Below are 141,935 nucleotides of genomic sequence, written 5' to 3' on the forward strand. Positions count from 1 at the left end.
GATGAGGAAAATACAGCACTTTACTAATCCACTAAAGACACAATGCTGGGGACAGTGAATTCACCTTTCAGCAGGAAAACAAGGAACATGGCCAAAGCTACACCAGAGCAACTTGAAAATATCAGTCAACAAGCAATTTCCAAGCAACTTGAAATAACCTGAGCTACTTTGTTAGGAAGAATGGATGAGAAACACTCCTACCAGTTTGCAGTTGGTAGAGACGTCCCAAAACATCTTAACGTGGGTTGATCAAGGGAGGGATCAATTCAATTCAATTCCAAGAAATTAATGCCATTGTAAACTATTCAATTTATTTCAATTAGTGAATTGAGTGAATTGAAAAAATACAATTGACCCAAATCTTGATGTGTGTGGGTGTTAGGTGGGGGGTGGGGGTCAGTATCTCAGTCAGCTATACAGCAATAGCCCATGGTCTGGCAAGGAAGCTGTGACACTGAATGGTGTGTGTGTGTGTGTGTGTGAGAGAGAGAGAGAAATGAGAAATTGAGAATGCTGCCATGTGAATGTGAATGTACAATATGTTTGCGCTTGTGTGTCTACTTCAGTATGTGTGCTTGAGTCTGGAAATAGCATTGGAACATGTTAATAGGTTGATCTATGTATGGTCTGACTGCGTTGGCACTTTGGTACTTCCATGCTGATGATACCAGGCTGGTGATTTCCGCTGATGGTCAGGGTAAACAGTGCTAAGACATACAGGTAGGCTACCTTTGAATGTAAAGTATGCATAATCTAACAGCATTGTTACTACTCATATAATACCATCATGGAAGCTGTATTTACATGGGAATAAATACATTTCAATTTAATTTCTGGGTCAGAGTCGTCCGTATGGAAGCATGTAGATCGGGGGTTTTGACTACCTCAGTTTCGAGGTGATGAAATTATATCCGTTTTGAGCAGTTTAATTTATAAGGAGAACATTTTTACTAATGTAAACATCGGACAAAAACAAAGAAAATGTATAAGCAATTGCCCAGCCTCTGACGAGGTTACAGCGTTCTGATTGGTAGAACCTTTTTGTCAATCAGTAGGACACTTCCTGAATCCTGGATGATATCATGGCTGCGGAACACGGTTGGGCGAATGCCCCGATATTGTTTGAGACCGAAACAATGTAATATTTTTACAAGCTAGGATGCTGTGGTAAATATGTGATCGGTTATTTTACTGTGGTGGGCAGAAAAACGTTTCACGCTGTTGCTATAGCAAACAGCTATCGATAAAAATATGCACAACTCTCAAAGCGCTTTATGGATAGGCTGTACCGGAGGTGCCAATTATTATATTAGGCGGTCATGCTCATATTACTGTTTTGTACCGAAATGCAGTGTTTGTGTGCGCATTGAGTTAGCTCCTCTGCGCCAGGGGCGAGTGGCATGTCCTTGCACCCCCTGGCCAACATGAGCGTCACGCGTCCGGATGGAATGCGTGTCTTAAGGGGAAAACACTAATAATCGAGAAGTTATGGGGAGGGGTATCATTAGGGAAAGTTATCATGTCGCTGTAAGTAACTTAAAGGCGTTATTCACGAAGTATTCCGGTGCAAAAATAAGATCGTTTACAGACTGGTAATGCATACTAGCAACTAGATAGGCTATATGCTGTTAGTAAACGTTATCAAAATTAAAACTGTGGACCTGTAACATGGCTGGCTCTTCACGCTTTTGTGTCGGCAGCCAGGCCTGAAAGAATACTCCGCTCAATATATGATAATGTGTATTTGCGAAAAGCAAAAACAGCTACCATGAAAGGAAATAGGAAGTGCCTGGATGCCTTCCTTTTTATCTTCTCTGTGCCAACGGGCTCTACATCTTATGGCACAGTCTCACAGGCCTGAGTCATGCTGTGTGTGTGTGTGTGCTCTCCTATGACAGATCTTGTTAAAAAGAGAGCCAGGATGGATGGCGGGAGGCAAGTTCGTGTGTCACGCCCACAGCGGATAAGTGAGTCATCGAAGGTCAGTGTCCGGGGCACCTAGAGCAGTGCATCATTGACCAGCACTGATTGGTATCGATCACCCCTCTGTCAGCACTTAGCTCTCATTAAAGCCCAATTCATACAAACGGTGCGCTGAAATCCACAGGGTGCTCTTGGACATTTGATGTAATTGTGGATGATAATTGTTCTCCACACTGTTTTTGTTGCGTTTCTGTTCAATAAACAGTACAAAGACAGAAACAACACAGTGGAATGACAAGTAGACAATAGGTTTTGACCATATCTAGTCCATAACTGATCTGATGCACAGTGCATTGGACCTTGGGCATGTGTGCTCTCAATATCAATAGAATCACTTTATATCTAAACTAACCAGGGGTGCTGTCAGGAATTCTGGGTCCCATAAAAAGATCTCTCATTGGGGCTCGCCACCCCACGCCTGCAGAATTACTGTAAATACACAATATTTTTTGGGGCATTGTCTGTTAGGGCCCGTGAAATTGGGCCCTAATGGACATATGGCACCCCATACGACACTGCTGAAATGAACTAAACTACGGTTCTCCAACCAATATTTGAAATCAACTTGATTGATGGGCATTATGCTTAGCTGGTGAGACTTTGCTACAGTTAACTCCAGAAAACACACCCTGATCGCCTGTATGAAGAGGATAAAGGAGTGGGCCAGGGCTTGTGTCTGGTCATATTGTAGAGGTGGACTCTCAGAGTTACCTGTCTCTTTGGTGTACTGAGTTACCTGTCAGGTGTAGTGTTACCTGGTGATCTGTATTTCAAGTGTACTGAGTTACCTGTCTATCAGGTGTACTGAGTTACCCATGTCTGAGTTTTGCTCTGTTAGCTATCTCTCAGGTATAGTGTTGCCTGTTTGTTGCACTGTTACATGGTCTCTCATGTGTACTGAATTACCTGTCTATCAGGTATACTGAGTTACCGTCTCTTATGTGTAGTGTTGCCTGTCCCACATGTGAATTGTGTTATCTATATTTCAGGTGTACTGGGTTACCTGTATATCAGGTGTACTGAGTTATCATCTGTTAGGTGTACTGAGTTCTCTGTCTCTGAGGTAATTTGAGCAATACTGAGTTTCCTATATCTCAGGTGAACTGAGTTACCTGTCTCTTAGGTGTCCTGTGTTACCTGTATCTCAGGTGTACCGCTGGGAGGAGCAGGCCAGTTGGGTGCTGCAAGGCCTGAACGATCAGCGTCAGCGGGGCCAGCTGTGCGACGTGGTGCTGCTGGCGGATGAGCAGCGGGTCCCTGCCCACCGCGCCCTGTTGGCACTGTCCAGCCCCTACTTCCAGGCCATGTTCACCCTGGGCATGCGCGAGGAGCGGCAGGCCGAGGTGGAGCTGGTGGGCGCCTCCTACGTAGGCCTGAAGGCGGTGGTGGACTTCCTGTACAGCGGCGAGCTGCCGCTGGACGGCGGCAACATAGACTACGTGCTGGAGACGGCGCACCTGCTGCAGGTGTGGCGGGTGGTGGACTTCTGCTGCCAGTACCTGGAGCGGGAGGTGAGCGAGGAGAACTACCTGTACCTGCAGGAGCTGGCTCTGCTCTACAGCCTGGAGCGGCTGGACGCCTTCATCGACCGCTTCGTCCTGGAGCGCTTCGCCACCCTGTCCTTCACCCCCGGCTTCCTGCGCGACGTGCGCCTGTCCAAGATGGCCGCCTACCTGGGGAGCGGCCGGGTGGAGCACGAGAGCGAGCAGGCCCTGCTGCAGGCCGCTCTGCAGTGGCTGAGCCAGGCGCCCGACCGGCCCGCCCACGCCCGCCAGCTCCTGGGCCACGTCCACCTGCCCCTGATCCCGGCGGCCGAGCTGCGGGGCCGCGTGCTGCCGGCCGTGGGCTCGCTGCTGCCCCCGGAGGCGGGCAGGGAAGCGCTGGCGCTGGTGGAGGAGGCGCTGGGCTACCACGAGCAGCTGAGCGCCCAGCCCCTGCTCCAGACCGCGCGGACGGCCCTGCGCGGCGGGGTGGAGTGCCTCCTGCTGGTCGGGGGCGAGGTCTCGGAGCGCGGGGAGGAGCTCAGCTCCGAGGTGCGGCGGCTGGAGGGGGCGGGCGGCGAGGAGGCGGGCTGGGGGACGGAGACCCAGCTGCCCGCCTGCCGGAGCCACCACTGCGTGGCCGTGATGGGCGAGTTCCTCTTCACCGCCGGCGGGAGCTCGTCTCGTGACAACGGTGGTGACGCCGCCAGCAACCTGCTATACCGCTACGATCCCCGCAGCAACCAGTGGGTCAAGGTAAACTAACCGCCCTCCACTCTTTTACCTGTTACCTGTCTCAGGTTTACTATGTTGTCTGTCTCTCAGCTGTGCTGTCACCTGTCTCAGGTTTACTGTGTTATCTGTCTCTCAGCTGTGCTGTTACCTGTCTCAGGTTTACAGTGTTATCTGTCTCTCAGGGGTACTGTTTTACTTCTCTGTCAGGTGTCTTGCTGTCCATCTCTCAGATATACTTTTACCTGTCATTTAGGTTTGTTGGTGTTATAATCCTATCAGGTGTACTGTTACCTGTCTCAGGTGTACCATTTTACTTTTCTGTCAGGCGTCTTGCTGTCTGTCCCTGAGGTATACTTTTACCTGTCACTCAAATTCAAATTTCTTAGGTGTACTGTTACTTGTTTCTCAGGTGTACTGTTTTACTTCTCTGTCAGATGTCTTGGTGCTGTTTGTCTCTCAGATATACTTTTAGCTGTTGCTCAGATCTGTTGGTGTTATATGTCCCTTAGGTGTTCTGTTGCCTAGGTGTATTATGTGACTTTTCTCTCGGATGTCTTGGTGCTATCTGTCTTTTAGAGGTACATTTTTACCTGTCTCGCAGGTGTATTGGTGTTCTCTGTAACTCAGGTATGCTCAGGTGTGTGTTCTGTCTCACACTAATGGAGTACTATACCATTGCTTCCTCAGATATGAAAGAGTTGTGCAGGCTTCAGTTCTCACGGTAACATGTCATTGTGGACAATCATTCTTTCTCTTCTTTTTTGATGGTGGGCAGCATTCACTGGAGTTTCACACACCAAGTAATTATGAAATAACTCTTTATGGCCTGGCAAGTTGTTAATCATGAAAATCAAGCTGTTGCTTTATTTGATTCAGTCACTCATCAACCATCACTGGTGAGAGCCGGCGAGCTCTGAATCTTGGAAATCCTTCAGAATGCTTTCATCCCTGTATTCTCTAACTTGGAACTCTAGATCCCAGGTTCTGTTTCTGTTACCAACAGTGCAACAGAACCACATCATGCCTAGCACCTGAACTTAGTCCCTGCTCTGGGCTATATGCCCAGCAGTGACTCATTTGGGGAACCACTGAGGTTCCTGGTAGTTCCTGATTTGGATAGTTCCGATACTGAAGTACAATTAGGTGCTTCTGAGTACATGAACCCCCCCAGCCCTGTGTCTGGGTAGCGGTTTTTGGTTTGACTTTTAGCTGTAAATTATTGTTGTGGTGACAGTCTTTATAATGTCCTCTCACCAGGGAGCGTCGATGAACCAGAGGCGTGTGGATTTCTATCTGGGGGCGATGGGGGACTGTCTGATCGCTGTGGGGGGACGTAACGATAATGGGGCTCTGTCATCTGTGGAGGTATACTGCCCCCTGGAGGACTGCTGGCACTACGTCTCAGGACTGCCCAGGTGAGAATTTATCAACGGCTCCCCCAATTGCCAGGGCCAGGGGCAGTTTTGACTTGCAGCAAAGTATCACCCTTAAGGAAAAATCTGTTGATTATTTCATAAAAACAATATATAAAAAGCAATAATAATTTGAAACTTTGAGCAGTCTGCTATTCACTGTCTGCTGTATCCCTGTCTCTCTTTTTATGTCTCAAAAATGTCCTGTGTGCAGTTGACAAGGAGGTTTAATAAATAAAACTTGTCCTTTTAGATATTTTTTCTTGCTTTTTGGTTGGTTTGTGATGGGAGCGGTGGCACATTCACCCTGAGGTAGTGTGAAAGGTTTCTTTTCCCCCTCTATTTGTATGGTTTTCTGTAATGGGCCAATAAAGGTGCATTTGAGAACCACAGATGTCTACACTCTCCCGAATCGGCAGTGGGGTTGGGCATGAACGTGTCTGTGGTTGCAGACAATTAGCCGGTCCAAATTACGGTGGGAATTGGACATGCGCAGAACTACGTTGGGTGCCAAATATATAAAAGAGAAACAAATTAATAATAATGAAGGTGCGTTGAATTCTTAACCCTTTACGGTGTAAGCTCACGAATGCGTGATTAGAATGTTTAGGAGTTCTAGAACACTGAATTAGAATTTTGAAATAAAATCCAAAAAACCTGCTCTTCAAAGTGTTAATTCTGTCTCTCCTTTCTCTGTAGGTTTACCTATGGCCACGCTGGGACGGTGCACAGAGGACTGGCCTACATCTCCGGAGGCCACGATTACCAGATCGGTCCGTACCGGCGGGACGTCCTGAGCTACGACCCGCGCGACGACGCCTGGGCGGAGCGCCGGCCGATGGGCGTGGCCCGGGGGTGGCACTGCATGGCCTCCCTGCGGGAGCTCATCTACGCCGTGGGCGGCAGCGACGACCGAGAGGGGACCGCCGAGCGATTCGACGTCCTGGCCGTGGAGGCCTTCGACCCCCGGGCCGAGCAGTGGACCCGCCTCGCCCCGCTGCTGCAGCCCAACAGCGAAGCGGGCGTGGCCGCGTGGGCGGGGAAAATCTACGTCCTGGGCGGGTACAGCTGGGAGGGCATGGCCTTCTCTCGCTGCACGCAGGTGTTCGACCCGGAGAAGGGCCAGTGGGCCAGGGGGGTGGACCTGCCCAAACGCGTGGCAGGGGCGTCGGCCTGCGTGTGCGCCGTCAGGCCCCGTTTGTGCAGCCCGGACAGGAAGGGGGCGGGGCATAAGGGCAAGACTGAGCAGCCCGTTTCCAAGAGGAGGGGCCATTAGCATCACATAAGCATCGTTAAGATAGAGCCACACGTCCTCCAACGAGATCGCCTGGCATCATACTCGCCTCCCACACTTGGACGCTTGTGGGCATGTTTCCTATTTATAAAACAGTGTTAATTAAATGTACATCGATCGCATATGTTGAAAAGCCCCACAAGGCAATAATTAATGAGCCCTCCTAAATAGAACCATTTGGAATCAAATTTTAAATCAGAGACAGTTTACACGTCGGATCTTTTATCTGATTGGTCATCGCAATACGTTCCTTGTCCTTTCGGTCGCTCTTCCGGCTCGCCTCGCACTTCTGGCTATCCCAGCATGCCTTGCGGACGTGACGAATGGGCTCTCTTGAAATGAGGGGAGGCGATTACAAAGTCGCTTCTCATTGGTGGATGTGTGGCTTCAGCCTAAGGGACTGAGTCTGCTGGGGGTGGGGCAGTGTGGCAGACCCTCCCTCCTCCTCTGTGACGGACAGCTGCAGGCTGCAGTGCTCATTACAGGTCTGCTCAGTACAGGTCTGCTCAGTGTTACTAATAAAGCTCATGTGAAGTGCTATGAAGTTTGAAGCTAGCCAGAGGAGTGCAATCAAGACCATGCAAGTGTGTGTGTCTATGTATTATACATGTGTGTGTTCGTGCCTGCATCTGGCTGTCAAGTGTGTTTTCAGACAGGATACAGATGATGTATTATGTGTGTGTGTGTGTGTTGGAGGCAGGATGCAGATGCCTGCAAAGTGTATGCATGTGTGAGAGTAAAATTGGCTACAGATTGGTGCTGTTGTGTGTGCGCATGCATGTGTGTGTGTGTGTGTGTCTGTGTCAGACAGAGAGTGAGGATGAGCACAGATGGCTGGAGCTCTGTTTTATTAAAATGCGTCATGGTCCCTATACAGGGAAATGCGGATGATTGAATTAAATTAAACAGAAATATGATGATGACTTTTCAGATTGCGTGTATGTCCAGGTGCGCCGCTCCCTTCCTGCCCTGCTTCTTTACCCCTGGGGCTGTTTCAGAAGGGGTAGTAGGGGTGAGATTTCAGCCTGTGGGCAGACGGCAAATTCAGTACAAAAGGCACCAAATAACAGCGGTCTGTGTATGAGTGGAAAAAGTAGTGTGTATGTATGCGTGCATGCGTGCGTGAGCAAGAGAGAGAAAACAGAAGGGTGTGTGTGTGTATAACCCAATCTTACGCGTCAAGGGTGCAGGCTTTCCATCCACGATCCAGGCCCTGAAGTGCTCTGAAGTCCTCCTCGTGCAGAGAGAAGTCAAAAATCTGCCAAAAAACATGACTCATTCACCTGCCTGCCAGCCTCTTTCTTCAGCTTTGCGCATATCGTAGTGTAACGCTTACCAAATCATCTGAGAGACTGCTGTCTGGGAGTGTTGGAAAGACTACAGCTACACAGCTGGAGTGTTGGTTGGGCAGGTATGTAAAGGAAGATTCACCTTTGTGTTCTCCAGGATGTGGTTGGGTTTGATGCTTCTGGGGATCACTGCTATGCCCTGCTGTACATGATATCGTAGCAGCACCTGAAATACACACATTCACCTATCTGGAATGCACACCAAAGACCAGCACACTTGAGGTACACAAAAACTCATTTTATCGTTAAGTGTGTCTGTGTGCATGTGTGTGTGTGTATGTGTATGCAACTCACCTGTGCAGGGCTCCGTTTGTACTTTTTGGCAACACTCTGGACCAGAGGATCTTCCAGAATCTTCTCAGGGTCGGTGTCCCCATGGTGGCTGGGGAGGAGGACATTGTTATTTCAGGCGTTCTTGGTGGAATTAGTTTTTTTATTGAGATGATGCATCCTATGGGTTGATAAAATGGCTCATGAGTGTCATGGGTGTAGCTATTTAATACAGGTACAGGTACAGGTGCCATGTGGAATGTGTGTATGAGATACAGAACGTTTGTTTGGGGTATAGGTGTGGGGTTCAGGGGTTTCTTGTGTAAGTTTAAGGTTTTAGGGTGAAGATATGTGATGTAGGTGTTGAGGGCAAAATTAATAGTGCGGGCTATAGTGATGGGAGATATATTAGTGGTGTGGATTGTAAATTAGAAGTGTTCTGTTGAAGGGTTATAGTATTGGAGTTCAAGGTGTTTGGGTGAAAATATGTGAAACTGGGGTATAGATTAGTGTTGTGGGGTGTAGGTTCTGGATGCAATGCTCACTGCTCTGGGGGTCTTCCGGGGGACCCAAAAGGGCTGTAAGCGGTAAGGGCGATGTTCCGATCCTTACAGAACTGAATCAGATCGGACTGGACCAGGTAGGGGTGCAGCTCCACCTGCGAAGCAGCAGGGATTACACAGAGAGTGGAGCAGTTGGTTTCAGCAGATATCCTGATGTGTAATTCGCCACACAAGCCATCTGTGTAGTGGTTGTGGGTACAGAGTAAGAGGTGAGAAGGGTATAGGGTACAGTATAAGAGGTGAGGAGGGTATAGGGTACAGAGTAAGAGGTGAGGAGGCGTTAGGCCTTGTGGACTAGCTGTACCTGGTTGACAGCTGGAGGAACCTTGGCTACAGACAGCAGCCTCTCAAGCTGAGCAATATTAAAATTTGAGACTCCAATACTCTTCACTTGGCCGGAGGCCTGCAGAGCCTCCATTTTCTATGAGAAAAGACAAAACTTTTAGACACAGCACTGCAGAACCTCAGTCAACTGTAACATTAATACATACACCGCACAGCACTTCCAGTGCAACACAATAGTACACCTGCTACACATAACTGTTACATAACACTACACCATATGAAACTCATTATCAGTTTAGCATACCAGCTAAGCCAACTGGACAAATCATGAAGGTTGTTGAGTGAATCCTGTTGAGCGATTCTTATTTTTATTGCCTCTTGAATTAATTACTCAACATTAAGTACCTAGCCCCTCCCTCTGTCAAGAATGACTCCTCCCTCCCCAGCATCCTTCCTACACAGAGGAATATGATCATTGTTACCCTCCATACATCCACGTAGTCAATATCTGTGGTGAGAAGTTTACCGTCTTTCATGGGAAAGAGCTCATCCCCTACTCTCTGGAAGAGAAGTACAAACAAGCAGACCTTCAGCAGAAGTGACAACAGAAATGTGTATGTGCATCCAAATATTGGTGAAAGAAAACCAGTGCATGTATGTGCTTGTGTGTATGCAGATATGTAATATGTTGGAGACTGTGTGTATGTGTGTACATGTGTATACATGCATCCCTGTGAGGGTATTTGTGTGTGTGTGTGCATGCTTGTGATTATGTGCATGTGTGTATGTGTGTGTGCATGCTTGTGAGAGTATTTTGTGTGTGTGCATGCCTCAGAGTATTTGTGTGTGTGTGCATGCTTTTGAGTACGTGCATGTGTGTGTGTGTGTGTGCATTCCTGTGAGAGTATTTGTGTGTGTGTGTATGCCTGCAAGGGTTTGTGTGTGTGTGTGTGTGTGTATGTTTGTGTGCATCCCTGTGAGAGTATTTGTGTGTGTGTGTGTGCATGCCAGTGAGAGTATTTGTGTGTGCATTGCCTGTGAGAGTGAATATTTGTGTTACCTTTAGGGCCACAGGAAAGTGTATTAGGTACAGGTCTAGGTACTCCAGCTGCAGGTCTCTCAGGGACTGGCTAAGACACAGCTGCACATCTGAGGTGGCATGGTGTGTACACCACAACTGTGCACATAGTAGAAGAGTTCTCATTGGTCATCTCATCTGTCCATCAACAATCAATTTTCAACATTGTCAGCTGTGCATCACCCAAGTAGGAGGGTTTTACGCATTGGCAATATATTATGGAACACATTACCAATAATCACAATGATTATTGGTAATGTGTTCCATAATATATTGCTCCATAATATATGTTCCATAATAGATCCTTTTCAGGATTTCAAAGACCCATACTGTAAACGGGTAAATTTGCCACCTACTGTATGAACCAGAAATGGTGAAACCCACTAATGCTCTATTTGCACTGTTCTGGAACCTGCTAATTCACTGTGCCAAAGTAAAATAATTGTATTTGCTCAACTGGCTTTAAAACCTGATTAAACAAGGATCGTGTGTGATTAGGTGATTATGTATTAAATTTGGTCCCCCATAGTCTGGGAAATTCAGTTTAATAAACATTTTTTTATGCCACATGGGGCAATTTTGTTGAATAAATCAACATTGTTGTTGCTGATATAAAATACCATGAAATACATGAAATATGTATCTTACAACAAACTATACAACACATACATCAATAATGTGCACTGGCACACAACGGTACATTGTGACAAGAAACCTAAGTGACATGCAATGTAACCAGGAAACAGATATTCTGGTAATAAATGGCAAGAAACAGCCACTTACTGTATCAACATGAGTATATTACAAGCATGACCAAGAGGTCCATAGCATTGTTCTGGAAAAATGCTGGAAAATGTCCCAAAGCAAGTTTCTGTATTACTAAAATGACACTTTATATTGACATATATAGTGAGAGATATTTGGAGAAATTTTAGGATATTTGGAAGCCCTTCACATACTTGTTGAGTGTATTTGAGTATAGATGCTCAGAATAAGGATAAGCAATTTAAAGACAGGGAATATATGGGAATATGTAATGTACTGTATATTGTAATGTAATGTATGTATTGAATATTTACCAGGGTTAAGAACCCTACTCTTTCAAGAAGTGCAGTGGAATCTTTACTGATTAGGACTTTTAAAGGGTTTAAGGTGTCACTCACAGTCAGTTAGCGCCTTAAATGGATTTGAGGGTATGGCTGCTTAACTTTAGCAGTTTGACCTGAGAAGGGAATGGGGTGGTATGGCTGCTTAGTTTCATGGTTTCACATGAGAAGAGTACAGGGTGGTACGGCTGCTTAGCTTCAGTGGTTTGCCATGAGACAGACACAAAGTGGTATGGTTGCTGTAACAATAAATGCCTGACTGTCTGGTTGATTGATACACTGGTTCTCACCTTGCTGACGATGAACATGTCCTTCCGGCTGATGATGCCCTGCTTGATCTTGGCATGGATGGCCCGGCCCAGTTCCACCTCATTACGGTAGCTATATGCTGTATCGATGTGTCGGTATCCTGCAGCAATGGCAGCCTCAGTTGCCTGCTGTGCCACCTCAGTGCTGGCCTACATCAACAATCAAAATGATCACCAATCTGTTCAACACAGAGCAGCAATAATCACCAGCATGCTCAACACACAGCAGCAATAATCACCAGCGTGCTCAACACACAGCAGCAATAATCACCAGCGTGCTCAACTGCAGCAATAATCACCAGCATGCTCAACACACAGCAGCAATAATCACCAGCGTGCTCAACACACAGCAGCAATAATCACCAGCGTGCTCAACACACAGCAGCAATAATCACCAGCGTGCTCAACACACAGCAGCAATAATCACCAGCGTGCTCAACACACAGCAGCAATAATCACCAGCGTGCTCAACACACAGCAGCAATAATCACCAGCGTGCTCAACAAACTGCAGCAATAATCACCAGCCGATACATATTCACAATTGTATGGCTGTAAAAGTGCCCAGCCTTGTAAAATTTTGGGCACTCCTGGTCAAAGTGCATGTTACAATGAATCTCTTAAGTGAACATAAACTGACCAGACCTCTACATTTTAAGGTATGATTACTATGTATTTATTCCTTTTTGCAACCTGTCAGTTAGTTCTTAGCAGTACTTCTTTGACAGATATAACATTTTCCACCTGTTTTCTGTAGCTAAGAGTCTTTTCATTCTTGCTTTAGGAATGTTTTCCCACTCTTCTTTACAGATTTCTTATAAACCAGACATATTCTTAGGTCTCCTTGCATTCACCGCATGTGTACATCTCCCCACGTTGTTCAATAATATTCAAGTGCGGTGGACTGCAAAGGGCATTTCAGTGAATAAAGTACATGGCAATAAAAGATATAGATCATAATTAATCTGAAGGCTGAGGAAAACTGAGTTATATAATTTACAGGAAAAGGACACGAGAACATAAAAAATGCAATATCAATGACCTATTCAGCTCATTGAAGATCTTCCTTTTGCCCAACGTTTACAGCAAGGCTCCCCACCCACGTTCCTGGAGATGTACCGCCCTGTTGGTTTTCACTCCAACCCTAACAAAGCACACCCCGTTCAACAGCTTTAGATCTTGTTGAGCCGCTAATTAGTATAATCAGGTGTGCCAAATTATGTTTGAAATGAACACCAACAGATCTCCAGGAACAAGGTTGGGCAGCCCTGGTCTGTAGTGTGTCACGTGCTATCAAGCATGGCTTTGGCAACCCCAAGGATGTTTCCTACCAACAAATACTGTTCAGCTTTGGCAGTTGAAACTAAATACTTGTATTTTGTATGCATATGTTGACAGGACTCTACTACAAATGCATAGAAATTCAATACAATCAGTGTCGTGCAATACAATCTTGGTGTGCTTAAAAAACCCATCACTACACCTCTTGATGTTCCTCAAATGATATAACTGCTGTGTGTTGTTCAAGAAAAGACAGAGTGCAAGAGGTGGAGTAGGGAGTAAGCTGGCCCACTAGCGGGACATGGTCTTGCCAACATGGTTGCTATCTCAACCCTTTTGACGCCAGCTTGACCATCTCCAAACCAGCTGGACCAGCTTAAAACCAGGCTAGAACCTAGCTGGAATTTCCCCCTGGGAAGAGAGGGGAAAGGAGCAGACAGCAAGGCCTACCTTCCACGTTCCCAGGCCCAGTAGGGGCATGCGAGTCCCATCATTTAGAAAGATGGTGCGTTCAGCAGTGTAGTCCCCCATGTTATGTGTTCAATGGCATCAAAACAGGCCGATGTGTTGCGTGGTCTAATTTTCCTTCCCCTGTCTTTCCATTCTCTGTCCCCTCTCCTCTCTTTCTCTTTCTGTGGTTAATCATTGAACTCTTGCAATCTGAGATAGGGGTTTTACTGTGTGTATATATATATGTGTGTGTGTGTGTGTGTGTGTGTGTGTGTGTGTGTGTGCGCGTGTGTGCCTGTGCAGCAACCTTTGCATATTTACACATACACTGAAGGCGAGGTCTGATTTCAGTGACCTTTGAAACTATGTCTGGTCACCATTATTCTGCTTCCTGTGTAACCTTGACATGTAAATACAGGCAACATCATTTTTCAATCATATCTGCCTGTAATATTTTGTACAGTGAAACATTCATGTGGACTTCTGAACTGACTGTAGACTTTATTATTTTTGCACTAGCTTCATTATTAAGCAAATTGCTTGAATCAACAATTTGAAAGAGTGATATCATTTGATTAAAAGAAATGTATTATAAAATAAAAAGTAAAATCAGTTACTTAACAAGTGCAATATTACAGACCAACACTATATGACTAAACGTATCTTGGTCTTGGTCTGGGGCTGTTTTTCATGGTTTGGACTAGGCCCCTTAGTTACAGCGAATCTTAATGCTACAGCATACAATCACATTCTATAAAATGATGTGCTTCCCCAAGGCCCTGGGGAAGGCCCTTTCCTGTTTTAGCATGACAACGCCCCAAGGGCACACATCAAGTTCCATATAGAAATGGTTTTGTCAAGAACATTCAAAAACTTGGCTGGAATGCACAGAGCCCTGACATCAATCCCATCCAACACCTTTTGGATCAATTGGAAATGGTCTTCACTAATTCGCTATTCTGGCTGAATGGAAGCAAATCCCTGCTGCAGTGCTCCAACATCTAGTATAAAGTCTTCCCAGAAGAGTTGCGGTTGTTATAGCAGCAAAGGGTGGACCAACTCCATATTAATGCTCATATTTTGGATGAAATGTTGGATGTCAGGGGTCCACATACTTTCTATCAAGTGCAATATGCTGACCACATTATCACACATTACTGTGTAGATTAACTGCATTGGAAATGACCTAAATGAAAGCCTTTTGTTACCTTTAATATGACATGCGTGCTCATACCGTATTTTGGTGTTGCATGCGTCATAGTGGCCTTGCAAACTGCATACATCTAAATTTGTAGGTACCAGACCATGTAGCCACTTGGATATGCTGTTTTCTTGGTAGTGGGTCTGGCTTCTTCACATAACAAGCATAACAAACATTTTTCTTACCAGTTTGTGTTGACAATTCACCTGCACTTCTAAACATACAAAAATAACACAGATAACGGCTTCAAGTATTCAAAAATTGTTTTGTCTTTATTCCAAAAATACCAGCCTGCATCACTCTTGGAAGTCACATTCACCATGCATTCCAGTGTTTGACTGTAGACACCAGAATATATCCATGCAGCTGAAATAAATCAGTAATACCCACACACCACTGCACATACACGCAAACCAAACATGCAGGCTCAATTGCAGTCTACTTAGCTGAAGTCTAAATCTCAGGTTTAAATCTGAAGACAACAGAACTGCATTACAACTAGAACAGCAATCCAAAGCTGCGGAATGAGGATTAGCGGTTCCAGTTGTAATTCAGTTCTGTGGTCTAAAGGTTTAAACTTGAGGTTCTGTTAACAGTTAACTAGAATTCTGTAACCCTGGTCCTGGAAAGCAGCAGGTTTATTTTCCCTGGAAACCAGATGAGTCAAATTGGATTTAATTGCTTTATTTAATCAGTTAAGTGCCGAGTAACAACCTGACAGACCCCTCGCGTGAACTGTCTTCACAGGGTTCAAAGAAGGTGGTCAATCAGGAGCATGTCACTATACTTCTGCTGCTGTGGAACCACCCATCTAAACTGCCTCCCTTGCAATGACCTGTCCCATACCACACCAATGGCAGCACAGTTACCTGTCATGGCCCGTGACAGGAGTGCACTAGTAACATTCCTCACAAGCTTGACATTCAGGATCCTCTCAGGCGAGCTGCATTCTTTCACCAGTCGGCACGTGCTCAGTCTGATGAGAAAAATGCCAGAGCCAATGTCACGGATACATAGTAGAGGGAGGCTCCAAGCAGGGCCATTTTATGATCAGGGCTGATGATGTTGATGAGGAAGATAATGCAAAGTGAAAAATGCTAAGTGAAAAAATGAATAAGGTTGCTGTAGTTCTAACTAGTCAACACGTGAAACATAAAAAGTTACTTTATTATTCAAATGATAGATTCATTTCTTTTTTAAATTCATATTAAATATTTGTCTGTGAAGAAGAGGTTAAAAGATTTGTTAAAATGTTTTTGCATGCACAAAACAGATAGCCAACTTATTTGACAGAAAAATATAAAATCAGTGAGTTGAGGTCAGTGCCAACATTCCTGTTGTTAATGAAAAGCTATGTATATTCTACTGTAAACCAGTAAAGCAATTGTCTGCAATTGTATAGGTAGAAAATCAAGTCAGGAATATCCCCTTAGAGTAGAGGGCTACTTCAATGAACAACATATGTTCACTGTATGAAAATACAGTATATTTCTGTTACAAAAGAAAACACTACTATTATGACTGTACAGGCCCATCTTTCTTTGTCTTCTGTCTTTTTCTTTGTTTCTTCCACTGGTAGAATCAATTTGTTCAAAGAATTTATCAAACAATCTATACTGATTTTGAATGGCAGTCATGATACTAAAGTGATTTGGCATCGAAATAATCGCAAGGTGCACAAAATGCATTTCCTCTATACTTAGAATGTTTAAGGTGATTGATCTAATTGTCTCATTTAGTATCCCAAAGTTATGTATTAAAGGCAAAAGTAAATATTTAAACCAAAAAGTGACCATCATTAAAACACATCGAAGCAATGACTGTGGTGAGAAAATAAAGACATACTGTCGTGCCTACGAAGACCCTGTTCTTGGCCAAAGCATGACCTGGTGTATAAATCAACCTATAAAAGAGGGTGCAGATCAGACCACCGTGAATCAACCGGTTCTGGAACAAGGCTTCGGTTCCCTTGCAGGCTACTGTGACACGCCTCTCGAGTGATGGCTTACAGCCCTCCTGTCTGGATAGACCGGTTCAAGACCCACGTTTTTTTAAGGCTTTGTCTCTGTAAGTGAAAACTGATCATGTGTTCCGTAACGCTCTCCTTTTGATAAGGAAATCGCATCCGATATGGCTGTGTTTCGCACGCAGCCTGTCTGAACGTCAGTATAAGAAGAGTTAGACGAAACAGTGGAAGAGAGTCGAGACGCACGGTTTTTACGAGTGTGCTACGGACGGGAGCACCACAGCTAGTCATGGGTAAGTATGATTATGGCAATGATTATAGTTAATTTAATTATAATAAATGCCATTAGTTTGATATTCCGATCTAGTAAGTTTGGTGTTTACAAGCAGGCTAAATTAAAAATACAATGGAGGTTTGTTCTGGAGTAACACAAACTGCAGGCGAATTGTTGCAGCGGTGTGGATGAAGAAAAGACATGAACACGAACACGAAGACATGTTTGAAGTAAAATAAATTGTCAAATATTCACCGTTGCGCACCCTCTTTCCCCATTAAAGGTGTCATCCATCCTTTATTTGTGTACTACCGGGTAATAGCCTACCTTCTGGCAAAAATTGAAAATTGTCAAAAATGGCTCCCTCCGTTTTCTGTAGCAGATATTGCGCATGAAATGGTAAAAGGGAATGGTACAGTATCTTCGCTGTTTTGTTGCCTACATGTGACACTATTTGCTTGGTGCTTGTTTGCTTGTTGTGCGTCTCGTGGGGGGGGGGGGGCTAGTTAGCTCTGACCATAAAAAAACCATAAACAGGGACCATAAAAAAATTAACTACAAGAGAGCTGCAAGTGTGCAAAGGTACAGTTATTTAAAGTCTTGAATGAGTTAATTATAATTCTGGAGATGGTTACAGTAATTATGCTTGGATGGGGTTGTGGGGCCCAATGCAAGACTTTTTTCATGGGGCCCAAAATCCATGGTGGTGTCCTTGGCCACAGGCGACCCAGATTACGAGGTGACAGCTGAAACTGCAAATCGCTCTGGGTGTTGTGTGTGGTCGGTAGAGCCTCGTGCACCAGTGGTCATGCTGAATGAAAGCTTCAATCTTGTGACATACTTGTCATTTCTGAAATTGTTCTTGTCACAATCAGAGACCGTTGTATTGCGTCCTTTAGGACCCAAGCCTTTTGGTGATTTGGCACTCTTATAACTGTCTTGCCACTTAACTCGTACTCTGTTGTATTATAGTAAAATAAAGGTATAGGCTAGAGCAGGGGTGGGGAATTCTGGTTGTAGATGGCCAGTGTGTGTGCGTGTTCATTTTTGTTTCCACCAGTTATCCTGGCTAAATAAGCTAATTGACTACATACACCAAAACTGGTTCATTTGTAAATTAGATGATCACTCTAAAACATTTCATATAAGAACATCTTCGGCTGTCGTTCATGCACTTAACGAGACAAATGTTAGGGCTAGTTAAGTATTTAAGGCCAAAAGTTGGCTTGAAAACCAAAAATAGATAAGGCCTTCGTTGCCCACCTCTGGACTAGAGCAAGAAAGAAAAACAGTGAAGAACTGCATCGGTTCTTTGATGAGCAATTTACTACAAGAGTTTTGCAGTGAATAAATCAGTCTGAGTTTCCAGCAGGGAGTGGGAAATTCCAGATGTATGTCGCCTACCTTCAATGAATCAAATTCAGTTTAGATCCAAGGGCTTACCTTGCCAGCAGAGGCCAAGCAGAGTGCAAAGGCCAACATCTGGTTCACAGAGATGCTCTCCTTCTGCCTGTCTGTGTGCATCGATGTGTGTGCGAATGAATGTATGTGTACACGCACGTGTGTGTGCTTGTGTGTATGGTGTGTTTGTAGCAGGCAGGAACGTGCTGATTGTGTACACCCACCAGAGCCCCGCCTCCTTCAATGCTGCGGCGCGGGACGTGGCGGTGGAGGTGCTGGAGCAGCAGGGCTGTCGCGTGGTCATCTCTGACCTCTACGCCATGAACTTCAGTCCCTCTGCAACCGTGCGGGACATCACTGGTACTGTCCGCACGCACACACACCTCTCTCTCTCTCTCTCTCTCTCTCTCACACACACACATGCATGCACTTCTCTCTCTCTCTCTCACACATACACCTCTCTCTCATGTACCTCTTCCTCTCTCTATCTCTCTCTCTCACACACACACACGCATACCTCTCCCTCTCTTTCTCTCTGTCTCTCTCTCTTACACACACACACGCACCTCTCCCCCTTTATCTCTCCCTCACACACACACACTCACCTCTCCCCTTTATCTCTCTCTCACACACACACACTCACCTCTCCCCTTTCTCTCTCTCACACACACACACGCACACACACACACCTCTCCCTCTCTTTCTTTCTCTCTCACACACACACTCACACCTCTCCCTCCCTCTCTCTCTCTCTTTTTCTCACACACACACTCATTCTTACGTGCTCACGCAGACTTATCTCTGACACAAACACACACGTATATGGGCCCCTCTTTCTCTCTCACAGGCACATGCATGTAGATCTCTCTTGTGTTTACGCGTGCAGCAGAGACCTCTACTCCTATTTGGCTCTTTGTATCTCAGCTGGCACTGTGTCTTTGCTCCCAGGTCAGCTGAGGAACCCAGAGCACTTCTGCTATGGCGACGAATCCATGTGGGCATGGGAGGAGGGGCGGCTGAGCGATGACATCAAAGAGGAGCATCGCAAAGTGGAGGAGGCCGAGCTCATCATTTTCCAGGTCAGAGGTCATGCCCAGAAGATTTTGCTGTCTGTCAGCTATCCCAGCAAGCAAGAATCTACTGGGACCACTGTCAGCTACAGCTGTTAGCATGCCAGCATTTTGCAAATCGACAATACAGTGGGTCACTGGCCGCAGGATCCTTCACTTAGCAGTCCACTAGTGGAGTGCCGTAGTGCCTGTTTTTAATCTGCCACTGGGCCATTGTATGCTTACTAGCTGAGATATCTTATCTGTCAAACTTCTGTCTCTGTGCCTAATTTGTACCCCCTCTCATATGTGTCTGTGTGTCTCTCATCTGTCTAGTTCCCCATGTATTGGTTCAGTGTACCCGCTATCCTGAAGGGCTGGCTGGACAGAGTGCTGACTCAAGGTTTTGCCTTTTCTTTGGTGAAGATGTACAACAATGGCATATTTAAGGTAACTAACTTTGACCCTGACCCTGACTAGAATTACTTCAGTTGCTTCAAGGGAGAAAACCTTGTGGATCAATTGCAGTGCACTTAGCTGCAGTTAAAACCTCAGGTTTAAGTTTTAAACCTGAGGCTTAAACTCCAGCTAAGAACATTGAAATTGCCCCAATTGCCCCCAGAGTTTTGTGTGTCTGTTTGTCTGTGTGCCTGTGCGTGTGTGTGTGTGTGGTGGAAGGGGGTGGGCGGGTGGGGGGCGGGGGGTGAGACTTACTTCCTTAACCATCTTGATTATTTCGCCATGAGGAGGAGGTAAGAATTCAGACTATGAAACTGGGATTGCCAGACTAGGAATTTGGCCTGGCCACTGAGGAAACTACCCAGCTTTTAGTAAAGTACCGTGGGAGGTTTGTACAGATGGTAGACAGTGCATTTCTGTGTGGTTCAGGGAAAGAACGCACCATACTGGTCCGCTCATCCAGCTGCACCCTCTGTCTTTTGCCTTACAAAAACCTACTGAAAATACTGTGCATTGAAATAACATATACCAACAAGAATCTAAATATATCATCAAAAATGAAGATATGGTAATATTTCACTATATATAGTATATACATAAAAAATGTATCAGTCTTCACTCTCCTGAATTTTTGTTGATTGGTCATTCTATATTTGATTTTAAGTAGGGGGGGTGAAAATGTTTTAGGAAAGGCTTCTGTAATTCTTGGAAACCCTATCAATGCTTCACTGTGTACGGTTCCCAGAAGTTAAGGCAAGACTGTTGTGTCTCCGTCACGACAGAGGCTTCTAATGTGCTAGTAGTGTGAGCTCTGGGTCTGTAAGTGTATGTGTTGGTGAGTGTGTGCATGGGTCATTGTGTATATGTGTATGTGTGATATGTATGGCTTGAGTGTGTGTGGCTGTATGTATTAATGCACGTAAGTGTACGTGTTTGTGTACGCACCTGTGAGTCTGTATGCGTGTGTACGTATCATAGCCTGTATGGGTGTGTGTGGCTTGTGTCCATCTGTGGGCTTGCATGTGTTAGTGCGTAAGGTTACATGTGGGTGCATTTCAGAATGTGCATTTGCCTGCGTGTGGTGTATGTGTTTGTGTGTATGGGTATATGTAGCTTATGTTTGTGTATGCACGTGTGTCTTCATGTACAGTGTGTGTTTGTAGGTGTGATTTAACAAGTTATTGTTTCTCTAGGATAAGAAAGCGATACTGTCATTCAGCACAGGAGCACCTGAGTCAATGTTCCTTCCAGATGGAATAAATGGGGACATGAATGTCACACTGTGGCCCTTACAGGTGAGGAGGGAATGTGAGCATGTCAGTTTGGGGCAGGGTTGGTGGTGGGTTTTAATAAGAGGAAAGAGAAGGTGCAACAAGGAAGTAGAGTGACATGGCTAGACTCCAAAGCTGTATTATATTCTTTGCATGATATTCATTTAGCACAAACTCTGAACGGGAGTGACTTACAATGCAGGAGTATGCATTGCATTCACTTGCTTTATATGAACAGTTATCTTGTCAACAAGTTATCATTCCATGGTATCAATTCTTGTGCATTTTAAAATTGATCTGGTCATGGTTTTCCAAGTCAAGGTTCCCACGCATTCTGGAAAATCTGGAAAACCTGGAATTTTCTTATTCATTTTTCCGGTCATGGAAAATGAGAAAATTGCCATTACAGTAAATGTCCTGAAAACCAATTAATTGTCCTGGAAAATATTTTTAGTGTAACCTTACAGGCCATAGCCACAGGTGCCCCATTCTGTGATGGCAATCTACCACCCCACCAGACCCCACTTCCCACCCCCTGCTGTCAGTGATCGCAATCAGTCTCTCCATTCATCCTATTCTGTCTTCCCCCTCTCCCCCTCTCCCCCGTCTCTCTCTCACCCTGTAGAATGGTGTGCTGCACTTCTGTGGGTTCCAGGTCTTGGCCCCTCAGATTTTCTGGGCACCAACCTTCTGCCCCCCCCAGGTACGGAAGGCCATGCTGGAGGGGTGGCGGGCGAGGCTGGGGGGCCTCTGGGAGGAGGCGCCCCTCACTTTCGCCCCCTCTGAGTTGTTTGACCTGAGCTTCACAGGGGGGTATCGACTCTGGCCTCACCTGAAGGAGGAACGCAGCGGGGAACCTTACGGCATTACCACGGGACACCATCTGGGGAAACCCCTCCCCCCCAACAACCAGATCAAGGTCACACCCCAAGATGACCAGACCAGAGCCACGCCCCCAGATGACCATGCTCACCCAAAGAACTGACAGTTGAATGGCAAAAAATGCATTTTTTATAATATAAAATGCTATTCCTAGGTTGCAATTGTATCACAGATCAATCAATCTACTCAGATTACAAATTAATCATCATTTTTAAGTTAGCACATACACACACACACACACACACACACACACACATGCACATGTATGCACATATATACACACACTGGCCTTTTTGTGAAATTCTACTGTACATCTTAGTTACACCATTTATTATATATGTTATTGTTTAGCGAATGTTTTTTTCCGGGCTAAATTGCTAAATTGGTTTATTGGTATTGAGACTTCGGCAAACATATAGAGATGCAGTCAGAGCAAAGTATTCATTCAGCTGTAGTTCCAGTGTCCTCATCATATCTGTAACTACAGTCCTGTCACCATGCAAAAACACATGCATATGAGCATATGCACACACATCCACATACATAGTACATACACCCACATACATATACCTAGTTTTGCTAATTATTTATTAAAATTTTTGGTTGTGAAATGATGTACACATTATTCATTCTGAGAGTGTGGTGGCATTTCTCAGACTACAGGTGGACATTATGTCTCTGTACACTTCAACTGCCATTCTGTTGCTTGGTATTTTTTTAATGCTGAAATCAATAACTTTTTATGTATCTTGGAAAATTGGTTGTTTTTCCTCTGTACTAATCATATTTGCATTTCAAATCAAACAATGACTATGAGGCAAAATTCAAAATGTCTACATTTATTTATTGTGGTTTTAAAAAAAATAATTAAACAGACATTGAACTATATTATAACCATGCCATTCAAGTCCCGCTATTTCAGGTCAGCATTTTTCTCGGAAAAAGACATTTTTGACAAATGACTTGCAGGGTAAACATTGTGTTGCATACCTAACATTTGATGACTGCACTGAGTCTGCGACTCATGGACATCACTAGGTTCATAATTTGATCCTTTGAAATATTCTGGTAAGATTTTACCATGGTCTCTTTCACTTGCTGTATGTTTGCTGGAGTTTTGGACTTTAGTTTCCTTTTGAGCAAGTGAAAGGCATGTTCAAATGAGTTTAAATCTGAGGACTGACTGGGCTTCATGAAACTCTTCCTTTCTCCTGGGTTATGTTTGTTGATTGTTTTGGGTCATTGTCTTATTATATGGTGAGGTTCCATCCAATGAGCTTGGTGCCGTTTTTCAGGCTATTGGTGGACAATATGTCTCTGTAGACTTCAGCTCCCATTCTGTTCCTGCCATCACTTGTTACACCATCAATACAGGTTCCAGATGCAGCCATGCAATCCCAAGCCATCACATTGCATCTATCATGCTTGACAGATGAAATAGTATGCTGAGGGTTCCCTCCTTCTCCACACTTTCATCGTTCCGTTACTCTAGTAAACGTTTATCTTTGTCTCATGTGTCCATAAGAATTGGTTCCAAAACTCATCAGGCCCATCTTAGTATATTCTTTGCAAATTCCAATCATACCTTTCTGTTCTTGGTGCTGATGAGAAGTTTACATCAGAAAGTATAGCTGCTGTAATTAGCCTCACTCAGTCTGACACAGTGTCCTGCGATACCCCCCCCCCCCCCCCCATGTATTACTCAAGCAGGCAATTTAGGATTTTTTTAAGAGGTCTTACAATCATCCTGTCATCATTTTCTGATATCTTTCATGGATGGCCTGGCCATTGGCAATTCCTAAGTCCGTTAGTTGTTAGTTCCTTCTTTAGGACATTCTGTACTGTTGACTTTAGAATAGACCAAACATTCTGCAATGGCTCCAATTGACTTTTTTTCATCCTCAGAAAAGCTTTCTTGGTTGTCATACTCAGTTCTCAGGCATACACCTGTAGTTTTATTGTCTTGTATCTTTTACACCTGCAGTTTTATTGTATTGTATCTTTTAGCTTATAAAATGCTTCCAATGGATATAACCCATGCCCTGATTCTTGCAGCTTTCCATTTATAGAGCAAACCAGAGAAATTTGAAACAGCTGACGGGCATTTATCTTAATGCTTTTGCTGACTTGGAATAGGAGGACAGGACTCGTTGAATGGCATTGTTGTAATATACGGTGCCCTCCAAAAGTATGGGAAACGTAGAGTGAAATTTGTTATTTGTTATGAAATTGGGGTTATCCATTAAGTCCCCCCATTTTCAGCTGTGCAAACGTAAGTTAACGGATGAAAAGTAAATCAAAGCAATAATGTGTAATATTTGTTTGCATAGCCCTTAAATGCAATAACTGTATCAAGTCTACAACCCACTGACATCACCAATCATTTGGTATCTTCTTCGGAAATTGCATTACATTACCAGCATTTTGCAGAGGCTCTTAAGCAGAGTGACTTACACAACTTTTTATTACATTTTACATTGCATTAATTCATGTTAAGTATAGGAAATGTCGCATTCAATCTCATTTTTGTTTTGGGGGTTTTATCATCAGTGAGTGAAATGCATGCTCTGTTGGATTTAAATCAGCTAACTTGGCCAGTCCAAAACTTTCCACTTTTTCCCATTGATGAATACTTTGATTGCATAGGCAGTATGTTTGGGGTAGTTGTTTTGCTGCAGGATGAAGTGCTGGCCAATGAGATTTGAGGATTTTTTTGTATATAGCCAGACAAAATCTGTACGCTTCCAGGTTCATCCTACTGCTGCCATCCTCCATTACATCATCAATAAATATCTGGCCTTTCAATTCTTGCTGATAAAAGGTTTGCATCTTGCAGTGTAGCCTCTATAATTCTGCAGTCTTCTGCATATGATGGCTTGTGATATTTTCACCCTTGCTCCCTGGAGACTGCTGGTGATGTCACTGACTGTTGTTCTAGGGTTTTTCTTCACAGCCTTTCTTAGCCAATCTGTAGCCGGTGTTTATTTCATAGTCCACCAGTGGTTTCTTTCTTTTTCAAGACTTTCCAAACTGCTGTATTTGATATACCCAGTCTCTGTGCTATCTTTCATAATGAATTAGTCTGTTCTCTGAGCTTACAGGTCAGTTGTTTTTCACCCATAGTTCTCTGGTCTTCATGATGGTGTATGCCTCTGCCTCCAGATGCAATCTCCACAGATGAAAACAGGCTAAAACTAAGACTGGACACTGCTATTTTATGTGTGAATAATCAATGTAAAAGGAAACACCAAAGCAATAGTTAACACCTATTTTTCATCTGTTAACTTACTGTTCCACAGCTGAAAATGGGGGTACTGAACAGAAAAACGGCGGTTATTGTGAAATGGTAAAACATATTTCAATTTCAGTTTTCAATTTATTTACTAATACAGGGGGAAAAATGAAAAGCATAACACGTATACAAGATGTTTGTACAATATACATTAATTACAAATAATCCTGGGCCCACCCCAAGTTTAGAAACTGTTCTGCAGTGCAGTTTTCTTCCCTGGGGGGGGGGGGTTAAATAAAAGGAAACAGCTTAATAAAAAGAAAGCAACATTAAAATAGAGAAAACTGAAAATCTATAGATATAAAAGAAAGCAAGGATAGCTTCAAGTAAGGATCACTGAGAACGTGACTGGTTTTAAATCAGGTAAGTGCTTGTATGATCATTTGAAGGCTGTGAGTGGGGGGATGGTTCTGAGCAAAAGTGATAGTGTTCCATGTCTTAGTACAGTGCCGTGAAAATGTATTTGCCCCCTTCCTGATTTCCTCTATTACTGCATATTTGTCACACTGAATAGTTTCATATCTTTTTCACGTGAGTGATATGGGTGTTTGGTAGCTTTTTTATGAATCATGAAAAATGTTTTGTGTTTACTCAGGTTTACTTTGTCAAATATTGTATTTTGTCTAAAGATCCGATATATGGAATAATAGCAAAACTCAGGAAGCGGGCAAATTGTATATGCATGAAAAAAGGATCTATGACCATAGTTGTTTCTAAAAAATTGAATATGAAAATTAGTGGCAGTGCGAGAATGGAACTGCTTGGGTAAATGCATGCAAATACCATGAAATAATCTGTACTTTTGTTTCATATTCATCTTTTGAAATCCAGATGCCTTACATATGTAGCAAAAATAACTAATTTAATTGCACCATTCCCATACTTTTGGAGGGCACTATAGTTCAATGCCTGTTTAAAAAACACATAAAATAAATGCAGACATTGTGAATTTTGCCTCATAGTCATTGTTTCATTTGAAACACTAATTTGATTAGCACAAAGGAAAAACAACCAATTTGACACAACTGTCCCCATCCTTTCAATTAACTTGTTCATTACATGACCATGCAATTGACACAGGATGAAAATAATGAATAAAATAAAATAACAGAACAACTGTGGTTCTGACTTCCACTATGAGAAGTCAAAATTTACTGAGCACGTAGTGGAATCTAAGAGATGTAAAGCATACACTCGATACATCATATTGTATAGATCTCCACAGAGGGTATTAGAACAGTACTGATAATACAAGGAAGTATGCAGTTACATGGGGCATGACTATATGCAAGGCTATCACTGCACAGCTCAAAAAGCAGGACTGAGATACACCTGTGTTGTTTTCTGTATACCTCTTTTGTTTTCTGCTGCCTGGATCTGCCCAAGCTTGTGGGTTTGGCCTGCCCCCAGTACAGAGCAAGAATAAAGGGAAGGAGCAGAACTCTAGCCCCTGGCTCTGAAAGCCTGCCGGAGCTCTTCCACTCGAGGGAGCTCCAGCAATAGAGGAGCTGTCAAAGCAACCACAGCACTTCAAGGTTAGTAATGAATATGGCAACAGCCAATAAATACAGGAAGGCAGCATTTGACCACCTACAAAAAGCTACAGAAATACAAATAGATCTCATTTGATTTTCAATTTGTGTTTCCATGGTGTAAAAGGTAAGAATCGACTCCCTCCTTAATCCCTTTTCCGTTCTTTCTTCACTCCTCCCCTAACTATCCAGCTTTTCCTTCATCTTTCTCTCTTGTTCTCCCTCCCTCTCTCATCTCTCTTTCCCCGTGTCTGTCCTCGCGGCTCATTGGTCCAGATCATTTCTGTCTGGGCTGCTGGGACAGTAGTGGGCCTGGCAGAATTCCCGGATCCGACCGCAGGCCTCCACCATCATGTGCTGGGGTACTGTCACCACGATCCGGAAAAAATTGGGGTAATCAAAGGCCTGGGGCAAAACAGAGGAAGGGTCACAATCAAGCACATCTTATTCTCAAAGACCACTAAGCTTAACAGGGGAACATACATCTGCATTTCATATCAATAATTCATTGATCTCGAATGCCCAGTATATCACGTGATATTTAGCCCACAAAGTATTATATCAGTGAAAAAATGCATTGAACCCCACCCCGAACAATGATGTGACTTGGATATAATGCCTTTTCTTTCCACCTTTGCAGAGAATGTATTCATAAATGGTATGGGAGATTGCAGTTCAGATTAAACTAAAACGAGACTACAAATTTTGTGTTAACACTGTGAGCATAACTTCAGAAACATTGAGAACACGGTAGATTTTTTTGTCATTAACGTGTAATGTCAAATTCGAAAGATAGATAACACTTGAATAACAACAAGCGATACAGATAAAATATTTCATTTTGATAGAAGATATTCAGGATATACCACTTATACTGAGAACATACCAAATCATGATGTTTTGGGTGGAGCTCCACTTTAAAAGCCGCATTAGCAGTGTGAGGTTGATGTGAATGACCGGTTGTTTTAGTGTTTGGTGAGTGGTCAGGAGGAGGGACAGCACTGTACCGTTGCCGGGAGGCAGAACACAGATTGCTCGGTCACCAGGCGCTCGGTGAAGTCCACGTCGCTTTGGAAACTGGGAAAGTGTTTCATCTCGATCCCCACCTAAAAACACAGGCATATACATACGCACACACACACACACGCACGCACACACACACACACACACACACAAGTCAGTGTCACATTTACCTTGCTGGGCCTTGGGCTATTGCTGAGTGCGAGATGCTGCCCCACAGCTACTGACACCCCATGAACTCACCCCACCGTAATTGAGCCCCCTGGCCCCACCCCTCCATGGCTCCTACTCCCTCTCTTTGAACTTATGCTCCAACTGCCTCCCTCCTGAACGTCTTAACACTTCGGAGGAGGAGACTCACCATTAAGTACATTGCTCCTGAGGGCTTCACTGGGCTCAGGCCAGGGATAGTGGACAGGGCATTATAGCAAATCTGTGAGTTTGACTAAGAGAAGGAGAGAGAGAGAGAGAGAGGGGTGAGGCTTACTCAGCTTATAATTTTTACACACAAATCATAGTTTTATATATCTTTGCTAAAGGGTACAACAGCAGTTCCCAATTGGGATTTTTTTTTATTTTATTGTGTTTTCATGTTGATGTGCTACGTTTTCTCATTCAACAAGCTTTGGCAATATAATTGTATAATTTTGTCATGCCAATAAAGCATACTGAATTAACTGAATTGAAATGAGATAGACAGAAATATATATTTTCATGAGGGACTTTTCAGGCAATTGTTGCATATTATAAAAATGTGCAAGATTACATAAAGCAGGAAAAATCATAATATAATATAATATAATATAATATAATATAATATATTTTTCTCTACATTGGCTTTCCTAATGATAAAGCATATCTCCTTTTTGGTGTCCTGGGATCACCTCTTATGTCACCATTTGATTTTATCCTCTGACTTTATAAATAACAGGGTTGACTTTCTCTCTGACCCGACTGACCTGGATGAGGCTGATGGTATTGCTGTAGAAGTCCTGGGGTGTATTGTTCAGAATGCAGTCCAGTGCTCCCTGGACAATGGTGCAGGGACCCAGAATACGCTGGCTCAGCTTTACCAGACCCTCCCGGATCTGAGAGAGCGAGAGAAAGAGAGAGAGAGAGAGCGAGAGACAGGGAGAGAAAGAGATATACTGGTTAGTGGGGTGTGTGGGTGTGTGTGTGTGTGTGTATATGTGTGTGTGTGTGTGTGTGTGTGTGTTTGTGTGTGTGTGTGTGTGTGTGTGCCTGTGTGTGTTTGTGTGTATGTGCGCATATGTGCGCGTGTGTGTGTGCGTGTGTGTGTGTGTGTGTGTGTGCGTGTGTGTGCGTGTGTGTGCGTGTGCGTGTGTTTGTGTGTTAGTATGTAGGCTCACCTCAGGTCCGAAAGCTTGGGCCCGGTCATGGATGAGGATCCAGCCCATTCTCCAGCCTGGCACCAGCCATCGCTTAGCCAAGCCACCGCAGGACAGGATGGGCACATCTGTACTGAGCGCTGCTAAGGAGTGGAAACCACAGCCTGGAAACACCTGGAGAAACAATAGCTCATTACACAATGTGCAACACTGCACAGCACTGTGAAACACAACACTACAGAACACCGTGAAACACAACACTGCACTGCACTGTGAAACACAACCTTGCACAGCACTGTGAAACACAACACTACACAGCACTGCAGAACGCTGTGCAATACTGTGCAACACTGTGAGATTTTGATCTCAATGGGACTTCCTGGTAAAATAAAGCTTTAAATAAAAAAATAAATAAATAAATAAACACTGCACACCGCCACATGACATAAAACTATACACTGCGCTATACCAAACAGTACACTATACACTGCACTTCACAGAACTACACAACACTATGCAACAATAGGGATGGCAGGAATACCAAACACCAAGTTACAGCCTGAGGTGGATATAACTTTCCACATCCATATAGTAAAGCCCAAACTTTAAAGTTTGAATAACCACATTCTGTTCAGATGGTAAGCTAAAAAGCACAGGGGCAAGTTACATTAAATAATTTAGGAAACATTGGGTAGCATTGCATTGGAATACAGCTTGTTTAATTTGTGTGAGCTAAGAGAGCCAGTATTGTTTGTTGTAACTTGGCCTCATTTTGAAATCAATACGTTTAATGGCAGGCCAAGATTTTGCAAGTTTAAATTAATGACTTACAGACCGTACATTGTATGTGTGAGTAATCTTGCCATTTTTATACATTGAAAGTGTTTTAGTTGAGATACACAACTATGAAACACTACACAGCAGTACACAATCCTATACAACAGCAAAACACCACGTAATACACAATATAAAGCACCACAAAGCACTACGTAGTGCAGTCGCTGCTACAGCTGGTTCTTATCAGCAACAGCATAGTAAATTTGGGGTGGGGAGCCTTACCCCTGACCATACATGTTCCTGATTGGCTGGAGCAGGCTGATGGACCTGTGCGGCTCAGCAACTGCCCTGTCAGCTCCTAATAAGGCACCACACCACCAAAAAGCGGGCCTTTCACCCCCGTCCCGTTGCACCTCAACCTCACATTCCCTCTAACCATTAACACATGCAAAGAACACACAACCCCACCCTCCTAGCTACCAATAAGGCACCTCATCACAGAAAGAGGGCCTATATCTCACTTCCCCCAATCCCCAACCGACACATCTGTTTTAACTGCTACCACATGGACAAAAAAATGCAAAGTCATTCTGGTCCACATCTGCAGCTCGAAGTGGAACCAGCTACTGAACACCCCAACTCTAATCTGCTCTATCCATCTTCTAATCTCCTCCACCTCAACTCTAATCTACCCCATCTCAACTCTAAATTACCCCACCCCAACCCAACAATACTCCACCATAAATTACCCTGACCTAGTACACTTTTTACCCCATTTACTCTCTTCTGCCTCATAATTAATCTGCCACACTTGATCTCAAGATTCCATAACAAACTGTTCAATTACCCTTCCCCACTGCAGCCACATCTTCCGAAATCTAAACTTTTCCAACTCCCAGCATATGATAATTCACTAATTAATCAACTGGAAATACATGATACAGTTCTCCCATGTATCATACGTGTCCATTTGTGTTCTTCCACCAGAGGTACAATCCCTCCTTCACTCATTTGCTTGTTTGCTCACTCCTTCACTCACTCCCTTACTTCATCTTTCAAACAATTGCTCACGTTCTCACAAACTGGCTCACTCACTCACTAAATCCCTCAATCACTTTCTAACTCACTCACTCACTCGCTCACTCATTTGCTTTCTGACACGCTCCCGTACTCACATCCACTCACTCTCTCTGTCAAGACTCACCATATCCGCATAGATCTCGTCAGCCAGGATGGGGATGCAGTGCCTGGAGGCAACTGAAGGGAGAGGAGAGAGAAACAGTATCAAGGGAAGGGGCTGGGCTGTGTGTCAGGGGGAGGGGCCAGGCTGTGGACAGGTAGGCACGAGGACTCACCTGCAAGGATTTGCTGCAGGTGCTCCTTGCTGTAGACAGAGCCACAGGGGTTGGAAGGGTTGTTGACGATCAGACAGGTTGTCTTCTCATCGATCAGAGACTCCAGGTGGTGTAGGTCTATCTCCCAGCATTTCTCTGGCTGCAGAGTAGGTCAGACAGGAAGCGACTTCTCACTGACCTCTTAATGACCTCTTGCAAACGCCTCATTGACACCTAACTACAGTGTCTAACCATACACCATGATCTTATCAATGATCTTATTCTCATAAAAGACACTCCACTCTTACAGAAGTAATCCATTTCGCCATACTTTTACTGAGTTAGAATCCTTTACTTTTGCAAGAGAAAAAGATTTGCATGGAGATTTGCATTTCCCCAATGTCCCTGGAATAATTATAACCCAGCAACTATTTTTATGATAACAGGGCAATGTGAAACTCATTTGATTTAAAAACTAGATATTTAGAGGAGTCAGATTCATTACATCCCTATTTATTTATCATCTGTGTTTTTGTAATAAGATTTTGAATTTCCTTAGTTTAGCAATGTTTGGTCAAAGTACATCATTTAACAATTTACTATTCCTTTTCTATAGCTCCATAAAACATATATATAATGTAATGTAATGTAATATATATATTTGAGGCAAGAACTAATACCACAGGTTGCACCTAGGAGAACTGACAAAAATGCCATTCAGCCCATCCAGGCTTGTCATAAAAAAATGAATAAAAATGACGGTAAATAGGTAAATAAGTGTGTGATTGTGTGTGTGCGTGTGCACGCGTGTATGTGTATGTCTATGTGTCTGTGTATGTTCATGTTTGTATCTGTGTTACCTGCAGGTTGTAGAGTTTGACCTGAATGCCCAAGGACACAGCCAGAGTCTTGTAGAGAGAGAAGCCAGGGCAGGGTGCCAGAATGTTCTGTCCTGGGTTACAGAGCACACTGATGGCCAAATCTATGGCCTGGCTACAGCCACTGGTCAAAATCACATCCTACAACAGAGTGAGAGAAAGAGAGAACTGTGGTTAACAGTTATCCAGAGTGGCTTCACCAGGTTATTGTTTTTCCAGACAAACCATTTTTTGAGCCGGATGTTTACTGAAGCAATTCAGGTCAAATAATATCTTTGCTCAAGGGTACAACAGCAGTACCCCAACTGGGATTTGGCCAGCAAGGTCTGAGATCCTGGCATAGTTCCCCAACTGCCACACCACAGTGCACTAATACACAACATATCTGTGATGAAAACACAGTTAGCCCAAGCGTGACCCATTGTCCTAAGTGTGACCCATTGTCCAAGGTCATTTGGAGGCTTGCCATATGCCTGTGGCATTCCAGCACTGTGAAAAAGAAGCAGCAGCTCATAGCATGACCTCAGAGGAAATCCCAGTCTGCACACTCCTGCATCAACAGAGAGTGATGCGGTGTTAGTGAGCCTACACATACGACTGGGCATTCCAGGGCTCCGTCAATAAACAGTTAAAAAGCAGGTAAAAATATGCTTGTAAAAAGGAAAAGAAAGGATACTGTATTACCATTTTACCCTACCCTTTCTGAAACACTTAGTTTTAAGTATATTTATATTAGAAGTATGTGATATATACATTAAATAATAATAATAATAATAATAATAATAATATTTCTATTATATTTATATTTATAATAAAAACAATAATAATAATAATAATAATAATTATTATTATTATTATTATAAATATAAATATAATAAAAATATTATTATTATTATTATTATCTTGAAGCCACAGGCATTTAAATGGGCCATGGGTATTTAAATCCCTCCCACATCCCATATGGACTAATGCAGAAGCTAGATACACAACAATTATGGCATTATTCTGTAAAGGTGTATGTGTGTGGACACGTGCGTGTGTGTGTGTGTGTGTGTGTGTGTGTGTGCGTGCGTGCGTGTGTGTGTGTGTGTGTGCTGAAGAGAATGAGGGCTATTTGAGGACAACAAGTGACTAACCTTTCCTTCCAGTGGAGCTTCAGGACAGCTGTAGAACTTTGCCACCGACTCTCTGCTTTGCATGTAGCCTGACCAAACAGTGAGAGAGAGTTTCATTTTCTAAGCCTGCAACACACAAACCGATAGACAAACAACACGCCCACAGAGCATGGACAGACTGCCAGTCACCATAGGTCAGTCACACGGTAGGTCAGTCACTCACAGAAGAGACCTCACTCTGAACAGGAAGAGCTAGGACACGTAAAATGGGGATTCAGTCGCACTTTAGCAGGCCTGACAAACCTGTGCTTCATATAAATTCATCAGACCTTACTGCCCTCTGTCTGCCCTCCCTCATCCCTCCATCCCCTCATCCCACTTTCCCTCCCGCTCTCTCACCCACTGAAGGAGCATAGCCATTGTACTTGTGCGAGTCAATGGCGTTCTTCATGGCCTGTAGGACATTCTCGTCAGTGGGCAGGTTCCCAAACACAGTGGGGTCTCCTGTCAGAGAGAGAGAGGGAGAGAATGTGTGTACATGAGATGAAATCAGATGTAGGTAAAATTATGTGAAATTCAAAATAACTCCTGCAAATCCATAAGAATTTTCAAACAAATTTACTACTAGCCAATGTATAATCACATGAAAGAATTTAGATTTTGTAATCGATATGAGAGAAAACTGATGTTCCTTGTGAAACTGGTAGTAATCTGCAAAACGTTTACCGCCACATGAAGGGTTAAGCGCTTGACACAGGCCAGGAGGTAATATGGGCAGGTGTGGTTTTATTATGCAGTATATTCCTTTGACCAATGGTCTCACCGATGGACAGCGCGATCATTGGTTTGTCAGGGTTTGGCGTCAGTTTCATGCAGTCCACGATGGCGCGAATGGGATTCAGGGTGTTCCTGGACATCTCGGAGGCTCGGATGTTCCATCGCGGTTTCCGGGCCTTCTGTTCGGCCGGTTTAATACTACCCGTCTTGGCAGCATGATGCACGCCGTTGCCATGTATTCGTTTGCCTTGAACACCATTCTCTTTACTTTGGATAAAACAGGACTTACTCTCCATGATACAGTCGTAGCTAAAAAATAGAGAGACCAATAACAGCTCAAATAATGTTTCTGTTATATATATTCAGACTAAGAACAAAATTAGAATGTTTGTGCGCCGATCATTTAAGAAAATACAACAACAGCTTTCCTCTCCACCACCTGGCCTGCAAGATCCTGCTTCTCCGCATTTTAGTATAAGCCACACATTTCTGAGATCTCTATGAAAACATGATTTGAGCCCAATTTGTTTTATTTTAACAAACACGCAACTCGATGCCAATTGGTAAAACCTTCTGAAGATTATTCAAAGCACATTAAAGCCAACCTTATAAATTAGTGGCATCTCCAGTAAAAAGTGTATTCTTCGTTACAGGTCACCAGTAATTGATCATAGTTTTACAACGCGGCGTGAAAATGGGTAATAATAGTGCCCGGAAACTATAGATGATGGTGCAGTACGTTGCAATAGGGGACAATATGACTAGTTCAGATAAGAGGCGAACTTGTGAATCTGGAAAATGAAATCAGGCTGAAACTAATTATCCCTTCAGAGGAAAATGTCAGCCTTTCCCTTAACACACGAGCCGTAACTAGAAAAACATAAAGAAGCAAATCAACATTCAGGGAAAATAATCATATTATAATAGTCTCTACAAATAACAGAACACATTGATATGGAATATTCTTTCAAATTTAAATTTATGGAGATAGAAGAAGAATAACCACAAAACATTGTTTTTTATGTTCAATCAATAAGCTACTTCATTATAAACATTTTCCAACAATGCGTTTAATCGTGTACATGCTGCCATGTAGGCCTATCGTTTTTGTATCAATATTGATATCAAAATTCAACGTATATTTAATAAATTTAGTGCTTAACGATGGCATCTGTTATCACAGACGAGGAAAAGAGCAGGTCTTCATTTAGCCTGTTGAAATGTATGAATAATCTTAATTTTATGCAAATCATTTAGTAAAACTGATTCTTGAATTTACATATGATAAAAAAGTATGTACATTTCAAATCAGGACTTTATTCTTGTGTAAACTCATTTAAGAAACAGGAAAATAAATACCTTGAATAATCTTAGCTGTCCCGGGCCAATAGAAGTTTTACAACTGATTCAACAATAATGATCCAAATTCCTTTACAGACCGTTTTTATAGCTGACCAGCAGTATGGGTGACGTATTCTATCCGGTTTTTTCATTGGCGGAGACAGAGGGCCGCTCCATACACCCCTTTTACATCATTCCCAAAATGTACAGCTGTTATAGGATATGTAAATCTCTGCGCATCAATCATTTCTAATGGACCGGAAACCACCTCGTCACCCACGTTTTACCTGTGCGTAAATGCGCAGTGGCTGACCAGCTGTTCGTGCCCCCGCTGCGTTTACGTGTGTAGCCTATTTGCCATCGAACTCCATTCATGGACGGATTAAGGGAATCCGTTTTGATCCACATCACCGCAGCTCCAGCCATAGCGAAAACTAACTACGACTGCGCCTACAAGTCCGCAAAGGCACACACGTCGGGCTTCAATCATTGCACTTTCACATTAAGGTGGAAATATGAAAAGCTGCCAGACGAATTATTTGTGTTTGGACATTAATATCGATATAAGGCATACCATTTAATGTTTCTCGAGCGGCCATTGAGTGCAACTTGGTTGTTTAAAGACATCTTACGGATGACATACAAAAATGTCAGGTATTTTTCTTATATGATTAATATATTACCCGTAAATGCAGTTTGTCTAAAAAGGTATTGTCTAACCTGACTGAATACGCAGCGTTGTGTGTGTTTGATATTTTTGCCTTTCCTCGTCTATTAAAATGCTGCGTGACTCTTAATTGTCAGAAAAAACTAGGCAATCGATTAATCATTCAATCAGAATACCTGAATACTAATCACTCAGAATTTCATCGAAACTTTCAAATCCATCACCATACATTAAAGACTAACGCATGCATACGGGCAACTACTGTAAATGAATAGGCTTTATGTTTTATTCGAAACAGATTATTGACAAATAATTGTCCACCGAACATGTTAAAGGGTCTGACATAAAGTCAGAACAGTGTAGGCTACTTCTAACAGAGCAATGTGATTCATTCTCCTGCTCTTCTACCAAGATTTGAAAGCTTATTTGCTACAACAAAAAAAGTTAATGTGTAACAGAACAAAAACGCAAACTTCACTGCTTTTGAACTTTTTCTGCGAGAGGCCACTTTGGCACATCCGCTGGCTCCATGTCAAATCAATACCTTGGTATTGCCTAGAAAATCCAATCCAGGCAAGCACGCACGCGTGCGCGCGCTCGTACACACACACGCACACTCCCAGAAACATTTGTAGCTTAATTCAATATGTTGTCATATATCTAGTACGTCCATACAATCTCCATAAAATAATACAATTAATAAGCTATGATTGCCGTTTTTCAATTATAAATTGAAGATACAGATAGAAGTTTATTGTGCAAAGGACAGCACGTAAAATAAGACGATTCGTCAAGCCTCCTCAGACCTCTCGTCACCATGGCAGCAGATCGTTTAGTTCAATATAATTATCACATAGCCCCATACACAAACCGATTCAATGTCTGTAATAAATACAATCTATACAGAATGCAATGCCTTATGTATCCTACACAGACTCAGAGGTCTTACACAGTTGCTAAAGGGTTTTGTTCTTCTTTTTTTGGCTACGTAAGTTATGCGTGTTTTTTTCTGAAGCAGGTGTTCAACCATGCGCACTTATTTATTTTTGATATTGGGAACCTTCCTTGTGCGCGCTAGAAAATATTAATTTAATATTAATTTCTCATGTTACACACATGCCCCAGGGTGTAACAAAATGTACATAGCATTCCTGATATCTCCAACTACTCCAAACACAGATCCATCCATCCATTATTTATACCCGCTTATGCTGAGCAGGGTCGCGGGGTGCTAGAGCCTATCCCAGCGTGCATTGGGCGAGAGGCAGGAATACACCTGCCAATCTATTGCAGGGCACACACACCATTAACTCACACACTCATACCTATGTGCAATTTACAGGCTCCAATTAGCCTACCAGCATGTCTTTGGACTGTGGGAGTGAACCGGAGTACCCAGAGGAAACACACGTGAACACGGGGAGAACATGCAAACTCCACACAGAAAGGTCACAAGCCAATATTCGAACCCACAACCTTCTTGCTGTGAGGCGACAGTGCTACCCACTGCATCACCGTGCCGCCCTTCCAAACACAGATGATATTTTTAATTAACAAAATGAAGTGCTCCTGAAATCAAAAGATCTCCCCACATTCACATAAATCGTAGCCGTAAAACAAAATGCGGTCCCTGCTATGTTAGAAACGCTTAGTTTATTTAGACCCATCGCATTACATCCCATTGTTTTGCTTCGGTTTTGCCACTTTACCACCGCATGGTATCGGCTCAACTCGGCTCGACTTTTTTGCTTTTCCATCGGGCAAAAGTTGTGGTTAGTACCTGGTACTTTTTTTGTTATCACCTCCGTCGAGGTTCCAAGCGAGCTGAGGCGATACCAAAAGGTGACGTGAAAACACTGCAGACCACTGATTGGTCAGAAACGGCAGTTTCATGCGGCGTCGCTATGACGACCAGCTACATTGACGGGGGTACTATGTGCAGTGGAAAACGAAGTAGGCTACCTGGTACCAAGAGCGAGTTGAGTTGAGATGGTACCATGCGGTGGAAAAGCGGCTTTTGACCATTGTGATAAGAGAACATTCCTTTGGCTTTTAGGCTTGCATGTTGAAACAACTAAAATTTCACTCTTTTTTTTCTAAATTGTTATGTTATATTGCTGTCAAAAGTGACGTCACCCAGTAACTCAAGCCCGGGTCGCCGCCATGTTGTACAAACTGGAGCCAGGAACTGCGCAGTAGAGACATGAAGTCCAGTCGTCCACTAAACGCGTGACTGAGATACAGTGACTCCGTGGTGACAAATTGTCCCTGATTCGTCAACAAAATATTACCGGCTTATCCAAATAGCACACTAACTTAACAAATCAGCATATGGGGAGCCATCAAATGAAGAAAAAACACCTATTGCGACTGCTTTTTCTTGTGGATTACTGACTTTGTATATTGACTGTATTGTTGCATTGACTTACATAAAAACGGGTGGCTAAAACACTGTGGTAGGGTGGGCGTGGTTTTGCGTTGGCTGCAGAGAGAGAGTGGGCGGGGCGGCTCTCGGAACTCTGCGCCACGGCTGTTGGGGATTATTAATCAGCACTGATGGTTAATTGTTTGATTGATGGACAATGTGCTGATTACCTCAACAGTGAGCCTGGACGCTTAAAAAGCTGGTCGACAGAGACAAAAGTGGACGGACTGGAGACAGAAGAAGAGCTGACGGACAGTCAGCCGTGAATTGTGTATTGTGTATTGCGAACAGAAAGCCACGTGACGACCGTAAAATAAAAAAGATGCAGTCGCGTCCAAAAAAATAAACTCGTCTCTCTCATCTCTTAAACGAGCGGTGGCACTCGGCTTGCTACAAACACCTATACTGGAGCCAACCGCAGTGGCGCTAATAGGGCATCTGTAGCCAGAATGAAGTTTGCAGGTGATCACCTGGACAAAGACCTAGCCTTTTGGAGGAGTGTTCTCGTCAGATGAAACAAAAATTTAACTGTTTGGTCATAATAATCAGCGCTATGTATGAAGGGAAAAAGGGTGAGGCTTTTAATCCGAAGAACACCATCTCAACTGCGGAGCACGGGGTTGGCAGCATCATGTTGTGGGGGTGTTTTGCTAGAAAAGGGACTGGTGCACTTCAGAAAATAGATGGCATCATGCGGAAGGAGCATTATCTAGAAATACTGAAAGAACACATCAAGACATCAGCTAGAAAGTTAAAACTTGGTCGCAACTGGGTCCTCCAGCAGGACAATGATCCTAAGCATACCTCAAAAGTCGTAACAAAATGGCTTAAAGACAACAAAGTGGAAAGTATTGGAGTGGCCATCAGAAAGCCTTGACCTGAATCCCATATAAAATTTGTGGACTGAACTGAAAAAGAGTGTCCACGCAAGGAGGCCCACAAACCTGCCTGAGTTACACCAGTTTTGTCAGGAGGAATGATCAAAAATTCTGACAAAATATCGTGAGAAGCTTGCGGAACGCTACCCCAAGTGTTTGATTTAAGTTAAGCAATTAAAAGGCAATGCCACCAAATACTAACAACGTGTATGTAAACTTTTGACCCACTGAAAATATGATATAGTACATAAAAGCTGAAATTAATCTGTCTCTTAGCTATTATTTTGAAATTACTTCTTATGGAGATGAATGTCAGGATGCGTGGGGGGTTTGGACCCAAACGCAGAGGGGGGAAAAATACAAAACTCCAAATGATAAGAACAAAAGACTTTACTTACACAAGGAAACAAAAGGGAACAAAAAGCCTCGCAGGGCAACTTTCAACAACGAAGGAAAACTTTAAACCAACACAGGAACAAAGAAAATCCAGAAAATCCAAAACACAAGGAAACCAGAACATGGGCAGGAACACATGGAGCAGGCACTTGAGTAGGGGCTTACGCACAAACAACCAGACATAACCAACAAGGATCCAGCACCTGAGTCAAGGAAGAGGGAAACTTAAATAGAACAGACACTGACAAGACACAGGAGGGCACCATGAACAATCAGGCCACAGAGAGGGAAGGGAAAACGAGACAACCAAGAACCAATAATAGGACAATTGCAAACAATCATACAATTAACAGGGGGGAGCAGGACACAAAACAGAAGTGCCGCCATCTGGCGGTCCAACAGGGAAAACACAGACAGGAACACAGAACCATGACAGTATCCACCCGCAAGGGACGGCTCCTGACGTCCCAGGTGGCCGACCCGGGGAGGGAGTGAACAGGGGGTGGGAGCTGGAGACAGGACTCGACTCGACAGGAACAGGAACCGGACTCAGGACTGGACTCGACAGGGACAGGACTCAGGACTCAGGAACAGGACTGGACTCAGGTAATGGACTGGGCAGGACTCAGACAGGGACTGGAACTGGACTCAGGACTGGAACAGGGAACAGGACTGGACTCAATCAGGAACAGGGACAGAACACAGGAACAGGACTCTGGACCGGAACAGGGACTGGACACAGACAGGAGAACAGGCACAGGACTGGACTCAGGACTGGGGCCGGAACAGGACTGGACTAGACTCAGGACTGGGGCAGGAACAGGACTGGACTGGACAGGACAGGACTGGATCTCAGGGCTGGACTGGACTCAGGAACTGGAAAATGGGGACTGGACTCGGGCGAGGAAGACACAGGGGACTGGACTCGGGCGAGGAAGACACACGGGACTGGACTGGGGCGAGGAAGACACACGGGACTGGACTGGGGCGAGGAAGACACACGGGACTGGACTGGGGCGAGGAAGACACACGGGACTGGACTGGGGCGAGGAGGACACACAGGACTGGACTGGGGCGAGGAAGACACACGGGACTGGACTGGGGCGAGGAAGACACACGGGACTGGACTGGGGCGAGGAAGACACACGGGACTGGACTGGGGTGAGGAAGACACACGGGACTGGACTGGGGCGCAAGACAAACACGGAGCGGACTCGACACTACATGGAGCCGGGCAAGGACACTAAACAGGGGTGGACTAAGACTGACAAAAAACGGACTGAGTCAGACACAGGAACAGCACGGGGAGACCTAAAAGGACAAACAAAAGGACAAGCAGGAAGGGGACCGGGAAGGAAAGGGGTAATCTCAATGACTGACACAGACTGACAAATAGGCAGACAGGACAAGACACATGCAGATTGACACAGACAGACAGGCAGACAGGCGGGAGAACACATTGGCTGATGGGCCGACGGCCTGGGGGGCAGACAAACAGGCTAACAAACTGGCTGACACATGCGGGCAAATAGGCAGACAGGCAGGCGGGCAGACAAATAGACACAGGGGCCGGAGAACACACAGACACACTGTTGGGAACACTGGGTGGAGCACGGACACTAGGGGGCGCGACAACACTGGGGGGAGGACGGACACTGGGGGGAGGACGAACACTAGGGGGAGCGACGACACCAGGGGAAGGACGGACACCGGGGGGAGCGACTTTTTGCAGTAACCTAGATCTGAATTTTTAGTCAGCTGCCTAGCTAGGCTGTTTAATATCTAGCAAGTGAGTAACAACCAACAACAAAAACATTGTCTGGCTAATTAGCCAGATAATGCCTTCAGAGTTAGCCTACATCTGGTCAGCTAGCTAGGTGGCTGGTAGAAACAAACAACTTGCAACTAATACATTAGATTTTTTTGTTTGTTATTGTTTGTTGTTACTCTAGCTAGACATTAGACAGCCTAGCTAGGCAGCTTATTAACATTTTTCAGAGCTAGGTTACTGCAAAAATGAACAGTGATAGTAGCTAACGGCGATAAATACGTTGCAGAGCCACCGACAATTTCAGGGACTTTTCTTCACGCTGCGTTCCTCTTATCAGTGTCTCTGTAGGAGATTTTATAAAGTTGGGAAACCCGATACGGAAATTACGAGTTAGGTCCTCCATTGTGGAACGATAGAATGTGGAACTAAAATTAGAAAAAAAAATAGGGACAATTTACTTGACGGATCATTAGATCGCGATGCGGCGAGGGGGTCAAAGTTGAATTTTTGCCATCTCCCCCGCGGCCTCGCCGCCTCTCTCCGCGCCGCCGGCAATCCCAACATGCCTTGCGGGGTCTGGCCGCCACCTCTCATTCAAAATGAATGGAGGTGGGGCCGCGTATAGTGTGGCTTCACTGTCAGTCTTGTCCAGATGGTAACATTCCAGAGAGCCAAGGGCCTGCTCATCCAGAGGGAGTCCGAGTAACCTATTGTTTTATCACAAGGCTCTCGGGTCCTTTGAAGTATAGGATGAGTCCCAGCCCCCAGGCTCGTTCAAATGTCAGCCTTTTCTGGGTCCCAGTTTGACTCCCCTCTACAGTGGCTTCTCGCAACACCGTGCTAGCATTCATGTGTAAATACTGGACACACAAAAAATAAAACATTTCCACAGAAAAGGACAACATGATACTCTGTCCTAAAATGCTGAGGAAACATCCACAAAACACAGAAAAACAAATAATATTTGTGTTGAGTCCTTGCTGTGATCCAACATACACAATGTTGCCCTTGAACTTTGAGCCGACCCGTTCCTCTTACTCACATATTATTCACAAATCACCAGAAGCCTCCACCATCCCTAACTTTCCATCTGTGACATGCTCTGTCCCCACCCCTTTTCTGACTTCTGACCCTGTGCCCACCCCAAGGCCCTCCCGTACCCGTTTCCTAACATTTTTGACTAAATCCTTTCTTCAGTGTTAACTCAAGTTCCTCCCACTCTCCTTCCCTCTCCCCTGCCCTACCCTCAGTTCCCTCGGTTACACCACCCCATCTTCTATGCCCCGCCTATTGGGGTGCCTGTCTCAGTTAGGCTGTCTGTTTTGAGGCCCCACAGTCCAGGATACAATGTCCTTGTCTCACCCTCGTCCTGAATACCATCACAAACAACAAGGTATGCTTAAATATTCTCGCTCATTTATCATGCACATTACACAGATGAATACTTTTATTCATGTCCACATACCAAAGTAACATCAAAGGGCATAAACAGTGGAGGCACACAGTACATAATAATGACATGAGAACGTACACACACATACACACACACACAACTACTCCCCCTCTCTTTTCCTGCCCATAAAATGTCTCCACATGGAAACAATTCTGTTTTTAGTACATTGTTCTCACACAAAAAAAAAAAACTTTGGTAGAGTTGCATATAGACTCCCTCACAGCTGTCCTCCAAATGAGGTCCTCTCTGATCCGCTGCTGTGCAGCACAGACCCAGGTATATGGCTGATCATTGCTCAGATGGGATAAATGATGGCCAGAGGCTTGTCACTGAGTTACCTTAAGTCCTTGTGGTGAAGTCACAAGATCTGTAATTTAACATGTTTGCGAACCAGAATTTTTTGGGCTGAAAGAACAAATTAACATGTTTAGGGGCCAGATTTCTTTAGGGCTATATTTAAAATTTTATCTAAAAATGGATTGGTTAATAATTTTAAGCAAAAGTTAAAAAATAAATAAATAAAAAACATTGGCTTAGACTGCAACAGTAATTTATCCAATAGAGGGCACTGTTCTAGTTGCTGTAATCGCGCCAACTACGAACATTTAAAATACTGATGCTTTTGATTGGGGTATCCTTCTCAAACAAGAAAATCCAGAATCAATTTGTGTTTCCCATTTGATTCCTTTGATTCAAAACATATTTGATTTTTGACATATTTGATCCTATTTCGTATTTCCTTACAAATAACTATAATAACAATAATAATATTAATAATAGCTTTATTTGTATAGCACCTTTCATACAGAATGCAGCTCGAAGTGCTTAACGGTGCTTAACAGAATAATAAAAGCAAAGGAACACGGGGAAAAACACAACAATCATACTCAGTTATACAATTTAAAAACATAAAACAAGATAAAAAGGGCTGTAAGAATTAAATATAAAGTGAACAATTCATTTATGAATGAGAAATAAAACAGAACAGAACAACAAGCCACATTAAAAAGGAGTGTTTTGTGCTGCTTTTTAAAATTGCCTATACTATTGATTATGATGTTCTAATATTTTGTGGGAGAGCGTTCCACAGTTTTGGTGCGTCGTCGCAGAAGGCACTATCGCCACTTTTTGTGTTTGACCACAGGTACATTGAGTAAGCTCGTCGTGTGCTCAAGTTGCCTCATAAAATGACAGGCACTCTTGGATATAATAAGGTGTTAAAAGCTTTATAGACAAGTAACAATACTTTTAAATCAATTCTAAAAGAAACGATGAGCCAATGTACAGAAGCAATGACGGTTGTATGCTCTCTCTTAGTTTCTGTTAACATTCTAACAGCAGCATTCTGAACTCAGCAGCCTAATCGGGTAGGCCGGTAAAATTTTTCGGCATTTTGCTGTGTTAAGAAAGGTCTTACTTCGGCTATGTTTCTTAGGTGAAAATGCAGTAGTCACCGTGGCTCTGTGCGATTTTAAATTGAGGTCGGCATCTAAAATAACTCCCAGGTTTCTGAGTTCGGATTTCGTAAGAACTGAAAAATGTGTCGACAAAACGCGGTTTGCTGTAGCTTAACCCTTTGATGCACAAGCTATGCAAACCCCTTCTAATGCACAACATGGGTCAAAAATGACCCATATTCATTTCCTATGTTATTTCATGCATGACTGAGTGTTTCTTTGCTATATCTTTTGAAATCAATTTATTTCATCATTTAATATTCCAAGTATTCATTAAATATCTTGTTTTTGATTACTACAAATCATTATTTTCATTTTTCCTTTCTTACTTTATGAACAAAAATAGTTTTTGTATTACTACATCAAGTTTACACACATGGACCAAAAATTACCCATGTATATAAGTGTGATTTTAAAAATATAAAGACATACTATAATAATAATTTTGTTAAAATAATTATTTTAGCAGTGATTTAGACCAAACAATAATACATTTAATATTTCAAATATGTTTATTTGTCACTTTGTCACACATAACATACAAATATCACTGATAACCGGTAACACTGATATTGACCTGTAGTGTATTTGTTGTGGTACTGTAGTGAACTGTGGTGAATGTGACCGAATAAAAGAAAATAAAACTGATTAAATAAAATCACGAGTACAGCGCAAATTACCATCTCAGTGCTTACATGCCTCACAAATGTCACAAATGACAACTACATGTTTGTGCTCCTTGCACACAGGCCTGGTGCACTGGGAACACCAGCTGCTGACTTTTCTGTCTGTGGCAGCTAGGCAGATCTTGCACCTCTTCTTCTTCACTTGGTCCTCCTGTCTGATGTCCTCCTGTGGCTGGGTGGTGGCTGCATTTAGTTTTTTTATCCCACATCTTCCCATTGCCTCTGTAATATGCTTTTGGAGGTGGGGCGTGCCCTCCATGCGCCTCTTCATATGTGGCATGACAAGCTCTTTGCCCAGCTCCTTGATGAATAGCCACCGTGCATTGGTCACACCACCCATGTAATCAGGGTGTTGTGCAGTGAAGTTGGTGTAGGCATTGAGGGTGGCAACATCCAGCACATTGTGCCAGAGCACTATGGGCCACCTCCGTGTTCTCCGCTTACATGAGTAGGTGCGAACCATCTGATCCATTGTGTCCACTCCTCCTTTTGTTTTGTTATAGTACTAGATCACTTCTGGTTTCTTCTTCACACTGTTGTCATCCACTGCTTTGTCATCATGCATGGTGCTCAGGAGGACAACAGCCTTTCCCTTCTTCGGCACATAGCTCACCATGGTCATGTTGCCACTGAATCCAAATTCTGAGCTATGTCACTGATGGACACATCCCAGGCATCTTTCGGTGAAACAGCTGTTGAACCGGGTGCAGGTCCTGGGCAGCTCCTCAGGATGTTATGGCTTCTTGTTCTGCCCTGAGTGGGGGGATGCTCATTCCAGTAAGACCCATTTTTACTCAATCTATTAGACTGGGTCTGAGTTTCCTCTTCAGAGGACTCATCAGACGAGTCTTCTATGTCATCAAAGGAGTCTTCTTCATTTAGGAGAGCTGGATTCCAAGACACACCCATAACTCAAGCTTGACCCTGTGGCACAAAGTCTAGGTCATCGTCAGAGATTTCAGACTCAGAATCAGGACCGAGAATTGCCTCCTCATCTTCCTCATCCTGTTCTTCATGCAGAGTCTCTATGACCATTTTAGCAGTAAATCTGGTAAATCTGGAATGACTGGGACCAGCCATACTAACACTCTGGATAAAGAAAATCAAAAGCACAAGAATGTTTTCAAATGCACATCAATATACTGTTATATTTCAAGTTTTATTTTGTTGACCTAGCTAACGTTAGCTAGCTAGAATAGAATATGTCAACATATTTATCTTTCTCACTAGTAATGGATGTCAAGGTCAAGGTAACCTTAACCTAATGTTTAAATATTATGCACAGTTATCTTTCATAAGATATCAAATATTTTCTTAAAATAGGTAAAACAATTGTAAAATAAGACTTACATGTATCAGATGTGCAAAAGCAGCCGTGTTGAATTGTGAAATGTGTGGCAGGTGAATAGTTGTCCGCAGTAAATATGTTCCTAATTGCAAACATTTACAAATATCAAAAGTTTATATCAAATTCCATAGTGAATACATGTGGGTCATTTTTGACCCATGTATGTAAATTTGATGTAGAAATACAAAAACTATGTTTGTTCATAAAGTAAGAAAGGAAAAATAAAAATAATGATTTTTGGTAATCAAAAACAAGATATTTAATATATACTTGGAATATAAAATGATGAAATACATTTATTTCAAAGATATAGCAAAGAAACACTCAGCCATGCATGAAATAACATAGGAAATGAATACGGGTCATTTTTGACCCATGTTGTGCATTAGAAGGGTACTGATACAAAAATTATTTTTATTCAAAAAGTAAGAAAGGAAAAATTAAAATAAGGATTTGTGATGATCAAAAACAAGTTAATTGAGGAATACCTGGAATACTGAATGATGAAATTATTTTTTTGCAAAGATATAGAAAATAAAAAGTCAGCTGGGTTAAAAAAACAAACAAACAAAAAAAAAAAAACGCTATCGCTGTAAACGCCAAATCAATTTCAGTGGCTCTGAATTTCCAGAACAATTCACTGTGGAATTTCAGAATAAAAGCCTTTAAAATATATTATACACTAAAACAAGATGTCCTACTCATAAAATTATTAAAAGAAAACTGTCGGTTTCCAATCACTAATTCCACTTCAGACACATTCTAGAGCACACCAGGGAGCTGCATCAAAAGTTCCAGAACATCCACTGTGGAATTCCTGAATAAAGGCCTTTTGAAAATATACTATACAGTGAAACAAGATGTTCTACTCAGAATAGTATTAAAAGGAAACTGTCTGTTGAAAGGGTGAAAGCAAAGCAACCTACAAGTGCAACCCATTTGTGGGAACTACTGCAACAGTGTTGGGAAGATCTTTCCAAACAATACTTGATTTTCATTGCAGAACGGATGCCACGAGTGTGGTCAGCTGTTATATCTGCAAAATGTGGCTACTTTGATGAGTCAAAAAATTTGATTAAATTGTGTTAAACAGAATGATTCCATTTCCTTTTTTAAATCTACAATTGTTTATTTGTTCTATGCTTTAATTTCAGAGTACATTGTTACAACTGTTCTAAAAGTTCTAAAACTTTTGACCGTTAGTGTATGTATATAAATATATAAAGATACAGTATTTATATGGAAAACAGTTATTATTATCCTTAAAATAAGGTAAAAATGTTAAAATCAACATAATCAAATGTCCGCTCCTTCAGCTTTTTATTTAGCAGTGAAAACTGGTTTCAACCAATAAATGCCAGCAGCCATACCTCCATGCGCTCTGCTTCTGCCGATTGGCTGAAGCTAAGCAGGCGTGGGCTTGGTTAGTACTTGGATGGGAGACCACCAGGGAATACTGAGTTGCTACTGTAAGTGGTGTTGGTGGGCCAGCAGGGGGCAATCTTCCCCCTGGTCAAATAAACCCCAATGGCCCAGTGCAGTGACAGGGACACTGTGCTGTAGGAGATGCCATCTTTCGGATTAAACCGAGGTCCTGACTCATTGTGGTCATTAAAGATACCATGACACTTATCGCTAAGAGTAGGGGGTTCCCCAGTGTCCTGGCTAAATCCGAGATCTGGCTCTTGCAAACTGCCACCAAAATCATCCACAGATTTAATTGGCTAAAATATGTTCTCTCCCTCTCCACCTTTGCTAATGTGTGGTGAGCTTTCTCACGCAAAAATGGCTGCCATGCATCACCCAGGTGGGTGCTACACATTGGTGGTGGGTGAGGTGAGTTCCCCCTGACTGTAAAGAACTTTGAGCATTCGGAAAAGTGCTATATAAATGCAAGGATATTATTATAAATGCTGGGCTTTAAAAACATTTCATTCACTCACATCCTCCTTTTTGGCGAATGGCCGAGAAGGGCACAACCTGGACGACACCCAAAACCAGGGGCATGTTGAAGAGCACCAAATTGTTACACAGACATGGGAAAACTACTGAGATATCAAGGTCATTAAATCTCTGTGAGCAAGTACATGGCTGGTACCTTGCTACCTATGCTTAACTCCTCTTCCCTGCTCTTTTACAGCACTGCACGAATGCCTGTTTCTTGTTGGTTATAACCGCTGTACCCACTGCAATCAGAAAAGCATAAGCAGTCAGTAATAATGATTTACGCAAATGCTGAAATTGAGAAATGTTGAATAAACATATAGGACATACCGAGAGGTTTTATTTTGTCCTTTGATGAACTTGGTGTGCAGTCAGAGACTCTGTCTGTCTGTTTGTTCACCCCTGGCAATTGCTTGAGTAAAAATGTGATTCTGCTGAACCAACCTCCGAAACAAAACAAAGATGGAGTTTTATTTTTCATTTCTAAACATAAACAGGACAAAAATGAACAATACGTGGTAGAATAATGCAGATATGGTGACTGAGAAGGCTGCATACTCAGTGCAATATGTTGCCCCACCACCAATTTATTGAAACCAGTGTTTAAATAAACACGCACAACACACCATGTAACACAATGGTTCCCAACCCTGCTCCTGGAGATCAACCATCCTGTAGGTTTTAATTTCATCCCTAATTTGGCACACCTAATTCTACTAACTAGCAGCTCAAAGAGATCTCTAGCTGCTCATTGAGGTGTGCTTTGCTAGGGTTGGAGTGAAAACCTATGGGACAGTAGACCTCTAGGAGCCGGGTTGGGAACCGCTGATGCAACATCTCACATGAAGCGCTGGAAAACACTGCTAAATATTTTGAGTGAACTTTTTGTTGAACAGATGGGATCTTCAGTGACAATGCTCTATTGATTAATCACCAGATCTCTCCCAGGCTTTCTCACTCCTGCCATCTGTCCACATTCCACTTATTGTTCTAGAAGGGGGTCTAAAATCTGGGTCAGAATAAGAACCAGAGTCTACTTCTGAATAAGAGAAATCCGATTCCCAGTCATCCGATTCTCCCTCCTCCTCTCTCCCATCAATTTCCTCTTCCTCATTATCTCTTCCCTCTTCCGCCTCCTCAGGTCTAATCATAGTTCCCCTCATACCTGTGGCCAGGTGACACTCCCTTTGTGTCAGCCTCCTGACCCGCACAGTGGGTTGTAGCATCTGGGACCGGATTAGAATCAGCTGACTCTCCACAGAAATCCGAACTCCAAGCCCCACACTCTCCACCCTAGCCAGGGAGCTAGCTGTGTACTGGCCACAGCCCTGGTAGCTCATTGGGGAGTGATATGGACGGGATGACGTCACTGGTTGGGATGAGGTGAGTGGTAGTATCTGCTGAAGCTCAATCGCACCCTGATTCCTTCTCAACACCTCATAACACTCCTCCAAATCTCTCACACCCTGTCCCACCATCTCCTGAGAGCACATCTCCAGAATGCTCTTACCGTGACCCTCTAACTCCTGAGGGTACTGCTCCAAAATGATCCCATTTTGACCCTCAAATTCCAGAGAGCACTTCTCCAGAAAACTCGCACGTTGACCCTCTAACTCCTGAGGGCACTGCTCCAGAAAACTCATACTTTGATCCTCTAACTCCTTAGGGCACTGCTCCATAATGTTCACACTTTGCTTCCCCATCTCCTTATGGCACTGCTCCAAAACGATCCAATTTTGACCCTCTAACTCCTGAGAGCACTCCTCCATAATGTTTCCAGTTTGGCACCCCACCTCTTTTTTGCACTGCTCTAAAATGATCCCATTTTGACACCCCACGTCCTTATAGCACTGCTCCAAAATTATCCCATTCTGGCCCTCTAACTCCTCAGAGCATGTCTCCAGAATGTTCATACCATGACCCACTAACTCCTTAGGGCATTGCTCCATAATGTTCACAGTTTGCTCCCCCACCTCATTATGGCACTGCTCCACAATGATCCCATTTTGACCCTCTAACTCCTTAGTGCACTGCTCTATAATGTTCACAGTTTCACATCCTACCTCCGTAGGGTATTCCTTTAGAATGCCCACACTTTGAGCACCCACCTCCACAGAGCACTCCTGCAGTATGTTTCTCACCCATCTCTTGTGTCTGGAGCATAGCTGCATGGGATAATCCCCCATCTGACAGTGTTGTTCTGCCAGCTGAGTGCTTCCCCAATTCTGCCTTTTTTTCCCCGGGCCCCGCCTTCTGTCCTTCTGGCCCTGCCCCTTTTCTTTCTGATCCCACCCTCTTTTATCCTGGCTCAATCCTTTTTCCTCATGGCCATGCCCTCTTGTCCCATGGCTCCACCCACCCAGAGACAAGCCCTGTTTTCTGAGTCTCTGTTCTGCCCTGTCACTTCGACCTTCGGCACAAGACGACCTTGAACACAGTGGTGTGGACGTAGCTTTCTCCTTTCCACACGCCTTCCAACTGCTGTGGGACATGCTGGACCTCACCAGTCCAGGTTGCCCTGCAGGGAGCGGTGTCCAATTTGGTCTGTCTTTAGGATCTGTGAGGGGCTGTAGTGTCTGTTTCTCCTTGTCAGTGCAGGTAGATGGCTGGCTCATTCCAGGGCCTATAGAGGGTGTGGCCTTGGCTGGAGGAACCAGACAAGCTTACAGTCACTACATGCATAGAGCAATGACAGTGTTGGCACATAACGGTTAAATGGAATCCCAAAAATTATTATGCCACATGTCCTGGATTAGTTTGAATTAAATTTTTGGGTTAAAATACATACATTACATAAAATATAACATGTGCCCTATATTTGAGAGAATAGTGCATAAAAGCACTTCCTGAAACACTCATTTCCAATGTGATCCTCAGTGGAAACAAACACACACATCTGGCAAAGGGTCTTCCCCTCAAAGTAACTGATGTGACCTATAAAACCCAAAAACAAAGAAAATATATAACCTCACCCCAAACGAAGGAGCATACAAAATAATGATTTGTGGGTTGCGTTCCCCTTTAAGTTGTGAAAATCAATTGGGTGTTGACTACGGCTGGGTACTGAAATTCAGTTCCTTCAGACTACTGATGGACTCAACTAGATTAGAGGTTGCCAGGAGTCCCACATAATTTCCCTTCAGAATTTTTTCCCCATTGTAACAAACAAATTGCGGAATAAAATATTAACAATGATCAAAGACTCTTGTTTTGTGGTCCCTGTACAATGCTATGTTGGTTATTTCTGGAGCAGGCTGGAGTGACACCTTTCAGAATCACCAGAATGAGTGATATGACCTATTTTGAAGTTCTTTATTGATTACTTATTGAAGCTAGCTAGCTAAAAATGCTAGGTAACAAAGTTAATTTCCAATGCAATCATGGGAAGGTAGCCTTGCTGCAATCAGCCCAGAAAGGTGAATATTATAATAATAATAATAATAATAATAATAATAATGGTTAAAATATGTAAGATTGGAAACAGATTTAAATTGGCCCTTTTTTGACAACAGGAACCAAAGGTTTTGGGACTGGTATCAAAATAAAGAACGGGAACCAGAACCAGACCAAAGACTTTTGAAGAATATCCAGCCCTAGTCCTGACCCATGATCTATACAGAAAAAATAACATAGCTGAAGACCCATTGATGGGAAGCAGCAAAGTCACCATGCTGCCATGCCCATATTCCGTTTCAGCTTTGAATGGGATTTAACAGGAAAAATGCTGTGCTCTGGTTTGAAACGAAATAAAATGAATACAGTCAGCACCAAACTAAAGGCTGTGAGATAGGGATATAGGACTGGACAAATTCCAGGAGGTGTTCTATTTATCTTTTTCAAACAAATGTCCATATTGTCAATTATATCACTTTGCCAGCAGCATTGCCACATCCTATACAAGGACCATGTTTAGCTAAGGTCTTTGACGGCTTCTTGCTGGATCTTATCACTCAAGATAGCGATCGTGAAAGTTTTCATGCCAGCCGGCTCTCAAAATAATGTACAAACACCATACACGCTAATACAAACACAGAAAGGAAGCAAAGAACAACAGTCTCTCATTGTTATTAATATTTTATCTCTGAATGTGTTTGTTATAGTGGCAAATTGTTTTTGCAATTCCAGGAAATTCCTAGCCCAAGCCAATCTGGGAAGATTAGCAACCCTACTGTAGGAAGACATTTCATATCCATGTGTTGAAGACACCAGTGCAGAAAATGCCCCTTCGATTATTTTTAAGAGGTAGCACTGAGTGATAGCTTGAAACGCAGTGTAAATGGTGCAACACATATAGACAAACTAACTTTCAGCACTTTGTTGACTAATCAGTATATGTTGGGTGGGCAAAACTATGAGAACTATTAGCCCTTCCTTATATTTTATTATTATATAGGCTAATTTGTGAAACTTTTATTCATTAAATAACTAGTTAATAGTTCTTTACAAACGTCTTAACAAATTAAATGTATGACTCATGCATTTGATAAGCTGAGCATGGCTAGGAAGCTAGAGTAAATTAGCGTACTGCTGCTCTACTGGATTAATGTATTTGTAATGGTCAGCAAGTATAATTTAAAAAATGAATGTCACTTAGTATAATGTGGCCTATTATTGCCATAACTGTTATTATTACAGTCCTTATAAGATTAGTTTTCTAGCAGTGCTAGAAACTAGAAACAAACTAACTGGTGGAGGCTAGAGCAGGCAAAAAATTGTTAATGGGTTTTATAAACCTTTATCATAGCTTCTGCCAAGTATTATATTACTATATTCTATATTAAATCTTAATACACAATTTTCTGTTATGAAGTACATTTGTGTGCAATCCTAGCACAAATGGTATATATTTTCATTAAAAAGACTTTTCAAGACTAGATTGCTTCCAGAGTGAAAGATGAAAATGTTAGTATGCCCTTTACAAAAATAGATATTAGGCTGCATTTACTTTGTCCTTGAAAATTATCTTTAAAAAAAATAAGCAAAATTCATTCACTTCTATGTGTAAAATAAACTACAGAATGTAAATTATGATAGTAGGCTTCAGAAGAGCGCCCTCTGTCAACCAGCCAGGGAATATAAATGTTGAAGATCCTGACTCACCATAGTATAGCAGCCTTTTCAGTGCTGCAGGCACACAGTGAGGACTATAGTTCAACACCCCCAGCAGCAACTGTTCCCCTTCCACAAGGGGGCGCTCTTGTCTCAAAACCTGAACACACATGTAAAGCGTAAATGTAAATACACAGAGAGACGCCAGCATTTGATGTTTTTTGAGCATAACCTGTCAAGCCTTGGCTTGCATTGGCACAAATGTGACAAAATTCTCAGCATATGCACAAACACACACATACATGCAAATATACAGCTCCTAATATTGCAATACACACATACAGAGCTACCACTACTGCCAAACTAAAATGCACACACACACACACCTGGTCTAAACATGTGGTTGGTTGAAGGTCCTTCTCCAGCAGCTGCAGGTAGTCAAACAACCTCTCCTCTAGCTTCTGTGCATATCTCTCTCCGTAATGCTCCTCCATCTGGCCCTACAAAACCCTGAGAATCAGCACCCTGCTGACCAATACACAATATGGCTACCATAAAAATGCTTTTAAAGAGTTAAAGAACAACAGTGTTAGTGGCATTGCCCCAAAAACTGCATTGCGGGATAATAACATGGAATTATCTGATGTAAGAAAATACAAGTTCCAGAGTTAATTCTGCATAAACGTGGTATTTCAGAGGGCAATGTGTCTGAATGCATGGGGTGACATACAAGTGGACCCACTGGTGGGAGGGAGCAGGACACAAAATCTATCAGTGTGTCTGAATTTGGACAAATATGTGACAGTTTAAACATAGGCAAAGTTTCCTGCCTACAACAGTCACATTCCCGAATTAGGCCATGTTCATAATGCAGACCTTAATGCTCAATTCTGATTTGCTGTTCAGATCAGATTTTTTGGACTTGGACTAAATTTTTGAAAATGGCCCAGCAGAACTGCCACTAAAGAATTATGATAACATTAATCTGTTGTGGGGAGAGTGATGTAAAAATCACTTTACTGGTGGACCTCTGGTTGGGGGGGGGCTATCCTTCTCTACCAACCATGTTTTTGATTGAGGGTATACCCCCAAATGGTGTACTTCAGTGTACTAAATACATGACAGCACTTTCGATTTGATTCACATGCAGGTCGCATGTCTACGTTTATGACTTATTTGCTCATACAGGTGTAGCAGAAATCGGAACTGAAAAGAAGTATCTCCATGTAGCTTTTTTGCTAAAAACATTCAAAACTGTGTCTCATTATGAGGCAAAAATCACACTCAGGCCACTTATCTGCATGTACTGTTAGACTGTATGTCCAAAGGTAGGTAATCAACATGGAACTTATGCGACTCATTAATAAAGCTAAGGAAAACAGTGAAAGTATGTGCTGAAAAGAGGAAACAATCGCTCGCAGAAACAGAATACACTGCAATTTACCGTAAATATGTTTTTGAAAAGGTAATGATAAATATATTTCACAGCAATGTATTTTTTTTAATATACTGCAATATCTGAAAGTGCCTACAAGTTATATATTTGCCATGTTATATTGAGATGTGTTGCAGGATCTATTCCAGTCCTGATAATATATTTCATTTCACATGATGCGGTATATTCCCTTTTCCTAAGTGCTGCAGGACAGGTGTTGTGCGGGGGAGGGCAGGAGCATATTCTCACACTGATGTAAGCTTTCCGCATTTCCTCGTGGAAAAGCAGCGATTGGGCTAGCTGCTTAAATTCGTAATTGGTCTTTTTCATCAGATCCAGCTCCCTTTTGCTCTGCAGGAGGAAGGCAACCAAGAGATGAGGAAGTTCAATTGGCTGTTCACGCAAATTATATTTTAATGTTGTAACAATGCATTGAGACAGGATTCAAGTTCAATGGTAGGTCATAGTTATACTGGACATGAGGAAGATGAGTGAGTGCAATACAATTTCACAAGCTATACAAGGTGTTCGTAGTGCCATTTTCCAGTCCACTCTCATTATATAGAGTGGGTAAATGTACAGTTACTGGAACTAAATCAACTGAAGGTCCTCTGAGAGATTGACCCAGCTGTTGCCTGGTGGAGACTCGTAGCACCTACACTACATTCATGAGCCTAGTCCAGTCAAGGATCAGTTAAAATGTTTTATTTATTTTTGAGACAATAACACCCCCATAGAGAAAATATATACTCACACAGCCATGGTACAAAGATAGGCTGCTTGGGAAGAAGCGGTTTATTTTCTTCATGGTGCTGACTTCTCCATGGTTCTTCTGCAACATCCACATGACAATCTGGAAGAGTGAATACAACAGCCCATATTTCACAGATTCCGCAATGTCATCTAGATTGCTCCCCTTCTGTTCAGCTGCCTCCACCAACCCCAGCTACCTCCTCCACCCACTCCCCCCCTCTCCTCCTCAGTATCAGCGCAACACTGTTTTAAATACAAATCACTTCTGAAAAGAGCAAGGGTCACCAACCATGGTCTTAAGGCCAAACATAATCTTCATGTGTTTGATAGGGGTGATGAGCCGTGGCACCAGTGTGTAGATGGACTCTAGCAGCTCCAGCAGACTCTCAAAGTGTTTGACGTCCCTGGCGTTTACCACTGACCATGCCTGTGCTGCCGCTACACGCAAAGCACAAGGCTCCTCCAGGGTCAGTGATCGACATTCACCCTTCTGCCTCTTACATGGCACTAACCCTGGGGGTACACAAAACAAATGGTACTTTGTGCCGTTATCCATAAAGTTGTGTCTTCTGTTTGCAGGTGACTTGTCAGTTCAGAGTAGGCTACATTAATTACCTTAATACATTACCACGTAGACTACTTCCCATGCCAAAACTATATATTTCTGCATAATCTATACATTTGTACAGTTTCATTAAAAAACCAGCCAAACATAAAATAAAAATATTTGTCCTTAGCTTTTCTTAATAAATACTGTTGATACAGTAGATTCCAGACCTGGGTCAAATACAAATACATATTTGTATTTCAAAATGTAGTTAAATACATATTTGAAGTATTTTCAAATACATATACACATGAAATAACAGAATTTAAAAAATACATTCCTTTAAATAAATACTTTCCTGGGAAACCAAATTGTATTTGGAGCCTTCATTAAATATAAATACAATTTAATATTTTGAAATATTTCTGCGATAGACAAAAGAAATGACTGAGCCAGGGGAATGACTGGGGTATCGCAGAGTTCTTTGTGCAATCTTTGTGAGTGGCCCTCGATGTGATGTCAGCGAGTTATAATACTGAGGGCACTCCAGGGGAACTAGTAGGGGCTTGGGGTTGAATTTGTATTATGGGCAAGGGTAGCCTACTACGCTGGCAATTTTAAACAACCCATGCGCTGCCTCTAAACAGGCAGTAGCCTAAATGCCCGTACATGTCTTTGCTTGGGGGATGGCAAAATCAGACTTCTTGATAAGTTACTTGCCAGTTTATTTGTACCCATGCAATCTTTTTAAAGTTAGCGGCCGTTTACTGTTTCCTTCCTGTGTTTTTTTTCTGTTGTCAGAGTGTTTAACAGCCATATGTACAGTTCCATCTTTTACATTTTGTAAGGTTAGATAATGATAAAATAGAATTCAGACGTGCATATTCACTATCAATTAACAATGGAAATCAATACAATTGGACAAAAATACATTTTGCAATTTAGATACTCAGTATTTGTAAATGCTGAATTTCAAATAATTTTTAAAAGTAATTAAAATACTTTAAATATGTATTTGACCCAGGTCTGGTAGATTCTACCTCCAGTGTGCTGTTCAGTATGAAAAAGTAATATACTGTATGTGACACATAAAACATATTTAAAGAAACAAGATTCAAAGATTGGCCTACGTAGAGCGATAGCATGGAATACAAAAAAGAAAACGAATGGATATATAAAATCTAATATATTTAAAAGCAAGATAGTGTACCTTCCAGTACATCCATCATTCGGTGACTCCATGCGTATTCAATGACCCAAGCAGTCAAGGATGGAATCTGCTCAGCACACCTGATTTCAGTCTGCTTCGAACACAAGCTGGTCTCCATTTCCGCAGGGCACAAATAAATAAACTTCCTTTATGTGTATACAACTCTGCCACTGCAAAAGGTTACTCCTGTCAAGTGAACGTAGTAAGAAATGTAGAAACTGATACACACATCTTCATCTTCACCATCTCGCATCATCCTCCTATTGGCTAAAATAATCGGTCATTTGTCTTGCCAGATTTTCCTGTAACATCCCCAAACATACAAATATCGTCCATTTTTCACATTTTTTATTTTTCACTTTTAAGAACCTTACCTGTATATACTTTATACTACACATGCGAAAATATATTTGAAATCTTATCCCCGGCTATTTTCACTCGTACCCACATTTAGGATCATTAGATACAACTGTTGAAATCTGGCAACCATATGAGCTCGAAACCTTTCGAGGACATGTTCGGGCAAACGCACTGAGTGCCACGTGATCTTAAAACAGGAAGTGGTATCACCTAACTTCAGCTTCACGACTAGCAAGAGGTCACCGTGCAACATGAGATTTTCACATAACTGAATTAATATCTTAGTCGTCACACACGGTGCACTGATTATTGGTAAGCGGTCGACATGAGAACAGCGAAGGGACATGCAGAGAGTTTTATAAACCTAAAAGCTGCAAGCCTTCTTGGCGAACACGGTAGCTAGCACTACTGTAGCTATCTAGCTTGTTAGCTAGCAGTATGCGAAAGGGCATAGCCTGTCTACCTACATGCATATTACAAACACAAGCAGGTGGTGGCGTTCAGGGGTGTGTTGAGCATCACGGGAATATGGCAGGTTTCCAGTGAGATAAAGAATTCATGGCAACAAGAAATAAACTTAAAAGTGAATTACAGTAGCTATAGATCCAGGTCCTGGCAATTGCACATACCAGCATAAAGTATTTGCGCTCTGGTAACCTTGCTCATTGCCCTTTCGGTAACACTTCAGGTCTCCCTTTAGGTGAGATGCAGTTAAGAGTGTTTAACCTGCGTGTTAACAAGGCTTGTGGTATTTCGTGTACTTCCGTATAGGTACATAAAAAAAGTGATCAGATCGTATATGTTTGAAACATTTTAGAGCATTTATGTGTATAAGCACTTAATCGTGCCATGAAGCAAGCTGAACGTACTGTATATACGTGGGATTGTCCTACGCTGGGCCAGCACCCTGCCTGCGCTGCTGGTGCAAAGTGCAGACGACCTCCTCCACACCCACGCAGAGGCTGCTATTGGTTGTTTCACCACATTGACGCTCAAAAGAAAAGAATGGTGCATGTGAACAGAACAGTTTATACCATTAAGTTTTCTCTCTAGCACCCATACAGCAAATTTCACGAGTGCAAACACTTCCTTGCTACTATGAAATAAATCCTGTAGAAATACTTAGAATAAAATGTGTATGTCTGAAAATTAAATAAAGGTTTTCACAATTGGAAAAAAATAGTTGAGGAATCAACTGGGACCACCTTCTTGATTCTTGATTGACAGCCTTGCTCCTTCTTGCAGGTGGGCCAGAGGAGTAGGCAGGGGGGGTCGTGATTGCACCCAGCCATGAATAGAACTATGTGGGCCTCCATGTTGTTGCCCTGGGTCTTGCGGAAGGGTGCCTTTAAAGCTCGCCTCTCCAGCGCCCCATTCTGGCAGCGAGCCTGGGCCCCCCCCACCCCGGGCAGAGCGCACTCCTCGGACGTCAAGGTACGTTCCTACCTGCAGTACCTGAAGCGGAAGATCAGGCCGCCCCCGAGCCCGCCCTACAGCCACGTGTGCCAGGTGGGCGACCCGGTGCTGAGGGGCAGGGCGGCGGAGGTGGAGGCGGCGGCGGTGTGCGGGGCGGAGGTGCAGAAGGTGATCGGGACGCTGGTGCGGGTGATGCGCAGGCTGGACTGCGTGGGCCTGAGCGCGCCTCAGATCGGCGTGCCCCTGCGCATCCTGGCGCTGGAGTTCCCCGAGCGCATGCTGCAGGACGGCTCTCCCGCCAGCCGGGCGGCTCGCGGCCTGGCGCCCGTCCCGCTCCGCGTCTTCGTCAACCCGCGGCTGCGCGTGCTCGACTCACAAACCGCCTCCTTCCTGGAGGCCTGCGAGAGCGTCGCCGGCTTCTCCGCCTGCGTGCCGCGCTACCTGTCCGTGGAGGTCTCAGGTGAGGGTCCTCCCCAGACCGCATCCTCACTCACTTCTACACACCGATAACAACCAAGCGTGAGAGAGCCTACAGAAGTGCATTTACTGGATTAGAAGGTAACCCAGGTATCAGGACCTGAAATGTAATTGAGGGCTAGTATTGCAGCCTATTAAAAGCATAAATCCAGTAGGCAATTTATAGTCTGATATCTTTTTCATTTATTTTAATATTTATCTATTTTTTAATAGAAACAGCAAGTGGGCACATTAAAGAGTAGTGTTTTTTAAATATGAAAATGGTATATTTGAATTTTTGAATTTGGAAAGATGGGTTTCAGATATTGTGCACCTTACAGTTGGAACAATCCATTTGATGTTTGTAACTTGTTTGTCTACTGTCTTGTGTAACTTTGTAACTTTGAGTTTTATGTCAGGTCCCCCTTGCAAAAGAGATTTCAATCTCAATGGAATTTTCCCATTTTTCCTGGTTAAATAACGGTTTATATATATATATATATATATATATATATATATATATATCTGGAGATCAGTCAATTTGACAAGATTTGACAAGAGGTGTTATATTTGAGTGGTACACTTTGGTTAACTTATGGTATTGCAGAGATGTAAAGTCAATATACTTGTATAAAAACATGACTCATATTAGGCAATATGGTGAACGCTTCATTCACATTCTAATCCTACGTATAGGCAATATTATAACCAGAACTGGGTCTAGGTTTTCCCGCAGATTGCATTTGAATCCTCAGCCCCGGTAACGATAGTGTCACAGCAATGTAACAGCGAGTAACATGGACAGTGCACAGACGTGACGAGCATGTGCTTTCCTTAGGCCTAAATGAGCACGCAGAGCCTGTTACCTGGCAGGCGAGCGGCTGGCCGGCTCGGATCCTGCAGCACGAGATGGACCACCTCGACGGGGTCCTGTACATCGACCGCATGGACAGCCGCACCTTCACCAACATCCACTGGGCGGAGCACAACGAGTGACCGCACACTGACCGCACAGTCCGCTGGACCTTCACCTACATCCACTGGGCGGAGCAGGGGTGGGGGGACCCCTTCCCGGAGTGCTGCTGCCACGTTCCATTTGTGCCCGTTTGCACCAGTCACCCTGGCTCAGTCGACTGTGTACACCAACGTTGGTTTACGTGTACAGCAAGTGATGGAGAGAGAAAGCAGCTTGCTATGTTTTAATAGTACTCTGTTTATTTGGTGCAAGTTTAGGAAAATAAAAAGTAACAATCGTGTATTTCTAACATATTGCTTGATTGCATTTTCTTTTAAATCTTTTTTTTCTGAGTTTGCTGGGATGCCAGTTCAATTTCAGTTCTGGAATTGATTAGGAAGTGAAATTCATTTCATCTGTTGAAAAGTGCTCATTGAACATGGGCATTGTTTTAATTTATGAATTTAATTTTAATTCATGTCCAAAATGAAATTGATCTCACTCCTGCAAAATCTGTAAAATCCTGTAAAATATATTTTTTCCTCTCCATCCATCGATTCAGGAAAGTCCAAACTAATGTGCACATCTGCCAAAACCACGTAAAGTCAGCTGTCACTTGTATATCTAGATTAGTGTCTGCTAAAATGCAGATGTTACCACCACTACGACTGACTGTGTCCAGTTGTCCAACCAGGTGACAGCAGTCATTTTGATGCGCCACATTGTTCCGAAGGGAAACAAACAAGATAGGACAAAATGTAGATAAAATACACTTATATTTAGCAGTTAAATTAGCACTAATTATATAAATGTTTATAGTATTTTTGTTATTTTAACATTGTCAAATTTAACACCACTCCCCAACCCTTTCTGTGTGAGCATCAACTAGTCATGTATATATTCTAGGAACAACAAGAGCCAGTCAAAGTACTTTATTATGCGGGACAGAGTGATTGAGCAATCCCAGAGGTATTTTAGTATTTTTATTGCACTGTACACTTTAGTCTCTGCTAAACCAGCATCTGCATACAGAATCCTGCTTATTATATAATATCCTGTGATATGAGGCTAGCCATGATGTGCTGTTACATGGCAATTTGTTCTTTCCCCTGAAACGCATGTTGGTATCTTTTTAGTGGACTGGGTTGGCGTCCATATTTAGCCCAAACATTGAGCAGATCGTACACATTCTGTTTCACAGAGAGTTCTAAATACAGCACTTAGTCACTATATTGGCACAGATATCCGATATTCCCGCCCTCTAATGCCTGAACCATAGCCTAATATTCCACAGGGGCAATCTTTGTCACACCATACAATAATGTCCATGCGATGCAAAATCTCCCATTTAAAAATGCACCTTTTAATGAATTTTCTGTTTTAACAGCAAGCTTGCTTCCTGAATCTTGGGTGAGAGGACGCAAGTTTAAGACAAGTTTTGCAAACAGAAATATGTGCATTCATGCAATATTTTCATCTGTTAAACAGTTCTATTTCCCTTTGGCTATATGGCAGTAGCAGGTGTAGATGTTTGAGTGTCAGAGGTTCACTGGATTCACACAGAGGACATATGGAAAGTGCGCAGAAGACATTTTCCACAGGCGCATTTGGCTTGGCTGTGCATCCAACATTGCTCGCAGATCTTAAAACCACAGGAACTGCAATAACCATAAGAGAGGTTTGTGCAGTCCTGTCTGTTACAGGTCATACCCCGTTCCACACTTAGTGCCCTGCTCTCTCCGGGCTGCTCCACCGGTGCTGCTGATGCTCCTCCCGCTTTGGGCCTACCCAATCCAGTTTCTAACGCCTCCCCTACTTTCAGCTGCTCCGACAGTGCTGTTGAAGCCCTTCCCTCTTTGGACCATGCTGCCTGCAAAGCCGTTCCCGCACTGGATTCCTTCCATGGTTCTGCTGAAGCCCCTCCCTCTGATGGTCCCGACAGGGCCGTGTCACTGATGAGTTCAAGGTTGTGGTTATTCTTCCTACAGCTGTCCGAGATGTGACAAGTGACACTGTGGAAGTGATTGCACTGCTGGCAGTAATAAAGAGGATAAAGAGGTGCACAATAACAGATACAGGTCTGATTCTGCTCTGGTTCTGTAGCCATCACACCATCTCCAGCAGTCCGGGACACAGCCGGCTGGCGCTCTGGCTCCAAAGACCTGGCTGCGCTCTGCTGGGACTTCAGAGTGATGGAGACTCTCAGACTCGACGCTGAGACGCTGTTGCTGCTGGCTCCTGCAGGCAGGGAACTCGCACCCTCTCTATCCTCGAAGGCTGTGGAAAGCTTCTGCCCTGCACTTTCCGCCTCTGTCTCCCCACTTAAGCCTTCCCCATCTGCGGTGTACAGGTCCATGTCCTGGTCCACCTGTACCCTGTAGCCCCAGCTTGACTCCCCTGCCTTCCGGAGGCTCTCCAGCGCCCCCTGCAGGCTGTGGCCCTTCCGCCTCTCCTGAACCAGGGTTAGCTCTGCGCCCGGCCCTCCGCTCGATGCGGCAGCAGCTGCCGACAGCAGCCGGCTCTCGCATCGTGCCGCAAAGAACGCGCACGCCAAACCCAGCAAGGTGGCCGCTGATGGGGGCGGGCCTCGTAGTTCTAACTCCGCCTCCTTCGCCTGGTATCCTAACAACCCAAACAGATGCACCACCTGCTGCTCAGACAGTGCTGGTCTGAGCAGGTGTGTGAATATCCCTGAGAAGATCTAGATAAAAGAAGAGAGAAAGAGAGAAGTAATGTACTGCACTTTTTTATTTTACCTGTTCCTCTAAATACACAATACATTGAAATTATTTATGGCTTTATAAGCAAGGCTAGCCAACATTATATTGTTGAAAGACAAGTGTTATGAAGTGCAGTACAAACCTGGCAGCTAGGTTACACACTAAACGCACGTGTCTGTTACTATAGACACAAAGCAACTACCGCTAAAAACTGAGCTCAAGGTGACAAAGCCGAGTTCCTAAAACCTCATGGGCATTTATATTTCTTCAATAAATTGAATTCAAAATTCAATATATTTTCTGAACTGACTGAATTGAAATCGAATCATCCCCAACCCTGATTATGGTACAGTGATGGAGGTCTTTAACTTGAAAATATGTCCCCCCTCAACACATGCAGACGTGTCTATGAACTTACATGTGTGCACATGCATGCATACACAAACAAACACACACACAAACCTTTACTACTCTGTATTCCTTTCTCCACGGGCACAGGTACAGATTAAGGGCGGCTCGCTCCAGAACCTCGAAAGCCTTGCTGATGGCACCCAGGCCTGGGACTGTGGCTGGTCCTTTGAGCCCGCCCACAGTGCGACCCCAATCAGGCGGAGCCTTGAGGGAGTCCTCCATCACTGCCAGGATGTCCAGGTCCCGGACAGTTAGCGCATCTCGGGGGTCTCCTTCCTTCAGCATCCCTTCCACCCGCTGACAGAGCTCCTCGTCCCCACACACAAGATCGATGTCTCCCTGTGCAATCCTCCGCTCCAGACTCACCCGGTACTGCTCGCAGACACCCCTGCTGGATCGACCAAATTTAAGGTGACAAAATTCCCTGGAGGACCAGGTACAAAATAGAGTGAGAACCTACAATAATGGGAGTTACAGCCGGAAAACCCATATATAATGGATGAAATATGGGACAAATCAAGATTTTTCCAGACTAAGACTGGACACGTCCCAACTCCCAAGTGGCTGAAATACTGGGCTGTCCTGGGGAAAAGGGACATTCAGTCACTACCCCAATTTCATCCTGATAAAAATAAAAAAAATTGCAGGGACACAGGTGAGGGCTGGTCTATACAGAAAAGATGCTGGTGCCACAGAGATTGCAGGCCTTGAATTGCGTTTCATAATGACCTGTTGTGACAGAAGATACACTCCACTCCAGGAATGCTTCCAAACCAAACGGCCCATCTCGTGTGGGACACCTAGCGCTCGGTTGATCAGTGGTTCAGTTCTTTAAAAAATGTTCAGAATAGTTTTCATTCCAATACGTTGTGAATATCATATACATTATATATATATATATATATATATATATATATATATATATATATATATATATAATTATTTTATCCAAAGCGACGTAGGCTATAAGTGCATACCGAAGTGATTGGAACAACTACAATCTTCAGATTGTACCTGCACTAAAATGTCCTCTAATATTATATAATATGTGTTTATGATATTATATAACGATAATTATGGGAAGCGTTTCATAAAACACCACTGAGTAGTCCTGTGACAGGTGAACAGGCTACAGACGTTACTTGTCCTACAACGCCACCAGTATGCTACTGCATGTCAAAAAAACACATGAAAGTGAAAGTAGGGTAAAAAGTAATCTCGACACAATAATAGTGTAAAACAGTTAAACATGACTGTTTTAGTTGGTTAATATACCAATGAACCGCCCAAAAATATATTTTATGCTAGTGACATTACTGATACTATGTGTTGTCAACGGTTATCCAACGAGTTAACTTAGCGTTACCCATTTCATTCTACTAAGTTTGCTGGCTAGATAGCTAGCCAACTATCAGCATATTAGCGGTTATATGGATAGCAAGCCAGTTGACAAGAAACAACATTTCATCCATGTCACACATATAGAATATTACAGCTCAGTTTTACACATTTAAAGACTTGCCTCGTTCCGTTCTTGCTTCTTTGGTTCTGTGTAAGACTTTCCATTTCAGCAACTCACTGGGAGCGTATTCGAATCTTTCCTTGCGTATGAAATTCGATTGATTTTTCTCACTAGGAACTATCTATTCTTAACTTCTGACCCCCCTTGATTTCCACAGGTTTGTTTGACGTTATGTTCTTCCTTCACTTGTTTAGACTAAACTAGCTAACTTAGCTAGCGTGGTTTACTAGCTCACTAGCTTGATTTCGGCTACACTTACAGTGACAGCTAATAACACTTCCTAGTAGGTCAGCAATCGCCTGTAGTTGGGTGTATGTCTGTATGACGTCGTAGCGTTCACAGCGGGATTACCGTAACACTTCACAGAATAGGTCTTAAAGTGTGACTGAAGAGAACGTATATAAATTATGGGATAAACGCCCCAAACTTCACAAACAGGTAGGATAACTCCCGCTTACTGTTTTATAAAATATTACGAACACCACCACTAAATAAAAATGAGTAAGTAGCTAAATCAAATTTAAACAACGTTGAAATTTGAAATGCTTCTTACAAACTAATTCAAAACAATATTTAATTTTTTAAGTGTCTATAAGAGCGAGCACCGTTATTTATGTAGCCTAGGCCAACTGAGAATATCCAATGCATTAAATACGTCATACCATTGTTATGCACTTTTATTTTTTAATTAATTTTTTTATTTTTAAATAATTAACTATTATTAAACATTAAACACTACTTATATTTACCCGAGTAACAACATAGCCTACTGTTAGCCAGAACACATGCAATTATATCCCAAACGTATTGGGAATTAAATTGTCGTTTGTTTATGATGAACATGTAGGCCAGCACTTTGCGATAGCCCACTATTTTAATCTTTCCATAAGGAATCACAGAAAGTAAATGAAACCCTAACATTCCATAGGCTATAAAAGACATAAAATATCCCTTTCGATGCCCTGCTACATGGGTGGTTACGTTAGGCTACTGTATTAGCCTACATTTCACATTTTAATCATACACCTCTCGGGAAATTTGTATATTTCGCCGTATACCGTAGTAAAACTGATATTAAAAATAAAACATGATATCGGCTTTGATATTCGGTGATTTAAAATGCATCGACGATATCTGTTCCTTAACAATTGAGTAGTATCCAACACTTTGTGAGCTTGCTCTTAGCAAGGCCGTTTATGCTATAATTAGGCTATAGGAATTACTTTGTGCATGCGCCATGGAAAGGGACCTCTGCGTGTTGCTTTAATATAAGAACAAATTCATAAATACTTAGGAACCATACCTTACGTGTACAGTAAACGGGAAGCACATTGAGGGGAGTGTTGTCCCCACATGATGTGGGCGGAGTTTAGGTGACCGAGACAGTAGGGCGTGGCCTGTTGCGCCTGCGGTCCGTTTAAAACTTCGGCGCAACATGCAGTCTACAGCAAACTTAGTCGCGTTATTGCAAGTTTGTCCTCACTTCCTAGCCATATAGCCAGGTGAAATTTACCGAGATGCCAAATTCAAATAGAGTGGTGCTAGCGCTCGGCGGAGCTGGTACTGTTGGTTCCGGAATTGTGAAAGCGTTTCTGGACAGAGGTAAGATTTTGGAGAGGCAGAGGACACCCTGGGTCACATAAGCACCCAGCGGTAGTCTCACCAACAAAAGCTAACCCTTACATTATTTTACGATCATGTGATTGTTCCTTCTTTAAGTCTTAAGTTTTATTATTGTATTAGGTTATATTCAATTTTCTTTCTTTGGCACGCGGGTGAAAATCCAGAAATTATTTCACAACCCAGTATTCCAGCCGGGTATGACAGTATGACAGCGCACGCACGGTTCTGTCGCGTTCTGCACACTGCGCGAACGGAACGGTTATTGTGCTGTGTACATGTTCAAACCGAATAAACTGTGCTACTTGCAAAAGACGCCGATGTATCAACACGCCTGGGGTAATGAGAGCTGCGCGTGGGACTGGCGCAGGGTAACTTACTCAGACGCGATTTTGCATTTGTGAAGTCAGCACTTATGTTTGGAAATCATTTGGATTTTGTGCATTGCATGAACAGGCTTTCTCTAGTATACAGTTATCCAGTCTCTAGCATACAGGTATCCATCCCGGAGAATCGCTGTTCAGTCATTTCCAAGAGAGGCCAGAAAAATAAAATACTGTTATCTCGTGAAAGACGACATACTGTTCATACATTTTGAGGCAATTCATAAGAGCGGAGATGATTCCCTTTGTTTAATAAGTTCAGGCTCCGTATTGAATATCAATTAGATGTGAGAAATCGGAATAGTTGTGGTTTTCCCATCCAATGCGGCTTTACCATAGTTTAATTCGCCCGAATACGAAAACATTCATTCTTAGACATGTCTACTGTTAGGCCTACTGCATGATTATGAGCGCACAGTACTGTACGATTTCACATTTCCACCTTCCAATGTGCTCTGTAGGACAATGGAATAGGTTGGGCTATTTCTGTAGCCTTTGTGCTTTACCCAGGACTGTGTTAGATAATTATATCTGTAATTTATTGTGTGGGTAGTATGGGTATGATGCAGTTATTGTGTTTGGTGTGTGTGTGCGTATGTGTGCATGTCTCTATGTGTGTGTGTGTAATATAGGAAATGTGTAGAATATAGGAAATGTGCATACTATATTTGTTTGTATAGTGCTGATGTGTCAGCATATGTGCAGATATGTAAAATATATGTGCTTTTTGTTTTGTGTATACTGAGTATAATGTGTGTGTGCGCACGTGTGTGTGTGTGTGTGTGTGTGTGTTTGTGTGTGTGCGTGTGTGCGTGAGTGTGTTTTTGTGTGTGTGTGCATGTGTGTTTTTGTGTGTGCGTGTGTGTGTTTAGGTTTTAAAGTGGTGGTGGTCTCCAGAGACAGTAACAGGCTGGAGAAGTTGAAGGAGTTTATCTCACCATCCAGCAGAGAGAATCTGGTCACACTGGTGGGGAATGTGGGTAAGACACACACACACGCAAAAACACACACACATTATACACATGTACACATACACACACACACAGACACAGACACACACACGCACACACACAATATGCACTATTTGAGTTATACAAATATTGCAGAAAATTAAGGTTTTCCTTTTCTGTATAACCCATCTGTTTTGTCATTTATGCTCCTCCAGCATTATTACCCTCTCTCTCTCCCTCTCACTCTCTTTGTCTCTCCCTCTCAGGATCAGAAGAGGGAGCAGAGGAGGTGAAGCAGACCTTGCTGAAGGCTGTAGGAAAGGTGACAGATGTGGTCTCATCCCTGGGCTTCAGCTGGTGGCAGGGTGGTCCACCTCACACCCAGTCTGTCAAGGAGTTGCAGTGGGTGAGCTCTCAGCCAATCACAGAGCTTTATCCTGTCATGGTTCACCCTATCACAGCTGCCCTTGCCTTACCTGCCCAGCTTATACATCTCCCCTAAAAGGCTGGTTAAAGCGGTGATAAAAGTGATAAACCTGCCCACTTTTGGGATGTAACCAATATTTTCTAACCAGTCACATGAACTTAGTGGAGGTTGGTGTAAGATTAAGTCAGTGTTTCCAACCAGGCCTCCTCTCCATTGAAAATGGAGAGGAGGCCTGTGCTAAATATGGCACACTGCCACAAACCACCCATATACCATAATCTGATCGATCAATGTCTAAGCTGGCAGGTCCCCGGCGATGCCTATCTCTGCTACAGGAAGTGCTGGTACCAGATGGTAAAGCGCAAGCATCCTGAGATCCTTTGAGACCTGACCTTCTGGCTTCCAAAACTGCAGCCCTCCTGATTCTCCCCCATGTTGTTTCTCATTCCTCTCCTCCATACCCTAACTCACTCTTCTCTTCTCTCTCTCTTCCATAACCTTTCATCAACCCTGCTTTCTGTCCTTCACCCTTTCCAACACTATTAGGTGTTGGAAACTCTGATTCTCAGCACCTTTGTGTCATGGAAGGCCTTCTTTCCCCTGGTGAAAGATGACCCCAGCTGCACCTACACCTTCATCACAGGTGAGTTTAACCACACCTGCATCAGCACAGGTGTGTCTAGTTCCATTTATGCCTTCACATGTGAATCTAGATGCCTAGACACTTGCACCTTTGTTATAGGTGAATCTGTCATAGGTGAGTGTGCACCTACACACTGGCACACTGTCTCACAGACACATTTACATAGGCAGATAGCCATATATTAGTTCTGCATTACATCACATCACTTTTACATTTAAGCATTTAGCAGATTTTCTCATCTAGAGGTGTGTGCAAAAGTGAGACAATAACAAATCCTCATTGTCACAGTCGATAGTAGTCTTTGCATAAACCAACAAAACCCAGTGAAGTTTTGTTGTAGCTTGGAAAGGGACATTGTGCTTTAAGTAACAAATGGTCATTACGTGTAGTGTTTAGAGCTGCATAAGTTGGGGTATTTACATCAGAATGAATGTTCAAGAGTTCAGGGTTTGTGGAGTGACATTTCAGTTCAAACAGGTGTGTTTTAAACCATGATGCTTTCAATTCAAATGTATTCAATTCAAGGTGCTGACCTTGTTGGATGATGTTTCTACATTTAAGATATGTTGCATAACGGAGCCCTCCAATGACAATGATGCTTTGCTGTAGGGGGAGCTGGTGACAAGCTCTTAATGCCAGGGACCGGGTTCCTAACAGTGGGTGCAGCCAGTGCTCTAGCATTCTGTCAGGTTTTGCGAGAGGAGTACCCGGACGTGCCATGCAAACTCAACCAGGTTGAACCTTCTCGCCTCCGTCTGTAACCTTTGACAACACACAGATCTACCATAAGCTTTTCCTTTAAGTTTTTTAAAATCTAGAGCTGCTAAACCTTTCCCATGACTCACATCCAAATGAACTGACAAAATTCCAGGATTTGTTGATTTCTATGGAAACAGAAGTCATAATGCCTTCTTTTGCACTCTTCTCTTCTCCATATTGTATTTAGGTAAAGATAAATACAGGTGTGGCCCCTCCTGACCGGTTGGCCCCTGGTTACCTGAGCCACCTGGACCTGGGAGAGGCAGTGGCCACACTTGTGGAGAGAAGGAACACCTCCCACGCTGTCTTCAATGTGAACTGCCCCACCGACCTGAAAACCATCCTCCTGGAGAACAACATGTAGGGCTTTCCCCTGCCACGCCCTAACACCCTAGAACCTGCCATATGCCCAGCTCCACAAGGCCGTACATCAAAGCCTGTTTTATTGTTGCTTTTCTGGGGAGGAAGTGCATAGACCCCGCACCCCAAACATCTCACAGTGCCTGATGCGGTTCTCCCTAGCTCCTCGTGTCACAAGCCACTAAGCTCCAGCCATAGCCACTACCAGTCCTTGACCTGAGTGTTGTATGTTACTCTGCTTCAATCCTCCTATACCCCTGTACTTTTGAATCGAGGAAAGGAGTGTCATGCCTTTAGGGATTCCTCTGGTCCTGTTGGCTGTGCATGTTGTTGATCACTGCTTCTGCAGGCCAACTGGGGTCATGCGTAATAATCTGGTTGCCAGCTCTGTACAATGAAAGGTCACGACTGCCTAATAGGCATGCCTGCAAGGAAGAACATTCACCATATGGTCAACCATAATATCATGGACACCACCAGTAGTGGTCAACAGCATATGATGCTTGCCTGTTGGCCTTTTGCCACTGAGAAGCCTGACTTGTGCCAGTGAAGACCAGTTGCATTCTTTGGTGCTGTATTGGATTTCATCAGTAACATGCTGCTTTGATCTTAGTGCAGAAACAAAATCCTAATCTATCCCCACCAGCCTACCCAAACTCCAGGTTAGTGTGTGCACAATTATAGCTGATACCTTGATCTTGGCCCACCCACTGATCTACATACTGTTTGTATAGTTGCTTTTCCTGTATAACATTTTTTATTCATCTGCATGTTTCAATAAACTTCACTTACAGAGAGTGAAAAAGAGTCTTGGCGTGGTCACTGGTTCACTAAATAAACACTTATTTCCAATGTAATAAAAAAACCTTGGGCTGGTGCGGTTATAATATGAGTCAGTGCTGATTGGTTGGTATGTAAATAAACAAACGTTTTCATTGCCCTAGCCTGTGGACATGGTGCGTGTGTATTGGTAGATAGCATGACTTCTTTCCTGTGTTCAATCACGCAAGAGGACAGCACAGCCTCTTCGGAACAGAGCCATCAGTGGGGATTTAGTGAGGGGGTGGCGGATGAGACACACATATTCCTCTTTTGTTTATTGTTCCATCAATTTTGCATAAATGCTCCATTATCACAACTTTCTCATCTATGAAACAGCCAACCTGAAACAAACTGAAGGCACATGCACACACACACACACACACACAAATGTACTTAGAGAGATACACACACATACACACAAAAAGACACAGTCAGGTTGTGGTTGAGAGAGGGTGGAGAATGGGGGGGGGGTTCAGCTGTGTGAGACTGGGATTGAGGTTTTGTGTGATTTTGTCGGCTCACAGCCCAATTAGGCCAGACTAATGAACAGCAAGAGGTCTTCACCATCTATAGCCATGTCTTGTTCTCATACATACGCACGCACAGATATTCACACTCACACACAAACACAGGCACATTTACAGCGAGGGCATATTGCTTTCGGACAACTTAGATATTACTGGTTTAGATTTAGCTGTGATGACTTTTTTTAAGAATATCAGAGATCTTATGACATGATTCCTGGACTGTTCCAGACAAAATGGGATTTGAATAAGACATCTCCACTCTGAAGAGAACACAGCAAGCATCCACACAGCAATCCCAGGAAACTGCTTTTGGAGTCAGGCTAATGAAACTGGGTTTGGGGCCAGGTCAAGCCATGGGCAGGCAGGTTGGTATCACAGAAATGATGATGATCAGAGCATGATCAGGGGGTGAGGGATGGTTTCCTTTAGAGGAGTGAAGAGTGAGACAGGACTGCACCGTGAGCCTCGGCACACAAGAGACATCTCTAACATTAATGTGACCCTTTACATCAAATGCTACAGGCAGCTATAACATACAATGTCCGGCCTCTTTTTCTCTTTATTGCACAAAAACGAACCCTTTGATGCATACATTATAAACGACGAAGCTGAGACTGTAGGGTCAAGCTTCTTTCTAATGCACTCAAATCAATGAGCTGCTGCAGGATTTTCTTCCATTATAAAAGCAAAAGCTGAGATGTATGTGTAAGAGATTAGATAAATAAGCAAAGTCTGTTCTTCTACCTGTCATATTTTCCTATGTGAATCCTCCACAGCTATGGTGCCGTGTTGCTGATATACACTAAGCCAATCACTGAAGCAAAAATACCACTGATAACACAAGTCCAGTTTCATAGGTGAAACCTTCCCATTGTCATAATTAACATCTCCAGGCAATATGTTTGCACGTACTACCTAGATTATGTCTATGTTGATATTTTGTAGAGGAGTTATAATCAAATATGACCCTTGAGGTCAATAATACTGCCTGTTTGCTTTTCTACCTGATAGCTAGTTCATTGATGAATGTCACTGATTGGCCAACGATTCCACTGAACAGGTAAACCAGGTATAATTCTCTGGTTAGAGGGGAAGAATGAAAACCTGCAGGACTACTGGCCATGAGGGCCAGATTTGAGTGCTCCCTGTGTACTGGCTGAGTTCTGTTAACTTTGTAGCTCATTTAATATCTATAGTCTGCTCTGTTGTGATTTTTGCTTCCTTTATGCTTACATACTAAAACAAACAAAGGTATTGGTAGTTTCCTCCTAAATTAATAAAAATTGCTGATGTTTTTGTCAAAACCATTTTCTGGTGTTTAGACATTTGTTTGCAGTTAAAACAAGATGATGGAAGCAACAAAGACTACCATTGGCAGAATTTACTGGACTGTAAACCACTGACATCCAAATTCCAGATGAAACCATTATCCATACATCCATTTAGTGCTGGCAAAAGATTACAGTCCCTGCACTTGTGCCAGTAAGGTAAGATGGCATTATTTTACTTTTATTTATTAATCGTGCAAACATATCCAGATCCACCAGATTTCACACAACCATACCCAGGGGCAGAATTAAACCTTTCTCTCACTCTGGGTTGAGCTGCGTGAGGGTGAAACACACCTGATTTTGATCCTGCTGAACTGAGAACCTGGAGCGCCATGAGGGTGTGGCTACTGATCTAGATTTGATTAAATACTGGCACACTCTGGTCTCCTCAAAACATGGAACTGACTCAAGCATTTACATTTTGAAAGTGACAGAAAAATGTGAGATAAAACCAGTTAGACTCAGCAATGCAAATGGAGAAATTAGTCTACTTTACACTGTGGAATCTCTTCAGCTAATGGTCTGTGATGTCTGCTAATGGTCTGTTCTCTCTCTTATAACTCTTGTGTGTCAAACTCAGTATCTGCAGGTTTAGCGGGTTCTTTCAACTAGCTGCTAATTTAGGCCCCGGATGTAAGGAATATGAACCTTTCAGCTAACTGATGACTAAGGTTAATCACCTGGTTGAAAAAAAAAATAGTCTAGGAATGTAGTTTAAGATCTTTAGGCAAAGATGAAATATCTTTGGATATACAGTATGATATGCATGTGTGGGTGAGTAAATATGTGTGGTCTCAATGGTCAGCACTGATTTAGCTGTTTTAAAGACAGCAAAAGATGAGAGACTAGTCTGCTTATCATCATTAGAAAACTCAATGACTCATGTTTTTGAAAGCGTGTGACAAACATTCACACTCTCCTGGCAATTGGCCACATTTACAGCTGGCACTGAAATCAGAGGGGAAAGAAGGAGAGCTTCAGCTCACGCAATGCACAACACACACACACACACCCACACACCCCCCCACACACACACACACACCCACACATCCCCCCACACACACACACAAACACACACACACACACACACAAACACACAAACACACAACACACACACACACAAACACACGTACAAACACACACACACCCACACACCCACACACACACACACACCCACACACACACACACACACACGTACAAACACACAGACACACACACACACACACACACACACACAAAGACACACACACACTCACACGCACACACACACACACCCCCCCACACACACACACAAACACACGTACAAACACACAGACACACACACACACACACACACACACTCACACTAAGACACACACACACACACACACCCACACACCCCCACACACAAACACACGTACAAACACACAGACACACACACACACAACACACGTGCACACACACACACACACACACACACACACACACACACACAACGCACACACACAAAGACACACACACACTCACACGCACACACACAGACACACACATAGAGCATACTCACAAAGACACACTCTCAAAAGGAACAAGAATACCCTATAACACATGAAAAGTTGCACACGGTCACAAACACAAACACACACACACACACACAGACACGCATGGACGCTCATACTAAGTCACAGCATTCTGGAACTTCAACACAACTCAAAGTTCACTGCAATTATAAAAGCCAAGAGAGTAATGGGTATTGCTATCTGCCCTGCACAACCACCCCCAGAAGCTTATGAAGCCGTGGCTGGAGTCTGAATGTGGCTAAGGGCCAGACAAGGCTGGGAGTGGGTGGGGGCTGGGTGTGGCTGGGAGAGGAGTGTGGGTGTATTTTTGTGCCATGGCAAGTTTGGGGTTCTGAGGTGGAGCCTCTTCATAAGGGTGAGGCAGTCATGTAACCTCACCTGCCAGAGAGAGAGAAAGGGAGAGCCCTCTTCAGTGCTCTTGTATGAGTTGGGATGGGAAACAGAGAAAATATGTGTATGAGACAGACAGACAGGCAGGCAGGCAGGTAGACAAAGAAAGAAGTGACAAAATCAACAATTTAACAAAAGATGAACAGAAAGGTTAAGAAATTAAGTTGAAAACATGAACAGAAAGAAGTGAGAAACAAATAAAAGAAAGAAACAGAACCAATAAATATTAAAATAGATAGGAGTATTGTTGCCAGATTGGACCGATTTTTATGTTATTGAGTGGGGAAAATGGCTTTAGGTGGCTTGCCATAATTTGGGCTATTTTTTGTTACATTGGGCAAAACAATCATTCACATTCATTGGCATTGGTGAAGTTTGTTCTGCCTCTGCATATTCCTCAGCTGTTACTGTAGCTGAAGCCTGTCAATTAGCAGCTGCGATTGTCATCAAGTTGGTGGCTATCTCTATACTTTATTGTATAGAACGCAGGGTCTTTGAATGCATAATAGGCTATTGAACATGGAAGAGATGGCCTATTACTGAAAGCAAACATTAGGTGTTGTTGACTGTTGTGTTTCTGGTTTAGGCTTCAAAGTTTTTATAAACATTGTAATGGGCTAGAAATGAGCCTGCAAGCATTCTATGCAGCTGAAAGTGAACTTGTTGTTTGTGCGCACCAGCAAGCAATGCTTACAAGTGTTTTCTGCCCCTGATCTTGCATAAAGAGCATGTTCATATGTGTGATAAGGGGGTAAGTGGAGCCAAACCATGTCAGGAAAGTGCCACCCACAGCATAACAGAGCCACCGGACCCCCTCACTGTAGGTGTCAAGCATTCTGGCCTGTGCCTTTCTCTTGGTGTACACCACGCATGCACTTGCCCACTTGTTGAGAATATGGCGAAGGATGACTCATCTAAGCACATCACTTCATTCCACATCTCTGTAGACCAGTGCCTATGGTTTTTGCGCCAATGAACTCTCAAACCCCTCTCTTTGTAATGAGGGGTTTATGCACTGCAACTCTACTATAATATCCCTCTCTATGGAGTTGTCAATGGATTGTTCTTGCTGACACAGTTTGATCACGTCCTACATTGACAGTCACCTGAGGAAGAGTTTCTCATCTGTTTCTCCTTATATATCGCACTAATGCATGAGCATCACAGTCATTGTGTACTTTTGACCACAATTTCTAACCTTATTTAATGATTTCTTTCCCATAGATCTAAATGCACATATCACTTTAGTCACAGTTCCTTTAATCATTAAAACATATATATATATATACTATATATAATATACTGTATATATATATATATATATATATATATATATATATATATATATATATATATATATATATATATATATATATATATATATATATATATATGTAGGCTATATATATCTAACGTGTGTATTTCCAGTCTTTTCTTTGTTTTGTATTTTTTTTTAATTGGGATATTTTTTCAAGATTGGGCAAGTTTGAGGCTCTGACTAGGCAGGTTGACAGTTTTCAAATCTGAGCAGGGTGAGGGAGTGAGACAGTGAAAGAGAAAGACAGAGAGAGATATTTGACTAAAACTAGCGAGGCAGGAGGGAGGAGGGCAAGGGCTGTCCTAAGGGAACAGACTGAAGCTCCTGTCAACTCTGCGTGACCTTCAGCTAATGAGACCAAGACACGAGAGCGTCGGCAGCCAGGGTGTGCGCGTGTGTGTGCCTGAGAGGAGTATGCGTGCATGTGCTTCTGCCTGAGCATATTGGATGTGGGCTCTACCATCCATTAAACTCCCTAGATCTACGACTTCACAAGTCAAGACCAGAACACCCCAGAACTCCCCCCTCCGCCGTCCCCACCTCTGTCTCCATCTCACAAACTGCCGAGCTGCGCAAGCATCCACATGGATTTTATTTTTATTTTTTATAGCAGAGAAAAACCAAACCAGGAACTCCCAGTATTCCTCCTGGCTGCCAATCTAACAGTCTGTAAAATGCACTGGTTTTCCTGAGATAAACACAGTTCTGGGGTGCGGTCGGCACTGACACGCAAAAAATGCCTGCATAGCTTGCACTTATTATTTACCGGTGGGACATGACCCCAAAACCACTCGTTCTTGCTATGTGTTTTGTGAGTGCGTAGGCAGGGGCATTTGAGGACACCTGCCTATCGGATAATGAGTTAAGAGTAAATGAGGGACAGGGAGGGAGGGGGGAGTGAGAGAGAAGGGGAGATGGACAGAACGAGGGACAGCTGGCTTTATACAGAGGACGGGATGTTCTCATACTGTGACAAGGCTTGGAAATGTTTTATCTTCACATCACCCTTTCATTGTTTGCCATAAATGTGTTTTTGCCTCAGGAGCACGAAGGTTAGTTATGAGAATTAAAGCCATTTGCACTGATCTAAACTGGGAGATGGGAACGTGAGAGAGTGAATGGGGAAGGGGGGAAGGGAGATGGAAGACAACTCAGGAACACAAAAGAATAATGGAATAGAGAGGAATAAGATTTGTGGATATGTATGGTGTGTGTCTGCATGTATGTGTGTGTGTGCGTGTGTGTGTCTGTGTCTGTGCGCCTGTGCATGTGTCAGTGTGTGAATAAGCATGATAACTCATTGTTACCACTCATCCATCCAGCCATTATCTAACCTGCTGATTCCTGTTCAGGGTCACAGGGGGAGGGGGGCTTTGGAACATGCATTGCACAAGAGGCAGTAATTCACCCTGAACATGTCGCCAATCCAACACAGCAAATACACACATACACATTAAGACAGGTCATACACAGAAAGTTAATTGCAGGTTTGCTGTCTTTTACACAGTAATGTACTTTTATAAGTAAATTTAGAATAACTTTGACACAATCAATCACAATTTAGAAGCATAAAGCATCTATTATCTGTACCTCCAATTAAAGTGTAGCTGCTACTTGCTCTAAATGCACATTAAAAGTAAATAGCAAAAAAAGAACCTTCCTCACCAGTGCTCAAACACAGCATCCCTGGAATCGTGTGGATGAACTTTGAGAAAGTCTTTAGGGGAAACGTCCAGTTGCACAGATCTTTCAGAAACACAGGATGAAACCCGTTTTGACATTTGAATTGAACCACTCATGCACACAGTCTAGGATTTCAGACTTAGAGCTCAGCGGAGAAACTGATTTGGTCATAGACAAAAAAAGCACAGCTGAAGCCTTGGACCATTGGTGATGAGTGGCAGCTCAGTCACACATCTCACAGTGACTGAACTCCTGTGAGCGGTGGTGTAGAGTAAAAGAGAAGATGGGAAGAGAGAACACCTCCCTCCCACTAAGTGTGCCAACAGTCACATACTAGCCAGGACAGCCTGTATCTAAGCAAAAAAATGGTTGTCCCATACCATTATTTGCTCAATAACCAGTGATGGCTTTTTTCCCTGCCTTGTGGTGAATAACTAAATTCGGTACAGTTAATGTAGCTAAATATGCAATTAATTTGCTCAGCAAGCAGAACTGAATATTTCATTAATTTAATCCCCATCTCCCTCTGTATTGTTCTCCCTATTTCAGCAACGGAATGCTGGCAACCCTATCCCTTGCCAGCTCATCAGAAAACAAAAGCCCTCGTGGGCAAGAAAGGCCAGGGAGAAACGTTTTTGAGGGAATTACTTCTGACAGAATGCAGAAACATTTACCACCCCTGGATTCCTACAGGAAGTTGTTTTGATTTTCACATGGAAACCGTACAAAAACAAAGAGTTTCTAAATGAGGGAGTGACCGTGTCACGCCTGTTGGAAAAAGAAGCATCATTGATCCTCCCTAGTTATTTCTACAGGAAGCTGGAGCATGTTCTTTTCCCCAAATGAGTCTCACAAGACTCATTTGTATGGACACATAATTTTGGTACTGTATCCTTTTCTGAAAATGTACAAAGTATAATGTATTGTATATCTGAACAGGGTCTAACTATTATTTCTGTACACTCCAGGAACCTGTATCTTGGCAGATGACATAGCTGCCATCCCAGTATTCATACAGAAATACATAAAAAGGATCGTTAATGGCTGACTTAATTTACACAAAGACCAGCTCTAATATCCTTCCAGACTGACTGCTCAAATTTGTGAGTCAGCCCACTCAGTGGGGGGTCGTGAGTCTAGGCGAGACCCCTGCTGTAGCTAGCCAAAATGAAGCCTATCCAGTTTGACGTGAGGGAACAGAAAGGCAGGAGGTGTTCCCTCATGGTTGATGTTATTAAGAACACACACTCTCACCCACAACCACTTACATACATGAACGCATTCACATACCCACTTACATGCACAAACACAAGCACACACACACACACTCTCACCCACAACCACTTACATGCATGAACGCATTCACATACCCACTTACATGCACAAACACAAGCACACACACACACACACTCTCACCCACAACCACTTACATGCATGAACGTATTCACATACACATGCGCGCAAACACACTCTCACACACAACCACTTACATGCACAGACACACACACACACAACCACTTACATTCCCAAACGCATGCACTTGCATGCATGAACGCACACACACACATATACATGCACACACACACACTATCACACACAATCACTTACATGCACTAATGCACACACACACACACATACACACATACATTCACTCTCACACACAGCCATTCACATTCATTCACATACACACACACAACCACTAAAACGCACACACACACTCACACACAGATGTACCACCACTAGCACTCTTGCTGACTCACTGACTAAAATATGCTTGCAGACTGACTCACAAATTCACACACCTGCACAGGCTTGCATTGTGCACTATGTATACACACACACCTACACCTACATACACACACAAATTTAATAAAAAGAGGTGCTTATTAAAATAAATGGGTGCTTATTCCATGTAGCACCAGTCCAATACCAAAACCGTAACTATGGCCGATGTTTAAATATATTCGAAGTTGATTGCAAAACAAGCACTTTCAGTTCATTGGCACCATCTACTGGATGAATAGAAAGATAACAATCCAATGAACAGCGTAACATTTGAACTCCTTCATTCAGTGATACTGAGATCGTACTGCGACAGAAATGCAACTCACAACGTGGATAGACATCTGCTCCAAACTTGCCACTGCTGTTCTGTTCAAATGATTTATGTTTTTAAGCTATTGTTGTGTGTGTGTGTGTGTGTGTGTGTGTGTGTGTGTGTATTTGTAACATCCCATGCTTCTAATTAAATAGGATATTTTTGGTACTGTTTGTCCTTTGTTCCATATAAAACACATTTTTGAATAAGCAACCAAATTCAGAATGCTAGGGATTTTTCATTTTTCAAATGTAAGTCATTTGAAAAATGATCATAAACGTATAACAAAGAACGCAAAAAACCAGGTGGTGGGCTGAGAAGGAAACAGGTAGAAATTCAGGCAGGTTTTGCTCATATTAACATGCGTCACTGCCCTGTGTACCACATTCCAGCAAGGAGACCCTCAGAATTTTCAGCGTGACATCATTACCACTCTCATTTTTTTCTGAACGGTACCTTTCAGAGCAGATGCCCATTGGGCGCTGAAATAACAGTGACGTGAGCGGTGATGCATTTCTGGCTCACCGCTGTTTTGGGTGACCATGTGCCGGAGGTCGAGAGTGATTCCGCCGCCCCCGCGCTCATGCAAACAAGCCGACTCATATCAGCTGCCTGCAGGGTCCAGAGCTCATGTTTCTTTAATGAGGGCCCGCCAGGTCGATGTGTTCAGAGCAGCACCAGCTATTTCATTCCAGGGCATACGCCTCTGTGATGAGCACAGCATGGGCACAGCTACCAGCAGGAGCCCATAGCGCAGTGCAGCCCAGGTTATATTGTTTTTCCACAGACGCGCATGCGTGTGTTAACATGGCGTTGCTATTATTGGTTTTTCATACGTTTTCCTTATTCGAAACGCAGGGTTCACGGTGCATCCACTAGGTGTCGCCACAGACACTGACAGCTTCAGTTCAGTGTGCAATCCACAGGATTAGGAGAGGGAATTGTGGGGAAAGCCAGTTTTTGCAATTTGAGTCCCACCCAATAATTACACCTGCCTTCACTTCTAGAAGGGACACAGTATAATGTACGTGTCCATCCACCACTATATGGGAAGTCAGTTAACTGCTTTCTTTTAAGCAACAAGAACTGCAACACAGGTCTCTTGATTAATCAGGAATTACTGTTGAGCCAGGGACATCCTGCTGACTGAAGCCCTCACTCCCCAAGAGTCTCTATTGGCCATTACCTCATGGAACTCCCAGCCACAGTTACCAATGATATTGCCTCTATTGGAATCATTGCAATGTGTACTGAATCACCTTCCTTCATGGTGTTTGAAGAAATACATTTTTACAGAATAGTCTTTAAATAAATATTTTTGTTTTCTTTAAAGGTTCTACTTTTATTTATGCATTTATATATTGATATAGCTGAATAAAACATTTAAAAAAGTATTTATTTTTGCCCGTGAATATGTGTGTGTGTGTGTTGGCATGTCTCCATGTGCATGTCTGTCTGGGTGCATGTGTCTGTCCTTCCTCAGGACAAACATGGGTCTGATTGAGGAAGACCCAAAGCTGGTCCAAATGTTGGCTTTCACATGGTGAAAAACATTTTCTGCAGTAATCGCAATGGGCGGACTTTCCAGTTTTTCCATTTTTGCATTACCTGCCTTGCATTTTTATAATTTATGTGCGAATGTGTGTAAACCCCATGCCTGAATCATGGATAGGCCTGTGGGAGGTGCCAGTGAGCCACATGCAGTATGCTAGACTGAGCAACCTGGGGTTTATATAGGAGGCCTTCATAACAGACACTGCAATCAGCTCATCCTCTCCTCTGCACTAACATGTCTGCATCAAAGCTTCACTCCTGCCCTGGAATTTCAGGCAAGCACTCCAGACACAGGATACACCAAGTACAACAGACCAGTCTTATGAAATTTTACCAGGATTATCCCTCTATTCCACTCTCTCGCCAGCTGATATTTAAATACCCGACTGATATGATTTTATTCATTTAAGTACTAGTCTGCAATTTCCCTGCCAACTAATTAACATCAGCAAATTCTCATAAGATGATGCATAAATATAAACATCTACATAAATTTAAACATTCATTTATAAATGCATTCTGGGAATTGTAGTTCTTCATATTTGGGTCTCAGAGTCACATGTATTCTCTAGGGGATTAACATTTGAGTTTAATCACAAACAACACAGCCGTACATATTGTTATCTGTTAATTTTTTTATTTTTTTTTTGCTGTAGTTTGGAGATGTTATTGTGGGTATTAATCTGGTTTAGAATTCAGTAGAGGATTAATTTCTAATCCGTAACATTCTGTTCTTTCAACATGAGCCTGGTTATAAGGACCGGCTGGCTTTGCTCTAGCTGCACCTCTCTCCCTGACAGCAGCGTCTTGCCTGCACAATGCATTACTAACAGCTGAGTAGAGTGCACCCAAATAGCACCCTGCACTCCTAACACTCCTAATATACCACTGCACCCCTAACAGCAGAGTGCACCCAAATAGCACCCTGCACTCCTAACATACCACTGCACCCCTAACAGCACAGTGCACCCCAATAGCACCCTGCACTCCCAACACTCCTATACCACTGCACCCCTAACAGCACAGTGCACCCCAGTAGCACCCTGCACTCCTAACATACCACTGCATCCCTAACAGCAGAGTGCACCCCAATAACACCCATCACCCCTAACAACACTCCTAACATACCACTGCATCCCTAACAGCAGAGTGCACCCCAACAGCACCGTGCACTACCAAGTGTACTTATAACCCATAACAGTACTCTGCGCTAACATCACTCCTAAGAGCACACTACACTCATAAGAGTACTCTACACTCCTAAGAGCACACTGTACTCATAAGAGTCCTCCACACTCCTAAGAGCACACTACACTCCTGAAAGCACACTACAATCCTAAGAACACACTGCACTTCCAATAACACACTACACTCTTAAGAGCACTCTACACTCATAAAAGCACTCTACACTCCTAAGAGCACACTACACTCATAAGAGCACATTGCACTTCCAATAACACACTGCAATCTTAAGAGCACACTGCACTCCTAAAAGCTCACTGCATTTCCAACAGCACACTGCTCCCTAACCACAGCATATTGCACGATTCCTTTGCAAAAACTCATGCTTGCTTGTGCCAGCTGGTCGGTGCCCAGGGAGTTCAGACTGGCTCAAAATGCACAGAACAGAATGTAACAGATCAAGAGTTAATCCGCTGGTTAAATTAGATGACTGTCCACCAAAAACACAAGCGGCAGCACAAAACCTCTCCAAATTATTCTCTGCATGACTGTGCCAAATGTTTTGCCTAGCTCAAACATGCAGGTCCTGCCTCTGTCTGTACTTCCTCCCAACTAAAATGCACACAGCACCCTTTCACTCTCAACGGCCACGACAACACCTTTTTCTAGCACATACAGGCACCCACACCAAGCTCTCTCCTCAACAAACACGCCATTTTCCCACTTTCAACACACAAACACACAAACACACACACACAGACCACATTTTTTCTCACATGCACAAAAAGCACAAGCACAAACCGTTTGGGACAGTTTCTACCCTCAAATACGTGTGTACATAACTGTGATGTTATGAAACCGTACATTGTGCATTCCCTACAATATGCAACTGAAGTGGGACTTTGGAATTTGAACTGGAGATGTCTTTTACGTTTTTTTAGTACCGATATTTGCTCAGAACAAAAAAAAGACTGCAAAAAGGAAATGTTTCATGCTATGTTTCCAATGGCATTTTCAGCGATTTCGTTCAATGTTTTTATTTCACTTTTTAAATTACAAATGGTGAAATGAGGTACCAAAATACTGGAGAAATTGTGAAAGTTGGTCAATACCCAACCACAGTAAGTAGCACATCATTCAATCCTAACCAGTCCAGAATACTATGAAAGCACCCAAAACACGCAGCACTGCAGTATAACACTTTCGGTTGTGCTCAGAACCGAACGGTAAAGATTCGTCTCGCATTCAGAATTACAAGCTACAAATGACGCTGACCTTGGTGGGTGGGATTATCATGGTGAACGAGATAAGACAAATGACCTCTGCGCCTTTCTCACAGAGGCGATACTGACTCTTTGTGCTTTAGTTTCCCTCGCTTGACACACAGTTCCAGCCTAACTGTTCCAAGTTTTAATCTCTTTAGTCATTATTCAAGTATGTAGATCACCTTTTCAGTCCAGAAACATCCAACGTCACTTCCCAGCCCTATTTCTGGGACAGACAGACCTCTGTAAACAGGACACAAATATTAATCATTTTAATTTAGAAAAAGCAAGTCTGGTAGAAAAATATCAGCAATTTATAAGCACGTCTCTCCCTTGTGTGTACGTAACACAGGACACATTTCAGTAGTAATGAAAACATCAGACTCAGAAAAGGAGAAAAAGGCCTTTGGTTTCAAGACAAAAAAAATACTTTCTTCACAGTTCTGAGCAGTAGATGAGCGCGTCTGTACCCACGCGTCTGTCAAGACCCGGGGGGCGGACTCAGGTGTCCGTCAGGGAGGCGGAGCCCAGCCTCCGGCGGGCGATGTGGGCGAGGACGAGGAGGAGCATCTCGGAGGTGCTGCTGAGCGCCACGATGAAGGACGCCTGCGAGGCGTAGTCTGCCTCGGACCGGCGGAAGGACAGCTGCATGACGGCCAGCGCCAGGAGGCTGTTCTGCACGCCCACCTCGATGGCCACCGTCCTGCGGTGGGGAGGGGCCAGCCCCGCCCCCCGGGCCATGGCGTAGCCCAGCAGGAGGCCGAAGACGGGCACGCTCACGCCCGCCACCACAATCTGCGGCTGCACGTGCGCCAGGATGGACGCCCCCATCTGGTAGGCCACGAAGACCCCGCCCACGATCAGCACGAAGCTGAAGGGGCGGATCAGCGCCAGGAGGGCGCGGCTCAGCCCGGGCAGCCGCAGCTTCACCGCCACGCCCAGCGAGATGGGGATGGCGATGAAGAGGAGGGTGCCCAGGATCTTGACGAAGGGCACGTGGAGGGCGGCGTGGACGCCCAGCAGCCGCCCGTACAGGGCGGAGGAGAGGGGCATCATCGCCACGGCGACCACCGTGGAGATCAGCGTCATGGATATGGCGAGGGTGACGTCGCCGCCCAGCAGCAGGCTGTAGAGGTACCCGCCCCCTCCCCCCGGGGCGGAGCAGGTGATGACCAGCCCCAAGGCCAGCGGTTGGGGCAAGGACACCAGCCAGGACAGGAAGTAGGCATACAGAGGCATTACCAGGAACTGGCCAGCCACGCCCAGGAGCACGGGTGCCGGCCGACGGGCAAGCGATCTCAGAACCTCCACGTCCACCTTGCAGCCAAAGGCACACTTGTTGATGAAGATGAGTGGCAGCAAGGCAAACAGGACAGGGTTTTCGGAAAAGTGTGACAGCCCGCCGGACTGGACCAGCTGGGCAGCCGGGTCGTTGACGCCGGGGGAAACCCTGATGGAGAAGTCGGATCTCTCCTCCACCAGAATTGGCCGTGAGTCTTGGTCCATGTCCAGTAGCTGAACCAGAAGCCTTGCTCTTCCAGGCATGCCAGACCTGATGCCAATAACGTAGCTCCTCGTGGACGGGCCCTCGCGCCCACTGTCGCTCACGTTAAGAATAGACAGGACCTCCGGGTCCAGAGATCGCACGCTCACGGTCTGCCTCCAGCTCTCACTGTGGCCCGAATCCCTGCCCACAATACTCCGGTAGCGGCTCGAGATTACTATCACTCCCTTGGTGTTTTCGGGAAATTCAAATTCCTGCGAGGATCCGTCGCCGATGCGTATGTACCGCCTGTCGCCCCCGGCCGTCACGTTGCTGTTATATGACAGCGAACTGTCTGCTGTTGGCATATTCCGGTCCACTCCTCTTGTTACCAAGAAGAGACACCCAAATATTATAAGCGTCCTCGTCGTTCTTACAGACAGGAGACGAAAAGAGTACAGTAAAGCCATGCTTCTCGCCGCTTCGCCCTCCCCTGAGCGTCTCCGTCGGTCTCCCTTTCACCGCATACGAAAAGCAATTAAATTCTCCGACAAAATCACGACATTGCTGGCCGCGCCCGGCGAAGTTCTTCTGATATCCATTTAGCTAGCGTGCTAGCTACTTAAGCCTGTGTTTTCTCTTGCGTTTGTACGTTACCCCGGAGTTCAGACGTCACGCGTCCCATCCGATTCACAAGCACTTTTCGAACAGGAAAAAATTATCATGTTTGTATCTATTTGACCTGGTTCCTCTTTTCTCTTCCGGGCAGAGAGACAGCGTCCCGTCTCTGTTAGCGACTGAGTGCTGCTCGCATCCCTTTCTGTCTGGGTTGAGTGTTTACTGAATCTACCTCTCGGATTCTCGTTCCCTCCTTTCGCTTTCTCTCATTCACTCGCTAAACTCATCCCTCGTCCAATAAGAAGCGCCGTGGGCATTAACTCTTTCGACTTCTGCACAGAACAGCCCTCTCAGTAGAGCTGTGGCGTCACTTGGGTAGAATGACATAGCGAAATTATGTCTCCCTCGCGAGTCATAAACGGCAGCCAAGGCCTAAAATAGCACCAGACGAGCTTCTTTAAACAACACGTTCTAATTCCCAACTCGTCAAATATTGCAGCTTGGGCAAGGGCTCTTCTCGTCACTATAATATTCGTCTTGGGTTGACGAGTGAGGTAGCCCATAGAATTGAATTAGACTACCACTTCGGCGGATTTTGATGCTATGGACAGACAGTAGCCTGAACCTCAGCGCGAATTCGGAGCTCCTATTTGTAGACAATCAACAGGCTACTGTACTATTGTGACCTATTCGAATTTAATTACTTAAAATCACATAGCCTACACATATACCGAAATATACCAGAAAGTATTTCATTTGAACACTATAGGCTAGCCTACACGGGAAATGATTTTCACTGTTTAACGCGTTGGATAGACTTGGGCGTCTTGGGTTGACGAGTGAGGTAGCCCATTGACTACCACTTCGGCGGATTTTGACGCGGACAGACAGTAGCCTGAACCTCAGCGCAAATTCGGAGCTCCTGTTTGTAGACAATCAATACTACTGTGACCTATTCGAATTTAATTACTTAAAATCACATACACATATAATGAAATATACCAGAAATTATTTCATTTTAATACTATAGGAAACATCAACGTAAACCTAGGCTAATGCATGCTGGGTGACACAGTTTATTTTGAGTGTATTGGATTACCTATGATCAACGTTTTTAAAAATATAACAGACATGTTATTATTGCATGTGGCTGGTGAATGGAGAATGGAGATGTGGTTGCCCAACGGCCAAGCTCCTCTAGAAGGATGGTTCAAAAAAAGGGTCAGCGAGGTCAATGTTATCTAATTTCAGATCTTACTCTAGCCAGGGCCAGCGGCCAGCATAAGTGCGCAGTAGATAGTGTGTTAATGTACCGGTACAGTAGATAGTGCACAACATGGTGTGCATCTTTTTTTTATGTATAGCTGCTAACCCAATTGAAATTTCATATACAATAAGTAAATGTAAAATACCTGTGCTCTATAGAGTACGGAAGCCCTAATGGATTCATACATTTGGTCATGGATTCACACATTTTATTTACTCCATTTTCCTGTGATAACGAGTTAGGGTAAACGGAGTAAATGGAATGTGTTAATCCACAACCTTTTAGGGCTTCCGTAATAGAAATCTGCAAAATTGTACAGTATCATGTTGTAATGATAGTTTATTAAGCACCCAAGCTGTGTTTAAACCATATAACCTTTTGATAGGATGTAGTTAATAATGTTACAATTTGTGTGTTACAGAAATCATTGTATTTAATGGCATAATCTGATTTTGTGAACTTGTTATTTACTGAAAATGCTGACCATGGCGTGACCTTGCCCATATGTTGCAAGTGTTGATTCAGTGTTGTTTTTCTGTTACAGCTGGTCACAGCTGTAGGCCTGATCCTACCTGCCTTGCTTCTGACACAAACTGTGGGGAGACCATTGCTCCTGAAACTGTTGGTATGTACTTCACTGTGCCCTTTATTGGTCTGAAGCAGTACGCTCATACAATTAAAATTATTTATGATCTTATTACAATCTTTATAATGAATCAATCCTTTTAAAATCTTTACATTTCATCCTGCACTGAGTTAGAGGATTCATTTAAGCTATTGTAAAGCTGTAGAATGCAGACATAGTTCACTACAACTCAGGCAAAATTATTAAATTATAACATTTCTTCAATGCATTCCAGCAGCTATCAATAAATCAAGTGTTCTGTGAAAAAATCTGGTTTTTGTGAGTCTCCTAGGCCATGGTTACACCTGTCGTTTCATGCGATCTCTGTCATGTGCTAATCGGAACACAGTTTGCTACGTCTACATTTGACAGTTAGATGCAAGCTCTTTGGCCGCATATGTATTCGGATTTCTTCCGCCCAGTATTTAACAATCACCCCTTAAAATTCCATGTAAACACACCCCTTTACCATCGAATGAACTGTAAATGCATTTAGAACGGAACAAACTACTCCTCCTGAGCAGAAACATTGAGAGTGATGGGAGGGAGAAGAGAAGCAGGGGGAATTATTTTTGCCACCATGTATCTTAAAACAAATATATCAAATTTGTGATGAAGTATGTAGTAAACTTTGCTGTGGTGTAACACATGCAATACCGGATGTCCCCTTTAAATAGGTTACATTGAAAACCCTATTGACCGCACGCACGTACCCGACATTTAATGAAAAAGTAACTCAATCATGTTCTGCTTAATATATGTTGTGAATACATGCAAGTGGTGTGTGCATACAAAAAAAGTTTCTGTGTCAATAATTGTTGAAAATAACTACAATATTCTGTCTAAATAGCTTCGCCTATTGCGCATTACACGGCTAAAACATGTCACTTGATAAGCAGAATAGTTTTTGAAGTACAATCTTCATTTTTGACATGCATCCTCTATGTGGTATGACAACACTGTGTGTATAATTAGAAGAAATTTGGGTCAAGCGTTAATGCGAAATGGCAATACCGGATGTCCCCTTTAAATAGGCTGCACTGAAAACTCTATTGACCGCACGCACACACCCGACATTTAGTGAAAAAGTAACTCAATCATGCTCTGCTTATTATATGTTGTGAATACATGCAAGTGGGTGTGCATACTAAAAAAAAAGTTTCTGTGTTGATAATTGTTGAAAATAACTAGGCTACAATATTCTGTCTGAATAGCTTCGCCTATTGCGCGTTACAAGGCTAAAACATGGTACTTGATAAGCAGAATAGTTTTTGAAGTACAATCTTTACAATCTCTACAATTTTTGACATGCAGCTTCTATGTGGTATGGCAACATTGTGTGTATAATTTCAAGACATTTGGGTCAAGCGTTAATGCGAAAGGGTAATACCGTTGTCCCCTTTAAACAGGCTACATTGAAAACCCTAACGCGTCGAATAGTGACGAGAAGAGCCCTTGCCCAAGCTGCAATATTTGACGAGTTGGGAATGAGAACGTGTTGCTTTAAAAATGTGCTTGGTGAGATAAAACTGAAAGGTTGTGTTTTTAAATGCAATTAGCATAGAAACCACTGTTTAAATGTCCTTCTTGTAGGAATTAAATACAGTCCAAAATTAGGATCTGCATTAAGAATTAAGGGCAGATATATACATGCAACTTGCAGAGCCGGATATTCCATTAGGCCATATAGGCGACCGCCTAGGTCCTTGGCTGGTTTAATGGGCCCCTGGTGTGGTGTTTTTTAATTATAATTTTTATGATTTATTATTTTGCTGCCCATTTTCAAGATCTCACCTAGGGCCCCACAGACTCACGGGTTAGCCCTGCCAATGTGTGTGTTGCTATATGTGCAAATGTTATGTACACTTTTACAATACATTTGCATACAGCATACACTTTTATGCAGAACACTACTGCCGTTAGTACAATCGGTATACAGGCCTACATGCAAGATTTAGCAGCAAAACCTGTTTGTGTTTTGTTGAATTATTAATCAGAATCCAACAACAGAGTGCCATTGTTTGCAAAGTTAACTGGACATTGGGGTCAGACTTCCTGAAAGGAATCCAGGTTCATGCCTAATGCAGATGCGGGGGGGAGAAGTGTTCAAAGTTGGGATTGCATGCAGTCCTCGTGGTTTCCACGTGTCAGTGCTTGGCGCTCTTTCGATTGATCTTTTGTCTCCAGCACCTGCTCATGTTTACTTCTTTAATAATGCATGCGACACAACCACAGAACAAACCTACGTCTACAGGGATCGGATTCCACGCTCACTCCAATAATCTGGTATTCCTAATAGGTCCAAAGCAGTACAGCCAATTGAAACCGGATGATCTCTAAGAGAAAGACACACCATTAATCAAAACATAGATCTAAAGACTTTCTGAGAAAGCTCATAAAAAATGAAAGAGGGGTGTTTAAAATAGGCCTTATAGATCTATTGACCTGGGTATTCATAACCACCTACAGGGGCAACATAGAGTGAAAATCTTTATGTTCTTTCTGTAGTCTTGGATTGAGCTTGCTTCACCTTAACTTGGCAGTTTTACATCAAATATTTTCCAAGCTACGGTATACAGCGAGCATGTTTTGCACACATGGCAAAAAGGCTCTCACAGGTGCTTAGAGAGCCTGAATGCCCAAATTGAATATGAAAGCCTCTACACACTCTCTGTACCATGAAAGGCTAACTGTTTAATAGACACTTCTGGAAGCTTCTTCTTTCTGTTTCCAATTCATTTGTGAACTGCCCATGGGTGTAATTTGTGAACTTCCCAAAGCGTCTGCTACATAAATGTAATGTAATGGGTGGAATCATGTTGTCTACTTTAGGACAAAAAAGCACGCTCCTTTGTCTTTCAGTGATCATAAACAGCCGTGCACAGAAAAAAAAAAAACGGTTCCCCCCACTAGTCAGCCAGCAAACACTGTTAATTAAAAAAAAAAAACATTTCATGGACTGCAGTTATAATAAGTCATAACTTGCAGCAATGGGATGTGCCTGTAACTGCAATTTGACAGTCCAAAGTGGGGAATAAAGGAAAAAATGTGGAGAAGAAAGTAATTTAAAAATGCAGACAGCAAAATAAATATATTCAAAACATATGTAGGGGGTGGTATTGCATATCTGTGGGAAGTGAGTGTATATTTTACAGTTTTAGACAGTAGTTAACAGTCCAGTTTTTTGTTGAACAGGGGCGTGTACACCATGCCTTCAGAAAATATTCACTGCCCTTGAAGTTTTTCACATTTTATCTCATACACCTTCAAAAAAAAGCATGAAAATATTTCTCCCTTCACTAACACGATACATTTAACACAATTTTGATACAAAAATAATCTTTGCCCATTCCAACATCTAAATGTGTATGTGTTTATGAAGTAGTTTCTTCATAGAAAGTGGTTGCAGGTCCAGATCGGTGGATAGGTCGTTGAGTACTACAGATTTCTAACCAAGTAAGGGGGAAATCAAGAACTGTGACGGTAATCAAACCAAACCAAAAGTGTGCTTGGAGACGTGGAGAATATTCCCCCTGGATACATATTCCATATGTATGGGAGCATGACACCACATGTGGCATCATGACACTGGTGCCAATGTCTATACATAGGCTATGGAAATATATATATATATATATATATATATATATATATATATATATATATAAAGGTTGGGAGAGTTCTCTCAGAGGACTTATGTTACCTCTAGTTACAGTTGCAGACCTGCCAACCTGCACGCATTTTGTGTACCAATCACGCATTTCTTGGTCAAAATACGCAGGTACGAAATACCAGCTGAAACTACGCAAAAAAAAAAATATATATTGTAATTTAATTACGGAAAACAATAGCGTACATTTATTCGGTTTTTAAAATAGGCTACATCCCTCGGATTGAACCAGATGCTACGACCTTGTGCTTGTGGTTCTGTAACCCCTCCCCGGCCCACTCAACATCCACTGATACGCAGCGGTACTTTATTATCCACCTAGGCGTAACGCTGCATTGCTGAGGTAAAATGGGAAGTAATAATCAAGCACAAAAATGTGACCGTAATGTTAGCATATAAAACGGTAAAACATGTTCGGTAACTTTACGAGATGATGCATTTCAAGAGGTATATCCTAATGAGATAAATTTGTGTATATAGTTAGCCGTAGTAGTAGCTCGCATGCGATTTAGCCTCGTTCCGAGACGTGTGAATAACTGATGGAGTAATTTAGCTGCAGTAACTCAAACGCTACGGAGACTCCCTGTTCAAACTTTGAATCGCGCACGCTCTGTTGGAGCAAAGTGACCATTGCAAAGGTGTTTGACTATAGACTGCTAACGTAGCAAATAATTCCTATTATTGCAGCCAGTCACCCGACCAGCCTTGCAGTTAGAAAATAATCATGACGTCAGATGACGAGGATACTAACAAGGAGAGAGAGAGAGAGAGAGCAGCAGACCTACTGAAAAGAAGCGAGTCCATGCCCCCGAGAAGTTCCTCGCAAAATATCAGGAGCAATGGCCGTGCTTCCGCCCCTCAAAACTTCCGCACCATGCAGTTTGCACATTGTGCAATTATGATTTTAACATTAACCACCAGGGAGATTCAGGTAATAATGTGGCTAAACCTTTATTTACAAAAGCCTACATTCCTAGATAATTTTTCAGTTGAATGCTATTTTTTCATTAGGCCTATATGATGTGTGCCTGTATAAGCTGATTCAATTATTTAATTATTAAATAAAAATGGAAATCAAGACAGAAACTTGGTTTTATTCATAATTGACAGTGTTTTACATCGCAACATAAGCTTTTTTTTTTACATTACAACATAAGTTTCTGTAAATACTTGAAAATGAAAACATATGTTACAATATACAAAATAAATTATTTCCATTTTTATTAAATAAGTGAATGCAATTCACTTATGGTTATCAGTTTGTATAAGCACACATATCATATAATGAAATATTAATCAGGAAAAAATTGTTTTAAGCAGGTGTACTCAAACTTTTGACTTGAAAGTATATCATAATATAGTGCAGTGCAAGTGATATTTTAGCATCAGGTCAAATGATACAATTTTGCCTGATCTCTTTAACAGTCAAAACTTATGAATTATGAAGAAAGGCTTGTGTGTGCGTGCAAAGCAAAGTGGTGCGAAAGCATGTGAACTAAGCGTTACACTGACTATTGTGGTACTCAAAATATTTTCCTAAGGTTGGCAGGTCTGCAGTTGCAAAGCACTGGGTCCCATGACAACTGCACTGTGGTGTGAAAACTCTGTTTCTCATGAGAGTTAAGGGAGTAACTGAGAAAATTGGCCCTTGATACAGAAACTGTGTGACAGGATGCGGTTTAGAATGCTTAGTCATGCATCTAAACAGCTGTCACATGCATCAAATATAGGCTAACTTTTTTTAAAGGATGTGTGAATAGAGTTTAGTTTCTATATGATGAGACAGTTGCTAGTTCTAAAAATTGATTCAAATTTAAAACTGCTGTTAGCTTTAAAGGTGAGAAATAGGCCTAGTGCTTCTCATAAATTCCATTGGTATGCATGCCGATCCCCATCCACACTTGGAAAGCATGGAAAGGTGTGTATGGACTTCTAGTTTCAAAGCATCCGTTAGATGTTGTGCAGATTCATTCCTTAGTATATTATGTGGATATATTGATCTAACCATTTATGGTCCATCCTGATGACATAAAGATCTGTGCGTATGTGGAACCTCTGACTCTGAACAGGTGCCCATTAACAAATTGATCTGCTTTGCATGACTTTGTTCTCCTGGATCAGTTTGCGTAATCTTTACCCAGCAATCACTGGGACACACTTTTGCCTTCCTTGAGTGAGTGTTTTCCTTTAACTCCTTTTTAAAATCTCACTTTTACATCATTGCTGTTAATTGAGCGTCACCTCTTTTGAGGTACATTTTATTCTAATTTTAAGATACTTCATTTAAGTTATTAGAATTATGTTTTTAATATTCTAAATCATTTTCATTACGCATGAATGCTTTTGTCTTATCTATGGTGCATTCCAGTCCTTGTTCTGTTTTACCATACACTTTTTTTTTACATACCATACACACTTTTCTACAGTACAGTACACCTCAGTACATTACATAACAATCACTTGGTAGATGATTTTATCCCATGCGACACATGGTAGCTAAGAAACTCTTACTTTCTGTGAAGCAATTGTAGTGCTGTACAACAATGTTTTTATAATAATAATAACAACAACAAAAATAATAATAATAATCATCATCATCATCATCATTATCTTCATTATTGTTGTAAGACTTTTTCCTTTCTACAGTCACTTAAATATAATCACATAAAATATAAAATATAATCGCTCATTCAGTAACAAAGCAATTCATTAAACCAGTTAAGTAAAGAGCAGTTTCCACTTTAACAAATGTCTGTAGGTACTACTAATAAGAAAATCTGAGAGAAACTATGTACGAAATATGATTGATTACATATGGCTTTATACCCCACTACCAATGCCATTGTACTTATATGACTGAGAATGGTGATCCCAGTCTGACCTACACTGCACAAAGGTCAGGCCAGAGTAGAGAGAATAACGATGAGTAAAATAGCGAACAGCGGTCTAGTGCTCCTGCAGCGCTATATCCGCCACACATAAGTAGGCAGGACAACCAAAAAATGTATTTCCGGAAAGCAAAATAAGTATTGCGATTAAAATATCATCTTAACCCAAAATGAATGTATTGTGGACAAGCATCTTAATGTGTTATAGCCTGTTGACTTTTTCAGACTTTTCAATTCACATTTTACTCCACATTCATTTAATGATAAGAGTAGGATCCTAAAGTTACCAAAAAACAGACAGATTTCACTAAGCATGGCTAGTTTAGGCTTAGGAACACTGGTCTCCGCACTTTTGGCGTAATTTACATCTGTACCCTCATATCGCTTGGCCTCGTTGAATGTCGAGGACTATTCAGAATATCTGACTTTTAATATGAATTTAATTCCGTTTTCTACTGGGGCTTTAGCTCTTTGTTCAGACTTAACTACAAATTTTTAGTGACACTGATCATAATTGAACGCTTTCACTTAAATATTTTATTTTTTTACCATGGTATCAAATTAGGTATCGAGAATCATGGAATTTCGCTGGTATTGGTATCAACTATGGCGTTGTGACATCCCTAGAACTGACTGTATAGGCCTGTGTTGCTTTGTATTTTTTTACTTACAAACTTAAGAGCAGCCAAGTGAGCAGGACACCCTCTCGTTGCTCAAAGTATAATAAAGAAACAGTATTTCCCTCTAATGCCATCTTCTACTCTCAAAATTATAACAATGATAACAAGACCCACAGAGCAATGCTTTATGTGTAATCACCTGCACATGTCCACATTACCAGGAGGAAACCTTCCTTTTCACTCATTTATAAAAGGAATGTGGAAAATAGCTCACAACTTAATGATTCACTGCCACCTTCTGGTCAATAAGCCAAACTGCATGCCAGAACTCAAGCTACCTTTTAGTTACTCCTACATCTCACTAAACTCCTGAACATGCTTTAGTCACCACTGCCACACACTGTACACCCCATTCATCTGAAAACATTGCCTGTTCTGACTTGGAAGTCTTTCTCAGGTTTTCTTGTCAAATTTATGTATATGTAATAAACACACAAGGAGAAACCATTGCAAGAAACTACACAATCACAAAAGAAAATCAAAAATAACAAAACAGAACACAATTACAGAAACAAAATCATTTTACCATGACAGTAATCCTAGTCCCCCCCCACCCCCTACCCCCCATTCACTGTACATATACAACTCCCCAACTCCCCAAATGTCCTGGAAACCCTGAACATTATCCACCAATGTGAAAAATACTAAATCAGTGAGCAGACGCTTGTGAACAAGTCAGCTTAAAACATGTACAGGGTCCAATGATGTACAGTGCGTGGTATGCTATGGCATTCAAATGCTCAATTGGTATTAAAGGGCCTAATATGTGCCGAGAAAACAATCCCCACATCATTACACCGCCACCACCAGCCTGCACCGTTGACATAAACAGGATGGACCCATGGGTTCATGGTATTTATGCCAAATTCTGATCATAGTATCTACATGCAACAACAGAAATCGAGATTTGTCAGGCCAGGTAACATTTTTCCAATCTTCAGTTGTGTTTTACGTGGGAGCAGTGTCAGCACACTGTCTCTCTAGTTAACCATTAATACATTTAATATGGTTCCTGTAATGTTTTGATAAGAGTACGTCAGTGGTTGTTGCATGTGACCACAGATAAAACTGCACATTGTGCACATTTTCCTGATTAATATGGTTCTTGTTTACATCATTCCCGACTTATTTATAAGTCATGTGAGCTCTGGCCTACTTATCTATGTGTTACACACGAACATTAACACTGCAGTAGCAAAACACACTCCAATCCAGTAACACACACTTATTTTAAAACCAGTTGCTCATATCTGACAGGCACATCCACTAACAAAGTTCAACATTTTATGCATTTAGAGACGCCCTTGTTTCTGATGTTTATTGCGCAATTTTCTATAAACTCTAGAGACTGTGGTGTGTGAAATCTCAGGAGGGCAGCTGCTTCTCAGTTCATGGAACCACCACTTCTGACACCAACAATCATACCACTATTAAAGTCACTTCAATCACGCGTATTGCACATGTTCGGCTAAACAACAACTAAGCCTCTTAAAAATGTCTGCATGCTTTATATACACTACATGGCCAAAGGTATGTGGGCACCTGACATCCAACATCTCATAAAAAATTATGGGCATTAATATGGAGTTGGTCCACCCTTTGCTGCTATAACAACCTCCACTCTCCACTCACTCCACTGGGAAGGTTTTATACTAGATGTTGGAGCATTGGAATTTGCTTCCATTCAGCCAGAAGAGCATAAGTAAGGTCAGGCACTGATTGGGTGATTAGGTTGGCTTTGCAATTCATCCCAAAGGAGTCGGACGGGGTTAAGGGCATGGCTCTGTGCAGGCCAGTCAAGTTCTTCTACACCGTTCTTAAGAAAACCGTTTCTGTATGGAGCTCGCTGTGTGTGCGGAATCATTGTCATGTGGAAACAGGAAAGGGCCTTCCCTGAACTGTTGGGGTAGCACAGAATCATCTAGAATGTGTTTGTATGCTGTAGCATTAAGATTTTCCTTCACTGGAACTAAAGGGCCTAGCCCAAACCATGAAAAACAGCCCCAGGCCAAGGTGAATCCAGACACTTTTTGTCATATAGTGTACTAAGTTGCACATGATTCACTGTTTGGCAGAGCAGGATATTTGCATTAACAAGCAGGTGTACCTTATAAAGTGGCCACTGAGTGTGTGTGTGTTTGTGTATATACACACACAGTATGTTTGGGAGAAAGACATATTTTCTTGATTTGGGTCTGTGCCACAATTTTCTTTTTGTACTCAAACAATTCACATGGTTAAGATTCTCAGCTTTTATTAAAGGGTATTTTCTTAAGGTTTCACCAGAAATTACAGCACTTTTTATACATAGGCCCCCATTTTGGAACAAATTACTTCACAAGTGTTTTTGATTAGTCAGGTTCAATTGCTTCCTTAATGCAGGTAAAATAAATCTTTCAGTGTCTTGTTTTGATTCTTGCTTTTTTGTGAACATAAGTACCAGATTTGTGCCAATGAAAGTCAAGGAAGCTATTATGAGGCTGAGAAATAAAAAGAAGCACAGGCTAAATCTTAGGCTTACCAAAAATCACCTGTTTGGAACATCATTAAGAAGAAACAGATCACTGGTGAGCTCAGTAATTGCAATGGTCCTGGTAAGTCTAGGAAGACCTCTACAGTTGATGTTCAAAGAATTCTCACCATAATGCCCCAAAACACCTGTCTGACAGATCAGAAACACTCTTGAGGAGACAGGCAAGGATGTGTCAGTGATTATGGTCTGCAGAAGACTTCACAAACAGAACTACAGATGCTAGACGGCGAGATGGAACCCTCTAGTTAACCGCAAAAACAGGATGGCCAGGTTACAGGCTGCCATGAGGGCCCTAAATGAGCCTGCAGAATTCTGGGATAAGGTCTTGTGGACAGATGAGATCCACAGTCACTTGTATAAAGTGTGGAGGCCAAAGGGAACTGTCCAAGGTCCAGAGCATCCCTCCCCCTCATCTGTGAAACATGGTGGGTGTGTTATGATTTGGGCATGTATGGCTGCCACAGGTACTGGCTCACTTTTCTTCATTGATGATGTAACTGCTGATTGCAGCTGCAGAATGAATTCTGAAGTATACAGAAGCATCTTATCCACTCAAGTTCAAGCAAATACCTCCAAACTCATTGGCTGGTGCTTCATCCTACAGCAAGGCGATGATCCCAAACATACTGCTAAAGCAACAAAGGAGTTTCTCAAAGCCAAAAACAAGATAATTCATGACTGAATCCAATTGAACATGCGTTTCTTATGCTGAAGAGAAAACTGAAACAGGCAGTAGCTAAAAATGACTGCAGTAAAGGCCTGGCAGAGCACAACCAGGAAGACGCTCAGCACCTGGTGATGTCTACGGGCCACAGATTTTAAGCAGTCATTGCATAAAAAGTTCTCACATTTCTATAGTGAAACCTAAGTATATAAAATACCTTTAAATAAAAGCTGACAATGTGCATGTTAACCACATGTGAATTGTTAGATACCAAATCTAAAATTGTGGAGTACAGCCAAACCATATATATATATTATGCATTAAAGCTAACAGTCTGCAATTAACCTCCAATACACTGGAGTAAATACTAACATACTGCACTGTATATATTTATCAATCTGTAACAGTTCTATAAGCTCTTCTGTGTAGCACCTGATGCCTGTGAACTTCAAGAGGACTTTTGTGCTGGGTAACCACGGTGACGTGTTTCAATCTACAGCAGCTGCAGTTGTCAGTCAGCTGTCAGGGAACTTTAAATCAGGAATTTCAAACTCAAATCCTGGCAGGCCGCTGTGTCTGCTGGTTTTTTTTAATGTGTTCCTGCACTGAAGTGCTTAATTTAATCATTGATTGACTAAGGGGTCCAAACACCTTGCTTCTGAAGCCTAAAATGGAAGATCACCGAGCTGCTTTCAGTGTGTTTTCAGTTAATCTAATGGTAAATGTACATGGTATCACATTGTACCACAAAATAACCACGGAAACGAATGCTTGGTGAAACTCCAGAAAACAGGTCACAGAAAAAGAAAGGAAATAACTGAGAAACCTCATTGTTTCACAATTCAAGGGCTTTAATGCAATAAGACAAACCTGGTCATCAAAGTGACAGGCATATTTGGTACCATCTCCATGGAGACCAGACCAAAGGACAGCATTTAACACTGTTCTACTCAATGTACAGAGATAACAATAAGACAGGAGAACAAAGCCATTCTTTTTACCCCTCAAAACAATGGTGTAAATTGTGTCTATTACTCGAAAGCGTTCCACACAATGCCTTATGTTGTACAGACAGAATGTGTACAGTATATACACCCTTTTGTCTTCATGGTCACCGACTAACCCTACAAAAACCTTCCTCTCCACATGTTGAGCACCTGCAAGCAACTCTCATTTCTTCAGAGGGAGACAGGCCAGTGTTAGTGTTCATACTTCAGAATCCTTTTCGGAAATATTAAATAAAATTAAATAAAATTAAAATGAAAATAAATACATACAGTGGGTAAGTAATACTGCTGGCAAACATAAACATTGTCATGACTGTATTGGGTTGGGAGTACCTGACAGTCTTGCTGAGTGACCATCAATCCACAAAACATTCAAAACACTGTAGCCAGGTTTTCTTCTGTAACTACAGCAGGCACACATGCACACACATAACCACACGCATGTATGCACACACACACCTATATGTATGTAAATACACATACACCTACAAATATACACGCACGCACGCGCACACGAACGCACGCACGCACGCACGCACACGCGCACACACACTTCAAGGTGCTCCTTACACTCATCTATCCTTCAGAAATAAACGAAGCACAGAAACAAGCAGCAGAGGGGAGACTGTGTATGTCTGAGAGACATGGAGAGCACAGTCCATAAACAAAGACCATACAAAGTAACACGCTCCTTCCTGCTGGCACACGGTAGTGTATAGACAGTCCAGATTAGAGAGACAAGGGGGGAGTGGTTAGAGGGCTGAGGTTGTGGGTGGGATGCTTTTGGTTCCGCCCTCTTTATCCCTCCTGTCCAAAGTCCTCAGTGAACTTCCTAACCTTCAGCAGGTCCTCGGTGTTGACTGTGGGCCGCGTGGTCGCCAAAGACCGCAGCATGTCCGACTGGAACGCACACAAACAGACAAGAACGCTCAGAATTTTAAAACCCGAACGGAACTGAACTCAACAGACGACTGAGTGTGGCCAATTACATACATTGGCTTGTTGCACTACATTACCCAAACACCACCTAGAGGAGCCAACGCTCCACAACGCAACCATGAATCTCCCAAAACACTAAACCTAGCAAATCATTCAGGATGAACGTATGGTTGAATATGCGGGAACTTCAATATGCAACAGAACATTCTGTATAACACGCTGTATAACCCCAGGGATGCCAACCCTTGTCATAACACAATGAATAATGTGATGCACACATATGCTACTGTCACATTTAACCCTCCTGTTCTGTTCATTTTTTAGGTACAGCAAAAATGTTCCCGGGTCAATCCCTATACAGGGGGGGTTTGCAAATACATGAAATGAACCATTTTCATTTAAAATGTTGATTACACTAATTAAGGCCAGTAGAAGAAGTTTCATACTGAAAAAATAATTTTAAGTATTTTTCCTAGATTTTCAAACTTTAAAAAGGGTCAATTTGACCCGCAACATAACAGGAGGGTTAAGCAGATTTAAGTACAAGTAACACATAGGAAATTACTGTTCCAAAGGTAGCCAGGTTACATACTGTCGGGGTCTGAGAATTCTCTAGATCTAATGACAAAGTTGTGCACCAAGCACACAAAAGCAGTTTGTAAGTGTGCATGCATTTGTTCGTATGTTGGGTATGAGTATTAGTGTGAACAGTGTTTGAGCGTGTGTGTGTATGTGAGTGAAGGTGCATGAGTGTGTAGGGCTAGTGTTATGCGTGTGTATCTGAGTGTGTGAGTGCCTGTGTGTGTACAAGCATGTTTTTCTCACCATGCACACAATGGGCTCCAGCAGCTTGTCACTGGGCACCTCCATCCAGGTCATCTCTATGGCATCAGGATCGCCGGGGGAACAGGGGGTCAAGAGGTCATCCACCATCACTGAACTGTTGCTCCGAGATGGACCTCTAACCTGGGACAGGAAGGGGAATTGATTAAAAAGAAATGCAATACCACGCAGTCTCTTAAAATGATATAAAACTCCTCTCGTTTTTAATGTGGGCATTTCCCACTGTTTCTAACAGAACCTATCAAGTACCAGTACAGCATTTTAAAATACTGCAGCATGTCCCCGGTAGTAAGTTATCAAATTTAATTAAACACGTGAATGTCGTTTGTAAACATCGCTGTCAATCATTATCTGGGTGTAATTAGTGGAAATGACTTTATCAGCTTAGATTATTGAGGTGGTTCAAATGGGATCATTGAGATGGGGCTTGACAAAGAGGCTACTGTGACCTCTAGCTGGCGGAGGACTGAGGTACAACGCGAGAAAACAAGAGGAGACAAACTGATGTCCCTATGTATGGTGGATAAGGGGTGTGCGATTTCACCTTTTTGAAATGCGTGGCAGACTGCACCTTCCTGACGGGCTGCATCAGGGCGTCTCGTACGATGACGCTGATGTCGGCGCCGGAGTACCCGTCCGTCTTTCGGGCCAGCTCCCGCAGGTCGACCTCCCCCAGGCTGTGGGGGGTGTTGCCCAGGTGGAGCCGGAACATTTGGGCCCGGGCCGGCTCCTCCGGGAGGGGGATGTAAATGCGCTTCTCGAACCTGGAGACGCATCGGACCAGTCAGAACACAGGCAGCCACATCCGCTCTCAACACGACTCTCAAATCACTACCTAAAGACCTGCAGACACTCATCTGTCTAACAACTGACTCAGTTATCCTGGGACAAAAAAAACTGAAAAGAACAAAGTAATTAAAAACAGATCAACTTGTGACAAGAGAAGGGGTAAATTTCATTACAGTTCAGCCATTTCAGGAACTGAATTGAAAAAATCTATCCCCAATGTTTAGTGGAGACTTTTCTAACTGGAATTTGAATTAATTTCGTGAAATCGTTGAAATTAAACAGAATTAACCCCAACCATGCTAGTGGCTTGCTTAAAGGTCCAGGAAACTGGATTCAAATTGTGGTTATATTCCCCAGAAGTGACAACTGATTATCTTCTTAATATTTTCTTCAAGTTTTTAATCCAATTATAACCATTAAATTGTAAAAAAAATAAATTAAAAAACACTATTAGATGTATTGTTAGACTATTAGATGTATTAGATATTGTGACCTATTCGGCAGATAAGGACAGGGTGGGTGTGTATTCTCTGGTCATTAATATTCAAATCCGTAAAACACCTCATATGCAAACTATTCCTAGGTTAGTGCAAGGTGTCTGGTGCAGTAACACTACACTACCCGACAACATGAAAGAAAGCAACATAAGCTAGGCTACACCATCATATAGTTAAACCAGCAGGTCATTCAATGCTTAATAATTTTGTAACACTGAGCTACTGTACACTAACATTAGATTTGACCGCAGGCTCAAACTCCGGAAATTACACCCTAATAAAGAAGGGCTTTAATTCCACATAACTAAGCTTGAAAGTTATTTCATTATCGCTAGCTAACGTTAGGCCGAGCATCACAAGTAGCAACAGTTTGGAGGGAGGGAGGGAATGCAAATGTATTAAAACAACATAAGCCAAGAATTCACAGATTTCAATTTCCTGGACCTTTAAAATTCTGTACTCCCTAATTTTGCATCCCATCCCATCCCACTCCTTCTCCAGTCTAACCCCTGACCTTCTGCGAATGGCAGCATCCAAGACCCAGGGTATGTTGGTCGCTCCAAGAACTAGGATTCCGTCGTTGTTGTTGCCCACACCTGTCAAATCAGAGATTGGCATGATGAGGCCACATGCATTTCAAGGCTCACAATGCAGCCAAGAGGACTGGTTCAAAGTGGCTTCACTGGAGAAGTTAGCAACTGACAAAAGGCTCTAATACAGACTGCAGAACACGCATAATACTGAAATGTTTGAAACCTTTAAATGGACGTTGAAATACACCAATTTAAAGAATTTTTATGTGTTACTGATGAAAATAGTTCAACATTAATATTTGAATAAAATTACTTTCACCTTATTTAAATACACAAATGATACATCTCCTTTTCAGTGATATGCTTTGATTTTGGATTCTTTTTGGAACTATTCTTGGTTGAGCCCTCCTCTCCATTAAATACTGACTTTTGCACATTGTATTTTCTAGCAACAGTGCTTCTTCATTGAATTTTGAGAACACAGTATTTCACATTTTTTCTATCATTGGAAAGTGTTAGTCCAGTAGTTTTCATTTAAAACTCATTAGTTTTGCATCAATGATAATAAATAGCTTGAAAAGGTGTGCTGGAATTAAAATGTTACGTTTTTTCATATATGTGTGTATTTTCACTAACTAATCAATATTGTCCATAGTTAAAGTAGTTATCCATAGGTAAAGAGGAGTGATGCGATACGAATGCCCCTCAGTGGAACATATATGCTGTTGTGTGAACCAACTCCCCTTCTCCAGAATAAACCATATTGATAATTTATGGTACCTGCCTCTTAACTGGAATCTAATGGGTGTTACTGCGTATGCTACTTCCTGTTTCGATCTGCGACTGGTTAACTGTCAGTCCGTATCTACTCTATGTCCATGGGAGGAGTGACAGGAACTGGTCAGTCCATATCTACTCTATGTCCATGGGAAAAGTGATAGGGACTGGTCAGTCCGTATCTACTCTATGTCCATGGGAGGAGTGACAGGAGCTGGTCAGTCCGTATCTACTCCATGTCCATGGGAAAAGTGACAGGAGCTGGTCAGTCCATATCTACTCCATGTCCATGGGAGGAGCGACAGGAACCAGTCAGTCCGTATCTACTCCATGTCCACGGGAGGAGTGACAGGAACTCTCTCTCTCACCCTGCATCTGCACCAGGAACTCAGTCTTGATTCGGCGCGCCGCCTCGCTCTCATTTTCGTTCCTCGAGCCACACAGAGAGTCCACCTCATCGATGAAGATTATAGAGGGCTTGTGCTGCCGGGCCAGTTCAAACAGGTTCTTCACTAGTCTGAGAGAGAAAGGGGGGGGGGATATGGCAGGAAAGAGATTCAAAAATATTGACAGAGAGACAGAGTGTTGGTAAAATGTGTACAGGAGGTCAGTTAGTCTCTCACTTTTCACTCTCTCCCAGCCACTTGGACATCAGGTCTGAGGATGAGACTGAGAAGAAGGTTGAGTTGTTGGCCTCCGTGGCGACTGCCTTGGCAAGGTAGGACTTTCCTGTTCCAGGAGGGCCAAAGAGCAAGATCCCTCGCCAAGGGGTGCGTTTACCTAGACAGACAGTTACCTAAATTTAGTCAGGTATGCAACAGTTATTTGCTAAGCATTCTTGCACTCTAGCTTCCATCCAGGGTGTTGCTTCTCTTTCACAAACACGTCTTAAAGAAATGCAGTCCATATTAACAATGTTTACGTCTGTGGACATATGCATGGATTTGTCTCACCTGCGGAATCAAATATATGGCTACATCTCATCTTTGAAGACAGGTTAGCGATAAGTCACCTATGAGAAGCTGTGTGTGTGGGGTGTCTAACCTGTAAAAAGGTGCGCAGTGAAATTCACACGTAATAGTTTGGCCTCGCACGTGAAACAGTTCACGGGAATGCGCATTTCCCGCGAAAGGGTATGTAGGGAGGTAGTGTCCCACCTGTGAAAAGGTGAGGGAATTTGATAGGCAGGATGACTGCCTCTTTCAGGGCCTCTTTGGCGCCTTCCAGTCCAGCTACGTCGTTCCAACTGACATTGGGCTTCTCCATCACGATGGCACCTGAGAAAAGAGAGGAAACATTCTAAACCACAAGCAACTCAACCCAAACCACGAGCAACTCAACCCAAACCATGAGCGACTCAACCCACGATGCCACAATGCACATGCACAAAGTCATATTCAACCTTGGCGGTGGGCATTATCTGCTCCTGCAAGGCCAGTACCCCACCAACTACATAATGCAGGATTCACCGATAGACTACATTAGGTTTCATTTATGGACACAAGAACAGTCTTAAGCTACACATGAGCTTACTGAGAAATCTGTAAATGACTGGGTACAATAAAAAACAAAGGGAAAAGTCGGTATGAAACCCAGAAACAGATACTACTCTCCTAGCCTTTTCTTGTTGAAACTGCACTAACAAACATTTTCCATCACAACACTGCGACAGACACACAGACAGAGAACACTGACCCATCAGCTGCTCCTGGAGCTTCTTTCTCTCTGGGTTTTCACCCTCACTGTCACTGTCACTCCTGAAGAACACACACATACACACAAACAGTGTCAGACCACCCTTGTAAATAAAAGCGTGGGTATTCAGTTTGTCGTTTAGTATGTATATGTGGCTATATAGTGTCTGTGTGAGTGTTTGTGTATTCGGACATGCACTGTGTGTTTGCGTGTGGTGTACATATGTGAAGATTTGCAGCGTGTGCGCCTGCAGTTGTGGGTATGTGAGTACATGCAAAGTGCATGTCTGTATGTGCACGTGTGTGGATATGCAGTGTGCAATTCTCTGTACTTGTCATTGTTCTGTGCCTCCTTCACTGGCTTCTTCCCCTGTTTTTCCTTGTTCTTCAGGTAGTCCTTCAGCTTCTCGGCTCTGTCCAAGTATTGCACACACTTCCCCCGAATGCTCTCCTTGGCCTTGTCGCTGTGTGCTTCGTCTAGGGGAGGCAGCAAGAATATAAACCCCAAATTAATTTTCCAGTCTCTACACCACAAGTACTTGACTTCTGAAAAATTTGCCACATCAGAAAGAAACATACATTTTTTTCTCATTACTAGCTATTCAAAATCATAAAACCCCACTCCAATTTAATGGTTATCCTCGCCCATTCACATACAGTACATCACACACACCAGAGGCAACCAACCCAGCTCCTTGAAATTAACCATTTTATAGGTTTTCGCTCTAACCTTAACATGGTTAGATGGTAGATATCCAGGAATAGGATTTGTCACCACCACTGATAAAGAGTCATCTATGACAAGCTCTGCCAAGGGTAGGTTGTGTGAGAAGAGGGGAAATTTTTTGGCTCATATTTTTTTTTTTTTTTTTGCTAATAACCCCATCTCCAATCTCCGTGTACGCACGATCCGAAATGCCAAGCTTACACTTGATGGCGTGCAGGAAATATTCCACGGCGTGCTGGTATAGACGCAAGGCCTCTTCATAGTTCTTCGCCTTGTCCTCTTCCGTGGCTTTTGTCACCAGATCGATCGCTTTCTGCATCACACAGCGAGTTACACAATTTCTCTAATCTTAATTAACATTAAAACACACAAAACTCGCCATAACCAACAATGCACAACCATTTAACTTTACCTAAAGGTTAACAGCAAATAGCAACTAATAAATATTGGGTGCCTAGAAAACTATCTTCGACTGCTGACCATTTATCATTTGGCATTCACGAAGTCATAAGCCATTCACAAATATGGCCTGATCAGGCTCGAATTTAATCAGCTATAAATCTAGAACGTTGACGAATTAAACTAACTCACGTAATACATTTAAAACGCTGAAAAAAAATCTCTAAGTGCACAACAAAAGAGTGTGCACAGTCATGTACCAGCAGGGTAAAACAGCGAAATAGACAAATCAATGGTAGTACGACTTGAGTCACCAAGTACAGAATCAAGAGAAAAGCCTTCAGTTCATAATAATGTATCACGAACGCAGCTATCATAATTAACAACTATTACTAGCTACATAAATTATAGCATTCACAAGTTTGCTTGTAGCCATAAATGTTTAAGTGACAAAATGTTAGCACGCACTTATACTCTAGCTAGTTCTGTTTGCATGTATTTTAGCCAATGGCACAGGGCTCGCCAGATATATATGATTTCTGTTGTCTTTACGGTGCAGTTATATCTGTTTCACACAAATGCGCATGGAAGCTAATCCATGACAGCTTTGTTTAGCTCGCACCGTTACAATTAGCCCAATACAATAGCCACTCCGCTAGTGTAACGGAAAGATAGAAATGAATCTGGATAAGTGACCTGTAATGTAGACGTTGTCATTTCATCTCACACCCTTTAAACAAGGAATCTATTAAGTGTAGTATCTGATTCTTGAAATTCCGACACTGTGCGCGTACGAATATCAAATTAATCTTAATTTTTACGTTTTGAAGACGCTAAGGTACACACGCGAACGTAAACAAGACAGCTCAGTGTAGCTGAAAACAGTACTACTTCCAGTCGACAGTTTCCGGTGCACACTCCCTGTGAAATTATAACAAAATAAAAGACGTTCATCAATCATCTGAGACTGGCAGTTCTGGTTTAACGGTGTTAGCCCAACACTGATTAGTTCCAGTTGTATTAGATTTAGTATCTGATGAAAAATACGTTGTTATCGTATAAAAAAGTTACTCACACATACAAAGCACTGTCTATAAATCATTCATTAAAACTGACAAAATCTAGGCCTGCTATTACAAGTATTGATGTCAAAATTTCACCAAGTTAGAAACAATATTGGCTATTTTACCTCACACAAATTAAACAAACTGTATTCCAAAGCAATGCTACCCAATATTTCCTAAATTGTTTCAAGTAACTTGGCCCTGTGTGTACAAGCGTACAGTAGCCTACATTAATGGGGCAAATCTGTGTGTGGACAGGTTTGTAAGAGTCTAGATTGATTTAATAGCCCTCAATATGTCTAAGTTTTATATGTATTTATGTACTTATCCACCCGGCCTTTCTGTACCGTGAATGATTGTATGTTTCTTGATATAAATGTCTGTTTGTAAATGTGAATGGAACATGCTACAAGGTAAATGTCTCCATGGGGATAATGAAGTATTCTATATATGTATGCATGTATGTATGTATGTATGTATGTATGCAAATATACAAGAACTTGTACATTTTGTAAAATGAACTTGACAACAAAAGTTTAAACATTTCCTTTCTGGTGGTATATGCTTTCTGTAGATATTCATCAGCAGTTTTACACATTCACTTAAATGTCTTGCATAAGGCAATTTTGTTATTTGACACTTTAATGCGACACAAAGTTTGAATAACCACATTGTCAAATGGCAAGATTAAAAAAACACAGGGCTAAGTTACTTGAAACAATTTAGGAAACACTGGGTAGCATTGCTTTGGAATTCAGCTTGTTCAATTTGTGTGAGGTAAGATAGTCAAGTTTGTTTCTTGTAACTTGGATTAATTTAATGGCAGGCCTAGATTTTGTCAGTTTATATGAATGACTTATAGACAGTACTTTGTATGTGTGAGTAACTTGCCATTTTTGTACGTTACAAATGCATTTTTCATCAGATATCATTCATTTTCACTGTGTTTGTTATGAGTAAGTAATAATAGTAATTCATATATAAATGTAGGCTATTACAGACATTAATACACATACATGCATGCAAACATACATAGCCTACATTCTGAAAGAAACACATAAGTATGGATTCAATCATTTTTCCTTTTCCTCTATGAATGACAAATAAATGAAAGTGTATGTCATATTTAAGTCATATTTGTAAATGGAAGTTTTTTTAATGGGCTATTGTACACAACAGACCTACTAATTGTTTGTATGACGGTAGAGAATCTATAGGGCTAGCTAACATTCATTTAGAAATGTGGCATTGCAGGTTAGCTACAGTAGCCTAGTCAAAAAGTTGTTACAGGCGCAGCAGGGAATGTAAATGAAAATAATTTTATTGTTTGCCTAATTGTATATTTAAGAAGAACTGGCTATATCTAATGCATTTTGAGAATTATTTTGAGTATTTTGAAAATCAATCGTGGTATTGATAATCAAGGAAAATGAAAACTGGTTGCAACAGTTAAAGTGGAAATTTTTCACTGGACCAATTTTCCGATCACCAACCACCACTGGTTATGTTTACATTTATATAGACTTTTGTGATCTAAATTAAGAAATGGCGGTTTTTTAATGTAACATTTGGTTTTTATGTAACATCTGTCACATTTATGTATGTAAATTAAAATTATTTTAGAATGTTAACAAAGGGCATGATTTAACTGGAGTACAACTACTTTTATTTTGAAAAGCTGAAATAGGAAGTCGTAAATTTCCAGGTTCAGGAAGCTCCTCGAAAACTACACAGCTAGCTAGCTTCTGCAGTATTCCCACCCATGTCCAGCTAGTTGAATGCGCCTCTTGTCTTTGTCTTGCAATTGTACTATCAGCGAGTCTTCATTTATTAGCCTAGTTTCCTACCGTTGTATTTCTTCTAGCTATATACGTTAGAGGAAGATGGGCACCAGAGACGATGAATACGATTACTTGTTTAAAGGTAAGGTTAAATACATTATTTGCTATATTAACTCTGGTCGGCTAACAATATCTGGTTAACGTTATTCATGTCTGATGTCTTGTGACATTGCTACATAGCTAGCTTGCTAAATGAAACATAGAGGATAGATATGCGATTTGCTAGCTAGCTTTGCTAGTTAGTCATATCGAAAATGAATAAATGATCAGTATGGATGGGGACGCGGCGAGTGACAGTTAGGTGATATTGCTAGGTTGCTACGTATGAGGTATAGCCATAACCAATCAATTATATTGCGTAGAATGTGTCGATGAAAATTTGTGAATGCGCAATTAGCTACGTTAGCTAGTTAGCATGTTTACATTCTCAAGCTTGTAGCTGCGATGTCGCTTCTATCGACTCTCGGATTTTAAAAGAAAAAGGGATCATGCTAGCCAGTTTTCTTTAGCGTTTCTAAACAAAGCAAGGGATGTGCTATCTTCCTCCTACGGCCGACTGTGGAATCAGCCTTTATATATTTTTGTTTTCCCAGCTACTGTTCTTTTATTTGATCTCAAACATGGGAATCTCGCACGCCCTGAAAACAACCACTGCTGTGTTGTTAGTTTTTGTTTAGGGAGTATTTATTGTCACCTTAGCTAGTATTTTAAACCTTCTTGTAGAACATCAATGCTCTTGAATTACCATGGCCGCCCTGTCTTCCAGAAGCGTTACAGTGTTACAGTAGTTAAACATTGTAAAAAGTGTAAATATTTTCCTTTCCGTAATTTTTATCGATACATAAGTCAGCTGTATACAAATAATAATTCAGTAATAAATCACCTGGTGGGTACGTATTAAACACTGTTTATTGACGACATTACTTCAATATTGTATACGTATCATGGTCTCGGTAAGGTCAGTCTTATATTTAAATGACACTATCATGTGCTTTTATTTATTTTCAGGTTTTGTTTGCAGTTGCTTTTTGCTCTGTCCCATACAGCCTACCAAAAACCCCATTAAGGAAGTTGTAGCAGTTTGTTACAAAAGGAGTAACATATTCTATCAGTTGCTGTCTGGTTGTGCATCCAAGTCCTTTTGCCTGAGAGAGAACTATGGCTCCATTGTTGTGCAGTGCCAAATGTAGACTATTCAACAATGAATGGAAACAAATGTCAATCAGTGAAAGCATTTAGTATTCTTTATATTTTTAAGAGAGGGGCATCACTACAGTGTGCGCATATGTTTGTTTGTGTGTTTCCTGATAAGTCAACCTAGAGATTTCGTATGTGCAAATTCAAGTTGGCTGGTCAGATTTGTGCTCAGATTCAGGCTTGTACAGCACAAGCTGTTTTCGAAAGGTTCCTCTTCCCGCTGTGAATTCTATTTATGTATTGCTGCCCATACACAAATGAAAATTAGGGTCATTTTTAAACTAACAGGCATGACATGTTGGTAGTGTTTGAGGAAGTCTGTATAGCATCTACTACTAAACCAGCTTGTGCTGAAAATTAAATGAGAGTCTGTGTGTTCTGTATACATATCTGAATGGTAGGCTAGTTCCAGACAACACAAACGTCAAGTAAAAAGAATTATACTAGATATGAAGCAATACGAAGTCTCCAAATATTATTTATTGCGCTTGGTGGTTGTTTGTACTTTTGCATGTTTATTAACTTCTAAATCCTTGGTGAATAGTGTAGCTGAGACTGAATTGATAATATATAAATATATAGTAATATAAAAAGAATTGATGCCAGCAGGAGTGCATTTTGCATTATGTGGCCAATATTGTATTTTTTGTATTGCTTATTGATTGATGGACTATTGCTGGTTTATAAGCCAAGAGCTAAAGGAAAAATGTTGTTATATCTAATTGTGAGTAAAGGCATCTCTTCTATGATAACATTGAAAGTCCTCCTGAGCAAACTCAGTCTCACATGTGATTTTTGGCATCACTTCCCATGTTTTTTTTTCACTAAAGAACCTGGGCTTCAAGGCTGTTCATCTGGGCTACCTCAGTACAGCTGAATTGTACTCTTGGTACCATTTTGTTATGTGAGTGTACAGTTATTGAGTGTGAAATTATAAAGGGGTGATTTTTCATCTCCCATGCATTTCAGGCAGTTTCAATGTGCCTTTTTCAGCAGAGTCACATTGGAGTGTCTTCCTTCTGGGAAAGGCCCATGTGACTGTACAGTAGAGAGTTAAAAGTACTTTAGAGCATTTGCCACTTTCATCATCTCACCTTAGGACTGGGGCCAGTAGTACTCTGCTGACACTGTAGCCCTCACACTGCTGGTAGTTATAGTTTTCTTGCTGCTTATGTTTGTAGTCCTTTTAACATTTAAGTTTGTCTTTTTTCCTGGGACTTAAAATAAATTAAAAAACCTTAGGGAAGTAGTAGCAACTCTGTCCTTTGGCCATTGCAGTGGTGCTGATTGGAGACTCGGGTGTGGGAAAGAGTAACCTGCTCTCGCGTTTCACACGGAACGAGTTTAACCTGGAGAGCAAGAGCACCATCGGTGTGGAGTTTGCCACCCGCAGCATCCAGGTGGATGGGAAGACTGTGAAGGCCCAGATCTGGGACACCGCTGGGCAGGAGCGCTACAGAGCCATTACCTCGGCGTGAGTATCTCTTATCTCTGCTTCAGCCTGACACTGTGTCCTTCTTCCCACATTCAACTTGCACTGGTGTTAATCTATGCAGATTGTTGACTGTTGAGTACTCTGTTCTTTCATGCTTATTCAACTCAATACAACTTGGTACAAAGCAAAACAGTTTCCATTATCCAACCTGGGGAATTTATGCTTGCACATGATGAGATATTTTGATGGTGCTTACACACTCAATTAGACTGAGATGATAAAGAAGTACAATGATCTGGGTATTCATAGTTATGACTGCTTGTGATACTGTAACGTAATTGCAGTTATATTATAATTTTGTATAACATGGATGGCTGAACCCAATATTTGTTTTTTTTTTACCCCTGTTGGGATTTGCCCATTCATCCCAACCACCTCATACTGTCATTACACCAGTTAATTGACACTTTTCTGATTGTAAGAACTGGTCTCTTCTCTTGAAACCTTATGAAAATAGTACTTTGAAGACTTTACATAGCAGTACTTGCCCTTGTTTTTTTTTGCCATTTTATGGGCCAGGATAAGGTCTTGTTTGTCCTCTCTTAATTTTAACTTGCTGACATTACCCTCCCCCCTTCAGCTGTGATCTTATCATTACATACAGGCCGCTATGACGCACTGATCTTGTTAAAGGAAGGTTAGCGCACGGCTTGTTTCACTGAGAGGAAGTAAAGATTTGAATGTGTGATAGGCTTGTTTTCTGTCATGTGACATGATGCGTGCCATCACTGTGGCACCCAGGTAACAAGGGTTAGGTCCCCCCTTCTTTGGCTGATGCGAGGCGACCCTGAGTTAGTGTTCTTCCACCAGTGTTCTTTTTGCATGCTATAACGTGAAGCCTGACTATTTGAGCAATGGACAGACTTTGTGAGACCCCTCCCTGTGTGTGTCACCCGTGTGTATACCTGTGTGAGACCCCATGTGTGTAAGCTGTGTGTTATCCATCTGTGATACCTGTGTGAGACCCCTTGTGTGTAACCTGTGTATGTCACCCATGTGTGTGAGCTGTGTGTAATCTGTGTGGGACCCCATCGGTGTAACCTGTGTGAGACTCCACGTGTGTAACCTGTGGGTGAACCCCTGTGTGTAACCTGCGTGTAACCTGTGGGTAACCCCCTGTGGTCTTGCACAGCGTTTCCTACCCGGCGGGGCTTGCTACTTTGTTGCTACTCGGCAGCCAGGCACCCCACCGGAGTGTTTCTCCTTTTCATTTATTTTCTGCTTTTGAAATCCTCTGCCTTTTGGCCGAGTTTCCTTCTGTTTTGCAGTTTCCCTGATTTGCATGTATTATTTAATAAATACTCATTTTCTTACCTAAGTACCAGAGCCACTGTGTCTTTTCATGTTATGGTTGATGTCAGGGGGATTCCACCGTAACACTGCATTATGTAACTTCCGTGCCCTCTTCGTGTGAGACCGTGTGTGTGAGACCGCAGTGTGTAACCTGAATGTGTTCCCTGTGAGTGAACTGTGCGAGCAGCCCTGTGTGTGACCGCAGTGTGTAACCTGAATGTGTTCCCTGTGAGTGAACTGTGCGAGCAGCCCTGTGTGTGACCGCAGTGTGTAACCTGAATGTGTTCCCTGTGGGTGAACTGTGCGAGCAGCCCTGTGTGTGACCGCAGTGTGTAACCTGAATGTGTTCCCTGTGGGTGAACTGTGCGAGCAGCCCTGTGTGTGACCGCAGTGTGTAACCTGAATGTGTTCCCTGTGAGTGAACTGTGCGAGCAGCTGTGTGACCCCAGTGTGTAATGACTAGAACTTGGAGCAGTGTGTGACGCTGTGTAACCTGAATGTGTTCCCTGTGAGTGAACTGTGTGAGACCGCAGTGTGTGACCGCAGTGTTACATGCTCAGATACTATCGGGGAGCGGTTGGGGCACTGCTGGTGTATGACATCGCCAAGCACCTGACCTATGAGAACGTGGAGCGCTGGCTGAAGGAGCTGCGGGATCACGCCGACAGCAACATCGTCATCATGCTGGTGGGCAACAAGAGCGACCTGCGCCACCTGAGGGCCGTGCCCACCGACGAGGCCCGGGCATTCGCAGGTGCGCACGCACGCCCCAACACGGACACACAGGCCCTTCACGTGTGGACATGCGCACTTAAGCACGGACACACGCGTTTACATGCAGACACGCCCACACTCACATGCAGACACGCCCACACTCACATACGGACATGCCCATGCTCACATGCAGACACGCCCACACTCACTTGCAGACACGCCCACGCTCACATGCGGACACGCCCACACTCACATGCAGACACGCTCACACTCACATGCGGACATGCCCATATTCACATGCAGACACGCCCAAATAGACATGAACACATGGAAACACACACGCTCGTGTACAGGCACACGGTTCTTGATGTCGATTGTGGAGTTGCTGTTGCTAGTGTTGGGGTTTGTTTAGCCGGTGGTGCTGTTGATCTTGGTGGTGTTTATATTTGGCATTGGTTGTATTGGAGGTGGTGGTACTGGTGTCTACTACTGTGGGGAGTGTTGTTTCCCATCATTATGTTGGATTCCACGGCACCATAATATCATTTAAAACAAACCCAATCAAATGACAGGCAGCTGTAGACGAACCTGTGACACAGCAATCTTCCTATAGTCTTATCCATCTGTCTTTCAGAGAAGAACGGTTTGTCCTTCCTTGAAACTTCAGCCTTGGATTCCACCAACGTGGAGACGGCCTTCCAGACCATCTTGTCAGGTGCGTGTAATGAGATTTTCTTCTCTGCAGCAGATTGCATGTCGTATGGCAGCGATTAAATGTTGTAAGTCACGTTGTTCACTGATGTAAATAACATTACCTAAAGCCATTTTCCAGCGTTACTTACATGGCGTATACAGTGTATACGTATTTTTTTCTATTCTGTTCATACAGCAAGTTATTTACTGAAACATGTCAGGCTGAGTACCTTGTTCAAGGGCATAGCACCATTATTTCCCCTGGGAATTGAAACGGCAGTTCTCAAGGTCTCGTAACCACTGTTCTTCCCATGCAGCATATTAGCATGCTTGGCCTGGAGAAACTGCAGAGTCTGTGGCTGAGCTCATCCCCTCATTCTGAAGTCTGCGCATTCACTGATGTTAAAGATCACAGATGGCTGCATGTAATTCACTGTGCCCATGTCACCCAACCTACATTCCACAAAAATGAAGGGAAGCTCACCCTAAAATGCTGCCTCTAGCACAGAGCCCACTCTGGCTGATACAGCCAACAGGGAGAGTCGTCCAGTGGATGCACAGGAACACGTTTAACCCCTTCATGCAAGCCCCCTAGTGGCCTGGATTCCAGCATCCTGAAATTGCTCAGCTCAGGCATTCAGTGCTCCAAACTATGAGTGGAAACGACAAACTCTGTGTTCTAATTTTATTAATAGACGATACATTACAACTATGGCAAATACAGAGCTTGTAATCCCCCCGCAATCTCATCTGCAACTATACTCCCGAAGTATGACACACTCGACAGTGGCGTCTATAATGCAAATTGAGTCCATAACAATATTCTTTCACCACCAAAAATGTGTTTTTCGTTGTAGCAACAAGATAAAGCCAACGATAGCCTGAAGGTATGCCAATACAGTGGTTAAAAAATTCTGCTCCCTGAATAACGAAATAAAAGAAATTCTTGTGTAATTATACCATGCCAGTCTACTAGCAATATCTGCGACTAAATATGGAATGAATATACAATCTTACCATTGGTTTTACATATAGAGATGTCCCTTTCAGTGTTAATTTGTTGTCTTGAGCTTTCTCTTTGCAAATAGAAAGTGGGGGTAGGCATTTACATTGGCGGCACACAAAACCCCACTGGCTTTTTATGTCATTGTAACTCTTTCCAGTGTGTGTGTTTTTTTCATTTGATTGATAACTATTTTGTTTAGTAAATGACAGTATAAGCTTTCCAGTGGTGTATGGCACATCCCATTCGAAATTTATATCAACAATTAAGTAACTGCATGAACTTTTTTTTGTTAATTTTGTAAGATTTTGTTAATTTTGCCAATTCGTCAGCATGGCTAAAGCAAATTCTTGTCATGCAGATATGCATTTGGGGAGTAGGTCAGAAGAAGAGAAGGAAGTATGAAGTCTAGGGAGAATACATATGAACGAATGGCGAAGATGTTTGTAGTACTTCTTGTAACATTTTAATTATTTACACTGTGTTTTATTTTTGATATTGTTATATCTGCATTGGTCATAATAGACAACTGCCTTTACGTATAATGCTGAGCGTACTTGTATTGGGGGCTAATTAGTAGACGTTAGTATAAAGGCATTGTTAACGTACCTTGGGCGGAGTTAGCATAGTGGCCTGCTTTGCTACCACTAACAATGAAATTGAGTGTATTTAAAGAGGTTTGTGCTATTCTCTGATGTTGGTATTTCACATACTATCGTGTACATTTTGGTAGGTGGCTCAGTCAGTTATGTTTGATGCACCAGTGTACCGTGAAGCTAGAACATTGCCAACCTTTTTCAGATGGTGGAATATTATTGTAATCCTATTGTACATACTGTAATGTAGAGTATTAGTAACTCCAGGGGCTATACTTGTCACTTAGTAAATTTTAATGAACATAAATTTTCCCTTGGAGTGATCATGAATAGTAACATTTGTTAAATGTTGTCCCATCCAAAAAAAAAAAAAAAACTTAACAAATTACAATTGCATACTTGTATGGAATTTAAGAAGGCATACAAAGGAATGATTACATATTTGGTTGTGTGGCCTCTTTGTACACAACAATGTTTTTGTAAGATTTGTTTTCAATGTTGGATTCATCAGTGTTTTGTAGTCCAGTCTAAACCATCATACGGAGCAGAAAATAATTCTTTAATGTGACATATTAGAATCCTATGACCATACGTAATAGTATAGTAACTCCGGCTTTTGAAAAATAATGCAATATGTCAGTTTCTTATAGTGCAAATAACATAAATTTTCTTTAGTGACATGAATATAACATTATGTTATGTTTATCAGAATTAACACAATTAGATATTTTTAATAGATTTGGAGGCACCAGGGTACTAGATTCATAGATTTTTAGTAGTTCCATCAACATCCATATCACCATCGATTTTGCACACTTATGGTCAAGTAATGTATGATCCAGGAGTTTTACCTGCTTTATATATGTGATCTCTCAGTATTTAATTTCAAACTTAAGGAGAACAACTTCATTTTTGCATTTTTTCCAAGATGGACTACATGTCCAAATGTCAACATCTGACATCCAATATTTCATCCAAAATTATGGACATTAATATGATTATATGATAACATTAATTATGGACACCCTTTACTTCTATAACAACCTCCACTCTTCTGAGAAGCCTTTATACAAAATGTTGGAGCATTGTTGCAGAGATTTTCTTCCATTCAGCCAGAAGAGTATTAGTGAGGCTGGGCACTGATTGGGTGATTAGGCCTGGCTCGCAGTTGACTTTCCAATTCTTCCCAACGGTGTTGGATGGGGTTGAGGATCAGTGCTCTGTGCAGCCCAGTCGAGTTCTTCCACACCGTTCTTGACAAAACAATTTCTATATGGACCTCGTCGCTCCTGGGGCCATTGTTGTTCTGAAACAGGAAAGGGCCTTTCCCTAACTGTTGTGGGAAACAATGAATCGTCTAGAATGTGTTTGTAAGCTGTAGCATTAAGATGTGCCTTCACTGGAACAAAGGGGCCTAGCCCAAACGATGAAAAACAACTCAAGACAAAAGGGTGTCCAGATACTTCTCGTCATATAGTGTAATTATGTCACTTTATTGCTACCTAAGTTGTTATTGTAAATGGTGTCTTGCTTCATTTATGCCATTTTCCAAGTCTATGTGATGCTCACATCTGGAGCCTTACATAGCACACTATCTGAACGGGTGGGAATTGGCCAGATTTGGGATCTGCGCAAAGGGGTATCATTGTCATGATTTTTGGTGTAGTGGCACCCTGGTCTGTGTGGTGCCTCTCCCATCATGCACTACATGCGGCCTGACCTTCTCAGAAAGCTGTTATGTCACAAAACTAAGTGTGTGTCATTAACCAGTGACTATAGGGCAAAAAGTCAATCAAGTTCTACCTGCTTATTGTGCAGGGTAATGTGTCCTTTTTGTGTATTTGGTAGTAAAACTGGAGTACATTATTGTGGAAACCTGCAGGTGGCGCTGGGCCCACTTTGTGACGTGTCTTCGCCTTCTTGCCCCCCCCCCCTTCTTGCAGAAATCTACCACATCGTGTCGCAGAAGCAGATGTCCGATCGCCGGGAAAACGATATGTCTCCTAGCAACAATGTGGTGTCAATCCAAGTGCAGCCCACTGAAAACAAAGCGAAGATGCAGTGCTGTCAAAGCATCTAGCCTTCCCCCTTGCACCTGCTAACCACACCCCTTCCCCTACTAGCCCCACCCCCACCCACCCCCTGCCCCGCCCCGCCCTGCCCCTCTCTTTTAAAAGACTTTGGCAGCACTGGGATGCAGACGCAGGCTCGAGCCCGGACGTGGCCTGCGTCCGGAGCCTGTGACCGCCCACTGTCTGGGCTGACGTAAGCCCTCCTGACGTCGCCTCGCTCCAGTAATTAGACATGCTGATCTTCACAGAAACAACTGTCTTAATACCTTATCTGTGAATACTTTTTTTTGGCCAATGTTTTGTTTACATTGTGCGGTTTGTCTGTTCGGCATTGTCGTGACGTGAGTATTTCCCTAGATGCTCCCTGCATTGTGATCAGTTTTGGTGATGGTGTGGTGAATTTTTCGACTGAGAGATATGAGTGTGTTATAGTGGAATGTCCACACAGACGCAGGAGAGGAGGGTAAGCACTCTGCTATATCTGAATGTCCACAGAGAGAGAGGTCAGTACTGTGTGTTAATATTAAACGTAGAGCGAGGTCAGTGCTGTGTGTTAATGCTAAATGTACAGAGAGAGGTCAGTGCTGTGTGTTAATGCTAAATGTACAGAGAGAGGTCAGTACTGTGTGTCAATGCTAAATGTACAGAAAGAGGTTGGTGCTGTGTGTTAATATTAAACGTGCAGAGAGAGAAGGTGGTGCAGTGTGTTGGTCAGGTACTATCCGCACAGTCTGACTGAGCATTTAGAACTGCGTGTTGTGGAGAGTAATATTTCACTCCCTCGCAATTCTACCGAGGTGCAAGAAAAAATAACAAACAGCTGGTTATCACCATATCAACCACTCTTAGGAATGGAGATTAAAAAACATCTATACGGTTTAAGAACTTAAAGCCAAATGTATTGGCTCTTTTGAAGGCTTGCTTTTAAAGTGCTTTGGCTTTCTGTTCGTAATTTTTAAAAAACTATTTACAATATTTACTTTGTTTTCAAAGAGTGGCTGAATTCCTTATATCCAAAAGTGAGTATCTCAACGGAGGGGGAGGTAAATGCTGTGTGTTGAGGGAGAGGGATCAGTGCTTCAGCATGTCATTTCAACAACTCCATTTCCTCCTCGTTGTGTGCGCATAATTGCATGTTTTAGCTTGGGAACAGGAAATGAGGGGATCCATTTTTAGCACTGAAAAGACTTCCAAGATTGAATAGAGTCTGTGTGCAACCGCAATTAACACAGCAGTTTAACTGACAAAGATTTGTAATTGTTTTGCCTTCTAGCATCGCCCATGCATTTCAGGCAGGTTCACTGTGCCTTTTTTTCCTGCATGGTTTCACATGGGAGTGTCTTCTCATCCCACTGATGCACCTACCACTAGACTTATGAATACCTCTGTAACCTTACGGATGCAGTTGGACCCCCAAAACCACTTGAGTGCAAACATGACTGTGAATATCCCACTGCAACAATTTTATAGTTTGGGCTTGTGGTCTTCTTGCTTCTGGGACTTGTAGCCTGTGACTGCAGACAGCATTGTACACGAAAGCTCTTTCTTCAGTAAGGCCCTGAGATAATTTGAGCAATCCCACTGTATGAACTGAGATATCCCACTGCTAGCATTTTTAGCCCTCTCACAGCTTGGGCTTGTGGTCGTTTCACTCCTGGGACTTCTAGTCCTTTCATTGCAGATGGTGTAGGGTGCAGAGGCTCTTCCTTCAGTAGGGCCCTATAACTATTTAATGTCTTGACAGCTATAGCCATCCCGCTGTTGGGACTTGTAGTCCTCGGCCTGCAGACAGTATATGACACAGGAGCCATTCCTTGTGCTTTGCCCACCTCCCTGTGCAGAGCAGAGGAAGAAATGTTTGGATAGCAGCTCTCCTTAAGCAGGGTCTTCATTACAGAGCCCTTGGGACACTGAGCACAGCATTTTAGGGGCATTCCATGGTAAAAGTACCCTCTACGAGGAACCGAACACCACAGCATGCCCTGTGTATACTCTGCAGGGAAATACAGGCACTGAGTGCATGACATCAAGAGAGCTGTGTAACAATGCCAGCTTTATCAAGATGACCACTACATTTTCTTTTATTCCAGTGGAGGATGGGCGTCGTTACCTTAGAAGGCCCCAGGAACACGAAGCCAGTTGTTCTCTAGCGGTCTGAGCCGGGAATTCGGTTAAAAGACGTAAACACCTTAGCCAAGCAAGCAGAGGCTATTTATTCGTCAGCGCTAAATCTGTTTACTGCAGGAGAGCCTTGTCTAGTGCAGCATTCTGGTCTGTTCTCATCGGGCTGACTTCCCAGATGCCAAATTAATAGCATAAAAGACTGAGCAGTGTCCAGACTGTACTGGGTGGAGACTCTGTGCAGGCTGCTGCCCCTGTGCCAGCCAGAGAGGACCTTTCTGAGATAGTGAGAGCTCAGGTCCTTGTTTCCCATTGGATGAACAGACTGGACACACCCACCCAAACCTAGGCATTGATTACTCATGAGGGCAATGGTTCCCAAACTATCAGAGGGGATGAGGCAGGTCACAAAATGTAAAGAAATAAATGTATATAATAGACCAGTGGTCCTCAACCCTGGTTCTGGAGAGCTGTAGCATGTGTTGGTATTTGTTATTTTTTAGAACTTGATTGGTCTGTTGGAGCTGTGGATTAGTACTCTCCTCTCATTGTTCTTGGGTCTGATCTGGTTATGGAATTGAAGATGAGAATGAAAATCAACAGACCCTGTGACCCTCCAGGGCCAGGGTTGGGGACCACTGCTATATTGTTTTCATAGATTTTTGTACTGGCTAGGTTATATTCAGTACTGGTTATAGTTGTTGCACTAGTTTTAATGTACAATCGGTTGTTCTGACGCTTGAAACATTTCAATCTCATATTTGAACTAACATTATGCTGCATTTTAAAAAGGGGTGTGGTCACAGACAGTATATTCACTCATTCAGTAGGTCATGGCATTTGAAAGTTTGGAGACCGCTGGCTTGAAGTGTTATTAAATTAAAGTAAATTGAGTACATTTATTTACATTTATCATTGATTAAAGGATAATTTAAAGTATATTCCATCACTGGGTGTGGCTGGGTTTGGTGAAATGTAGGTTGTAAGTGTAGGCAGGGTCCCTTACCTGTGATGGTGTGGCAAGAGGGTGAGGTTTCTGGGTAAGATGTCCCAGCAATGACAGGGGGAGTGAAACTTTATGAACCCCAGAAAACTGGGCTGGATTTGTTGCTCCAACAAATCTAAATCGATGGCTATGGAGAAGCGGCATCAGTTGAGTGGTTAATATGAGTATGAATATGAATCGGTCATATTTATACCCTTTTAAACAAGCTTACAAAGATGATTGACAGAACATTCACACCCATTATCCCATTTAAGAGGTTCATGAAGCGTCACTCCCCCTATCATTATGCTGGACCGCAGGTCCGTGGCAGGCGGTGCCAATGATGAGAGCCACCAGAGGGCGCTGTCCTGGCCATTGCTCAAGCTTTTATTTACATTGTTCAAGCTTTCCTTTCCTACGGTATGACAGTGGCCTTGTCAATATCCTCTTTCCAAGTGACCTCTTTTGTTTTCAGTGTGTTTAAGTGTACTGTATCTACTGTGATTTCTGTCTGTTTTTGTGTGTGTGTTTTTTTAAGTTCATTCCATCCACTGAATTCTTGTTGAAAAGTGCAAATAAAATAAACATTACCATTCAGTTGAGAGGGGTTATTGATGTGAAGAATTATTAGAAACTCGCAGTTGGGGAGGTTTGTCTGTCTTGTGTATTACAGTGATTGCTTACACTGTTACTTAAGGGATTCATACTGGGGGCTTGAGGGAAGTCTCTCCCGTTTCCAGGAAGATGTCACTGAAGAAATGCTGACCTTATTAGCATATTAAAAGCAAGATTTTTTTCCCACTGCTGTGTATTCAGTGGTAAAATGGTACTGATATGGGATACATTCTCAAAAGAACAAAGAGCTAATTATTCCTGTGATGGAGCAGTACTGAGCCCTCTGTGTGTACAGTACAAAGTACAAAGAAAGGTCACATGCACACCCTGAGCAACAACTTTATTTAGAGTTTTTATTAAAGATAAAAGGAGCTCTGCAAATAACAGCACGGGAAATGACATCATCTCCACGCTGAAAAACACGCACAGGCTTTCTTTCACACACACATACACACTTTCACCCTGTCTCTGGTATGCACAACTCTCACACATGTATGCACGCTCTCTTGCACACACAAGCTCATACCTTGATGTCCATGATTGATGAATGCGGCCTTTGCTAGATTGTCGAGATGTTATTGCTTCCAGGAGAGAAGTAGTGAACACTGCACACAGAAAGACTCAGAATGGTTTCCTCCCCCCATGTTTATATACAAAAAAGCAGGAAGTCTGGGTTTTTATACAATCAGACCAGGCTTCAACAATGGGCATTTATGTTAAGTTGTTATTTTTATATAATTATTATTTAGTATTTAATCATTTTGATTGACATTCCAGTTGTAATCCATGTTTTTTTTTAAATATATTGTTTAGAAAATTGTATTCAAATTAGAAAAAAATGTGTATTCAAAATTACATAACTAGCAGCTGGATGGAGTTAAGGCACCATGCTGTGGTGCAAAGATGAGCCCCAAGGTCTCGAATCAAATCCGGTCCATGCCAGTGCTGACTGGCTGGTAGCTCCATAGGGCAACGTGCAACTGCCAATTGCATGTCTGAGGGTATAGGAGGGTTTGGTCAGTTAGTGGTCCATGTTTCATTGCTATCTAGCGACCCCTGCTGGTCGGCAGGGCTCGGTGTGGATGTTAAAGCTGCGTATGAAAGATCTTCCTCAGATTCCGTTCTTAGTCATAGCCTGCGATGTGAAAAGAAGCAGCTGGTGACGCCGCGTGTTTCGGAGGATAAGCGCGAGTACGTACACTCTCCCGAACTGGCAGTGGGATTCATGCGTGAACGTGGCGATGGTTGCTGCGGACAACTGGACATTCCAAATTAGGGTGGGAACTGGGTATGTACAGCCCCAAGTTGGGTGCCAATTTCATAGGAAAAAGTGCACACATGTTTGCTGTGCCACCAAAAACAAAACTGAATAATTAAAGCTCTGCCCACTGTACGTCCTACAGTGACGAGGCTGAAGAGGTTATTCTCAACTCTTCACACTGATAAACTGATCACAGGCACCCTGGTCACAGCTGACTCGTCAATAAAGGAATTTAGAGGAAATAGACTGTGGCGATCCCGACAGGATCTCTGACACTTCATTACACGACAAAGGAGGAGGAGGAGGAAGAGAAGGACAAAGAAGTAGAATGATGAAGAGTGAAGTCTGACTTATCGGTGTCGTGAATGGTTTGTCTGCTTGTGGTCGACGCTGCACTCGTGAAATGAGCAATTGGTAACAGCATATTATAAACAATTGCCGTTACATCAGCTGCTTGTAAAATGGCTGTAAAATAAGCCTCATTACAGCCAGCTGTGTAACAGTGGTGGGAATTTCATCCTCGAACCCAGGTCTGTAAAGGACACATCTCTCTTCAGCACACCGCTTCTGCTACTGTCATACAAACACAGATATTTCATGGGCTATACAGTGCACAAGCATTCTGATTACATATTATACTTTTCCCATTTTCCAGGTCTATAAACAAAGAATTATATATCTATATATTTCTTAAATTTGAAGATCATTAATGATGTATACAGACTGCAACACAGCAAAATGTGCTGGAGGTGACAGTTATTTACATTTAATATCTTAAATTGATCATGCTTGCTTTTCATTGAAACATCTCACTAATAAAACCAACTACAATATCACTCAATGTAAATAATCATCAGACACAATATAAATACATAATTACAATTACAAAGAGAGAAAGAAAAACAACGTTTCTTAAAAGATATGAACCCAGATGGGGTTTCAATATGTAAACAGTCAAAAAAGGACAATAAATAAATAAATATAAATGAAAATATAGGGGGGAAAGATAATTTGGAATTCTACATGTGACCATTTCCAGTGTTGTTTTTTTTCCACCAGTGAATGAGACCATTGCTACAATATTCATTACATAATCATGCATTATCATTGGGTTTTGTTCTAAGACAAGGAGTCAAGGAGGCTGTGACCTCGGATGAGGCAGGTTTCCATTCAGCAGCAGTGTGAATAAATGTCCCTGCACAGAGACACCCCCTCTATCACTAAGGTCAGGCCAAAGGTCATTCAAGGTCACTCCTGGCCCTGATACCCTCTGATGGCAGGCCCAACTGTGACCTTGATCTGAGCCCCGCCCCTTTGGAGCCCCGCCCATTCCTCACTTGGGTATAAAGTTCCTGCAGCCAACAGCAGCTGACAGAGCTCCACATCTGGAGGCTGGGTTCCCTGCTGTCCAGTAAGGGGTTTCACAGTGAGTTCCAACAGGGAAGTTCAAACCGGATGCTTTCTCCAGCTTCCTAGTGCAACCCCACCCAGCCACAGAGGAACTGCCTCCCTTTCCTGCGGCCATGTTAGAGGTCTGGGATGCAAAGTTTTGGTGGCCCTAAAGCCCACCCCACAGTAGGTCAGTCTTTGCGGGGCAAACTGCAGCTGGTGTCCAGGCTCATAATCCAGAGGAACCCTGGAATCAGGTAGCCGCAGGAAGTCCCATCCACTCAGAGAGAGAGAGAGAGAGAGAGAGAGGGTAGGCAAGGAGGGAGGGGGGAGAAAGAGAGAGAGAGGAAGCGAGAAAGAAGTATGCCCACAATCTGTGCTCTGTTACCACGCAACAGTTAGAGAGAGAACCCTGGGCAGGGTGGGGTGTGGTAGGGCTTGGTGGGGCATGGCAGAGTGGGGCAGGGCGGGGCGGGGCTGGGCAGCATGGCCCTGTCCACATTGGACGTTTGGAGGCCTGCCCCCTACAGGAGGGAGCCGGGGGGGCTGGCTGGGGGGGGCGTTTTGTGGGTGGGGCTGAGGCGAACTGGGACCAGGTCGTAGTGGCTAGGGATGTGGCTGTTTCGAGGCAGGTCATACGGACCCTGAGAGAACGTGGTCAATATTGCTCCTGTGCTCTGCATGACATTGACAGTGGGTTCTGAGAGAGAGAGAGAAAGAAAGAAAGAGAGAGAGAGGGGTGGGGGAGAAGAAAGAAAGAAGGGAAGAATGAAAGAGGGCTGTTATTTTTCCTTGTTATACATTATTTTGAGTGTTCACTGTCAAGTCAACCCTGGTAGAGTACACAACATTCTATAAACTCAGCCACAGCTGAATTAACCCTAACATTTAACTGTGCACATCTTTTTAATGAATTTGCTTATTATTATTATTATTATTTGTTTTCTTTTTCTTCTTATTATTTTTGACAATATTTCCTACATTTGTATATATTATGCAGATTATGCAGAATATATTTTATTATTTTATTTTAGTTATTTATTTTTTTGGTGAGGATGATGATGTGGTTATGATGATGGTGATTATTATTATTATTATTTATTTTTTTAATTGGTGTTGTTCGATGTGATATGTATGTATGTGTGAATGTGTGTTCTTATGTTGATGGGTTACATTCATACTACACAGATAGGGAGAGGGAACTCTTAGCACAGATGGAGAATCCGCTGAAACCCCTCCTTCAGCCTCTCCTGTCTCCTCGAGCCGTCCCTTCCTGCCCCGCCCCGCCCCGCCCCTCGCTCACCCATGTCGTAGACGTTCTTGATGGCGGCGGAAGTGGGGCGAGAGGAAGCGCGAGAGGCGGGGCAGGAGGCGGAGCGAAAGGCGGAGCCGCAGGGCGGCTCCCGGCGGGCGGGGGACTTCATCTCCATGTAGCTGCTCTCTGAGTGTCTGACGGCCACGCCCGGCGGGTCCTTGATGGTGGCGTAGGGGTTCTCGCTGCTGAGCGAGCAGGTGCTGGCACTGCACATGGACTCCATGTAATCTGAGAACGGCAACCGCAGTCTGCGCATCAGGGACACGTTTCCCTCCCCCGGCAATGACACGCCACATCGGAAGGAGTGGGGGGGAGGCGGGGTTTGAGAAAGGGGTGGGGTTGGGCCATTGATTAGTGATGTCACACAGTTACGTGACTTCCGAAGACTGTGCAAGCTGCCATTGCAAGTCTGCAGTAGTGGCACTTCATGCCCGAGGAAACCACATATCAACCACAGGGTGCTGGTACATTGTGGAAAGGGATTAGAAGAGGACATGAGGGGATTCTGGGATGCCGGGATTGTGTGAGAATCGTGCAGTTGAGTTCAGGAATAAAAGAGAAGAAAATTCCTCAGGGAAAAAGTGAAAAATATTATGGATTGTCCACCCTAAAAGAGAGAGAGAGCAGCTCCTGCATTCTGCTGCTCTGCACACATACACACATGCATGCACACACACAACCACACACACACAGTCCCGCACTGCTATCCTTATGAGGACTTCCCATTGACCACATTCATTCCGTAACCTCCCTAACCCTAACCCCAACCACTACATGCCTAACCTTAACCCTAACCTTAAACTAATTGTAACCCTAACCCAAACTAACCCTAAGTCCTAACCCTAAAACAGCCTCTTGATCTTGTGAAGACCAGCAAAAAGTCCCCACAAAGATAAATTTTCCTCATCTTTCTATCCTTGTGAGGACATTTAATTCCCACAAAGATAGTATTACAAGTTCACAGACACAGACATAGACACACACACACACTCCTGGGTTTCTTCCTCGACCCTTACCTGCAATCTTGGGTATGGTGTTACCATGTAATATAGTTTGCCATACAGTCGCAACAGGGCTGGTGATATTATGTAAGGGTTATACTGGGTGTGATTCTAAGACAGTTAGATAAGCAGCCGATAACACTGGTCCAGGCACCACTGGTGTCAGTCACATTTGGGAGGAGCAAGTGGGGAAAAGGGCGTGTCTCTGGGAGGCCAGGAAGGAGGTGGAGTGAAAAATAGTCAGGTGCCGATTGGCTGGAGGGTTTATGATGCTGGTGAAGAGGATGATGGTGAGGAAGGCTGAGGGCAAGCTGGGTTTATTGAGTGTACTGTACCTTTGTAGCACTGTTCTACAACGTAAGAGTAACGTCGGTCCAAGCAGTGCACACCTGCACAAAGTCGAGATGCAGGAGTTATTAGTCTGGATGTGATACAACATTGCCAGACTAATCTTTTTGGATCCCTTGGTCATCTTTCATATGTTTCTTTCCTTGTTTAAAAGTTTTAACACAAATATACATTGTTCCCAAAATTTTACCACTAATTGCTAAATACTAACACAGCTTACAAGATACAGAAACAAATCTGATTCTCCAACAGTGGAGCCGTGCAGATGTCCGTTGTTAATTGTTGTATTTATGTTTAAAAATATATCATGAAGGTGTTTTTTATAGCTAGACAGCTCTGAACTCTTTCTGGCCAATCAAAATAGAGTATTGGTAGTATCTTGTATCCTAGCAACAGACAAAGACAAACTGTACTGAATTGTTCCATAAGTGTAATAATGTGTATTCGCTAAGTGAAACGGATCCAGGCGAAACAGAGAGATGTGAACATGATTGATGATGAAATTCATGTGAGATGTGGTGACGTGTCCAACGGACTTCTAATGTAGTGACATGTCTCATCATGTCACAGACTACAATACCTACATCTGCCTGGACTGCGCAGAACATCAAGGATTTACTGTTCGAAAGTACTTTTAAACATTAAAAACATTTAAATGGTTTTATCCAGTGTTAGGTTTTATTATACCGCGCAACGCATTTGCAATGTAGCTTGTGAACATATAAAATAAAAAAAATAAAAAAATAATAATCTGTCGGTATTCTATCCAATTAAAACGGCCGAGTTATCAAGGATCTCCAGTTCTCATTGGCTTTTGCATAGGGCCTGTGAATGCGCCCAGGATATATAAAGTGAAGTGAGGAAGGGGGTGTGATCAGTGCTCTGCGATGACAGAGCTCTGATACCCTTCTGAAACACCGGAAGGGAGACAGACAGCCATTCTATTTGAAGGCAGCTGTGTGACACCTGCAGTCTGCCTGCTCCAAGCCCAAGTGGCCTGTCTGAATTTTAACACAACCACAGTTGTTGTGCAGTATTAAAACCACCAATTTAAACAATGTTCACAACATTTTACCCTTTATTACATCTGCCTGACTTGGATAGGATAGAAAACAACTGACGGATATGCAACGTGTATTAACATTTAAAGCTTTGCATATGCAAATACAAGACACGTGCATTATTATGGATTTGAAATAGACAGAAATTCTAGCATCTGGAAATGGCAGAATAGACTGCAGGTTATATAAATGATTTCTGCTCTTGGCCAATGAAATGAGTCCTGAATAAAATGAAATCTCAAAACTGAAAGACAGGGACAGAGAAAAAAGTTATAGCCAGGAGCTTGCCTACAGCTAAACGATTCTTAAAACATAGCTTAAAAATACATCAGAAGTCAGCTGCCAGAGGAGCTTTTCTCCTGGGCTGAAATAAACTCGCATTTCCTCAGCATTCTGTGCGGTCTTGCAGTCTACAGTGTGTGTTTATCTGCTAAAACAAGGGCAGGCTTAGTCACACTCTGGCACTCCGATAATCCACTGATAAGCATGGCCATGCTTGTCAGAGCTATACGTCTTCGCCATAAGCAGCTCCCAGTGCGTACATTTTAAGGATGTACACTAAGCTTTTTGTGCGAATTCATAGGACCAATAATCTCACCGTGCCCAATATCTCACCCTCTATAGTGTTACATACAGTGAGCTCCATAATTTTTGGGACAAAGACATATTTTTTTCTTAATTTGGGTCTGAACTCCACAATTTTACATGTGCAATCAAACAATTCACATGTGGTTAAGGTACACAGTCTCAGCTTTTAAGGGTATTTTTTTACACTTGGTTTCACCATGCAGAAATTACAGAAATCTTTATACATAGCACCTCCATTTCAGGGCACCATAATGTTTTGGACATATTAATGCAGTGGTTCTTAACCTTGTTGGAGGCACCGAACCCCACCAGTTTCATATGCTCATTCACCGAACCCTTCTTTAGTAAAAAATAAAATATAACTGCAGACTAGACTGAGGGGTGGACCTCTGCGGCGGAGGCTCCACCGAACCCCTGAGACCGACTCACCGAACCCCTAGGGTTCGACCGAACCCAGGTTAAGAACCACTGTATTAATGCTATATAAATGAAAGTAGTTATGTTTAGTACTTTGCATGCAAATTCTTTGCATGCAATGTCTGCTTGAGGTCTGTGACCCATAGAGTATCTTCTCTGGTGATGCTCTGCCAGGCCTGTACTGCAACCATCTTCAGTTCCTTCTTTTTTTTGGGGGGGGGGGCTTGTTGCCTTAACTTCTCTTCAGCATATGAAACACGTTTGGTTGGACTCAGATCGGATGAATGATTTGGCCATTTGAGAATTTCACAGTTTTGGCTTTGAAAAACTCCTTTGTTGCTTTAAAAGTATGTCTGGGATCATTGTATTGCTCTAGGATGCAGAGCCATTAAATGAATTTGAAGGTATTTGGCTGAATTTGAGCAGATAGGATGCTTTTGCGCACTTGAGAATTCATTCTGCTGCTGCTATCAGCAGTTACATCATCAATGAAGACAAGTGAGTCATTACCTGTGGCAGCCATACTTGCCCAAACCACAACACCTCCATTACCACGTTCCACAGATGGGGAGGGTGCTTTGGATCTTAGGCATATCCTATTGGCCTCCACAGATTGCTCTAGTCATCACTCTAATACAAGTGATTCTTGGTCTCATCTGTCCACAAGACCTTTTTCCAGAACCCTGCAGGCTCTTTTAAGTACGTCTTAACTGTAACCTGACCCTCCTGTTTTTTGTGGCTAACTAGTGGTTTGCATCTCGTGGTGTACCCTCTGTAGTTCTGTTTGTGGAGTCTTCTGCGGACAGTAGTCACGGATACCCCCATGCCTGCTTCCTAAAGCATGTTTCTGATCTGCCAGACAGGTGTTTGGGGTTTTCCTTCATTATGGTGAGAATTCTTCAGTTACACACTGTACCACGTCCTCCTTAGCCCACTAGTCCCTTTGCAATTACAGAGCTCACTAATGTTCCCTGTCTTTGATGCTCCAAACAGTTGCCTAAGGTTTTGCCTATAACTCTGACTGTTTTTTTCTTCTTATTTCTGAGCTTCATAGTGGCTTCCTTGACTTTCATTGGCATTGGCATCTCTGGTCCTCATGTTGAAAAAACACCAGCCAATAATAGACTCCAAAGGCAAACAAAATCCTAGAATCAAGAGCATATGCTGAAAGCTCTCTTATACCTGCACTAAAGGTGCCAGTATACTCAAAACAGAACTGAACGTTTTGAACGAAACGACGCATTTTGGACAAGAGATGAACCAAAAAAGACGTGGTGTTTTCAGTTTGTGCTGTGTGTACATGCCCCCAGCGCAAACTGTTTGCAAACAGCCCACCAGTTCACAGACCTTCTGTCTCCAACTGGACATCCAAACATCACATGATTTGTTGCGTCACAGTTGACTGGCCAGGGGGTAAAGTTCAACTTCCTTTTTTCTATTCATCACATTACTGTCCTGTCTCCTGGTAGCATCTTCGTGGTCGTGGTCGTGACTGGAATACTTTTGAGATGAATACTGTAGTGGCCGCAGTTTGTTCAGTTGCCACATACAGTGTTGGTAGAAATGAGAGAAATTAGTGGTTATGGTCAAGTTAGCTTATTGAATTGTCTAGCTAGGCAGTTATTGGATGTTTGGCAATGTACAGATATTTGCATAAGGGCCACAGGCCGTGTATAAATAGTGCCTACAGCTGCAGCTTGAGGGCCAGCTTTGTCTGAGTGTTTAATATCTGCTCTTTATCGGCTGAGTGTTTAATATCTGCTCTTCATCTGCTGAGTGTATAACATCAGCTCTTCTGCTCTTAATAAACGTGCTTGTCTACGTCTTCGCATATAGATCTGCCTGGTCTGTGGGTCTCTAAAATCCCTGCAGTACTTTAAACAAAGAGTTGCTGAACTCATGCAAGGATATCGTCATCTTTATATTCAATCACGCAGAGTTTTTGAAGACAATGATGATGAATGATGTGCTAAAATTCCAGGCACAAAACTCCCCCCCCAGCAGTGTGGAGTGACATAAAACGAAGAACATGGAGTTTGTATTGAGTATAGTGACTGCGGTGTGTGGTGACATATTTACCGGAGGTTTGTGCACTGAGAAGTTTGTTCATCATTTGGAGTATGTATACTACTTAAGGAAGCAATTGAACACACCTGACTAATCAGAAACACCTGTGAAGCCATTTGTCCCAAAAATGATGGTGCCCTGAAATGGGTTCTATGTACAAGTGCTGTAATCTCTACATGGTGAAACTAAAATGTATTAAAAATACCCTTAAATAAAAGCTGAGAATCTGCTCTTAAACCACACGTGAATTGTTTAATTATAAATCTAAAATTGTGCAGTGCAGAGCCAAATCAAGAAAAAATATGTCTTTGTCCCAAACATTATGGAGCTACTGGTACATCAACATCCATCTGAATATGGAGATTCAGTACATTAGCGGTCATGATTTGTAGTTTTGGTTGACACTTGAATGCTGTTCTGATAAATTTAACAGTGCATACCAATGACATACTAATTTTACTCTGAAGACATACCATGAATTAAGGATAAGGCATTTACTCAAAAATACTGAATTGAATTTTAAAAATGCATTGAATAATATATTGAATATATGCACTGCAAAATATCTAAATTATTGTCACTATTGTCATATCTGTATGAACCCAGCATGGCCAACAGAATGCATTGTTAAGCAAAAAATGACAAAATATTTTCAAGTATTGAAAATTTACTTTCGATAGAGTGGCTCCATATATTCAAATGTATTATTCAATGTTTCACAGTATATTTTTCAATATATGGCAGTATATTTTCATTGTGCATGACTACCTTGTGAGACGACAAGTGAAAATAGTGGCGCAGAGAGGGGTTGGAGTGCACTTGCAGGAATTACACATTCATTTCAGACTGTAAAGGGAGTTATGCCTAAGGGCTGTTCTATCTGCAGCCAGTACTTAGTACTACTATTCTGCAGATATAAAGGTTTCCTCTTCTCCCTTTTGTAAGGGCTATTGAGGCCAGTTGGTCGGACTCTGCTTCCCCATTGGCTGGTTTTGTCTTCTGAGAAAGCCAGTGTGGGAAGAAAGAATAATAGGTTTGAAGCTTTCGATAGGACATTTTAATATTTCGTTTTACAAGCTGAATAGCCTGCAATGGGAGGTACAGAGGTAGGTGTGTGTCACACCTGGGTCAGCAAATTATTAATAATAATAATTTTTTCAAACCTTTACCTAGAAGTAAAATTACTGCAGATGTCTGACAATTCTATGAAAGGGAAATGGATTTTCACTAAAATTAGAACAAAAATCTTCTTTAATAGGATTTAGCGTTTTGGTTTAGGAATCTTTGTCTTCATTGAAAATACTCAGGGATTTTTCAGGAGTGCTTCAAAATGTTACCGGCCTCTGCAGAGTTAAAGTATTGCACACACTGTGCATATTTGACCCAAGCGATGTGTGTGCGGGATGCGGGTGAAAGGGGGGAACACTGACCCAGGTCTTTGAGGTTGCAGTACGCCCTCCACTCCGCACTGCTCCGGTCCCCCTTCTTGCTCTTCGGCTGTGAGAGACAGCAGGTTAGAGGGACGCGTGGTCTGGGGCGTTTCTCACAGGTCTGAGCGCCGCGCTGCATTTCGTCAGCAGTACAGCTCTTCAGGCCCCACGCTGTGCTACTGGGAATGAGCCAGAGGCGCAGTGGAGCTGTTGCGCTGTCGTTAGCTTAGCAGTGGTGCAGAGTTTAAGATGAGTTTAAACACGTTTTCTGGAACAGGTTTTGTGGTTTCTTACACCTGCAGTTCAATGCGCACCTATGTTTTAGCCTGAACCCAGCTGCTGTGTCTTGCTTAAATTACGTAACTGCCAGTAGAGGTCATTTTATCTGAGGTTTAAAGGCATACTATGTTTTATTTGAAAATATCATAAAAATAACTAAGCTAATGCTTATCTACGATGCACTGACAACCTCAGTCTTTACACTCTTTAGCCAAATTGGCGCACCTTTTACCTGTTTTCATCATTTAAAATGTTTTGTTAGACGTTTCTGGGCGTGGCACTTTCAGGGTCCCCACTCATTCTAGGAAATCATTTTCCAGGACTTTTCAAGGACAATTTCCATGACTTTAGACTTACTGACATGGAACATGGACAATGGTAGCCCAAAGCCGGTGGTGAACCGGGGGGGTGGGGGGTGGGGGGGCAATGTGCAAGTACCATAACCATTCAAAACTTTGTGCTGCCGTGTAATCTCAGCAGCTAATAAAAAATACAAGAAAAAATACAGAAAAATATGCAAACTCAGCTCTAAATATATTGTTTAATAGCTTGAATTATAGCCTAGCCTACAATTTCCCAGGACCTCACAAATATTTTCAGGACATTTAGTAAATTTTCTCATTTTCCAGGTGTTTTTCATGACTGGAAATCTGATAACTTTCAGGTTTCAGTTCGACATGAACTTTCCAGGTAGTTTACAAAGTTTCTGCAAAGGAGGCTAAGTGTAGGAACTGGGTCATTCAAATACTATAATCAATCTTTGAATTACTTTTCTTTGGTGGCTTCAGCTGAAGTTCACCAAGGGGACAAAAAGCAATGCAGAGTTGACCTGTAAATAATGTTACTTTTAGCTAGCTACCTTACCACAGCTAGATGCCTGAGGTTGGGTAGCTTTTGTATTGAATTCTGTTTTTCTATCAAGATGTCTTCCCCTCTATGGGAACTGCTGTTACTGTTTATAGTTGCAACTTAGCTACAGTTCAATAATTCTCTTGTATTTATCAGGGGGACTGAATTCGATACAGCATGACTGCTATATTTAGCCAGCTTAACTAACTAAAATGCGTCACATCGGCCTTAATCATAATTTTCCTCATTTCATAATTATCTATTTTTCTTATTGTCAGCATATCCTACAAAAAGACCAAAACCTACAATACTTTCCTGACTCTCAACACTGTCTGACATTCTCCTACCCCATTTAGCACTGAAATAAGGAATAGTCAAATTGTGTGCTGAAATACAGCACAGAAAAGACATATTTTAATTTTCAGAAAACATAACATATTATGAAAAACATGGACAGTGTAGTTTTTACCAAATGGCTTGCAATTCATTGTAATGATCAATTATGCTGACAAAAGCAACCATATGTCTCTTTCACTTGCTTTAATAGTTTTTTTGGACAACAATAGAGTTCTATGATTACTGTGATACTGGCTATATCTGGATATCTGGCGTTGGCTAGATGGACAATACTTGTTGGTAGGATAAATACATTGTAAGTTTCGGTCTTTTCACAGGATATGTTGATCATAAGAAAAATATGAAGTTATGAACACCAACCTTATCCCTAGTTGTGTTTTCCCTATTTATTGTAGGGGCAAATCTCACAGTTCATTGAGAATACAATAATTTGTAAGAGAGGTATATAGGCTAGGCCGAGGCGATCAGAAATTGCAGGCTTAATATTTGCAAGAATCCCCTGGAAGCACTGGTTTAACTGAAGCTGACCTAAACTACACCTAGTCAAACGCTAACTTACAGTGCAACTTACAGTGTGGACTGTACATTTGTGCAAATTATCTACAGTATGTGTGTGTGTGCATGGCTATGCCTGTGTGTGTATCTCTATAAGTTTGAATTTGTGTGCGTGTCTACAAGGTTTTGAGAGGTGGCCATGTGTGTCCGGAAGGATTTCAGTTTGTCAAACAAATGATTACATTTCTGGCCTACATGTGCATGGCAGGCAAGTGTGTTTAACAATATGTAACAACATAGTCGTGCAGTTCTGGATTTTGCAAACCATTCAAAAAGAAAGTTTTTCAAGATAAACTACGTAAACAGGCTAAATATGCCTTACACAACAGGAAGAATTAGGCACAAAAGGCAATTTGCATCTGCATGCATTCAGGTGTGCATACACCTTATCCCTACAAAAGGAACTGCCATGATCTGACATAATTAGTTGTTTAATGAAGCTCATTTTTCTTCTGAATATGGAGGAATCATCTCTTACTGAATAAAGATGAAAGAAATCTCAGCCTGAAAAAGTAACTCAATTTCCAGTATTCGCCCCAGTGAATAGGTCTATTTGGATAAGAGATGATGCAGAACAATGCATTTAAAAAGACAATAACACAACAATTTTCTGATCATATTAAGCTCACCAACAACCTATGAATAACAGGTAAAAAAATAACATTAAGGCTATGACAGCTAACTGCCAGCTTATTTAGGCTACGTTGTTTCCTTTACAGCCATACTTCTGGCGGATGCTGACTTGAAACTGAATGTTTTGATAGTTTTAGTGCAGCTTGAGATTCACGTCAGCCATGCAGCCGTCTCTTCCCTCTGGCGGTTTTGTGCGGTTTTGATCCGATAGAAATGGCTGCTTCATGCCTACAGAGCCTGCTGTAGGGGCTACCGGGGCGATAACAATGACAAGTTGCTGTGTTTTTCCAGAAAAAATAACTGAAATGCACACGTGAAAGTGTAAGACCCATCATTTACACTCTAGACTATAAATATTTGTTTATCTATTTTCTGGCTAGAAAGCTGGCAAAGCTTAGTATTTCCCAGACTTTGATCATTTTTAACAACCAAAAATGGCTCTGCTGTGTGTAGTTCTGCGCATGTATATGCAAGTATGTGAGAGGTTGTACCTTCAGGGTGGACTGTCCATCCAGGCTGTTGCCATGGCACTGGGTGACACTGCATTGACCCAGAGTGTGGTAGCTAGGGTTGGAGAAGCAGTGGCCACTGGTATTGACACTGGTCTGAGAAGCATCTGTAAACGAGAGTGTTGACATGGTGTCAAATGGCTTGTACGTGCACACAGGCACATGTATTCACACACATTTTTTAACATGAATATGTGTGTGTGTGTGTACGTGCAAGCTTCCTGACATTGTGTCAATAGTTTAAAGTGTGTATGTTTGTGTGTGTGTTTGTGTGTGCATGTGTGTGTGTGTATGTGTGTGTGCGCATGTGCATACATATGTGTGTGTGTACATGCATGTGTGTGAATGTGCATGCACGTGTATGTATGTGTATGTGTGTGAGATTGTGCTCGTATTACCAGAGAGGGTGTAGTCTGTGCTGGAGTCTGTGTGTGCGTGTGTGCACGTGCGTGTGGTGTGCGTGTGTGTGTGTGTGTGTGTGTGTGTGCACGTGTGTGCCTGTGTGTGTGTGTGTATGTGTGTGAGATTGTGCTCATATTACCAGAGAGGGTGTAGTCTGTGCTGGAGATCCCCAGAGCAGGCGTGTAGGAGACACTGGGCATGTCGTGGTTCTTCTCACTCTGTCTCTGCCGGTGCCAGACGAACAGGCTCAGCATGGCCATGATCAGCAGCAGGAGGAAGATGATGCCCATCACCGCACCTGCAGACTGCCGCTCCGACACCAGCGCCGGGCTGATCTTAGTGTACGGGTTCAGCTCATCCATCATCAGGGCCGCTAGGGAAACACCAGCCGTTATTCCCGGTGTGGGCGTGTGTGTGCGCGCGTGTGTGTGTGTGTGTGCACGTGTGTGCGTGTGTGTGCGTGTGTCTGTGTGTGCGTGTGTGTGTGTGTGTGTGTGTGTATGTGTGTGTGTGTGTGTGCGTGTGTATGTGTGTGTGTGTGCGTGTGCGTGTGTATTGTGGCGCCCCGAGGCCCTATCGGTGCTCCACAAGAGAGCACGAGAAGCACCAGGGCGGCCGGGCCTCCCGCCACCGGCGACTGCTGGGACAAGTGGTGAGTGGACATTACCTCCCGTCTGAAATACTGGAAGGTTTCAGGACCAGGGACAGCAAGCTACAGACCAGGTGAGCTCCAAGGATCAGCATCAAGGACAGGGCTGCAGCAGAGTGCAGGTATGTGGAATTTTCCACTCTGCTGCAGCACACCTGAGACTGCTCAGCTGATTGCCTCACCGAAGATATAAGGAGCAGCACAGAGGAGTGAGGGCTGCGCGGGACTAGGGAGAGCTAGTGCGCCTGGCGTCTCTTCTCATCAGTTCATTGGGCGGTAAGCGGCTGTGAGCCAACAAAGGAAAAAGAAAGAGGAATTGCAGGATTGCAACGTGCAACCTGTTTGCGGAAGGGAGGAAGGAGTGGAGACCGACCTGGAGCGGGCTGGCCAGTGCCCGAGCTCACGCACCTAACCCCTGTTCACTTTGTCTTCCCAGGAGGATTGTACTCACCCTGGGGAGGAAGACTGATACCCCGACCGGGAAGAAGTTTCTGTTCTTTTTTTGCTTCCCCTTCCCTTTCCCCCTACAATTAATACCATTAAATGAATTTTCTGTTAACTGATCCTGAGACTCACTGCACTGGTTCTTACATTGCTGCGGCAACTGCAGCCGTGGGTGGTGAGGAAGTCCACATATGGTGGAGAACGCGGGCATTCCAAATCCACGCTACGAGTTGACCGGACAAGAAGGAAACCAGCAGTGAAAAAAAAAAAAAAAAAAAAAAAAAAAAAATGGAGGAGGCTATTAAAGCACTCCTGCAGATGCAGGAAACACTGCAGGTGGCACTGACTGAATTGTGTTCCAGGACAACGGAACGGGAGAGGAACCAGAAGCCGCGGGATGTGCTGACGAAGTTGACCCCCGAGGATGACGTGGAGGCCTACCTCGAGCTGTTTGAGCGGACGGCCCACAGAGCAGGTTGGGCCCGAGGAGACTGGGGTGGTATCCTGACACCTTTTCTGACCGGGGAGGCCCAGAAAGCCTGCCGGGACCTCTCGGCTGTGGAGGCGGAGAGTTACGGCAATCTCAAAGTGGCCATTTTGGCTCAATATGGCTACAGCCTGCCGGCAAAAGCCCAACGATTCCATCAATGGACGTATAACCCCAACCAACCCGCGAGAGCACAAATCGCTGCCCTGAGTAGTATAACCCGGAGCTGGCTGGTGGAAGGAAACGGGCCCCCCCTCCTGGACCGAGTAGTGCTGGACCGATGCACCCGGGCCCTACCCCCCGATGCCAAGAGGTACGTTGGCCAACAGGGGCCGCAAAGTATTGACCTTTTAATTGCATTGTTGGAAAACCACCAGGTCACCCAAGAGATGCTGCGGACCAGCCGACCCGAACCCTTAAGAGGCACCGCCGGGACATCTAGGACAGAGAAGGGTTATGGCAGGAGAGCAACCGGAACCCCGGAGCCGCGACGACCCGAACCACCCCGCCCCTCCCCGGGAGAACCGGGACAGACGACGGTGCTACACCTGTGGAAGGGAAGGCCACTTCGCACGAGACTGCCCCGACAGAGACGAACCCATGCCAACGGCGGAGACATCGGGACCCCCGGCGTTCCCCTGCAGGTACATCACCACATGCTGGGCACATGAGGGAGCAAGAGCACCAACCTTTCCCGTGAAAATTGCAGGCCGAGATACTGAGGCCCTACTCGATTCCGGAAGTATGGTGACGCTCGTCCGACCAGAGTTCGCTGGAGTCGCCCGAGGTGAGGAAATTTCCGTATCCTGCATCCACGGTGACACCAAGCGATATCTCACTGCCACCATTGACATGTCCACCCCAAGGGGGACGGTGGCCGTACGGGCAGGGGTGGTAGAGAACCTGCCCGTCCCGGTCTTGGTGGGCCGGGATTGTGTCATATTTGATCGGTACTGGAAGGAAGCTCCGGCGAACCGCAATGCAGAGACCGGCCGCAGGATCCAGAAGCGACGCACCCACAGACGAACAGAAGGGGCGCTCAACCAGCCTGGGCGGGCCTATCTGGGGGAGACCCAGCCGAGACGGTGGACCCGGACGTAGAGGTGAGAGGGCCCACTCCCGGCCCTGAGGACACCACCGCCACCGCCTCAGAAGCAGGAGCCGAGAATCCAACAGCCCTGGAAGAGGTGGGTCCGAGCGAGACCTTCTCCGAGTTCTCCCACCGACAGGGGGACCCAACCAGAGACCACAGCCGATTTGGGACGGCACAGCTTCAGGACCCCAACCTGGCTCAGGCATGGAGGGATGTCCAGGAGATCGAGGGGCAGCTACAACCAGGGGTGAGTGAAACGACAAACCCACATTTCACGGTTGATCAGGGGCTGTTATATCGGGTACATGAGGCCAAGGGAGAGTGTCACAAACAGCTGCTAGTGCCCAAGACTCATGTCTCAAAGGTCCTGTATCTTGCACACACCCACCTCCTGGGGGCGCACCTGGGAGTCGAGAAAACCTATGAGCGTATCCTTCCGCGGTTCTACTGGCCGGGCGTAAAGAGAGCCGTCGAAGAGTACTGTCGCCACTGCGCAGAATGTCAGCTCCACAGCCCCAAGGTGAAGTATAAGAACCCACTAATACCTCTGCCTATCATCGATATCCCCTTCAGCCGCATCGCAATGGACATTGTGGGCCCGCTCCCACGGTCCAGCCGGGGACACAAATATATACTGGTCATCATGGATTATGCTACCCGGTTTCCCGAAGCTATTCCATTGAGAACAGCCACCGGGAAGACGGTAGCCAGAGAACTGTTCCTGTTGTTCAGCCGGGTGGGTATAGCATCAGAAATACTCACTGACCAGGGATCATGTTTTATGTCCACAGTACTGAAGGCGATGTCGCACCTGTTGAAGGTGAAACAGCTGAGGACCTCAGTCTATCACCCGCAGACAGACGGGTTGGTAGAGAGATTTAACCGCACCTTAAAGCAGGTGTTGAGGAAAATGATAGAGACAGATGGTAAGGATTGGGACCAATTGCTTCCCTATCTAATGTTCTCCATCCGCGAAGTACCGCAGGGGTCCACAGGATTCTCCCCCTTCGAACTGCTGTATGGGCGGCGACCCCGAGGAATGCTGGACCTGGCCAAAGAGACCTGGGAGCAGCAACCCTCGCGCCATCGCACGGTCATTGAACACGTGGAGCAGATGCACCAACGGATGGCCTGCATATGGCCCATGGTCCGGGAGCACATGCAGCAGGCCCAGCTGGCCCAAGCCCGAGTATACAACCGCGGAGCCCAGGTGAGAGAGTTTAAGCCGGGGGATAAAGTGATGGTGTTGGTTCCGACACACGAGTGTAAATTTCTGGCTAAATGGCACGGGCCGTATGAAGTGACCGAGAAAACTGGACCGGTCAATTACAAGGTCAGACAGCCGGGACGGCGGCGTACCACTCAAATATACCACGTTAACTTGCTCAAACGGTGGTATGAAGCTGAACAACCGCCGGCCCAGGCGCTTGCTGCTCATCTCTCTCCCCAGGTCACACCCGAGGTAACCATGGGGCAGCAGCTGACGACTCACCAGGTCCAGGACCTCCGAGAACTCCTGGATCGGAATCGAGATGTGTTCTCTGACCTACCCGGGCGGACCTCGATAACGGAGCATGACATCGTCACCGAACCGGGGAAGAAGGTTAGACTGAGACCGTACAGAATCCCCGAGGCCCAGCGTGAGGCCATCAGGGAAGAGGTCAGAAAGATGCTACAGATGGGGGTCATTGAAGAGTCCCGCAGTTCCTGGAGCAGTCCAATAGTTATTGTACCCAAACCAGACGGTAGCCGTAGGTTTTGCAATGACTTCAGGAAACTGAATGAAATTTCACGATTTGATGCCTACCCCATGCCCAGGGTAGATGAGCTGATAGAACGGCTGGGGCCGGCCAGATTCCTCAGCACCTTGGATCTCACTCGCGGGTATTGGCAGGTTCCACTTTCCCCACAGGCTAAAGAGAAGACCGCCTTTGTGACACCGGATGGCCTGTTCCAGTACCGAGTCCTACCCTTTGGGGTCCATGGGGCACCGGCAACCTTTCAACGCCTGATGGATCAAGTTCTCCGACCCCATCAGGAATATGCGGCCGCATACCTCGATGACATTGTGGTCCATAGTGCCAACTGGAAGGTCCATCTGGCCAGGCTGGAGGCCGTACTGGGGGCCCTCCGGGAGGCTGGACTGACGGCCAACGCAACCAAATGTCGCTTGGGGTTAGAGGAGGCGGACTACCTCGGGTACACGGTCGGACGGGGGTGTGTGAAACCCCAACATACG

General features: G+C 43.1%; 12 protein-coding genes across 20 annotated transcripts in view; 5 read left to right on the forward strand and 7 right to left on the reverse strand.

The window, feature by feature from the left end:
- The first annotated feature begins 1,033 nt into the window (after positions 1–1,033).
- klhl36 (kelch-like family member 36) lies at positions 1,034–7,828 on the forward strand. Of its 3 annotated transcripts, none has more exons than XM_064335529.1 (5): positions 1,034–1,167; positions 1,899–1,981; positions 3,132–4,220; positions 5,457–5,614; positions 6,311–7,828. In XM_064335529.1, the coding sequence occupies exons 2-5, from the start codon at positions 1,922–1,924 to the stop codon at positions 6,885–6,887; spliced, it is 1,884 nt and encodes a 627-aa protein (XP_064191599.1). In that variant the 5' UTR covers positions 1,034–1,167; positions 1,899–1,921; the 3' UTR covers positions 6,888–7,828. The 3 variants fall into 3 exon arrangements, with proteins under 3 accessions (XP_064191599.1, XP_064191600.1, XP_064191601.1); XM_064335530.1 differs by lacking the exon at positions 1,034–1,167 and adding an exon at positions 1,227–1,527; XM_064335531.1 differs by lacking the exon at positions 1,034–1,167 and having other exon boundaries at positions 3,107–4,220.
- Positions 7,737–17,479, reverse strand: zgc:56622 (uncharacterized protein LOC326033 homolog). 2 transcript variants are annotated; one of them, XM_064335534.1, is made up of 10 exons: positions 17,363–17,479; positions 11,847–12,014; positions 10,433–10,549; positions 9,855–9,932; positions 9,392–9,508; positions 9,070–9,182; positions 8,549–8,636; positions 8,337–8,420; positions 8,081–8,163; positions 7,737–7,930 (listed from the first exon to the last, which is right to left on the reverse strand). In XM_064335534.1, exons 1-10 carry the CDS (start codon positions 17,426–17,428, stop codon positions 7,900–7,902), a joined length of 945 nt encoding a protein of 314 aa, XP_064191604.1. In that variant the 5' UTR covers positions 17,429–17,479; the 3' UTR covers positions 7,737–7,899. The 2 variants fall into 2 exon arrangements, with proteins under 2 accessions (XP_064191604.1, XP_064191603.1); XM_064335533.1 differs by lacking the exon at positions 17,363–17,479 and adding an exon at positions 13,595–13,812.
- On the forward strand, positions 16,818–22,985 carry nqo1 (NAD(P)H dehydrogenase, quinone 1). 3 transcript variants are annotated; one of them, XM_064335535.1, is made up of 6 exons: positions 16,818–17,054; positions 18,629–18,796; positions 19,385–19,515; positions 19,822–19,935; positions 21,138–21,239; positions 21,841–22,985. In XM_064335535.1, exons 1-6 carry the CDS (start codon positions 17,051–17,053, stop codon positions 22,198–22,200), a joined length of 879 nt encoding a protein of 292 aa, XP_064191605.1. In that variant the 5' UTR covers positions 16,818–17,050; the 3' UTR covers positions 22,201–22,985. The 3 variants fall into 3 exon arrangements, with proteins under 3 accessions (XP_064191605.1, XP_064191606.1, XP_064191607.1); XM_064335536.1 differs by having other exon boundaries at positions 18,632–18,796; XM_064335537.1 differs by having other exon boundaries at positions 16,819–17,054; positions 18,664–18,796.
- Positions 22,986–25,453: 2,468 nt separating this feature from the next.
- Positions 25,454–35,638, reverse strand: tat (tyrosine aminotransferase). Its single transcript, XM_064335532.1, has 12 exons — positions 35,531–35,638; positions 34,218–34,480; positions 33,794–33,898; positions 33,416–33,483; positions 32,262–32,420; positions 31,423–31,561; positions 31,272–31,324; positions 29,312–29,464; positions 28,901–29,029; positions 28,303–28,386; positions 27,929–28,027; positions 25,454–27,326 (listed from the first exon to the last, which is right to left on the reverse strand). The coding sequence occupies exons 2-12, from the start codon at positions 34,465–34,467 to the stop codon at positions 27,186–27,188; spliced, it is 1,380 nt and encodes a 459-aa protein (XP_064191602.1). The 5' UTR covers positions 34,468–34,480; positions 35,531–35,638; the 3' UTR covers positions 25,454–27,185.
- A 13,211-nt stretch (positions 35,639–48,849) lies between these two features.
- LOC135254930 (uncharacterized) lies at positions 48,850–58,026 on the reverse strand. The gene is made up of 7 exons (XM_064335540.1): positions 57,532–58,026; positions 56,064–56,287; positions 55,776–55,874; positions 55,271–55,372; positions 53,973–54,086; positions 53,638–53,746; positions 48,850–51,181 (listed from the first exon to the last, which is right to left on the reverse strand). Exons 1-7 carry the CDS (start codon positions 57,647–57,649, stop codon positions 49,464–49,466), a joined length of 2,484 nt encoding a protein of 827 aa, XP_064191610.1. The 5' UTR covers positions 57,650–58,026; the 3' UTR covers positions 48,850–49,463.
- Positions 58,027–58,058: 32 nt separating this feature from the next.
- On the forward strand, positions 58,059–61,028 carry pdf (peptide deformylase, mitochondrial). The gene is made up of 3 exons (XM_064335544.1): positions 58,059–58,203; positions 59,137–59,767; positions 60,602–61,028. Exons 2-3 carry the CDS (start codon positions 59,182–59,184, stop codon positions 60,757–60,759), a joined length of 744 nt encoding a protein of 247 aa, XP_064191614.1. The 5' UTR covers positions 58,059–58,203; positions 59,137–59,181; the 3' UTR covers positions 60,760–61,028.
- A 607-nt stretch (positions 61,029–61,635) lies between these two features.
- Positions 61,636–65,698, reverse strand: spata2l (spermatogenesis associated 2-like). 3 transcript variants are annotated; one of them, XM_064335542.1, is made up of 3 exons: positions 65,372–65,698; positions 63,901–64,240; positions 61,636–63,419 (listed from the first exon to the last, which is right to left on the reverse strand). In XM_064335542.1, the coding sequence occupies exons 1-3, from the start codon at positions 65,413–65,415 to the stop codon at positions 62,274–62,276; spliced, it is 1,530 nt and encodes a 509-aa protein (XP_064191612.1). In that variant the 5' UTR covers positions 65,416–65,698; the 3' UTR covers positions 61,636–62,273. The 3 variants fall into 3 exon arrangements, with proteins under 3 accessions (XP_064191612.1, XP_064191611.1, XP_064191613.1); XM_064335541.1 differs by having other exon boundaries at positions 63,901–64,273; XM_064335543.1 differs by having other exon boundaries at positions 63,901–64,237; positions 65,372–65,697.
- A 1,058-nt stretch (positions 65,699–66,756) lies between these two features.
- Positions 66,757–71,456, forward strand: LOC135254934 (uncharacterized). Its single transcript, XM_064335546.1, has 6 exons — positions 66,757–66,973; positions 68,247–68,354; positions 68,591–68,730; positions 69,298–69,394; positions 70,004–70,128; positions 70,341–71,456. The coding sequence occupies exons 1-6, from the start codon at positions 66,889–66,891 to the stop codon at positions 70,515–70,517; spliced, it is 732 nt and encodes a 243-aa protein (XP_064191616.1). The 5' UTR covers positions 66,757–66,888; the 3' UTR covers positions 70,518–71,456.
- A 12,518-nt stretch (positions 71,457–83,974) lies between these two features.
- LOC135254935 (P3 protein-like) lies at positions 83,975–86,987 on the reverse strand. Its single transcript, XM_064335547.1, has one exon. It carries the CDS (start codon positions 86,191–86,193, stop codon positions 84,742–84,744), a length of 1,452 nt encoding a protein of 483 aa, XP_064191617.1. The 5' UTR covers positions 86,194–86,987; the 3' UTR covers positions 83,975–84,741.
- A 12,511-nt stretch (positions 86,988–99,498) lies between these two features.
- Positions 99,499–107,774, reverse strand: LOC135254936 (vacuolar protein sorting-associated protein 4A). 2 transcript variants are annotated; one of them, XM_064335548.1, is made up of 11 exons: positions 107,570–107,774; positions 106,676–106,787; positions 106,080–106,224; positions 105,749–105,810; positions 105,211–105,330; positions 104,677–104,833; positions 104,422–104,570; positions 103,258–103,339; positions 102,002–102,221; positions 101,440–101,580; positions 99,499–100,575 (listed from the first exon to the last, which is right to left on the reverse strand). In XM_064335548.1, exons 1-11 carry the CDS (start codon positions 107,588–107,590, stop codon positions 100,474–100,476), a joined length of 1,311 nt encoding a protein of 436 aa, XP_064191618.1. In that variant the 5' UTR covers positions 107,591–107,774; the 3' UTR covers positions 99,499–100,473. The 2 variants fall into 2 exon arrangements, with proteins under 2 accessions (XP_064191618.1, XP_064191619.1); XM_064335549.1 differs by lacking the exon at positions 107,570–107,774 and adding an exon at positions 107,066–107,542.
- Positions 107,775–109,662: 1,888 nt separating this feature from the next.
- Positions 109,663–122,549, forward strand: rab11a (RAB11a, member RAS oncogene family). Its single transcript, XM_064335550.1, has 5 exons — positions 109,663–109,860; positions 112,254–112,449; positions 114,324–114,517; positions 115,112–115,192; positions 118,713–122,549. The coding sequence occupies exons 1-5, from the start codon at positions 109,821–109,823 to the stop codon at positions 118,847–118,849; spliced, it is 648 nt and encodes a 215-aa protein (XP_064191620.1). The 5' UTR covers positions 109,663–109,820; the 3' UTR covers positions 118,850–122,549.
- A 339-nt stretch (positions 122,550–122,888) lies between these two features.
- Positions 122,889–141,935, reverse strand: part of LOC135256053 (multiple epidermal growth factor-like domains protein 11) — a 128,939-nt gene continuing 109,892 nt past the window's right edge. The window contains exons 20-25 of the mRNA XM_064337926.1: positions 137,163–137,396; positions 136,604–136,728; positions 133,440–133,506; positions 127,864–127,917; positions 126,516–126,755; positions 122,889–125,912 (exon numbers count right to left, since the gene is read on the reverse strand). Coding sequence (XP_064193996.1) covers positions 125,737–125,912; positions 126,516–126,755; positions 127,864–127,917; positions 133,440–133,506; positions 136,604–136,728; positions 137,163–137,396 — 896 coding nt within the window. The 3' untranslated portion in view covers positions 122,889–125,736. The remainder of the gene's footprint in view (positions 125,913–126,515; positions 126,756–127,863; positions 127,918–133,439; positions 133,507–136,603; positions 136,729–137,162; positions 137,397–141,935) is intronic.

This window comes from Anguilla rostrata, chromosome 5 (assembly GCF_018555375.3).
Source record: "Anguilla rostrata isolate EN2019 chromosome 5, ASM1855537v3, whole genome shotgun sequence".
In the NCBI taxonomy this organism is placed as follows: Eukaryota; Metazoa; Chordata; class Actinopteri; order Anguilliformes; family Anguillidae; genus Anguilla; species Anguilla rostrata.

Excerpts from the sequence above, each read along its gene's own strand:
- zgc:56622 (XM_064335533.1), bottom strand. The coding sequence starts at position 13,675 with ATGGGGGACTACACTGCTGAACGCACCATCTTTCTAAATGATGGGACT. Across the intron at positions 9,183-9,391 it reads TTCCTCCAGCTGTCAACCAG|GTGGAGCTGCACCCCTACCT; the intron begins GTACAGCTAGTC and ends GCTGCTTCGCAG. Across the intron at positions 8,421-8,548 it reads ACAAACGGAGCCCTGCACAG|GTGCTGCTACGATATCATGT; the intron begins GTGAGTTGCATA and ends TGTGTATTTCAG.
- klhl36 (XM_064335529.1), top strand. The coding sequence starts at position 1,922 with ATGGATGGCGGGAGGCAAGTTCGTGTGTCACGCCCACAGCGGATAAGT. Across the intron at positions 1,982-3,131 it reads GGATAAGTGAGTCATCGAAG|GTGTACCGCTGGGAGGAGCA; the intron begins GTCAGTGTCCGG and ends CCTGTATCTCAG. Across the intron at positions 5,615-6,310 it reads TACGTCTCAGGACTGCCCAG|GTTTACCTATGGCCACGCTG; the intron begins GTGAGAATTTAT and ends CTTTCTCTGTAG.
- pdf (XM_064335544.1), top strand. The coding sequence starts at position 59,182 with ATGAATAGAACTATGTGGGCCTCCATGTTGTTGCCCTGGGTCTTGCGG. Across the intron at positions 59,768-60,601 it reads CCTGTCCGTGGAGGTCTCAG|GCCTAAATGAGCACGCAGAG; the intron begins GTGAGGGTCCTC and ends TGCTTTCCTTAG.
- LOC135254936 (XM_064335548.1), bottom strand. The coding sequence starts at position 107,590 with ATGACAACGTCTACATTACAG. Across the intron at positions 105,811-106,079 it reads GAGGCACAGAACAATGACAA|GAGTGACAGTGACAGTGAGG; the intron begins GTACAGAGAATT and ends TGTGTTCTTCAG. Across the intron at positions 102,222-103,257 it reads GATGCTGCCATTCGCAGAAG|GTTCGAGAAGCGCATTTACA; the intron begins GTCAGGGGTTAG and ends ATGCGTCTCCAG.
- rab11a (XM_064335550.1), top strand. The coding sequence starts at position 109,821 with ATGGGCACCAGAGACGATGAATACGATTACTTGTTTAAAG. Across the intron at positions 109,861-112,253 it reads ATACGATTACTTGTTTAAAG|TGGTGCTGATTGGAGACTCG; the intron begins GTAAGGTTAAAT and ends TGGCCATTGCAG. Across the intron at positions 112,450-114,323 it reads TACAGAGCCATTACCTCGGC|ATACTATCGGGGAGCGGTTG; the intron begins GTGAGTATCTCT and ends TTACATGCTCAG.
- LOC135254935 (XM_064335547.1), bottom strand. The coding sequence starts at position 86,193 with ATGGCTTTACTGTACTCTTTTCGTCTCCTGTCTGTAAGAACGACGAGG.
- tat (XM_064335532.1), bottom strand. The coding sequence starts at position 34,467 with ATGGAGAGTAAGTCCTGTTTTATCCAAAGTAAAGAGAATGGTGTTCAA. Across the intron at positions 31,562-32,261 it reads TCAAACTCTACAACCTGCAG|CCAGAGAAATGCTGGGAGAT; the intron begins GTAACACAGATA and ends CCTACTCTGCAG. Across the intron at positions 31,325-31,422 it reads CCTGCAGCAAATCCTTGCAG|TTGCCTCCAGGCACTGCATC; the intron begins GTGAGTCCTCGT and ends CTCTCCCTTCAG.
- LOC135254930 (XM_064335540.1), bottom strand. The coding sequence starts at position 57,649 with ATGGAGACCAGCTTGTGTTCGAAGCAGACTGAAATCAGGTGTGCTGAG. Across the intron at positions 55,373-55,775 it reads TATCTTTGTACCATGGCTGT|AGCAAAAGGGAGCTGGATCT; the intron begins GTGAGTATATAT and ends TTCCTCCTGCAG. Across the intron at positions 53,747-53,972 it reads CAACCACATGTTTAGACCAG|GTTTTGAGACAAGAGCGCCC; the intron begins GTGTGTGTGTGT and ends ATGTGTGTTCAG.
- LOC135254934 (XM_064335546.1), top strand. The coding sequence starts at position 66,889 with ATGCCAAATTCAAATAGAGTGGTGCTAGCGCTCGGCGGAGCTGGTACT. Across the intron at positions 66,974-68,246 it reads GAAAGCGTTTCTGGACAGAG|GTTTTAAAGTGGTGGTGGTC; the intron begins GTAAGATTTTGG and ends GTGTGTGTTTAG. Across the intron at positions 69,395-70,003 it reads CACCTACACCTTCATCACAG|GGGGAGCTGGTGACAAGCTC; the intron begins GTGAGTTTAACC and ends GCTTTGCTGTAG.
- spata2l (XM_064335541.1), bottom strand. The coding sequence starts at position 65,415 with ATGGAAAGTCTTACACAGAACCAAAGAAGCAAGAACGGAACGAG. Across the intron at positions 64,274-65,371 it reads AGAAGCAAGAACGGAACGAG|GGAATTTTGTCACCTTAAAT; the intron begins GCAAGTCTTTAA and ends CTGGTCCTCCAG. Across the intron at positions 63,420-63,900 it reads AGGAATACAGAGTAGTAAAG|ATCTTCTCAGGGATATTCAC; the intron begins GTTTGTGTGTGT and ends TCTTTTATCTAG.
- nqo1 (XM_064335535.1), top strand. Across the intron at positions 19,936-21,137 it reads ACAACAATGGCATATTTAAG|GATAAGAAAGCGATACTGTC; the intron begins GTAACTAACTTT and ends TTGTTTCTCTAG. Across the intron at positions 21,240-21,840 it reads TCACACTGTGGCCCTTACAG|AATGGTGTGCTGCACTTCTG; the intron begins GTGAGGAGGGAA and ends CTCACCCTGTAG.